This window comes from Musca autumnalis, unplaced genomic scaffold, assembly GCF_047663935.1.
Source record: "Musca autumnalis isolate F117 unplaced genomic scaffold, ASM4766393v1 scaffold_4, whole genome shotgun sequence".
In the NCBI taxonomy this organism is placed as follows: Eukaryota; Metazoa; Arthropoda; class Insecta; order Diptera; family Muscidae; genus Musca; species Musca autumnalis.
This window is the reverse complement of record NW_027411977.1, coordinates 141,815,129-141,921,651: the sequence shown is the minus strand read 5'-3', so window position 1 is coordinate 141,921,651 and position 106,523 is coordinate 141,815,129. Positions and strand designations below refer to the sequence as shown.

The 106,523-nt window shown below is 34.9% G+C and overlaps 3 protein-coding genes across 19 annotated transcripts; 1 reads left to right on the top strand and 2 right to left on the bottom strand.

Moving 5' to 3' along the window:
- The first annotated feature begins 16,784 nt into the window (after nt 1-16,784).
- Nucleotides 16,785-17,813, top strand: LOC141403474 (uncharacterized). Its single transcript, XM_073985939.1, has 3 exons — nt 16,785-16,918; nt 16,990-17,404; nt 17,482-17,813. The coding sequence occupies exons 1-3, from the start codon at nt 16,909-16,911 to the stop codon at nt 17,771-17,773; spliced, it is 717 nt and encodes a 238-aa protein (XP_073842040.1). The 5' UTR covers nt 16,785-16,908; the 3' UTR covers nt 17,774-17,813.
- A 2,211-nt stretch (nt 17,814-20,024) lies between these two features.
- Nucleotides 20,025-24,213, bottom strand: Naa60 (N-alpha-acetyltransferase 60). Its single transcript, XM_073985985.1, has 7 exons — nt 23,971-24,213; nt 23,598-23,909; nt 23,131-23,269; nt 22,894-23,058; nt 22,605-22,825; nt 22,426-22,539; nt 20,025-21,074 (listed from the first exon to the last, which is right to left on the bottom strand). Exons 2-7 carry the CDS (start codon nt 23,612-23,614, stop codon nt 20,942-20,944), a joined length of 789 nt encoding a protein of 262 aa, XP_073842086.1. The 5' UTR covers nt 23,615-23,909; nt 23,971-24,213; the 3' UTR covers nt 20,025-20,941.
- Nucleotides 24,214-38,514: 14,301 nt separating this feature from the next.
- Nucleotides 38,515-97,212, bottom strand: Iml1 (GATOR complex protein Iml1). 17 transcript variants are annotated; one of them, XM_073979979.1, is made up of 24 exons: nt 96,917-97,212; nt 95,402-95,709; nt 94,618-95,337; nt 94,309-94,554; nt 94,128-94,243; nt 93,822-93,993; nt 93,586-93,762; nt 74,701-74,899; nt 74,501-74,635; nt 73,743-73,841; nt 67,813-68,242; nt 67,237-67,411; nt 42,857-43,051; nt 42,439-42,516; nt 42,110-42,174; nt 40,986-41,117; nt 40,616-40,920; nt 40,392-40,559; nt 39,609-39,769; nt 39,372-39,537; nt 39,198-39,310; nt 39,059-39,114; nt 38,885-38,990; nt 38,515-38,826 (listed from the first exon to the last, which is right to left on the bottom strand). In XM_073979979.1, the coding sequence occupies exons 1-24, from the start codon at nt 96,957-96,959 to the stop codon at nt 38,587-38,589; spliced, it is 4,605 nt and encodes a 1,534-aa protein (XP_073836080.1). In that variant the 5' UTR covers nt 96,960-97,212; the 3' UTR covers nt 38,515-38,586. The 17 variants fall into 17 exon arrangements, with proteins under 17 accessions (XP_073836080.1, XP_073836079.1, XP_073836081.1 ...); XM_073979978.1 differs by having other exon boundaries at nt 74,501-74,665; nt 74,716-74,899; nt 96,917-97,203; XM_073979980.1 differs by having other exon boundaries at nt 74,716-74,899; nt 96,917-97,203.
- Between the last annotated feature and the right edge of the window lie 9,311 nt (nt 97,213-106,523).

Below are 106,523 nucleotides of genomic sequence, written 5' to 3'. Positions count from 1 at the left end.
GATGTACTCCAACGGCAAATGTACCGTACACTTGTAGTGATCCAACTGCATCCGCGGATGCAAACTTTTTGCTGGGAAAAGATCCAACTGGCATCAATGACCACCCATCTCCAAAAGAATTTATGTATAGAATACGAAAATATATTATCGGTTTGTATTAATCTTAAATTTTTAAACATTGTACCGTTTTGTGATTCATCCTTTATGGGTACTTTACACGATATGTATTTTACATATGGGTTGTCACTTTTTACATACAAAATGTATACGCAAAGTGACAAGCCATATGTAAAATACATATCGTGTAAAGTACCCATTAGCTAGAAACACTGAAATTCTTGAAGGTACTGGTAATGTGTGCAAATACTCCACTCCTTGGATTGGATCGGATCAAATGTCGAATAATTTTCAAAAGAATGATGAGAAAGAAATGCCAAACTGTCATTTTGAAGAAGTACTGATCAATATGAAAAAGAAGGAGTCTATTTCCTCCCAGCAGCCAGTTTTAAAGACGTAGGCAGGCTTAAAGACGAAGCTCTAGAGCATTTTGCGGATTACATTATTCGTGAACTACATCTTGACCAGTACCTGAGCCATGAAAACACCACAACATGGATCGACCAAATTTCAAAAGGGTTCCTTAAAAAACCGTCGAAGCAGTTTCTTCTGAAAATAAAAGAACCACAATGTGCAATTACACAATCGAATGTGCAAAATGAGTGCAAATATAGATCTATCAGAAAACGTAAAAAAGTTTTTCTTCAAATGTCGCATATATTTTCGCATAAGAAATCTTAATGAAGGCTTAAAACTAGAAAAGTCTAAACAAAGAATGTCTAATCGAAAGAAATTAATGAAAATTCAACTCTTGTTAGCTGGTTATTTAATTATTGTATTAAATTGTTTCTATAATTATCAACTTATGTATCATATTCTATACGTTGTTAGTTTTTAAATTATGCTTTTTAATTCATATTATAAAATAAAAAATAATTCATATTTGGTCTGTTCCTTTACTATTGAAAATGGTAAAACCGGCAAAAATAGCAAAAGTTGTAAACTTCCCCCATATAAGTCGTATGGTGTCTGAAGTAAAGGAACGCATTTCGAGTAAAAAACGGTAAAACTTGAAGATTCTTGCACGTAAAGGAACAGAGCTATTATTTAGTTTATGCCATGGTACAATCATTACAAGGTAGGACACAGCAAACATATGATTACAATTTTTTCCTGAGGTCCTCCTATTGTGTCAAAACAGTTTTGACAAAGCTGACAAATGACAAACAAAATATATACATAAATAAAAGAAAATCAAAATAAATATAAATACATACATAAATAAAAACATCAAGAATTATGGAAAGCAAGAATTGTGGATTATTGTTATGGATGGGTGTTGTCTGTAATTAAGCAATAGGACCAGATGGTTGGACTATGCCGTGTCTGTTGTAATTGTAGCTTACAGATGTCCAACTTCCGTGTTGTGTCTGTTCGCTCTTTTTTGCAACTTTTAATCGAGTACGTACCTTTGCTGTAACTAGGTGGTTATCTTACATCCATCACGCTAGATGAACGCCGTCCATCTATTTGAATTCTTGTTTTTGATCTGGAGTCAGCCAGGCATGGTACAATAATTCATAGGTAGGCCAGGTATGAGAATCGCCAAAAAAATACAACCCTGTCGCTATGGCGTAAAACGTCAAAATTGTTTTGATGAATGATAACGGATGAGTAAACAAAGAAGAAGAAGAACAAAATGCTGAAATGAAAACAAAACAGAGTTGATTTTTTTGATCAATAATAAATATCAACTCTGCATGTCAACACGGTTTTGACAGATTAAGCCATAACAAAAAAAAATTGTAATCAGCTGTTAGCTGTGGCCTACCTAAGAATTATTGTACCATGTCAGCCAGGTTTCGCGGCGAAGACTATCACCTCACCTCAAGATTGAACAGTTTAGCTTTTATTCGAATTGTAGCAAGTCTTTCATACGTGGCACCATGTGTTTTAACCACCGACTAACTGGAAATCAGCAACATATGATTTATATCATGCAGCTAATATACAGGGCGTCACATTTAGATGTGGTTGTGACGCCTTTCGCTGTTCATCATATTTCCAGTATGACTGTAATATCGGTTTTGTACTTTGCAAACAAACCTGCGAGTATGTAAAGTGTACCTTCTCTTAAAGAGTCCGAACACTCCAGGTGCAGGTTCGCAGATTATGGTCCTTAAAACGTTTGCAAGAGTCAAGTAGAAATAGGGTTAAGTTCGGCTGAGCCGAACGTTTTATACCCTCCACCATACCGGGAGGTACTGTTCTATTTTAAATACCAAACATCCTTAAAATAATAGAAGATTATAAAGATTTCTTAAATACATATAGAGTTTTATTTCATATAAGCTGTTTAATAAACGAAAATCAGAAGTGGGTTGCATTTTAATAGCCAATGACTCTCAAATGCCCTTGTCATTCATATCATGCTCTCCCGAGTGGGAGCTTATTTTGCTCTCAAGGCTGTAAATGTGCGAATGGTATTGGAACCGCAGTTTTGTGCGACAGCAGCTGCGAGTCAAAAGTAGTTTCAAAGCCAAATGTTCACCATAACCAGGAACCAAATTCGTTCAAATATCAAGTTACGTGCAACATGCAAAGCATCCTGTAAATTACGTTCAGTTTCATATAGAATAGCACCTCTCAACAGAATGGTACAAGCTTTGGGATCCTTGCATTTGGTAGTCAAGTTATCATTACCAATTTTAGTGATTTCAAAGAGACCATTTCTGGCGGCACTGCAGGCACGGGCAATGCGCAAATTACCACTTTTACCCAAATGTCTAATGGGAGTAATACAAATATTATTTCAGAAAATATGAAAACAATGCAGACTGACAAGACTTCAAATGAACAAAACTTGTTGCATTTGTTATTATAATATTTGAAGTTATAAGCAAACCAGCTTCTGAGTTGTTTTTTTGAAATTTTGTCAACCTGCCCAACCTTCTAATAATTGAACCATGGTTTATGCAAATTTCTAAGTTGTCTTATAGCCCGTTTAGACTAGTCATTTTAAATCGACTCGATTTCTAAATCCAACTTTCAAATCCTAGTTGTTTAGACTAGTCTAAAATGATATAAAATGTCAGTCAGCTGATCATTGTTTACGTATACATACCCGAATTTGCAAAAAGAATTGCTTGAAAATTAAAAATGGAATGGAATACTGCAAAAAATAATCTGACAAATGGCTATTAAATATGTTGTCTACAATTTATATTAAATTAAAGCTGCATCCATTTTATTTTTATTTAATATTTTTTCTATTTTTCCGCTTCTGTTTGTTTGTGTGTTTGTGTTTACAGTTATTTGTGTGTCATAATTTGATGAGCTTTTGCATAAGATTAGATAAAATCTTAATTACAAGGTGATTCGATAGAAAAAAGCTCACGCACAAAAAGCTTTTAAAGTTTTTATAGATGACCTTTTTGGAAAACATTTTGGAGTCACTTTAAGCACATAAATAACTCAAAACAACCGTTAAAGCCACACGACATATCCAGAACTAGCAAATGCCCGCTACTTTGTATGCGGAAAGGGAACAATATATATTTAAACAATATTTAATACGGGAATGGTGAATACTGGAGATTCTGTTGTACTAAGACCTATTTTTATTACCAATATTTTTTTCGATTGTAGTCAGAATTTACAAAAAAATCTGAAGTATCGCATCCCTACACTACTACCATATTTTTTATTTCGAATTTCCAAAACTACGTATCATATTGCAAATTTCAGATTTGACTCCTGGTTTTAACCCTTCACTAACACAGCATTCCCTTCCAGTACGAATTTCCAAACACTAAACTTTATCTCACGCCTTCACAACAACAATCACGCACATTTACAATGCAACGTTCTAGCTTTAGCGGTTTCGCCCAGAACCCTAATAGGTCCGTTAAATTTTCGACATTCAAAATGGCCATAAAAATCCAAAATGACCATAAAAATCCACGTTTTCGTATATCCCCATATAACGGTACCTCTCGACTTAGTGTATATTAAAAGATTACTTCCTTATATTCAACATATATCCTAACCCCAATTCACTTTTCCAGCTTTATCTGTTCTCCTGAAACCCATTATAGTACTATTTAGTACTTTATAGTACTATTTAGTACTTTATGTATAAATAAGTACGAATTTTCAAAACCTCCTCCCTACCTCCACTCTAAACACCAATTGCTAATCTAGTACCGAATTTCAAAATTCCAGTTCTACCCTTTACAAAGTCACAAATTGTACAAAATTCTCTACCATATAGCAAATACCAAAAGGTACCAAATTTTGTACCATTTAGCACTTTTTCGTACACGATTTTCCAAAATGTACTTTCATATCTCAGCGCTATCCGTTCACCTAACCCCAATTTATAGCCAATGTAGTTCCATTTAGCACTTTTCCATAAGTATGAATTTCCAAAACTACCTCAATCCTCACTCCAACAGTAATCTGTTCACGCAAATACAGCGAATTCCGTACCAGTTAGTACTGCTTCGTTCACATTAGTACCATTTTCCAAAGCTTCCTCCATATCTCAATTCTATATTCTAACAGTAATCTTAATTCCAAATTTCAGGATTCCAGCTCTTCAAATCCAAATCCAAATCATACTAAACTCACTCCCATTTAGGACTTTTCGACCTTTGGTACATCTTTCTTACTCTTAATCAGTGACCACCATTCCGAATTTCAGGATTCCGGCCCTATTCGTTAACCCATATCTAAATTGTACTATATTTAGTACTATTTAGTACTTTTCGTATAAGTTTAGTTCGAATTCCAAAAACCTTTCATTTTTACTCTTCAACAGTGATTCTCATTCCAAATTTCAGGATTCCAGATCTATCCGTTCACCCAAATCCAAATTGTACTAAATTTAGTATCATTTAGTACTTTTCGTGCACTTATAGCTCGAATTTCTAAAATCAGTGACCCTCATTACAAATTTCAGGATTCAAGCTCAATCCGTTCACCCAAATCCAAATTGTACTAAATTTAGTACCATTTAGAACTTTTCGTGCACTTATAGTTCGAATTTACAAAAACCTTTCTTTGTTACTCTCCACCACTGACCCTAATTTCAAATTTCAGGATTCCAGCTCTATCCGTTCATCCAAATGCAAATTGTACAAAATTTAGTACCATTTAGTACTTTTCGTACCCTTAAAGTTCGAGTTTACAAAAACCTTCATTGTTACTCTTCATCAGTGACACTCATTCCAAATGTCTGTATTCCAGTTCAATCCGTTCACCCAAATCAAAATTGTACTAAACTTAGTACCATTTAGTACTTTTCGTATCCTTATAGTTCGAATTTCCAAAAACCTTTCATTGTTACTCTTCATCAGTGACCCTCATTCCAAATGTTTGTATTCCCGCTCTATCCGTTCACCCAAACCCAAATTGTAATAAATTTAGTACCATTTAGTACTTTTCGTGCACTTATAGTTCGAATTTCTAAAAACCTTTCTTTGTTACTCTCCATCAGTGACCCTCATTACAAATTTTAGGATTCCAGCTCTATCCGTTCACCCAAATCCAAATTGTACTAAATTTAGTACCATTTAGTACTTTTACCCTTATAGTTCGAATTTACAAAAACCTTTCATCGGTAACCCCCATTCCAAATGTCTGTATTCCAGCTCAATCCGTTCACCCAAATCAAAATTGTACTAAATTTAGTACCATTTAGTACTATTCGTGCACTTATAGTTCGAATTTCCAAAAAGTTTTCTTCGTTACTCTCCACAATTGACCGTAACTTCAAATTTCAGGATTACAGCTCCATCCGTTCACACAAATCCAAATTGTACTAAATTTAGTACCATTTAATAATTTTCGTACACATAAGTACGAATTTCCAAAATCACCCTCATGTCTAAATCATACACTTCAACAGTAATCTTAATTCCAAATTTCAGGATTCCAGTTCTATCCGTTCACCCAAATATAATGTGTACTAAATTTAGTATCATTTAGTACTTTTCGTACACATTAGTACGATTTTCCAAAAACATTTAATTACATCAACACCACTTCCCAACCTTGATTTCCATACCAAATTCCATGATTCTAGCTATATCCGTTCAAAATATACAATTGGTACTAAATTTTGTAAATTTTAGTACTTTTCGTACACTTAGAGGTCGATTTTCCAAAAACTCTTTGGTACATCTTTCTAGATCTCCATCAGTTACCCTCATTCCAAATTTCAGAATTCTAGCTCTTACCGTTTCCCTAATACAAAGGGTACCATATTTAGTACCTTTCGTACACTTCTGGGTCGAATTTCCAAAAACCCAGCCTTATCTCACCCCTACACACCAACAGCAACCTACACCCAAAATTTCAACTTTCTAGCTTCAGCGGTTTCGTCTGGGCGGTGATGAATCAGTCAGTCAGTCAGTCAGTGAATACCTCACCTCACTACTCTTTTATATATATAGATAGATGACATAAGCTTTTGTTTCTCACCAGTTTTATCGTCATATTATTACATATATATCATTTTATATCATATATAGCTTTATTCCATGTATCACATAAATTGCGGGTCCTTTTTCAATATTTGAATGGAATAAAAATTATTTTAGTCATTAATAGGCAAAATGTCACTTATTTATGCAACAGGATACAAATGTTGGAGCAAATTTTTAATAGGCAAAAGTTCATTCACTCTCGCTACAGGAAATCATTTTTGAGAAAAAAAGGTAAAAAAGTCATAACCCTAGTAAATAAACGACACACGAACATTGTTGCCATTAGTTGTGTCTTTTTACTTTTTCAGTAATAATTATTCAGTAACTTCTTTTCAGAGAGTAAGAGAGATTTTACTCTTTGATACGAAAATAGAGAAAAAGTAAAAAGACAGCATTTAGTAAACTTTAGCAAGATAACAGTTGATAACCAAAACAAAAACATTGGCGCCAATGCATGAACGACAAAATAACTCCAAAGCAATGAAAAAGTTCTTCAGTTTTAAGCAAAATAAATAGAAAAAAATAATATATTAATGAAATAATCAATAAATAAACCTGCGTCGTAATTGGCCTGTTCCCGTACTTTATAAAGTGGTAAAAGTCGTAAAAGTTGTAAAAGTCGTAAACGATTTTCATATAAATTTTGTGTACGGGAACGCAAAATGTGTAAAAGTGGTAAGAATTGTAAAAACTTTTTAGTTCTGGAACAGAGATAATATTTATAGTATTTTTCCACAAAAAATAAGATAAACATTGAGCAGCTGACCATTTGCAGATGATTAAAAAACAGCTGATCGAACTTGCTAAAGGTTGCTGGGAAAAATTCTTTCAGCAACTTTTAGCAATTTCTCAGCAAACAACTGTCAAACTTGTTCTCTCACTTCGCTCTCTTTTACTGAACTTTTGTGTAAAAAGACAGCATTTAGTAACATTTCGTAATAATTATTACAAATTATCACGTAAAAAGACACACCTAATATTGGTACAGACTGCAATAGTTGCATTTTTAGGAGCAAAAAGCAGTGTTGTATATCAAAATATTTCGATTTAACATTTGATTTAAAACAAATCCAAGTTTTGAGTTGATTTAATTTTGTATGGTAAATCAGGGTGGATTTGGGTGGATTAGGCACTTAAGCGCTCGGCACATACGGTGCGTTGTGCGTCGCGCTACAACAACCACATGAAAAATGTGTAAGTGATGCCAAGTTTTTTGAAAAACAACAACATGGCTGGCGCATTAAAGTTAAACATAATTTAACTGTTTTGGGACAACGCATGTCCCAACGTGTCACTAAACGGACCGTATGTGCCGAGGGCTTTAAATCGAGATAATGGCCTTAATCATCGTATAAGGGTATAGTCTAAACGGGCTATTAAAAATATGTATAGAAACAAATCATATCAATAAAAATTTGGATATGAAGTACAACCTAAGGAAGTTTCAATTTTCCAAGGAAATTTCTTCAATAGCCTTTCGACGTTCCAGTGATTCTTACATATCATTTAATACTTCAACGTTATTGGCCAAGTTTTACCAAGCCGATTTCAGTGTGCATGTAAAGGAAATGTTCCAATTTAGTTGACTGGTGAAACAAAACAAAAACTTGTTTATATCTTCATTTTCGGGCAGGCTTGGAGACAAATTAAGCTTTATCAAAAATCATTGTTGTAGGCTAATTGCATTTCTTTCACCATAAATATGGAAATGAGGTACATATGTCTTACTCCATGCTGACCTCAATTTTCATTGTAGGAGATGAATCAAAATTTAATTCTTATCCGTCACACGAAATTTACTTAAAACAGTACCTTGTTCAAATCATGGTTTAATTAAAAAGGTTAGCTAAAGCTATCTGTCAGTTTAATTTTTTTATTTCGAGCGTTCCTAAAACTTTAAAATTATATACACAATCTGTATATGTGTGTGTGCTGTTTGAAAAATATGTCAAATAATTTTAAAAGCAATAGAATTCAATGATTTTTAAAATTGTTTTTAGGACATTTGTATGGAAGAAATTCGTCAGCTTTGCATTGAAATAATCATTTCATCATATCCACAATTCGATTATGTGGAGAAACTTTGACACTTCATTCATTTTTCGCGTTTTTTATAAAATGCTCAAAAAATGTATTGTAAACAAACCCACTTGTTGCTTTTATGTTTAGCAATTTTGACGTTTTAGGAATTCAGGAAAAACCAGGGTTCTATAATTTGTTTTCATCTAGATCTACCTCTTTACTTATACCGTGGTTCAAATCATCTTGTGATTTGCGACAAAAACGTATAAAACCGTTTTATAAAAAAGATGAAAGCGTTTTAAAAAATAAAAAGAAAAAATTAATATTTCAAATTGAATGTAAACAAAACAAACTATGACAGTAAATATTTCAAATAAACAAAACTTGTTGCTTTTGTTATTAGTCATTTGAAGTTATAAGCAAACCGGCATCAGAGTTGTCTTTTTATAATTTCATGAACCTGTCCAACCTTCTAATAATTGAACCATGGTGCTAATGTAAAAACCCTAGTAGGCGTCCAGATAACCGCAAAAACAGTGGTAAAATTATGAATGAAAATCGTTGATTTCTGAAAACTTTTATAAAGGAAAAAACAGTGAAATAAAAAAATATATAAAGGAAATATTTCTCATTTCAAATTTTCATAGAATAACCCCCTGTTTTTGTAACTATTTTTTGTTCGTTCGTCTATATTCGTAATAATTTGGGCATCCATAACTCTGCCCCTAAATGACATACAGATCTAATTCTTCGTAAACACGTTCTATATAGTTAAGAATTCCTGATTCAAAAATCAGCGCTAAGGCGAGTAAATCGATCTAAAAAATTTGACAATTCGTGTGAAACACAAAATTTTTTTACAAAAACTGGGGGTTAGAAACCAGCTCCTGTTGTCTTTTTTCTTATTTGGAATAGTTTTGTTTTCATTTATTCAAAAATGTCCATGTTTACTGTCTACGCAAATTACCACACAGTACCGAGGCAACTAAGGCTAGGTTTACATTTACGAAATCCACTCGATTTCAACTGTCAATTCCATTGCTCAAACGTCAAATGAAATCCAATCGATTTCAGATGAGTTTTCATTTGACGTATACACAAAGGAATTCACAGATGAAATCGAGTGGATTTCGTAAATGTAAACATAGTCTAAGTCAAAGGTCACACTAGAGTGTTTCATTGAAACAATTTCATGAAAACAAGGTCGAGATTCACAGTAGAGTGATATCGTAAAGTTGCTGTAGTGGGGGACTCGATCTATAAATACCTAAAAGTTCAATGAAACCACTCTAGTGTGACCTTCGACTAACCAAATGTTTGTACCCAGCAAAAAGTTTGCATCCGTGGATGCAGTTTAATCAGTACAATTGTACAGTACATTTGCCGTTGGAGTACATCTTTTCCTATGAATTCACTTATAAATTTTACAAGGGAGCGCACAGCTAGGATGCACTCCATTTTGCTCCCACAGCACACAGCTAGGAGGCACTCCATTTTCGATCCAAATCACAGCTTTTTTTAAAGGCACTCTTCGGATTGCATTTTTAATCAGTCCAAAGATGCAACTAAAATGCAAGCCAATGCAAATTATCCCAAAATAAATGAAACGCATTTATAATTTGTGTAAAACAAGAACACAAAGAACTTTATTATATAAACACAAATTAAAAAAAGTTTCCATTAAATTCAATCACATTTGAGCTTACTTCCTCCGTTCTCGATTTAATCCAAGTGCATCTGATTTTCTTTCATCATCCTAAAGTTGTTTTATGTTGCCTTCCCATCACTAGTTCAGCTTTCGACATGGACTCCAACTCCATTAAAAATTTTCGTCTCGTGAATTACAGCAAAAATGTTCGCAACTTAAGTTGTTATTACTTTATTTTATAACAAATTCTTCGAAATGTATACTCTCTTGTTTATCTTTTGAAGAAATGTGTTGGGATCAACCAACTGTTTTTTTCTGTAGGGATCTCTACAGCAACTGCTTATAAAAGCTGTGTTCCTTTACTTACCTGAGGTTACCATTTTAACCATTTGTTACCATTTTTAACCTGCAAAGCGTTCCTTAACACCGAAAAGTGGCAAAACTGGAAGCAATTTTTAAGAGAGTGAGAGGGGAGAGAGAGCGAAAATGGCTTTCTCTTCTACCACAGGCTACCAGCAAAATTTCTGCAGGTAGAAAATGGCAGAATTGATTTTTCGACTTTTATTTGACGATTGTTTCACAAAATGGACGAAAAACCGAAGAAAAAGTCGAACACTGACAACACTAAATTTAAAACTGTGAAATAAAAGACGAAAATTGATTTTTTATGTTTTTTTCTGACATTGCTGCCGGATCTACCATTTTTCCGTCCCTTTACTTTTCTGGTAAAAATGTTCATGAGAGAGCAATTTTGAACAATTTTGACACTTTTCTCTTTTACCACTCTTACCATTAAAAAAGTGAAGGAACAAAGCTAAAATGTATTGAACGGAGTGCATTTTTCATAACTCTGTTGGAAAGATGTTGTGAAATCATAACTCCAATTGCACAACTTCCAAAATTTGTTGCTAGGTACCAGCAGTTGAATCACGTTTTTCGCTCTCATAATTACGTACACGAATTAGCCCCCCAGCAAAAAGTTTGCATCCGCGGATGCTGTTGAATCACAACATTTGTACATTACAAATGCCGTTGGAGTACATCTTTTTCTATGAATTCACCTATGAATTTTACAAGAGAGCGCGCAGCTAGGATGCACTCTATTTTGCTTCCGCAGCACAAAGCTAGGATGCACTCCATTTTCGATCCAAATCACAGCTTTTGATGTAGTGTTTTGGATTCAATTTAAAGGTACTCTTCGGATTGTGTTTTTAATCAATCTAAAGATGCAGTAAAAATGCAAGCCATTGCGAAATATCCCAGAATAAATAAAATGCATTTATTATTTTTGTAAAACATGAATACAAAGAACTTTATTATATAAACTCAAATAGAAAAAGCTTGCATTAAATTCAATCACATTTGAGCTTACCCAGCAAAAAATTTTGGAAGTTGTGCAATTGGAGTTATGATTTCACAACATCTTTCGATGTAGTCCAACAGAGTTATGAAAAATGCACTCCGTTCGATACATTTTATAAGCAGTTGCTGTAGAGATCCATACAGAAAAAAACAGTTGGTTGATCCCTACACATTTCTTCAAAAGATAAACAAGAGTATATACATTTCGAAGAATTTGTTATAAAATAAAGAAATAACAACTTATGTCCAATTTACATTAGCAACTTTTTCGTCATTTAGAGCTGTTTCGTCATTTATTTGCTAAAACAGGCAACATTTTGCGTCATTTACCATACAAAATTAAATGAAGATAGCTGCGTCATTTATTCTAAACAACGCACGAAAACACCATACTATTATATGCAACCCTGCTTTTTCGTCATAAACTACCAAAAAATGCAACTGTTTTATGATGTCTTTGTTTGTTTGTGTGTGTTGTAGAAAAACAAAAATACTCAAACGATGACAAAAGTGTAAATAAATGTTTAAAAAACTTGCAAAAATTATTTTTTTTTAATTTTGAATTAAGTCAAGTTATTTGGTAAACATTAGTGTTGTGAAATTCTTATTTTTCGGAATTAAAATTGTTGTGTGCGTGTGTATGTGTTATTGTATCCGTGTGTATGTGCGATTGTGTGCGTAAGCAAATGACGCAAAAAACAGATGTAAATACACTTCATTTGTTTCTAGGATTTCGTAAAACGAAATCATTTAATGTGCATATGTAAATTGGACTTTAAGTTGCGAACATCTTTGCGGTAATTCACGAGACGGACATTTTTAATGGAGTGGAGTTGGAGTTTATGTCGAAAGCTGAACTAGTGATGGGAAGGCAACATAAAAAACTTTAGGATGATGAAAGAAAATCCGATGCACTTGGATTAAATCGAGAACGGAGGAAGTAAAGGTCTGGGTACATAAGCTGTTTTGCCTGGTTGCCTTGCTTTCCTGCTTCATTTCTGACATAATAAAAATAAAAGAATAAGGAAGGCCGAGCAAATTTCGAACTGGGTTGCCCCGTTCTTTTTTATTCTTTTATCAGAAGGCAAGGCAGCTTATGTACAGGCCTAAAAGGTGAGAACACAGTCAGCTCCTAGCTAATTTTTCTGGCTTAGCTTATTTCTTCACTAGGCCGCTTATTTCTTGGTATCACACATCGAAGCGTAAAATTCATGGGCGCTATAAACATAATTATTTTAATATATCAAATAAAATTCAATTTTTAATATGAATTGTTTGGAAATAATTAGTACCGAACATAAAAATTACAGCAAAATTCTATTTTTCAGATTGAGCACGTGTTTATATCAAATTGAATGTCGAGACGAAATGTCAAAAATGAAGCCAGGCGAAGAATTCAAAAGTTCAACAATTTTCGACTTTGTGGCCTGAAGCCTCGCTTCGTTGTGGTCTATCCTATTGAAAACAGTACAATTTCACTTTTGCGCTTTGAAGCGAGGCGGAAAAAATAAGCAACAAAAATCCAATGTGTTCTCGCCTTAAGCTCTAATGTGATTGAATTTAATGGAAACTTTTTTAATTTGTGTTTATACAGTAGTTTGGATTTTGCTGCCAATCGTTTTAGTGCGAATTTGATTTTCCTGCCAAAAAAACTAAAATATTTGCATTTTTGTCAAATTTTTGTTTAAATTTTATTTAACTACCAATAATATTTGGAACAATTAACGCATTTTCATAGAGAAATTTGTATGTACCAGCCAAAACTACAATCACGTCATGCGTCAGTTGCTAACTCATGCACAGGGTCTTTTGTACAGAAGAAAACTGTTTTATGTTGATCATTTGTAGACAACCTATATTATGAAAAAAAGTTAGGCTTTTTTAGTCGTGGGAACTCTTTCTACGAACTTATAATAATTAATAATTATTGCACAAACATCCCAGAAGGGACAAGGGAGACTTCTCTCATATCAAGGCATATTTATTGTGTCACCTGCATGTTGTTGCAATAATACAAACAAGTTAACTTCACTTTCTTTGAAACAGAAATTTAATGACAGATGTGGAAGCAAATATTACGATAATAACTGTTATTTAATTCCATTTTGGTTCTTGAAGCTGATGCAAACTAAGCTTTTTGATTATATGTTTTAATTTTTTTCACTATTTCTCTTCAAATAGTTTTGGGATATCAAGAAATCTGAAGCTGAATATTACATGAAGAGCCAATTCTTTGGCAGGTGAGCGAATCGGATAACTGCCACTTTTTGGCAGCTAAAAATATTAAAGATAAGTGCGAAATTCGCTTTGCTGCCACAAAATGCATGCAAAACTTGTTTTTGCAGCTAAGTCAAAACTACTGTATAATAAAGTTCTTTGTGCTCTTGTTTTACACAAATAATAAATTCATTTTATTTATTTTGGGATATTTCGCAATGGCTTGCATTTTAATTGCATCTTTAGACTGATTAAAAATGCAATCCGAAGAATGCATATAAATTCAATCCAAAGAACTGCATCTTAAGTTGTGATTTGGATCGAAAATGGAGTGCATCCTAGCTGTGTGCTGTGGAAGCGAAATGGAGTGCATCCTAGCTGCGCGAACCCTTGTAAAATTCATAAGTGAATTCATAGGAAAAGATGTACTCCAACGGCAAATGTACTGTACACTTGTAGTGATACAACTGCATCCGTGGATGCAAACTTTTTGCTGAGTACTTCCACCGTCCTCCATTTAATCCAAGCGCATCCGATTTTGCTTCATCATCCTAAAGGTTTTTTATGTTGCCTTCCCATCACTAGTTCAGCTTTCGACATGGACTCCAACTCCACTCCCATGGTAGAACAAACCAGGTAAAGTTAATACTACAACAAATACAACTCAACAACAACCACATAGAAATTTGTTTTTGTTTGTTAACGTTAGTGTCAACGTAAATGTAAACAAAATCAGGAAATGTCTATAAATTATTGGAATTTAAAAAACTAATAATTTTTCACACTTGATTGAATATTTTGAAAAACATGAATGAAAACTCGTTAGATTTTCAATTTGAATGTTTCCATATCATTCCACTAAATGTATTATTTCTCGCAGAAAGTAGAATTCTTGCAAAATTGTTTGGGGTCGCTGGTAATTCATTGAAGAAAGAAGCTGTTGCTTTTCAAAACAAAAAAGCACATGTTTATTAGGGCTTTATTCTTTTCAAGTTTAACAAAATACCACACATATTAACAAATATTGTACCGCCTCTATAAGCGGTATTTTAGTGTGTGGCATGTCGTTCGGACCTGGAGGAGGTTACATGTCAATGATATGAAGGAGTCTTTATGGGAAATAGTTGTTTTTCTGATGAATAAATTTGTTCTTCAAAAAATATATATCCCTAATATACATCGAACATAGAAATAAATATATAAAATGACGTATGGAATTTGACAGTAACACTACAACCCAGTTCAGTCAGCTGGGTATTGCTGCTACCTTTTCTTGTTCTAACATGCTCCACTCCATTAAAAATTTACGTCTAGCGAATTACCGCAAAAATGTTCGCAACTTTAGTTTGCATTTTTTAATTTATAACAAATTCTTCGAAATATATACACTCTTGTTTCTCGTTTTGAAGAAATGATGTCGGCAGCGGCTAGGGATCAACCAACTGTTTTTGTTTTCTAGGGATCTCTAAAGCAACTGCTTATAAAATGTATCCAACGGAGTGCATTTTTCATAACTCCGTGTGGACTGCATCGAACGGTGTAGTGAAATCATAACTCCACATGAACAACTTCCAATTTTTTTTGCTGGGAAATCGTTTCTTCTAAAATAAGGGAAAGTGTATACATTTCTAAGAACTTGTTATAAAATAAAGAAATAAAAACTTAAGTTGCGAACATTTTTGTGGTAATTCACGAGACGGAAATTTTTAATGGAGTGGAGTGCTGGTAAGGCAACAAAATCAGATGGTAAGGCAACAAAATCATGATGAAGCAAAATCGGATGCGCTTGGATTAAATGGAGGACGGAGGAAGTAAGCTCAAATGTGATTGAATTTAATGCAAGCTTTTTTAATTTGAGTTTATATAATAATGTTCTTTGTATTCATGTTTTACAAAAGTAATAAATGCATTTTATTTATTCTTGCATATTCGTGGCTTGCATTTTTACTGCATCTTTAGATTGATTAAAAACACAATCCGAAGAGTACCTTTAAATTCAATCCAAAACACTACATCAAAATCTGTGATTTGGATCGAAAATGGAGTGCATCCTAGCTTTGTGCTGCGGAAGCAAAATAGAGTGCATACTAGCTGCGCGCTCTCTTGTAAAATTCATAGGTGAATTCATAGAAAAAGATGTACTCCAACGGCGTTTGTACTGTACAATTGTAGCGATTCAACTGCATCCGCGGATGCAAACTTTTTGCTGGGAAAACAAGCAAGTCACACCAATTGTTGTTGTTAAAACTGATTGTGTTGTGTCAAATATTAAGCCGAATAAGAATTCCAATAGTAATGCTTGGTTTACATTTACGAAAGTCAATTTCATTGCTTAAACGTCAAATGAAGTTTGACGTGTACGCAAAGGAATTGACAGTTGAAATCGAGTGGATTTCGTATATGTAAACCAAGCACGAAGTTAAACAAAACTTTAACTTCGACGCCTGAAGTTTTGCTTCGTTGAGGGTTGTTCTATTAAAATGAAATTTGACGTATACGCAAAGGAATTGACAGTTGAAATCGAGTGGATTTCGTAAATGTAAACCAAGCACAAAGTTAAAAAAAAAAACTTTAACTTCGACGCCTAAAGTCTTGCTTCGCTGAGAGTTGTTCTATTGAAAAAGTACAATTTAATTTCTCGCTTTCACGACATACGTCAAATAACTCCTCATCACGAATCCAGTGTATATTTTTGACATTACATATGCAATGGATTTTACATTTTTAATTTACTCAATTCCTTAAATGTAAACGTATTTGTTTTTTCTATGGCAAATCATGGTAAATTTAATTGGATTTCCCGAAATAAATCCCTATGAAGGGTTAACCCGCCAAAAAACTCTAATATAAACGTGCTATTACTAGAACGGTAAAAACACTGGAAATGGAAACAGACAGAACTAGTGCTAATCAGCAACGCCGACACGAATTCTTCGGCGGCAATTTTCGTTCGATAAACTCTTTATTCACCAAAGTGAACCAAGGTGAGAAAAAAGGCGGATAGCAAGCCTTTCTTACGCATTGTAACCGTTATTTCATTAACTCAACTGTTTAACAATTGCAAAGTTACAAATATTTTTCTTAAAACAATAATTATATATTGTTGCGAATATGATGCAGGGTAAGCAAATATAGATGCAGATTTGTTAGTAAATATAAGTATGAAATTATTTTAATTTGCAAACGTTCCAGATACAAACAATGGCGTCGTTCGCCGTTCCCAGCGTTTGTTAGGGAAACGCAGACTCATACAATCTGTACCAGATTTACATTTTATTCAAAATGTAGAAATCTCAAACAATCGTAATAATTCAATCAACATTGCTCCAACTAAACGTACAAAATACGAAAAAGTTTCAACAGCACTCCTCCTTCCCACTAATACATATAGACTCAGATCATATTCAGAGATACAATGTGATAAATCAAATGAAAAGGAAAATAGAAGGAAAACACCCCCAACTTCCAATAAATGTATTGGTTGTAACGATAAAAAGCCACATCTTAAGGAAACAAACACTTTGACTCCTCTAATCAATCGTACATTGAAACAAATCGAGGATAAGAATTTAATATCATCTGGAAAACCTTCAACTCCAAAGTCTAGGTAGCCTAATATATTGAATACAAACCGCCTTTTGTCCGTAAATATTAACACACTTTTTTGCATGTGATTTATTCCAGCTCATCTTTTTCATCTGAAAGAAAGAATGACAAAAGTGCAGCTATTAGAGAAAAGCGTAAACGAATCAAGTCCCATAGTACAGGAGACGATGTACCTTTAGATTTATTACATAATAAATCCAAAGTGTCCTTAGTTAAAACATCGACAGTTAAATGTAGACAGGATATGTCTTCCCTGGTAACTGCAAAAACAAAGGGCTCAAAGCCAAATAACGAAACATACCGTAATCCTAAGATTATGGTAACAGTTAATAACAAATATATGAAGAGAGCCGTAAAACAAATCTTCTAATTTTTTATTATGTAACGTAGCTATCATATAAAGCCGTTATATCTACAAACATACATATATCATTATTCTAATTTAATATCATTATTACAAAAAAAAAGAAAAATATATATATATATATATATATATATATATATATATGTACATATGTATAATATCATGAGTTAAATTCAAATACATACTAAGGTATTTTAAATAAGCACACATGTTTTTATTCCAAATTAGAAATTGCTTGCGGCTTTAAACCTTGCAAATCCACCAGAGACAAGATCCAAGACAAATACTAAAGAAGAATTAAGAAAAATAGATCGACCAATTCCACACTCCAATACATTTATAAAAACGAACGACGAAAGGGCAAATAACAGAAGATAAGACCACTACGATGAAAAATGTTTCAGATGAGTTTTTCCTAGAAATTGATACGATGATGATGGTTACATTTTATTATTACGAGATTAGCAGTTAGCATAGAAAACATCATAGAATATTTCAATTGCAGACAACAATTCAAACAGGTCGACGAAATGCACTAGCTGTCAACTTTTATTTGAAGTTTTCATTCATAATTTTGCGATTTAATTTTAGCGATTTTTGTCGGTAAATCAAAAAATGAATTGGAAAATCGCACTACCGATGTAAGGTATCTAGGTCAAACTAACGTGATAGTCTTAGATTGCAGAATTCTATACAAGCTGTTAGTATAGAAATTATAATTGCTATTGAGGAGCAATGCGGCATAAAATTCATGTCTAGGGATAGGATAACAAAAAGACCGATCATGTATGTAAACTTCCCGTTAGTTTTGTCTTTCTGCCGTTGCAACATAAAGGAGAAACATATCGCAGGGAGTTGATATTCATGATTGGACTGAAAATTTAGTATTGAAGGCACTCTGAATATCTGTGAAAAAATCGAGCAACTTTTCTGTTGTTGGAATCTTATGGACAAAAAACGCCGCGAGAAGGGGTTCTCTATTTTGCAGAAAACTAAGGTGGAAGCTTACGCTGATTGTAATCTTATCTTATGCAAGGTGCTCTAGTGCTGCAATCTAACTATGAGTCCAGTTAGACAATGGTCCTGGAGCAACCCGTATAAGACCGAACTCGTAAACTTCCCGATTTCCAACCATCAGTTTTGAATGGAGTTGCATTAGAAATTTCTCGCCTGACATGGAAAAGAAATATTGAAGTGGGGTTAAATAAAGGTCCTATTGCATTCAACTTCATTGGCAACAGTTGGGACTTAGACCACAAGTCGTGCGCTAGCTGTGTGGTCCCGCCAATTTTTTACTATAGTGGACTGATCTTGTGGCAAGCATTTCGAAGTAAGGCACCACTGTCCAAACTATCCTGGTCCAGTACCAAGTAGCGAGAACAGCTTTAGACTCCGAGGGTCAGTATTATGACGAATTTCACCGGTTGGATATGCGAAGGACTTCAATATATTATATGGTCAACTTGAATCGGTCAATAGTAATCGTACAAGCGATTATATGCCCAGCTCATTCTGATTTGACTCCTCACACTAAGTAATTATTCCAACCACTGACATTTGGGCTGAAGGTAAATCGCCTCTGGATGGTCTGCGAAAATCCATTAATTGAACACCCTTTAAAGCTTAAGGGTTGATGTAGCGTTTCGCTGTAGGGTTAGAACTCTAACTTCAAGTTGGTATAACAGTGTCTTCGACGACTGCAGATTAGAGAGAGATCCAGAAGAGATGAAAACGGCTGAGCATCTCCTTTGCAGGTGTTCCTTGTTGCTCTGCAGAAGCCAGTTCCAAGCCCGGTTAAGAATGGAGGAGGGATATTGTCGCAAGCCAAGGAGATGGACTGACTATTCAGGTAGTGATCTCACACCTCAAAAGAGATCCCCTAAAACCGGGTTGTTAAGCGAGCACATACCTATCGATGTTTTAAAAGATTTGCAGTAGGGTACCAACTGTATTTGAACTGAGCCACGTTGATAACTGGGCGCATATTAGGCTTAGTTTCCAAGTCCTATGCTGCGGTCGATCTCAGTTCTCCGCTGACCAATAACTCTTGGATATACGAACCTACTCACGCCAGTAGCTCAACCTCTTGGGCGACAAAAAACGGAGTGTAACTAAGGGTGGCGACGAAGTCACCAAAATGGACGACATAAACGGCAGTTTAAATAGGCAGTTTAAGATCAATTATAAGTAATTAAAATTCGTAATAAGAACCACGCCAAAGAATCATCTGTTTATTGTTTCAAAAATAAACAATAAATTTGTTTTAAAATATATTTTCTTTTTATTGAAAATATAATGTTTTTTACATTTTGCTAAGTTGAAACATAAAACGCAAAATAATTAAACAATTAAAATATAGATAAAATCACATAGAAAATAATTACATAAATAAATAATGCGTAAAACGAACGAGATTGTTTAAAACAAAATCGAAATGTAAAATTGTCTCATCTCTTATTATAATCGACTAAATTTGTGTTATTCTTTTTTCAATTACATTTTTCTGTTTATTATATTTGGTAACTAGATTGGTTTTATATGTATATAAGCCATACATACATTGATTGGTAGGTAATGCCTGTGTATCATTAATACTATGAACATTTTTTCATGTTTATGATTTGTATACAGTAGCAATTGGGGATTAAACAGTGATCATAAATCCCCAACTATATTTACAGTTGAACAAAAAAAAAAATTAAGCAATAAAGCAAATTGATAAAAAAACGAATAATAAAATCAAATTGCAACAAATCAATATCACCCGAAATTGAAGCAGAAAAAAATAAATAATACTCAATGTCTTTCACACTGACATTGTTTGTGCATGTCTAATTAAAAGTGAAAAACGAAGCCGGCTTAAATTAGTAATTTTGGGATAATTAATTTAAATATGATTTTACTTAAATTAATCAATATATTGTGTGTGTATGTATATACTGTTCAACAATAAATATGTTTCTTTTTTATATACTAACTTAAGCAAAAATTTTAATAATATACATGTATGATATATTTGTCGTTTGTCTATATCCTAATACATTTACATATACAATATAATTTCTGCTTTCTTGCGCTATATAGTTTTAATAATTATGCTGCAAACATAAATGTTGTGTCTATGTTTTTCTATCCATCCATCCATTCGTTTATCAATCGTAGTCAGTTTTATTCTCAATGGGCAAAATTAAAGCGTGATACTGTTTTATGGCATATCCATCGTACCACTTGTCTTACACGAGTCGAAACCCATTTGAAAACTTCACCGGTATGCCGTAATTTCGATGCATAATCTTTTATATGATCTGTGCTGTGGAATTAAGGAAAATACCATTGGGAGGAAATATACATTTTTGCTGGAAAATAAAATTAAATACATTAAGTCACACTTCTATAGATTTTGATGAATATCGTTCCCTTTTCTGTATGAGTAATTGAAAATTGTTCACCATTTCCGGCTACCAAAAATTACATGCACGAGTTATTCCAAAGTTCAATGGCCAAGCCTCACTCCGAGGCAACCGCCTTCATGATCATGGTATCCCCTACGCCAGGTAACCGATTTTAAAATAAATTGCATTTGAGCGAATGTTTTGAACTTTTACGATGTGAAAAATTCAAAACATTCGCTCAAATGCAGTTTAAAGGCTGCTTAAGGATTCTTGTATCCTATATACTACTATATGTTTTCGTGGACAAGTCCATGCTTCCTGACATATTGGTCCAATTCAACAGAATTGGCCGGTGGTCGTGAAAAAGAGCGAATTATATGGTCCAAACATCACATTTCTCACACTTAAATCAAGTTCGAGGATATACTGTATCGGGCATCTCCATCATAAAAGTTTAATATTTTCGTTTAAGGGCTGTTCGAGGATTGTTTTGATATTTTAATCGAAGGTAGGTAGTCCTTGTGATTCCGATTACAAGAACATGTTTTTTCGCAGGCGAATTTAAGATTCTAATGCTTTAAAAATCCTGATTGGCACGATAACTATCGAAAGAACGAGACCCAACATTAGACCACTTCCAAAATTGAATCCACATCAATTAATTTCAAATTGTCCGTATTTATTCGGAACGTCCACAATAGTTACGTTTCAATATTTTTGTCGAAAAGTTGACGTGTGAACAAAGAGGCCATACAATTATGAAAACACCCTAAATGTGGTTGTATAGCCTGTATTCGACCTGTCCGTCAAAAGACATAGGTAATTGCCTATTCAATATGGAGGATAAACACTTTTTAACACCACATTCGGAACTTTGAACGATTGCTGTGCGGCAGCATCATGTTCTACATAATATTCAGGACGCCAGTTCAAATCCCAGTCGGATTGCACGGCGTTTTGATTTTGAATTAATTGATTTAAACGTCAGACTTACCGTTTAATGAAATCTTGGATAGACTTTTAGCATCACAACGGAAGGTATGTTTTTAGCTTTGAATGTTAACACACGAAATTGTCTTTATGTAACTATGAACTGCGCTTTAACTTTGACTTACATTGCGTAGGATTTGTTTTCACTACGCGCCAATGTAAGATATTTGACTTGACTTTCAAGCCAACCAAATGAGTTCAATCTATGTTCCTAGAATACATCAAAACCTATAGAAGATTTTCATCGTTATTTTTGATTTTCTTTGAAAAGGATATAATAACGTCCAAGGTTGATGTCCACCATTTATATAGGTTACATAGGTAAAACCATCACGTTGTCCTTTGCCTCTTATATGATAGTAGTAAGGCAGGAAAGAGTGCAGACTAAATCTGTAATACAAGAGGAGAGTGCGTATAAAAATATAGGTACATTAAAAATGTATCCATTTACATACCTTCGTTTTTCATAGAATAATATGGCAGGTTGATTTGTAGTTAACACATGTAAAAATATTGCTTTTACAGACTGTCTCTCGGCCGTCGTCAAATGGTTTATCAGGGCATCCAATAACAATGATGCAATACCATTACGACGGTGTTTTCGATGTACACCCAATGACAAAATATAACCAATGTCTGCTGTTTTACCCATATTATCGGGTAATATACCTTTATCCTAAAAATAACAAATGCGTTGAGAAATATTGAAAATTCTTTTCTCTTGGAAAATGCCCGTGCACTTACCTCTTTGTTTAAATTACGATATGGTTTAATTTCTGCTACAATTAAACCTATTATAGCTAAATTATATACAGCTGCTAAAGAGAAAAATCTAGAACTGGAAGTTATATCCTCATACCAGGATAACGGATAGTCTATGGGGAACCAATCTTGGCATAAGGTACGAACCTGAAATAATAAAAAAATAAACGTAGCATGCTAATGTTGTTCTAATAAGAATTTTGTAATTGGTCAACTTACCTCAGCCAAGTCATCTGGAACCAAAAACCGTAACTGAACATCATTAACAGAGCAAAGTGGAACATGTTCACTATCGACTCGATTAACATCTATAATTGGTTCCGAAGATGCGACATGCTTATTGTGGCTATTCGAGTATCTGTAAAATTAGGGAATGAGAAACAAAACATAATTTAGAACTAATATTTAATGGAGATAAGAACATATTTTTTTAATTAAGGCCTTTATCGAAATAGATGTGTCGTTAGCAAAAACACACCGTCCACTACTGCCCCCCCTCCCAGTCATATCAAACCGTAAATGACCTCTTGCACGTATTTGTTTTGTTTTTAGCCTATTTGCCACCCCTTGATCATGAAAGAAATTTTTATTAAGAGACAAGTGTCACGCAAAATTAAGCAATTTAGTAACTGAAAACTTGTGAATACCAATAAAAAAAAAGAAACAAAATTTGGGCCTTTACTCACAAATGAAATTGCGCCATATTCCTCCACAACAATTGTCAAGTAGCTAGTGCTAGTGTGCGCTTGAATATACATTTGATTTGTGTCTATGGTGGAACACCCGAACGCCCTTTTAGTAGCGCTTCACAGTCTATAAATTTTGTGTTGCCTTTCAGAACAAAGGCGACGCATCTTCCAATTTAGCAAGTATAATGAGCGTTGATATCCATCCATCAAGTGTCAAGATTCCACATAACACCCAAACCAGACGTCAGCTTAATATGGCCAATAACCAATTATCAACATAACAAATAATATAAACTTCCAAAAAGGTGCCTGTAAATAAAAAGTTAATGTTTTCTATGCTTCGAAATAGTAATACAAATATTCTTCTAACCTTTTATCCAACTTCCAATTAGTTTTTCTTTTTCAACGATTTTATATGGTCAGTACTCAATTAATAATTTCCAAAGGCAACAATAAAAATCCTCATCCATTCAAATAAATCAAATTCCTCCTCTCGCTTTTATTGTTGTTATTTCTTTTTTCTCTCCAATTGTGTACGTTTTTTAATTGAATTCAATTAAATAAGCACTCACACACCCTTCGTCTTCCGTCCCAAACACCCAAAACATAACATAATAAATTAGGGATACGCAACTCGAAATTCGATTAACCGATTAGTCGATATTTTAGTTTGAAATGTCGAAAAGTCGAAGTCGACTTTTGGTTATGGAGAAAATCGAAAAGTCCTCTTTTTTGACGTTTTAGGCTACAGGGTTGTATTTTTCAGCGATTTTCATACCTGGCCTACCTCAATTGTACCATGAGCACGGGGTTACCTTTTATCAGCTTTGTTCCTTTACTTTTTTAATGGTAAAAGAAAAAACTGTCAAAATTGCTCAACTATCTATCTTTTACAAGAAGTTTTGTAGGTCTTCTTCAAGAACAATAAGAATACCATTTTGTCCGCTGTAAGAAGATATTTTCGTCTTCTATAAGAAGACCTATTCGTCTTTTACAAAAAGTTTTGTAGGTCTTCTTCGAGAACATATTGTTACGAATGTAACTAATAGGTTTAAGTTAACTTCCGTTAATTTAAAAATTTTAATTGTTTCGTAAAGTTTTATTACGCAGTTACTTTATTTAAGGGGTAGTTTACACTATATGTAAATGTCATATGCCATGAAATTTTCCATCGTTATATATTCGCTAATATGTGTAATATTGGAGATTTTCCTTACGCCATTTACTCTGTGCGTCCACACCAGCAAAAATGTGAAAAACTACGTCTCCACATTGCCTCCGTGGGTAAATATGGAATGTTTTTATTTCGTGTCATATGACATTGATAGATAGTGTAAACTACCTCTTAGAGAGCAACAGCAACTACCATGTAGAATTCTCTTCATCATTCTAGTTCTTACTTTACCTGTCATTAATGTGCTTTTGTCTGTTTTGCCATAATCATTGCTCTGTTCCTTTACGTGCCTGAGGTTACCATTTCTTACCATTTTTAACCTGCAAAGCGTTCCTTTACTTTAAGCATACAATTTATATGAGAGCAGTTTACCACTTTTACCATTTTTTGCCACTGTTACCATTTTTAAAAGTAAAGGAACAGACCACATGTAATTATCGTCTAGTTTGCTACTCCTTGTATTTCTTGCATTTGTTTGTTGTAATAATTACGTCATTAGTGTGCTTTTCCCAGCCTTGTCAGTATTGGGGATTTTTCCCCAAATTGGGGAATTTTTATTTGAAATGGGGAAACATTTGGACTTGGGGAATTGGGAAAACGTTGAGGAAATCTGAAAAATATTTGGGGATTTTTGGCGAATTTCTATTTTGACTAATAACTTCAGATTATCTGATCTTTTTTAATTTCAGTACGTGAATGGTTGTAGCGCACGTGTCACGCACAAATAACATGCATCATATGCTAACTGATCTCAGTAGTGGGATTCTGTAACTTTTTTTCTACCGAGCCGAAATCGATAATTAACGAAAATGTTCGGTTGAAATACCGAAAGTGCTATTCTGTATTTCAATGTTATCGATATAAAAATTTTACCGACGAATATCGGCAGAATGACGGAATTTAAAAGAAGATTTACGTCATTTCAAAATGAAAAGCCTATACGAAGTATATAAATTATTCTAATTTTTAAACGTTTCTTGCTATTTTTAGGAGAAATGGAAAAAATCACACTTTAAACGACATAATGCTTATTCAAATTTAACATAATTCAAATTTCTAATGAAATTATTTAAATCACAATTGTATACAAAATGATTATGTTTCAAATTACATGTAGAAAAATTCAACCTAAAAATTAAAAATAGTAATTAAAACTATTAATGTACGTTTACATATAGCTATATTTTATTTTTTATTTATTATTTTTTATTTTATTTTTATTCTAAAATCCATTGGGTATACGTAAAAATTCTCATAACCCGACAAGTTCTAATGTAAACGTGGTGTAATATGCGACAAATTGGTTGAATTGTTTTTTTTTTTTCAGAATTTGTATGATGTAGAGGGATATTTTTAATTCGATCGAATATAGAGTGAAAAAGAAGATGTAGAATCCTAACATTCAATATGTATATTTTGAGCAGAATTTTTTAAATTTTTTTTTATTGATGTTATTTCAGAATTACGTATTATCAGGGAATATGACGACCATGGTGATATTCTTTCTTTTATTGTTGATGCTAATCGAAGCCACCAATAATTTTTTATATGGGTAGAAACTGTTACGGAATATATCCTTAAACATATTTTGTTCGTACTGAGGTTACCTGGAGGTTACCAAATGACCCCCAATTTCATCCATTATTTTATAAAATGTATCCATTTCCAATTCGTAAAGTGACATATGTCGCAGAATTTTCTTTTTTATGCGTAAAGAAAAATATATCTCAGCTTACATTTGTATTTGGCATAATATATTGTTACGGAATTAGGTTTAACTAATCTCCGTGTAGACGTTGTTTTATTCCCCGATACGATTTGTACCAAATAAAACAGGGTTCGTTTTAGATTACGTTTCTACAATGCTTTATTTACTTTATTACACTTATTCGGAACTGACTGTTATAGCTAAGTACACAGCTTTACTTTACTTCTTTACTAGTCGATGTTTACACTTCGGTATAAAATTCACAACTCAACTCGTCATTGCCAGTTCCCCTGTATTTATACCCCAAAGTCTCCCTGTTCTAGAGTCCTCTAGAACACATATGGCAACACCTCGAATCTGTGCAGCGAACACACAGACGCACATTCGCACTAAGCGAACAACCTTACTCACATACATACATGGGGGGAATACAATTGGACGACAAGCACAGTAATGACGTAACTACAACAACAAACAGATGCAAGAAAAGAAGTGACAAACTAAACAATAATTACATGACTATGGCAAAACAAAATAAAAGCACATTAATGAAAGGTAAAGTAACATCTAGAATAATGAAGAGAGTTCTACATGGTAGTTGTTGTTGCTTAAATAAAGTAACTGCGTAATAAAAACTTTACGTTACAATTCAAATGTTTTAAATTAACGGAAATTAAACTAAACTAACTTAAACCTATCAGTTACATTCGTAACATTGCCTCCCGCATAAGCCTGTTCGTCCCGAATAGGCACAGTTCCCTCTCGGTGGTATGGGCATTGGTAACACTGCCTCCCGCTTAAGCCTGTTCCTCTGGACTAGACACAGTTCTCTTTTCGTAGTGGTAGCAACTGATTTAGATGTACCCTCTACGCCATTAGCTTTGGACTTTCGCTCTTTTCTCTCCAGGTATCGTGACGTTATATCTTCTTTCTCGGTCACCCTCCTAAGTGCCACCTGGTCGTCATCGGACTTGTCCTTCCTTGTTGTACGGCCGTTTTTCGATGGACCTTTCCTCGACGTACATCTTCGCTTTCTCGTCCTCGTTGCTGGATTTTTCCGCTTTCCTACGGGCCAATTGTCGGCGGCTTCCACCTTCAGCGTACGGACATCGACAGCGATCTCGCCGGATTCTGCCTTTGGGCGATGTTTGCTTTTCTCGTTGTAGCCCACACTTATCGGTATTTCCACATTGGACCATGTCATCACACGGTGCTTTATGTCCAGGTTGATATCGAAGGCAATCATGAAGTCTACACCAAGTATAACTTCGTCCACAATATCGGCCACTATAAAATCGAAAATTACCGATTTTCTACCCATGCTCAGCCTTTGGTAGGCCTTTCCATGCACCGTTGTAGTCTCGCCTGTGGCCGTCCGCAATTTGACTCCATTTAACGGCAATACCTTCCCTTTTACCAAATCCGGTCTAATAATGGACTTTGTTGCACCGGTGTCCAATGTCAAGGTACGCAATACACCATTGACGAAGCCTTTAACCGTTAGGTTGTGATTCTCCTGCTGGACTATGGCTATAGAAATTGTGGGACCATCGTTTTCATCCTCTGCCAGCGGCGCCTCGTGATTGACGGAATTCATTTTATTTGATTCACCTGATGTCTCTCTTTCCAGATTCTTGGCCACCGGTTGGTCGTCGCTTTTTGAAGGCGGTGAGGTGGATCTGAGCCTTGGTCGTTGCAATATGCATTCTCGTGCAATGTGTCCAGCTTTACGACAGTTGTAGCAAGTTTTTCTCGTTTTACCAGCCCCTCGTTTCACACGCATTAGTGCATCCTTTAGCGGATCGACAACGGTCTGGGAATTGTTGTCCTTAACTTGCAGCCTCCTCACGTTGTAAGCTTTAGGTTTCACCAGCATCCTCGCGGTTTCTTGGGCCAGGGCAAATGACACGGTTTCTGCAAATGTTCCTATCGGTGCCGCATACGTCGCAAATTTTATCTCTGGATCACGAATACCACTTGCAAATGTCTCAATCTTTATGCGGTCCACCAATGGATGTGTCTCTCCTGGATATGCCAACTGCGCCAACCGCTCTATATCAGCCGCAAAGTCTTGTAAGGTCTCGTTTGGCTTCTAGACTCTTCCCCTCAGTTCCATTCGGTAGATCTCTTGCTTGTGTTCACTACCGTACTTACGTTCAAGAGCAGCCATTATATCTCCATAGTTGTTCCTAGAAGCGGCGGGAATACTCTGTAATACATCAGCAGCATCACCCTTCAATGCCATAAGGAGTGATACCGCCTTGTCGTTGTCGTTTCATGAATCTCTAGCAGCCAATGTATCGAACTGTAATTTGAACACATTTAAAGAGGTAGAGCCGTCGAACACTGGAGGCTTAATTTTTAACGTGTTATGGTTAGTTCTCACTGGGCCATCTTTGATTTCCAGTTCCGACATTTTCTTTTCTATGCCCAGAATCTTCTCATCTTGAGCCAGAAATTTCTCGTCAACAGACAAAATCTTTTTATCCAACTCTTTAATTTGTACCTCCACGTTTTCTACTCTCTTTTCAATCACCATCGTGATGTTCTCGAGTTTCTCGTTAATTGTTCTAGAATTTACCTCTAATTTTTCCTCTAATTTCCTGGAATATTCTTCACTCTTTCTGGAATTTTCTTCCATTTTAGCATCTAATTTCTCCATCATTTTACTGGAATTTTCTTCAACCATTCTACAATTTTCTGCTTTCATTTCCATCATAAGTCTGGAAGTTTCTTCATTCTTTCTAGACATCTCTTCTAACATCTTACAGTTGTCAGATTTCATTTCCGCCATAAGTCTGGAAGTTTCTTCATTTTTCTTATTCATTTCCATGGAGCTACCTTCTATTTTCTTAATTTCCAGCATCATCATAGCCAGCATTGATTTCAAATCGTCACCCCTGGCAGCTACCGACGAAACTTCCTCAACGCTGGATTCTCCCTTTGCCGGTAACTCGACTTCCTCCTTACCGTCGAACTCATATTCATCGATGTTCATTCCACGGCGCTCGAACTCTTCCAACAAGCGTTTTTGTAGTTCGGCCTTGTTGCCAGTAGAACACAACTCCAACTTAGTTAGCTCCTTCTTCAAGTCTTCCACTCGTAGATCCTTAAACTTCATTGTAGGATGATCGTAATCTCACTTCCTGACACCAATTGTTACGGAATTAGGTTTAACTAATCTCCGTGTAGACGTTGTTTTATTCCCCGATACGATTTGTACCAAATAAAACAGGGTTCGTTTTAGATTACGTTTCTACAATGCTTTATTTACTTTATTACACTTATTCGGAACTGACTGTTATAGCTAAGTACACAGCTTTACTAGGCGTTTACACCAGACAGTTTGTCTTCAAATACAACTCTGATTTACTAACACATGCATACATTTGTCGTTTGTCTCTCAGCTGTCCATCAGTTTTTCACAGACAGCCGGGTTGACAAATTTTTGACATTTTTGTGAAAAAGAAGTGAGATGATAATTCAAATGTGCTGAAAACAAAAGAATATGTACAAAACAAAATATGTGAATGGAAAACAAAAAGAAATCGGTGATTTTTATTCATAATTTTACAACTGTTTTCGCAGTTGTCTAGACGCCTACGTCACACAGGCAAGTTGTGGGATTTTGACAATCAATACATGAAGTCAACTGTCCTGTCATGTGTAAACGCAGGGTTACTTTACTTCTTTACTAGTCGATGTTTACACTTCGGTATAAAATTCACAACTCAACTCGTCATTGCCAGTTCCCCTGTATTTATACCCCAAAGTCTCCCTGTTCTAGAGTCCTCTAGAACACATATGGCAACACCTCGAATCTGTGCAGCGAACACACAGACGCACATTCGCACTAAGCGAACAACCTTACTCACATGGTACAATAATTCATAGGTAGGCCAGTAGTGGGATTCTGTAACTCTCTACCGATGGAATTAACGACAAATGTCGATAGTTACCGATATTTGTCGGTAAGTGCTATTCTGTATACAAATTCTACCGATTTTTTTGTCGGTAATTATCGAAAATCCTCGGTCAGTTACCGACGAAAAAAAAGGAGTCGTTAAGTCTACCGACATAAAAGAATTTTCATATTTTAAACAAAAAAATCAAGATTTTAAGAAATGATTTTGGAATATATATTATGCCAAATAAAAAGGTAAGCTGAGATATATTTTTCTTTACGCATAAAAAAGAAAATTCTGCGATGGATTCTTTCAGTCTAATTAATAGGAAGCTTATGATACTTTACGAATTGGAAATGGGTACATTTTATAAAATAATGGATGAAATTGGGGGTCATTTGACAACCTCCAGAATTGCGCGAAAAATTTCTGAGAAAATAAAAACTATTTTCAGTACGAACAAAATATGTTTAAGGATATATTCCGTAACAGTTTCTACCCATATAAAATTTTATTGGTGGCTTCGATTAGCATCAACAATAAAAGAAAGAATATCACCATGATCGTCATATTCCCTGATAATACGTAATTCTGAAATAACAGATCAATAAACAAAATTGAAAAAATCCTGTTCAAAATACACATATTAAATTTAGAATTATACATCTTCTCTATATTCGATCTTATTAAAAATACCCCTCCACATCATAAAAATTCTGAAAACAAAAAACAATCCAACCAATTTGTCGAATATTACACCACGTTTACATTAGAACTTGTCGGGTTATGAGAATTCATATGTACGTATACCCGATGGACAATAAAAATCCACTGGAATAAATAAAAAAATAAAATAAATATAGTTATATGTAAACGTACATTTATAGTGTTAACTATTGGTCTGTTCCTTTACTTTTAAAAATGGTAACAGTGGCAGAATATGGTAAAAGTGGTAAACTGCTATCATATAAATTGTATGCTATTAAAAGTAAGGGAACACTTTACAGGTTAAAAATGGTAAGAAATGGTAACCTCAGGCACGTAAAGGAACAGAGCATATGATTTTAAATTTTTCTACATGTAATTTGGAAAATAATCATTTTATATACAATTGTGATTTAAATAATTTCATTAGAAATTTGAATTATGTTAATTTTGAATAAGCATTATGTCGTTTAAAGTGTGATTTTTTTTCATTCCATTTTGAAATGACCTGCATCTTCTTTAAAGTTCCGTCATTCTACCGATATTCGTCGGTAAAATTTTTGTATCGATAACATTGAAATACAGAATAGCACTTTCGGTAATTCAACCGAAAATTTTCGTTAATTATCAATATCGGTTCGGTAGAAAAAAAAGTTACAGAATCCCACTAAAGGTATGAGAATCGCCAAAAAAATACAACCCTGTCGCTATGGCTTAAAACGTCAAAATTGTTTTGATGAATGATAACGAATGAGTATACAAAGAAGAAGAAGAACGAAATGTTGAAATGAAAACAAAACAGAGTTGAATTTTTTTGATCAATAATAAATATCAACTCTGCATGTCAACACGGTTTTGACAGATTAAGCCATAACAAAAAAAAAAATTAATCAGCTGTTAGCTGTGGCCTACCTAAGAATTATTGTACCATGCTTACTCACATACATACATGGGGGGAATACAATTGGACGACAAGCACAGTAATGACGTAACTACAACAACAAACAGATGCAAGAAAAGAAGTGACAAACTAAACAATAATTACATGACTATGGCAAAACAAAATAAAAGCACATTAATGAAAGGTAAAGTAACATCTAGAATAATGAAGAGAGTTCTACATGGTAGTTGTTGTTGCTTAAATAAAGTAACTGCGTAATAAAAACTTTACGTTACAATTCAAATTTTTTAAATTAACGGAAATTAAACTAAACTAACTTAAACCTATCAGTTACATTCGTAACAATATATTCCAAAATCATTTCTTAAAATTTTGATTTTTATTGATTTTTTTGTTTAAAATATGAAAATTCTTTTATGTCGAGACTTAACGACTCCTTTTTTCGTCGGTAACTGACCGATGATTTTCGATAATTACCGACATAAAAATCGGTAGAATTTGTATACAAAATAGCACTTACCGACAAATATCGCTAACTATCGACATTTGTCGTTAATTCCATCGGTAGAGAGTTACAGAATCCCACTACTGGAAAGAAATGCTTTCACAGATCTTGAACTATAAATGTTTTCTAATAAATTAGTTATGGATTCTGCCTAAACTTTCCTGTTTCCCTGTTTGGTGACTGCTCGGCCTAATTAGTTGTCACTGTAACTTTGGGTGTCAGTCGATTATGCATTTTAACGGAAATATGAAATACCTCTGACCAAGTTGGGTGGGCGAGATAGACTAAATAACATCTCTGCGTTGTTGCGTGGTAGGGAAATTTTTACCCTGTTGTCGGCGGTATCCTACCTAGTACTGTTTATTATATCAGGAAGCATGATCCAAACGAAGGATCAATGCAACACTCACCGACGTAGTTCATTTTATTACTAGGCGTTTACACCAGACAGTTTGTCTTCAAATACAACTCTGATTTACTAACACATACATACATTTGTCGTTTGTCTCCCAGCAGTCCATCATTTTTTCACAGACACTAGGGAAGACAAATTTTTAACATTTTTGTAGAAATAAGTGAGATATTAATTGAAATGTGTTGAAAACAAAAGAACATGAACAAAAAACAAAATATGTAAACTGAAAACGAAGAGAAATCTATGATTTTCATTCAAAATTTTACAACTGTTTTTGTAGTTGTCGGGACGCCTACGTCACATGGGCAAGTTGTGGGATTTTGACAATCAATACATGAAGTCAACTGTCCTGTCATTTGTAAACGCAGGGTAAGGAACGCTTTGCAAGTTAAAAATGGTAACAAATGGGAACCACAGGTAAGTAAAGGAACACAGCTATTGTCTGTTAGTTAGCGACGACCCAGGTTCGAATCCCAGCCAGGCTCAGCTGAATTTTTATTTTTAAGCTTTGCCTTTTTAGGGCGAAGGCCATTATTTGTGAAGCTGAAAACACCTACAACGTTTGGGTAAAGTTTTGTGTCGTTTTGGCCGTTTTTACACTGTTTGGCATGATGCCGAAAAATTCAAATTCATTTGAAATATATGCCGACAAACAGATAAACGCTGGACTTTGGTGTCGTCGTCGCCCTGTTGTTGTTTTTTTCTCGACGTTCAACGCAAAACTTTAATCAAACGTTGTATCTGTTTTCAGCTTGAGATTTTTAATTAATTTAATTAATCGAGGTGTATGACCTAGGGAGATTATATTGAAAAATTGATATCTAGCGAAGTCCTACGCACACATCAACCGTTATGCGACGATCGTTTCGTTTTTCAATATTTTTAACCGTAAATGCGTCGGGACACAAGTCTTTTCGCAATAATATTCATCCATATAAATACTTTTTCACTCTTCGAGTAAACTCTTACTCTATTTCGAGCATTTCCACTCGCGAGTAAAAATGAGCAAATCGGAGCTCTGCCCCTAAGAGACAATTGCATGAAAAGATTCTAGACAGTATGTAGATGATGTACAAATTATTTAAATAAAGTAACTTCTAAATAAAAATTTGCGTTGCATTTCAATTTTTCAATTAGCGGAAACTTATCTGAACTAATAGTACGTTTATATATAACCGGATTTAACAAACCCACTGGGTTTCAAATGTCATTCCTTTGCGTATACGTCAAATAAATCCTCATTAAGAAGGTTAACCCTGCAAAAGGCTATAATATAAACTGGCCTTAACTTAAACCAGTCACATTCGTAACAATATTTTTCGTAATTGACATTTGTTCAATGTTTTGAAAACAAAACTTGTCGGATTGCTTGTATAAACGCAAGAGGCAAGTTTAAATGGCAACAAGAAAAACTGCCGCAAGGAAAATCTCCTAATGTATGTAAATAGGGACTAAATTAAACATTTTTTAATTCAAGTGATTTTATTGAAATAAAATCATATTAGTTTTTCATAGGTTTTTATTAAATTTTTAATCCTAGTAATAACATAAAAGCGTAATTCATTAGATTGTTTGATTTCTTATATGCCATTTAGATACGACCTCATTATGTGGATTTAGAGCATCATCAGGTTTTATTTGCTAAATACAGCCATAAACTACCAGATTTACCACACAAAATTAAATCCTCGTATTGACTGGGTTTGATTTTAATCCCGCACAAATTCTCCTATACAACTCTTTGTAGAAAAAATCTCTGCATATCCAAAATATATCAATTGGTATATTCCTTTACTTCTGAAAATGGTAAACCGGCAAAAGTAGTAAAAGTTGTAAACTGCTCCCATTTGAATTGTATTGTGTGTGAAGTAAAGGAACGCTTTTCGAGTAAAAAGTGGTAAAACTTGAAGATTCTTGAACGTAAAGGAACGGAGCTAATAATAAGTCTGTCTGGTTACTTTCCCAGCAAGAATTGTCCAGCAAGAACTTTCTCAGAGAGTAAGGGGTTTTTATTCTCTTTTGCTAGAAAATTGTAAAAAGTAAACAGACACCTTCCCAGCAAAAACCAGTAAGCAATCAGCTGGCTTGCCAAAACAGAACAAATCGTCCGCCAATAAAGGAAGCAAACACGTTGTATTTTATTGAAAATAAAAAAGAAAATGAAGCAAAAAAGTATTTTTCCACTTTACAAATTTGTTCTCCATAAAACAATACAATTAGACTATGTTATTTCCACAATAAAATTGTTTTTAATGTTCACAAACATAAATCAACAAAAAACTAAAAGCGGCTGATTGATTGTTTTCAGGAAGAAGAAGAGCTTGCAAGTGCTTGCTAGAAGAAATTTGTCCAGCAAGAATTTGCAAGCTCTCAGTGAAAGAACTGTCAAAATGTCTCTCTCGAATCGCTCTCTTTTGCTGGTTTTTTGTGTTAACAGACGACTTCCAGCAACAATTGGTACAAATTGTTACAAATTTTAGGGTAACCAGACACAGCTAATGGCAGCAATTTTTACGAGTCATCCGTTACATTTTGCGAATTGAAATGATAACGGGTGTTTTTTACAGGTTTGTTTTTCGAATAGAGATAAAACTGGCATTTTGTGGTCAAATCTGGAAACTCTAATGTCATTTATGTTCAGTTTGGTTTGCCATTTCATCATGAACAGGTTGACAAAAGAACAACGCTTGCAAATCGTGCAAATTTATTTCGAAAATAATGGTTCAGTTCGCGAAGTTTACCGCAAGCTCCGTCCATTTTATGGTCGACATAATCGTCCATCGGAGCAATTAATTCGGTTAACCATGGATCGTTTTCGCACTACGTTTACTCTATATGATAATACGCATCCGCAGAGACGTCGAACAGTGCGCACCGAAGAAACAATTGCCGCTGTAGGCAAAGTGAGGACCCGAATGAATCGATTCGCCACCGTGCACAGCAATTGGAGCTTTGTCCAGCAACTTTATGGAAGATTTTGCGCAAAGATCTTGGCTGGCGACCTTACAAGATCCAGCTTGTGCAAGAATTAAAGCCGCGATACCATGCAAAGCGTCGTGATTTTGGTGTATGGGCCGAAAAGGAAGGAAACATTCGATGAGCGCATAATTTCGCGGAATGGACCTGTCGATTGGCCACCAAGATCGTGTGATTTGACACCATTGGATTATTTTCTTTGGGGATATATGAAGTCGCTCGTCTACGCCAACAAACCAGAAACGTTAGGGGAATTGGAAGCCAACATTCGTGGCGTTATTGCCGACATATGCTCGAAAAAGTGGTTGAAAATTTGACCTCTAGAATTGGCTTTATTCGAGCCAGCCGCGGCGGCCACATGCCCGAAATCATATTTAAACATTAATGGCATAAAATTATCCTTCCAATAAAGCCAAAATGATGGACATTAAAACGATTTTCTTGTGTTTTATTTCAATTCGAAGTTCTATACCACTAAAAAAACACCCGTTATAACAAAATAAATAATTATTTTCTGAGAAAGAGTGAAGTTATATAAAACAAATAGAATGGGAATATCAAAGAAATGTACATAAAATTGAGTTTTCACACAATACTCGTTGGGCAAATGATTAAATACGAATGGTTATTTAAATGTAAACAAAAGTAACGGACTGTCACTTTAATCCTCCTAATGGCAAATGTAAACGGCATGGGATTTATTAAATCGACATTTTGTATGCATTTCCCTTTATGTTTGTTAAGGAGCTTTTCCCATCAAATGTCAACTCTAATTTCCTTTTTATGACATTTGGACACTTACCCACATCACTTAAAATAAAGAGAGATGGTAGAAAGTTCGCACAAAATTTTCTTCAGAATAAGAAAATATGGGAGAAGGGACAAATTCAGAATAGGAATGATTAAACATTAAAATAATATTAATCGTATTTACTGTTTATTAACATAAGAAATAAACTCAACATTAAAAAAGAAAAACAAATGTACAGTGTTGCGCATATCAAAAGCAACAAATCCAGGATTTTGCATTATTTCAATTTTTGGATCGGTAACAATTTTTTAAAATATAATATTTTGGGCCCAGTTGTTCTTTGTTATGTACAGAAGGCTTTCAACAAGTTGTTTCTGTACTTTGTAGTTGTATGGGATAACAACAACAACAATATTGACTGATCCTCGAGAATGGGAAATGCAAAACAAAAGCAACAATAGAATATTATAAAAATTTTATTGTAGTCGGTGTTAATTAACTGTACTTTTGACTTAAATTTGTCTTTTGGAGCATGGCTGTGTAATTTTAGAAAGAATTTGCATTTGTTATCCTAACAGGGTTGCCACTTTCTACCATTTTTCCCATGGTAGGGGGAAATATCAAAATACCCTCAAATTAAAAATTTTTTCCTCATATAAAAATTAAAATTTTAAAATGTTCATTCAGAAAGTGGATTAAAATCAACCATTCTTATGTTTGCCGTGTAACAAAAACGTTAAACAACCGAATATTGTTAAACACAATACATCCTGTTCTAAACCTCTTGAGGCCATCGGCACATTGTCTCTAAAAACGTCGGGGAAACTTCAAAAATAATGCGAATAGGAACTTCCAAGAATTATTTGGGGCTCTTATTTACGATATATTGGCCAGGGTACTTCGCAGAAGAAGTTTTGAAAACAATTTGAAAAGTTATACACTGGCCAAGAAACCATTGTCATACCCAAAGGGAAGACAATTTGGGAAACACTGGTAGAAAATCCAATATTTTATATGGTTTAAACGACATAATATGATTTTTTTTTATTTAATTTTTAATAAATTATACATTTATATAAGATTTAATAACAAAAAATATTAAAAACTTGAATTATTCAGCCATATTATGACATTTTACCCATTGTTGGTTGAAACAATGAGTTCTTGACCGTTGTGTAGTTTGAGTTGGGGGCTGTGTATTTTTTCAAATCGTTTTCAAAACGTCTTTTGCGAAGTACTCTTGGCCATATATCGGAAGGAAATAAGAGCCCCGACTAATTCTTGGAAATTCCTATTCGCATTATTTTTGAAGTTTGCCCTACGTTTTTAGCCACAATGTGCCGATGGCCTCAAGGGGTTTACAACAGAATGTATTGTGTTTAACAATATTCGGTTGTTTAACGTTTTTATTACACGGCAAACATAAGAATGGTTGATTTTAATCCACTTTCTGAATGAACATTTTAAAATTTTAATTTTTATATGAGGAAAAAATTTTTAATTTGAGGGTATTTTGATATTTCCCCCTACCATGGGAAAAATGGTAGAAAGTGGCAACCCTGTTAGGATAACAAATGCAAATTCTTTCTAAAATTACACAGCCATGCTCCAAAAGACAAAATTAAGTCAAAAGTACAGTTAATTAACACCGACTACAATAAAATTTTTATAATATTCTATTGTTGCTTTTGTTTTGCATTTCCCATTCTCGAGGATCAGGCAATATTGTTGTTGTTGTGATTACATCCAACTACAAAGTACAGAAACAACTTGCTGAAAGCTCTCTGTAAATAACAAAGAATAACTGGGCACAAAATATTACATCTTAAAAAATTGTAACCGATTCAACAATTTAAATAATGCAAAATCCTGGATTTGTTGCTTTTGATATGCGCAACACTGTACATAATATTGGCAATTAATATATATGTAATAGTTATAAAAAGTTAATTTTTCATTTCTACATTATTATTGTTGATATTTTCTATACTACTTAATGACTGTCTTTTCAATTCATGACAAGATCTCCAAAAATTCAACAAACGATCGTCAACATTTGAACAGAATTCACGAAAGTCTTTAAGCATTTTCAGTTGAAATAGTTCACCATCTGTGGAGTTGTTAATAACAAGAGATTTCCATTTCTTGTTCGGTATCATATGATTCCAGGCCCAGAGGAAACCGATCTGTAAAATAAAATTGCAAATATTGATACATTTACTATTCGCTACTTCAGCTACATACTTTTTTGGGAACATTTGTGTTGTTGGTATGACCGTAAACGCATCTTGTGACATTTGCTTCTTGACGACTTGGTGAGTCTATTTGATAGTTGGTATTTTTTGAACAACTGTAAATTTAATTGAAAAAAGTATTAATTTTTTAATTGTGTAATTTTTATTGAATTGTAATTTTTACCGTATGAGAACAAACATATTTCCAGAGCAGTGCACATATTGATATTCTTTGGGAATCTTAAGTTAAAAAATAAAAGTAAATTTTTATTTACTGCCTCTGTTGAACAGATTCATCTGCCGCGGAATTATTTAATACTTACATCTTTGTTGAAAGAAAATTTCTTCTCTACCACACAGGGTAAAAATCCAAAACGAGATAGAATTGTTTCCTGAAACTGTAGCATGCGATCTGCTCGAGTTTCTTCAGGAAATTCTAAATAATAAAAGAAAATTACAAAATTTCATAGAGGTCAACCGCTACCAATATTACAAACCTTCAAATAAACTTTCACCCGAATTTAAAACATTCGTAGCCAAAGGTATAAATATTGGACCTCTAAGTGGATCGGATTTTTCAGTGAAAGGCTCAGCCATTGGATCGGCAGGTACTGCCACTAACTGAAAGTTGCATTGGTTTGCCTTACGTATCCAGCCATTAGTCTGTGATAATTTGTCGGACAGATTATATTTAATTGAAAACTTCAACCGTGCAACAAAATGCATAGACTTACCAAATCCCACACTATAGGACCTGAAGATGTAACCCACTGCACGACAATTTCAAATGCAAAGCCAGTTTGCATTACCGTATGATATTTCACATGACCCCATTCCATGCGTTCACTTTTTTGATTTACATCGATTTCCAAATGTGAATGTCTGTATATTTTTTCTGCAAAATATTTAGAAAAATTAATGAGTGTGTTTTGTTTTTGTATCGAAAATGAAACCCAAAGTATTAATCCTAATGGTTTTGAACAAAATTAAAGAAATCTATTATGTTGAAAGCTACTCGTACTCATAATTGTAGTACAGTGCTTTCATTGCACAGTATTTACAAAATTGAAGCAGGTTTTTTTTTTCATTTGTGTTGCGCTGTGAATGACATTTAGTATTGAGTCTTTAAATATTGACAAAAAACAATAATAGTAAAGACAATTCTAATAAAAATGTGGAGTTAGTGAGAGTGTTCATAAATGAGTCGTTCAGTGCAACCACCGATTAACTCCACTTTTTGAAAAAAAAAAATCTTGAATTTAAGTGTTAAAGCTCTTCATATATTCATCACTTTTTGTATAAAAAATAACTTTCCTGAATAATAAAGATTTGCACCTTTAAATTACAACTAAACAAGACTCTTTCCCAAGTAAATGGTGCTTCTTAAGGTCCTTTCCCAAGTAAATGGTGCTTCTTAAGAACATTTCCCAAGTGAATGGTGCTTCTTAAGGCCCTTTGCCAATAGGCATACACAAACTTTAATCGTAAACAGAAAAACAACTGAAAAATGAACTTACTATTTTTACAAGATTCTGTCCATGACTGTGGAGAAGGTACATCTTTAAAGAAATTGGGTATGCGAGGCAGTATAGGTTCATCAGTCCATAAATAACTACAGCCTGCCAATTCTATTTCCATCCACTCATTCTCAAAAGCACTTAAATCATTTAGGGGCTTACAATAATCTGTATAGAAAAAGAGAAAGCACAGTTATAAGAAAATTTAAAAATAAAAATACTACCTTTGGCATTTTTATCCTGTTGGACTATAAAATACAAATAGAAACCCGGTATTACAGGTTTATTAAAATCACCCGATGCATGGCAAATCATTTTTTCTTTTCTCATATTCTCGAGTATATCCAAGGGATTTCGACTACCGTCCAAATTGGTTTTTAACCACATCAAGGCATCGAATGACACAAATGTGTACGATGGAAGACTTTGGGTTTGGGATATAAAGGCAACGCCATGAATGGGATGTTTCATAACTTCAAAGATTTCATTTAATGTGGCATTGGGACGTAATTTAATTTCTGCTGTGGAACTGTAATAGTAAAATTTCCGAGGAATAAACACATAAAGGAGAACAATTTTTGCATTGTTTCTTACTTTTCATCATAGTCATCATGTTGTTGACTCGAATCGGTGGCATTTAATGCTACAGCTGCTGCTGCATCGGCAGCGGGATGAATAATGCGTCCTCCCACACGTTCTGGTTTGACCACAGTAGAACGTATACAACTACATACATACATCAAATTGAATAAAAATCGTTATTAACATATGAGAAATATGTTCGTTTATGGATTTCCTAAATATTCAGCCAACACAATGAATAAAGAATAAAGCAAAAAAAGCCAAATTACATATAAAATGTGTATTTACAGAGAGACTTTGATGAAATGTTTTTGATGGCGAAAATGAAAAATTAATTTACAATAAACGTTAACTATTGTGTGTGCGATTGACTGTGTGTGACAAACCAACAAACCTTTGCTGTGGTGAATTAAAGATTAGATGATGCTTATCAGAGAATCTAGTTGTAACATGCTGAAAGCCAAAGACCAAAATAAAAAAGTTAAACAATAACAAAAAAAATTAAAGAACGGGTTAAAAAAATCAGTAAAAAATTAAAATAATTATAAATAATAGCTCTGTTCCTTTACGTTCAAGAATCTCCAAGCTTTACCACTTTTTACTATAATAGCGTTCCTTTACTTCAGACACCATACAATTCATATGGTATAAGTTTACAACTTTTACTACTTTTGCCGGCTTTACCATTTTCAAAAGTAAAAGAACAGACCAAATATTGCAAAAAGTTGTGGAATGAGTGTGATTTAAGTTTTCACACAGTTAAACACGGTTGTAATAAATTTGGAGACCAAAATGTAACGTGAAAATAGCCATCACCAAGTGATCATTTCAACCGTCAATTAAACGAATTCATTCATTACAACAGCGTCCAACTGCATGTTATACATTTAAATAATAAATAAAAACTCAAATTAAATTCATATAAATAAATTATAATACTGCTAAACTATATAAATCATACACCATTGCTACAATAAATAAAAATAAGCAAACACCTTAACAATAAACTAAACAATTGAAAATATAAAATTAAAAAAAAAACAGAAAACAAAGCCATTCAAAAGATTATGCCATGATTTTTTGCACAAATACAACAATAGCATAAAAGAAGAACAAAATATATCAAATATAAAAACCTTGGTCGCTTTTCGGGTAAACGATTACTGCCAACTCTTTCGCGAAATGGAGAATTTGTAAGACCCTAAATTTTGGGGGAAAATTTAAAAACAAAAACGATATTTAGTACATTTTTTAATGCAAACATCATAATAGGTATATGAAACAGAAAAATCAATCTACTTTCGAATTGATAGGACAATAGACACAACTGTGAATATTGACAGAAAATCAACAAGTAACAAACGTTTTACAAAGAAAACAAAAGTAAACGAAAAAATGATGTATGTATGTAAGTTCTTCTTTTTTTTGGTTAAAAGATAATTTATAGAATTTTAAGGTAGAGAACCTGATTAGGCGGAGGTCTGGAAATTATGCTGGTACTGTGGCGCCGTCTTGTTAGATGACTTTGTGCTGTAGGACTATCCTGTAAACGAATCAAACTCAAACATTTAAGGCACAGAAGCAACAATACAATTAATTAAAAACGTTGGGAAAATCTTTTTAAAAGCATAATTCACAGTAAAAATAAATAACACAAAATAATTTATAAAATAAAAATAAAATAAGACAGCAAATAGATTAAAAAGGGGATTTCTTACAATAAGCAGCAACAAAATAAAAAATAAACATAGATGTATGTATGTACGTATAAATAAAAGAGAAATAATAAATAGAAAAAATTAGTGACTCGATATTTTTCATAAATATACAAATAAATACACTTAACGGAAAAATTGAAATTTCTCCCATTGCTTTATGCTTACGCGAGCTTTTCGACGTTTAAGTTTGTTAATGTGAACTTCCATGAAACGCATAAAATCTTCAACTTGTTGTTTTGCACTTTCTGGTGTAGGTTCAGTGAACACATCACAGTATTGACAGCCTTGCTCCATGATTTTATTCATAGCCTTATTTTCCTTGGGCAGTAAATACATACGGAACCGCCAATATTTCAAACTCTAAAATAATAAAAAAATATATTCACATATTTTGTGGAAATTATTAAATAGACCCAAGTTTATTGTTGTTTAACAACAATAATAATTAATTGTGTTATATCAAAATAGATAGGCTTAATTCAAACGTAGTTGCATTAATATTTCACGTATTCCGAAGAAGACAATTTAGAGGGTACAAATAACACGGAACTAGGCTGATCGGCTATAACATTTCAAATACTTATCTTGTTTTCTTATTTATCTCAATTGGGAGCATACCGTCATGTTGTGTCACAACGGGTGACACAAAATTGACAAAATTGGTAAGCCATTACGGGCGGCAAACTCTTTTGCTTAAAGCATAGTAAACATTGACTATTGACATAAATGGAATGCCTTAGAATAGTAGAATATCTTCTTCTTTATTGCGTATTCGATTTTCGAATGTTAGCGATCATATTACAATTGTCAAAAAATTACATATTTATGTTTTTATAAATTAACAAAATAGGAAAATATATCTCTATTTCTAGCAATGCTTATTAAATCTTCGGCGTTCTGGAATTCTGTCCATTGTTGGATATTTTGAATCCATGACATCTCTTTTCTTCCTCTGGTACGTCTTCCTTCTATGTTTGCTTGAAGTATTTCCTGGAGAATGATGTATTTACGGTTTCGCATAATGTGACCTAGATATGCCGTTTTCCGTTTCTTTATGTTGTTTAATAATTCTCTTGTTGTATTCATTCTTCGCAATACTTCAATATTTGGTACATGCAGGACCCATGGTATTTTTAGTGCTCGACGGTACACCCACATCTCAAATGCTTCGAGTCGTTTGATATCTGCCGCTTTTAACGTCCACACTTCGACTGAATATAACAAGACTGGCCATATATACGCTTTTATGAAACGAGATTTTGTTGCAACATTTATATCATGGTTTACTAGGACTTTTTTATATTTATGAAATGCTTCTCTTGCCATTTCTATGCGACATTTGATTTCTTTTGAGTAGTCCCATTGATCATTTAGCAAAACTCCCAGGTATTTGAAACTTTGTACCCTCTCAATATGGAAATTTTGTATTTTTAAAATCAACTCGTTATGAGCGTTGTTCTTACTTATTATCATAAATTTTGTTTTGAGGGTGTTTATTTTTAGCCCATACAACTCACTACTTGATGTTAGTCTATCAACAAGATTTTGCAGGCCTGATATGCTGTCGGATATTAATGTAGTGTCATCAGCATATCTGATATTATTTAGGTAATTGTTGTTTATCAATATACCTTCTTGGATGCCATCTACTGCTTCGTGAAAAATTTTTTGGGAGTAAATGTTGAAGAGTAGTGGAGATAAAATGCATCCTTGTCGAACTCCTTTAGATATTGCTACATCTTCAGTTAAATCCCCATTTATGTTGACTTGGGCAGTCTGGTGCCAGTACAAGCTTTTAATACACCTTATCTCTTTCTCATCGATTCCAATTGCTGTGAGAATTTCCATGAGCTTATCATGCTGCACAGTGTCGAATGCTTTTTCGTAATCTATAAAGCATAAAAATACGTCTTTGTGGACATTTCTACATTTTTGAACGAGTATTTGTATGCAGAATAAAGCTTCACGGGTTCCCTTTCCTTCCTTAAAACCAAATTGAGTTTCTCCCATTTCCTTTTCACATTTCTCATATATTCTCTTCTGGATAATTTTAAGAAAAATTTTAAGAGCATGACTCATTAAACTAATGAGACGATAGTCATTGCATTTTTTGGCATGGGGTTTTTTTGGTATTGTTATGAAGGTGGATTTTAGCCAATCCTGTGGGTATATACCAGTATCGTAGATGTAGTTAAACAGTTTTGTCAGTAGCTCAATGTTGCTGTTATTTAGCATTTTTAATAATTCAATTGGAATTTCATCAGGCCCTGTAGCTTTTCCATCACGAAGGGATTTTATTGCTGATTCTACTTCATTATTTGTGATGCTGTTTCCTGTCATATAATCTGATGCATTGTTAACGTAGCTATATGATAAATTAGTATTAGTAGTAGAATATGATAAATTAAAAATTGAAGCGAAGAAAAAACATGTTCAGTGAGTCACAGTAGTATCCACTTCAGTTTCTTTCATTAAAACTGTTTCAGTTTCTTTCATTCCTTTTTATATTTTTACATTAGTGTCTTAACTTAAATATAATAAAATAAATTAACGAAATTCAGGTAAATTTCAATGAACGGAAACAAACAAAACGATTCCCGTACCAATCACACAAAGCCACAAACTTTTCAGCTTCTCTGAATCGTTTCATTCTCACAACCAAAACAAAAACACAAACCGTACGATTGCTGAAATGTAACTTCGCCTATGCTTTGCCGAGTTGTTTCATTCATCACCGAAACGACAAGTATTTTTGGGAAACGTTTGCCGTGCGTATTGTCAATAGTTGTGTCTTTTTACTTTTTCAGTAATAATTATTCAGTAACTTCTTTTCAGAGAGTAAGAGAGATTTTTCTCTTTGATACGAAAATAGAGAAAAAAGTAAAAAGACAGCATTTAGTAAACTTTAGCAAGATAACAGTTGATAACCAAAACAAAAACATTGGCGCCAATGCATGAAAGAAAAGCTAACTCCAAAGCATTGAAAAAGTTCTTCAATTTTAAGCAAAATAAATAAAAAATAATTAATATATTAATAAAACAATTAATAAATATAGCTGAATCGTAATATTTATAATATTTTTCCACAAAAATAAGATAAACATTGAGCAGCTGACCATTAGCAGATGATTAAAAAACAGCTGATCGAACTTGCTAAATGTTGCTGGGAAAAATTCTTTCAGCAACTTTTAGCAATTTCTCAGCAAACAACTGTCAAAATTGTTCTCTCACTTCGCTCTCTTTTAGTAAAAAGACAGCATTTTGTAACATTTCGTAATAATTATTACAAATTATCACGTAAAAAGACACACCTAATGACACACTCAGACACACACACACATGTGATTGCTTAACAACCCTATAAGTTAGCATCAGCATGCCACAGTGAATTTTATCAACCACCAAACGTTTTTGATTTATTCACATGTGTTTAGTACTATTCCGTTTTCTATCTGCTCTTGTGGAGTTGAGTACTTTTCGCTTTTCGTTTTGTTCGCACTCACGAATATAAACAAAACAAAACTAAACAGCGAGCTCGGCCAACGAGGGTTATGTTTCGTTTTGTATTGTTCCTATGGAAAATACGAAACGAAACGATTGGAAATGTTATTTAAAGTATTTTTACGTACTCTGGTAAATTTAGATAAAAAAATAAAAATGGTTAAACAACATCGATTTCTACCTCACAGTGAAAAGTATCCATTCTAAAAGTTCCATGAAACAAAAAGGGGTTTTTAGGGTTTCAGCCCTTGCACAGTGCGAAATTTGGGAAGTTTAGTGGAACTTGAAGGGATTTTCAAAGTACATGAAATTAATTAAACTTTTATTGAATTCGTTAGCTAAGTACTCCACTGCAAATGGTCCATACACAGTTTGCCGATTTACTCCACGAAACGACTTAAAAATGCACTTAAAGTTGCACTTTTGTTTAATATTTTTTTTTTGTAAGAAATGTATTTTTGATTCATTAAAAAAATCGAGTGGCGCGGACAAATGGTAAGTCAGTATGCCATGATTTATTTTTCCTAATATTTTAAAAACAATTATGATATTTTTCACTTTAAAAAATGCAAAAAACCCTTATTGTTTTCGTGCAATTTTAGTCGGAAAGAAGTGATTTTTTGAGGTTTTCAAAATTATAATTTTTTTATTTTCCGTGGACATTTCAAAAGTGAGTTCCGTACATTCACGTGTTAAGATATATATAATCTGAAAGATTGGATTCACCTCTGTTCGCAAAGCTATAAAACTGCTGCGGTATCGCGCGGTCTTTGGAGATATTCAAGATTTTATAAAAAGACTTCCGGAATTTCATTCAGTTGCATTTTTCAAAAGTGGAAGGTAATCGCGACAATGGACGCCATTGTTGACTGTGTTTTGAAGAAATGGACTCACTATTTCTAACAATGATAATTTCTGTAAAATTAAGAAACCTCTCGCAATTTTTCATAGTTTTGACCTCTAAATGTTGGTGATTTACATATAGTGCAACATTTTTAGATGCTACAGTGCAAATACCAAAATACGTTAAAAATTGTAATGCAGTGCAGACCTGAACTTGATCTGAAAGACATTATTAACAAAATTAATGGTACAGACCTGCTGAATGGACCAATAAACATTTTAGATACAAATGGAAACAAAAAATATTGACATTTTACTCCTTATGTTGACAGCTTTTGTGTGAGGAGGTTTTTTATTCGCTAACATCTTAAAATTTACATTTGCATCAAAATCTGCCGCAATTTTTGTCTTTAACCTTTAAAATACCCAATATGAGGAACCCGGCATGTGGGGGCTATTCCAAAACGCGAACCTATATTGAAAATATTTTGTACATGAGTTTTCTATCCGCTGAAAACTCAATATACCAATTTGCATCAAAATCGATTGAAAAATGAATGTAAAACGTAAAAACGTTACATGAGCGCTACAGGAATCCGCGGGTCTATGTGGCCCAATTTGAGCCCCACTAATATATTTCGTAACAGTTACTACCCGTATAAAAATGTATTGGTGATATCGATTAGCATCAACAATAAAAGAGGGAAGAATATCACCATGGTCGTCATATTCCCTGATAATACGTAATTCTGAAATAACTGCTCAACATACACAATTAAAAAATTCCTGTTCAATATATATTGTTACGAATGTAACTGATAGGTTTAAGTTAGTTTAGTTTAATTTCCGTTAATTTAAAAATTTGAATTGTAACGTAAAGTTTTTATTACGCAGTTACTTTATCTAAGCAACAACAACTACCATGTAGAACTCTCTTCATCATTCTAGTCGTTACATTACCTTTTGTTAATGTTCTTTTGTTTGTTTTGTTTTGCAACAATAATGTAATTATCGTTTAGTTCCTACTTCTTGTATTTCGTGTAGTTGTTTGTTGTTGTAGTTACGTCATTACTGTGCTTGTATGTATGTGAGTATGGATGTTCGCTTAGTGCGAATGTGCGTCTGTGTGTTCGCTGCCCAGATTCGAGTTGTTGCCAGATTTCTAGATAATTCTAGACCAAGGAGATTTTGGGTATAAATATGAGATTCCGGCCAAACAGTGAGCAGTTGTGAATTTTATACCGAAGTGTAAACATCGACTAGTAAAGAAGTAAAGTAAAGCTGTGTACTTAGCTATAACAGTCAGCTCCGAATAAGTGTAATAAAGTAAATAAAGCATTGTAGAAACGTAATCTAAAACGAACCCTGTTTTATTTGGTACAAATCGTATCGGGGAATAAAACAACGTCTACACGGACATTAGTTAAATCTAATTCCGTAACAATTGGTGTCAGCAGTGAGATTACGATCATCCTACAATGAAGTTTAAGGATCTGCGAGTGGAAGACTTGAAGAAGGAGCTAAGTAAGTTGGAGTTGTGTTCTACTGGCAACAAGGCCGAACTACAAAAACGCTTGTTGGAAGAGTTCGAGCGCCGTGGAATGAACATCGATGAATATGAGTTCGAGAAGGAGGAAGTCGAGTTATCGGCAAAGGGCGAATCCAGCGTTGAGGAAGTTTCGTCGGTAGCTGCCAGGGGTGACGATTTGAAATCAATGCTGGCTATGATGATGGAGAAATTAGATGCTAAAATGGAAGAAAATTCCAGAAAGAGCGAAGAAACTTCCAGACTTGTGATGGAAATGAAAGCAGAAAATTGTCGAATGAGCGAAGAAAATTCCAGAAAATTAGAGGAAAAGTTGGAGGAGAACTCTAGAAAAATCACCGAAAACTTAATGGCAGAAAATTCTAGGATGTTTGAAGAAAATTCAAGAAACTTAAAAGAGGAGTTGGAAGAGAATTCTAGAAGAATTAACGAGAAACTCGAGAACATCACGATAGTGATTGAAAAGAGAGTAGAAAACATGGAGGTGCAAATTAAAGAGTTGGATAAAAAGATTCTGTCTGTTGACGAGAAATTTCTGGCCCATGACGAGAAATTTGTGAACCTGGAGAAGAAAATGTCGGAACTGGAAATTAAAGGCGGTCCAGTGAGAGCTATTCATAACACGATAAAAATCAAGCCTCCAGTGTTCGACGGCTCTACCTCTTTAAATGTGTTCAAATTACAGTTCGAGACATTGGCTGCTAGAGATTCTTGGAACGACAACGACAAGGCGGTATCACTCCTTATGTCATTGAAGGGTGATGCTGCTGACGTATTACAGAGTATTCCCGCCGCTTCTAGGAACAACTATGGAGATATAATGGCTGCTCTTGAACGTAAGTACGGTAGTGAACACAAGCAAGAGATCTACCGAATGGAACTGAGGGGAAGAGTCCAGAAGCCAAATGAGACCTTACAAGACTTTGCGGCTGATATAGAGCGGTTGGCGCAGTTGGCATATCCAGGAGAGACACATCCATTGGTGGAGAGACACATCCATTGAGACATTTGCAAGTGGTATTCGTGATCCAGAGATAAAATTTGCGACGTATGCGGCACCGATAGGAACATTTGCAGAAACCGTGTCATATGCCCTGGCCCAAGAAACCGCGAAGATGCTGGTGAAACCTAAAGCTTACAACGTGAGGAGGCTGGAAGTTGAGGACAACAATTCCCAGACCGTGGTCGATCATCTGAAAGATGCACTAATGCGTGTGAAACGAGGGGCTGGAAAAACGAGAAAAACTTGTTATAACTGTCGGAAAACTGGACACTTGGCCCGAGAATGCAGATTGAGACAAGCAAGGCCCAGATCCACCTCACCGCCTTCAAAAAGCGACGACCAACCGGTGGCCAAGAATCTGGAAAGGGTGACATCAGGTGAATCAAATAAAGGGAATTCCGTCAATCACGAGACGCTGCTGGCAGAGGATGAAAATGATGGTCCCACAATCTCTATAGCCATAGTCCAGCAGAAGAATCACAACTTAACGGTTAAAGGCTTCGTCAATGGTGTATTGCGTACCTTGACATTGGACACCGGTGCAACCAAGTCCATTATTAGACCGGATTTGGTAAATCTAATTCCGTAACAATATATTTACATATGAAATGTTAGGATTTTATATCTTCCAATTTCTCTATATTCGATCGAACTAAGTTCCGAAGTTCCCAATATGATAGCATATATCCGGTCTCTCAGCTACCAAGAAGTTCTTTGTACGGTTTGTCAGTTGATATTCCGGATGACTGTCGAAATTGTAAACCCTTATCCATAGGAGTTTTTAAAAAACATTTCATTCGTCCATTGAGAATTTTTGAAGAACATCGCAATTGATTTCAATCTGACAATTCAAATTTTGCAGAAAATTACGTTTAAATTTGTTTATATCATTGTTACTGGAGCCAGCAATTAATAAATCATCGACATACATACGTTATTATATGCATATGTAAATGACATGTCCTGTCCCGTTTTCTTTGTATATAAACAATAGTCATGCGTTATAACATACACAGTAGATAAAAGAAATGAAGTATAATCTAGTTTTCTATTCCACTCGAATGGGCGTTAAAAAATGATGTCAAGTTTCAATTTGTCTTTATTCTTGTACCAGAAATGACACAAAACTTTACTCAAAACGTTGGATGTGTTTTCAGCTTTACTCTTGCAGAGTACTCTTTTATGCCTTGTTCAGACTGACGGTGTTTCGCTCTCTATTCGTTGTTCGACCACAAGTTACGATGTAATTACTTCATTTCCCATATAAAATATTGAGAACGATCAACGATTTGTGTACATTGTTCAATTTAAATTACTCCCATCTCTAACAAATGAGAGAATTTATCGAAATAAATTAATTATGACAGGAAAAATACAAAATTTAAAAATTTATTAAAAACCCCAACGGTTTAACGACTAGTATACATTCAAATCATAGCAAATTTTGTCTTCTCTTTCATTGCATTTACATTTCTTGTCCATCGTTTCAAATTCGCGTACAAATTTAGAAACAACAAGTAAGAAAAGCGTTAAGTTCGGTCGGGCCGAACTTTTTATACCCTCCACCACAAATTTCAGCCATTTCGGTGGATTAATGTGGCCACAACCTTCAAAATACCGAAATTCGGAAGGTACCGTTCTATGGGGCTATATGATGGCGTGGACTTATACCTACAAATTTCTGGGGGAAAGTTTTATATGCCTAAAGAAGACTAAATACCAAATTTCAGCCATCTCGGTGCGATAATGAGGCTAAAACGTTCAAGATATCGAAAATCAGGAGATATTGTATTATGGGGGCTATATCAACACGTGGACCTATATAAACATTTTATGGTAGAAATGTTTCTTAGCCTCTGGAAACACAAAATACAAAGTTACAACCGATTCTTTGGTCAAATGGGTCTAATACATTCAAAATATATTAAAATGACGCGTACTTTATAAGGGGCCTTATGTGGGGCCTATACCAAAACGTGGACCTATATAACCCAACTTTGGTAGGAATGTTTTCTGGCCTCTGAAGACACAAAATACCAAATTACAACCAATTCTGTGGTCAAATGGGTCTAATACATTCAAAATATATTAAAATGACGCGTACTTTATATGGGGCCTTATATGGGGGCTATACCAAAACGTGGACCTATATAACCCAACTTTGGTAGGAATATTTTTTGGCCTCTGGAGACACAAAGTACAAAATTACAACCAATTCGGTGGTAAAATGGGCCAAATATCTTAAAAATTCCTTAAAACGACGACGCGTCACGCGTCATTTTGTATGGGGGCTATACGAAAGCGTGGACCTACATAGCCCGCTTTCAATACCAAAAGTCCTACGTAAATATAACATATTTTCCCAAAATTTCATCAACCTACGTCAATCCGTTCGGACGCTAGACGGACGGACATGGCTATATCGATGTAGAATTGCACGCTGATCAAGAATATATATACTTTGTGGGGTCTACAATGATTATTTCGAGTAGTTACAAACGTAGTGACAAACTTAATATACCCCCATCCTATGGTGGAGGGTATACAAATCAAATGCCTGACGTAAAGTCTGCAGGTCTCTCTCTCGTTAATTTTTAAAATAGAAAAATTTGAAAATATACTGAAAACACCAAAATTGTGAGAAAAAATAGAAAACATGAATGAAACTAATATAATTTAATATTAAATAGATATCTGAAAGAAGGACAAATATTTTTTCAGTTCATATAAATTAGCTTTACTCGTCTTTTGGCTGAAACTTTCTTTAAAATCAGTAAACAAAAACTATGAAAATATGAATCATGTTGCTATGAATGATGTACCATGTCGTATGAACGGGTTAATTCGTGTACGTAATTATGAGAACGAACGACGTTATTCAAATGCTGGTTTGAACATGGCATTAGTTTTAGTCATACCGTCGTTTCATTTGTAAGAGCCGATTTACATGTTGGTGAAAAACTTTTGATAATATTTCTTTCGGTTTTAATCGTATAATCGTGTGCTAAAACAAAAATCATATAAAAGGAAAAGAGTTTTTAAGCTTTGAGGTACAAAACCTCAAAAACATAATCTTTGAACTAAAAGGTCTACAACATATACTAGCATCAATTCGATGTTAATTGACGTGCGAAATTATATGAATCAACAATTTCGTTCATTTCAAAATTTCATTTAACAAAAGAAAAAACGTGTTAACCATAAAATATTAAATTAAAAAATATTAAAATATTAAAAATTGGAAAAAATCTTTGGAAGAACAGCGGTACTAACGGTTTTATAGTACCGTTATTTTTCATAATTTGTTCTATACAATAAAGAACGCGGGAGAGTTGCCAGAGAAGGAAAGCAGACTTGTCAGAGAAAGAAGCAGAAGTAATGTGAGAAAAGGAAATACAAAAAAGAAAAAGGCAGATTACAACACCGAAACAGAACAAACCCAAACTGAAGTAGAAATGGAAAAACTGAAAATCAACATTGTGTTATGAATTTGGAAACAACGGGAATAGAACAATCTGCTACTCTAAGGGACGACAACTACCAAAACATTAGCCTACAGGATCAAAATAAAGGTAAAGGAAAGATCTTCTCGAACGGTAAGGAAACCGATTTTATTAACGGGAATGCATATGATGAAGACCATAAGAGTCCTTACGTCGTCTACGTTTACTAGGTCTACGAGGATGGGAGTGACGTACAGGAATAAATGTAGTAAACCCAGCACGAATTATGCACACTTTAGGTATTCTGGGTGTTAGAAAGATAGGTTTTGGCACAGCCTAAGTGGCTTTAAGGAACAATGACACAGAGCTAAAAAATAGGGGTATCAGCTGAAGATACTACCACATTTCGTAACCAAGATAGGGGTCCCCACGAGCACACCTGAGGAAGAATTGACGAAACAATTACAAACACATGTATCGAAGCAGACACATTCCTGGAACTGGGGATAGACCCAGAACCAGATTGAAAAGAAGAACGAACATACAAGGTGATCACTAGCCGTGGGACAAAATATTCCAAACAGAGAGGTAGACTATCAGGTTAAAAGAATGATGACTATCGAAAATCTGTCAAAAAAGTTAGGGATAGATACGGCAACTACTTTTCTAATCGGTATGCACCCCTGGAAGAGGAAATGGACAAAGATTTCCTTGCTCTACCTAGCAGGGACACAAAAAATCAGAAGCTAATTAAGTTTTGGATGGCAAAATACAATAAATAGTACAGATGAGGCAATGAGGTGGATGTATTTAAAAAACGTTTCTCCAAGGTGGTGGAAAATAATGCAAACAAGATGAGGGAAGGAAAGAAACAAATGCCGAAGTATCGGGAAGTTTAAAATGAGGGCGAAACCTATGAACTACCAAACGGTAGTGGGCTAATTCACGCGAAGGAAAAAGTAACAAAGGTTTGACGACTATCGGGCATGTCCTGGAATTCACCGTGCATCCATTTCACATCACACATGCTCTTCACCTGTGAAAGCAATTGCTGTTCTGTATTTCACGTGAAAAGAGCTTTCATATTTCACGAAAGAACTTTGGAAAGCTTTATTAGAGCTTTCAAACTTTATCATTAACAATGAAAAAAATATCAGTCTGTGTTGGCGCATCAACGAATACACATGCGTGTGTGGGTATGTACGCTTTGTTCTTTTGATTGTTTACGAAACAGACGTAAACAAAGAAACGAACTCTTACAAGAGCGCGTACATATTGAATTTAGTACTTCAAGAAATACCTTTTTTAAATCATATTTTGTTTGTTAAGAAAATTAAATATTTCTTTTAATGGTCATGGAAAACCAAATTAAATTTTAGTTTTTTGTAGAAATTTTCAATTATTTTCTTAAAAAAATAAGGATTCACTCAGCTCTCGCCATCAAAATTTCAGTGTGAGGAATACACCCCAACTAGGTGTAAAGTGTGTTGCAGAACAGCTTTAGGTGTGTTCGATACACGTTAGGTGCAGAGGTGAATGCCAGAACATGCCCGTATGCTATGTGCTGTGAAGACTTCACAAGCATATCACAGACCATGTGTTATGCTACTTTCATGTTCGCAGCACAGCAACAGTTCTCGTTTCGTTTTTGATAACAGCTATGCTGTTTGCTGTGAAGCATACACCATGTGCTATGCTACTTTCATGTTTGTAGCATAACGCAGCAACAGTTTTCGTTTTTGAAAACAGCATAGCAATTGAAATTGTTTTGATGCTATGCTGCGACACTTTCACAGCACAGACCCTTCGCCATGCTGTGAAAAACTAGTAGCAAATTCAAACCCTGATTACATGTGCGGCTGTCAGATGGGAAGCCCTCAAAAGAAATGTGTAAAAGAATGGATAATGTCAAGAAGTGCCTAAAGTCGATTTTTAAAGCATATAACCAGCTCTTATTTGGTGTGTAGCGACCATTCAACTACAGTAATAGAGAACATCACTGAGGAAAAACCATAACTGGATTATTCGGAAATGGAAAGATTCTTAAATTCTAGAAGCGCGGATTCAGCACCAGGACCGGACCTAATATCTTACAGAATCTCAGCCAGGAAAGAAGCAAAAATATTTTAAAATATTAAACAATGTTAGCGAAGAAGGAAAGTTTCCGAATGATTGGAGATTGATAAAAATCACGCCTATGATCCAGCCGATGTTGACTTACAAACCAGTGACGCTAATGTGTACTTCCCAGAAAGTTTTAGAAGCAGCACTGAAGACAATAATAAAAGAGTTCATCGATGAAAAAATGGTCTTTCCAGGAAGGTCATATGCATTTTGTCAAAGTAAATCAAAGACAAACTGTATTAATATCTAGTCAATATGCTTGAATGGCAAAAGAAAGCTGGAAAATGTGCGTGTATTGACATAGAGAAGGCATTCAATAACACGGACGTAGGGATTTTGGCATCAATTCATTTGGACGCGGGACTGAAGAAACGCAATAAACGATAATAAGAGCATAGCAATAAAAAACCATATTTCACAAGGTAGTGGTTTTAGCCCTAACTTATTCAACGTCTATACGACCAGTTTGAATAGAATAAACACTGAAAACTGCACAGTAGGGATATAACTTTTTGCACTTTTTTGGAAATATCAAAAATACCACCACATAGCCGTGTAGAGCATGGAAAACTATTATGAAAAACGGTGTCATTTTTTCTCTATCGCGAAAAAAGTTTCCGCACCAAATGCACTGAAGTTCAGTAATGCATTTTTTAAATTTATCTGTAATAACAACATATTTGCTTTTCTTTAAAATTTTTATTTTTTTGTAATCTAATTTCAAATCATTATCAAACCGTTCTGGACCAATTTGTTCTCAAATCGCGCCATTTCGGAGCATATTAGTAACTTTTGATACTATTGCAATTTTTGGTTTTTCTTTATAAACTCGTGAATTTAATGTTTATATTTTTTGTACCTATCGGACAAGAGAATATGGGGTCATTTGCAACGAATTCGCGAAAGTTACAGGCTGTTTTTGTTGACTTTGCCTGTGAGATTCGTATTTATTTTCTAAAAATATTTTTCAAACAAAGCAAATTTAAAATTTTAAGTAGAAAAAATATCAAAAGGGTTTTAGTAATCACAGTCGGTGCGGAAACTTTTTTCACCGAATCGATCTTATAAACGCGTTTTCATTATTAGCACAAAATTCCCCTCATGGTACTGGTGTTGTATTTTTGTAGAAAACAAATACGATTCTCACAGGCAAAGTCAACAAAAACAGCCTGTAACTTTCGCGAATTCGTTGCAAATGACCCCATATTCTCTTGTCCGATAGGTACAAAAAATATAAACATTAAATTCACGAGTTTATAAAGAAAAACCAAAAATTGCAATAGTGTCAAAAGTTACTAATATGCTCCGAAATGGCGCGATTTGAGAACAAATTGGTCCAGAACGGTTTGATAATGATTTGAAATTAGATTACAAAAAAATAAAAATTTTAAAAAAAAGCAAATATGTTGTTATTACAGATAAATTTAAAAAATGCATTACTGAACTTCAGTGCATTTGGTGCGGAAACTTTTTTCGCGATAGAGAAAAAATGACACCGTTTTTCATAATAGTTTTCCATGCTCTACACGGCTATGTGGTGGTATTTTTTTGGTTATAGCCCTACTGCACAGTCTTCCAATTCGCAGACGACTTTTTCATATTGTGCCAGGAATCTACTTTTGAAGAAACAAAAGCAATTTTGTATGAAAAGATAATCCAGCTCAAAACTAGATGCGAACAGCTCAAGTTGAGCTTCAATATGAATAAAGACTTCACTATGCATTGCAGTAGAAGACACAGGACCATATATTTTACTCAGACCAACAAAATCAAGTACCTAGGATGTTGCCGAAACGAGAGTAATGGGACTACCCGTAGGAAAAATAAAAGTATTTGAGCTTTTTTCAACAGTATTGTAACGAAAAAAGAGGAAGTACGTAGCGAAATGATTAACCAATTAGTCAATTAAAAATCAAAGTGCTCCTTGAGAGGGGTTTTGAAATATTTTTACTAATGTTTCAATAATGGGTGAGATTTCAGGCGCTGCGTTTTTCGTTTTGGAAAGAATCCAGGAGAATTAGGAAAGAATTAGGCTTGCAAGCGATATGCAACAGGCAAAACAGACATTTTTCGATTGATAACGTCATTGGAAAAATAAATGAATTTCTAGAAGACAAAATGAGTTAGTAGATACAGCAGCCAGGAACGCGTCAACAGATGGCAAACAGCTAATGGAACCCTGGCCAATTGTGGATACTGTAAACGCGGTTGCAAAATTGCTGTGGGTGAAAAGTAAAGGGAGGAAGCAAATAGGACTAGTTCATACTTTTACGAAATCTTTTCAAACATCTTGGTTTAAAAATTCAAACTTGAGTTCAGAAAAACAGAAGTTGATAAATATATTACTTATATTACTGTACCGTCACTGCTTTTGCAATAGCACTTTGGCCAAAATGTAGTGGCATATAACAGCCTATGCGAGTTATGTGAAATAGAGGAAACGGCTTCTCATATTATATTTAGTTGTTCCAAATATAATAACACGAGGAGATCTTTCCCAGTCCCATACGATTTCTCCACTGTGGAGAATATCGTCAAATCTGAACATTGTAGCAGATGTTCTTGAAATGCCCTACCAATCCTGATTGAACGTCCGCAAGACAATAGACAAAGTTTATGGTTATGAAATTTAAATTATAAAACCATATGCCTTTAGCGACTGCTGAGGCGAGTAAAACTGGTAGAAAACATATTGTTTAGGTTAGGTTTAAGGATGCGCAGCTACAATTCATCATAGCTGCTTCACTCGGAGACCTTTCGGTCCATTGTGCTCATCCTGAAAATATATAAGAGATTGGAAACCGAAAGATTCCCAGCAGGAGAAAATAGTTTATAGAGTAGGGAGATTGATACATATAAGAAAGGGGAAGAAAAGAAAAAGATTTTGTTAATATATGGGCAAAACTGCCAATTATTTCATATTCCATTTCCAAAAAATTGAATTTTTTCTTTTCGCGCTACATCAACGATTTTTGGTACATAGGTTAAGAAAAAATTCCCCTGTACAAATCCTCTCGCGAGCAAATTTTTGGTTGTTGCGGACAAATATTATCGCGGTTTTATTTCTGCTTTAAAAAAAAAATTATAAAAACGCTAATTATTTTATTGAGCACAATTGTCACTCAAAAGTTATCACGAAGTGACGTCATTAAGTAGATTGCATAATATTTGTAAAATGTTACTCAGCATTCGCGGAATTTACAAAAAATTGACAAAATTTTAAATGTAATCCGATTTTTTTTAAATATAGGTCCATTTACCCGTCAAAAATTACAAAAAAGTAACAGTTTTAAATAAAGACTTCACGGGGAATCAAATGAGACCAAACTTATAATCATCGGGATAGTAGTTAGGATATTATAGCCAAAATAAACACATATTTGTGTTACAAAAAACAAATTTTGGTTTAGAATAATAGTTTTCACATGCATTCTAGAGTTGAAAATATTGGAAAATTCTATAGGAGTACTTCTTTTATTTTTCTGTAAACTCCCAAGAAAATGGGCGGATTTTGCTTTATCTACATTCACATAGAAGGTTTCCCATTGAGGAAAATTATCGGGTTGTTGAGATAAATCATTAGGCTTCTTGAAGGGAAATAGAGCTCAAATAAACCGCTTTAACTTATATGCATTATTAAAATATGTGTAAATCGCGTAATTATCAAAATCGTTTTGTCCGCATGTGATTTTCATGTACAGCAAGACCATATCTTTTAATTTGTATACATTTTTCGAAATATTATTTTGGACGCAAAGATGTAGCATCGGCTGCATCTTAGCATTAAAAACCCTATAAAACATCGCTAATTTGCGCAAAGTTCATACAATTTCGTTCCGCATCCGGTTTTTGTGTCACCATGAAAATCTGCATCGATATATACCTATGTCAAGGCAATCAGTCAAGAACCGTGGATGTAGCATCACACACTATTTTTGGGATAAAATGAATGTAGTTCCCTTATCAGTGAAGTTTTTAAATCTCTGTTTCCGCAAAAAGGAAGATGCTGCACTAGTTTTTTCATAGCAGTGCAAGCGGCCGACAGAATACGCGATAAAATGCGCGATATTTTCAAAAACAATATTAGGTGATTTTCCTACCTTGGAATTTCTCGTATCTCGCGTTTTAGTAGATGGAATTTCACGAGTATAGATTTATTAGATCCGCAACGTAAAAATCAAAAATTTGCAATCAAGTACGAGTAAATCGAATGCCAATTGTAAAAATTAGGCCCGAAAAATATGATTTTTTGAAATTTGTTCGCACAAAATTTTCGTATTTGGATACAGATTTCTCTGAAGCTGTGTAGGCTACATTCACGACACATATATCAAATAAATCAGAATCGTGAGTTCTTCATTCCTATATATGATTTTTTGAAAAACCTGTTTGCGGAACGAAATTATAAGAAAATTTCAAAAAACACTTAAAATCTGGCTTCAAAATGTCAGCATCATTTAATGGTAGACGCAGATCAAATTTTGAGAAGTTATACACTAGTGAGATGATCCTTATTTAGTTGCCTTCTACTTTTACTTTAACGGGAAAATCGTGAAAAGTGTGGTTTAATCACAAATCGAGAGATAACAAAAAAAGACACGTTGGCTTCAACCCATTTTTACCCATTTTTTAACATAAATATAGCCACAGCTCCACGCAAATCAACTTTGAAACCCAATATTTTTTGCAAAGTCTAAAAACATTTCATTTTATCCAAAAGCATTTAAATTGTACAATATACAACCACTATTCGCGAGTTATAAACGGGTAAACCTTGGCTTCAACGATGTTAAATTTTCAATAATATTGCCCATATATATATATATATATATTGTTCGACCTCATAATAAATGAGAGAGTCAGATTTGCGGTTGTGTCGCATAGTTTTCCCATAGCCATTTACAGGCTCTGGTAAAGTTGACAATAATCACAGGATCTACTGAGGAGAGACCGGTAAGAGTAGGGATTTCGTAATCACCCAGTAGTCTCCGCCTCATGCTTCTAAGCATAGGGCAACGACATAGCAGATGTTCGATCGTCTCCAACTCCTCCTCATCCTCACAGAGTCTGCAAAAATCGACATTGGTTCCATCCCACTTACAACTTCTGGATCTGACGCGACAGTGGCCGGTGATCACCCCTGTAGCAATTTTGATCTCAGGTTTACTGAGTGAGAGTAAGGATGAAGTTCTACGTCTCGAAATGGTTGGCCATATTAGTTTCGCTATCCTACATTTGGGTTCATTAGACCAAATTTTACCAGCTTTATCGGAGAAGAATCGATCAGATCCAGAGCCTTCACTATGGCGAACATCTCCGCCTGGAAGACACTACAGTTGTTGTCCAATTTATATGCATGCCGGATGCTGAGCTCTTCACAATAAATTCCGAAACCGGTTCCCTCCTCCATTTTCGAGCCATCTGTGTAAATGGCTAGCCTATCTGAGAAGGGTTGACCATTTCTCCAAACATTTCTCTCTGGTATACAAATATCCGCCCTGTTGAAATTAAGGGTGGGTGCAATATAGTCACTAACTTTAAATCCGACTTGACAATTTGTTACTTGAAGGATGCTGGCATGCCCCAGTTGTGAAGGACGCCAAGCCTGAATCTCGTTCAGCCTCGTTGCACTCCTAGAGGCTAGGAATTGTACTGCTATGTCCAGCGGTTGAAGGTTGAGTATCGCATTTAAGGCAGCCTGCGGTGTACTTCTCACAGCTCCAGTGATGAGCAGAGAAGCTGCTCGCTGCACACCTGCTAACTTAGCCAAGTATGTTCCGTTTTCGAGTCCTTTCCACCAGACAAGACATCCATATGTTAAGATTGGACAGACTACAGTTATATACAACCAGTATATTATGTGTGGCTTGAGTCCCCAACTTTTACCTATCGAATTCTTGCAGGAGTATAGTGCGATTAAACCCTTCTTAGCCCGTTCCTCAGTGTTCCTCTTCCATCTTAGCTGCCGGTCAAGGATTACACCCAAGTACTTGGCTTCCAGAGAAAGACTTAACGCAACTCCGTCTAGTACGGGAAGGGTAAATTCGGCAACCTTCCTCTTCCTGGTGAAAAGGACAAGCTCTGTTTTTGTCGGGTTTACGCCTAGACCGTTCCGATGAGCCCAAGTCTTCCAGTTTTACCGAAAATCATAGCTATTCAGGAAACGTGGTTGCAAAGTAATATAACACAGATTTATGTAATTCCTGGGTATAATGCTATACACTGTTGTCGTCATGACGGCTATGGAGGTACATCTTTGTACATACGAGAAAACTTGACATATAAAGTGGAGCTTTGTGAAAGTAAAAATCTAATTTAAGCAATACGAATATCAGTTGATGGCGCGTTAATAAACGGTATCCCGCTGAAATTTACTTCATTTTATCGGTCTCCGAAATGTCATATGGAATCTTTTCTTTTGTATCTAGAAAACACTTTATGTTGGCCTTGTCGTACTGGATCTATAATTGTTGGAGACTCGAATATAGATCAACTCGATTCCAATATATCTTCAGATATGTTCTCTGTGCTATCTTGTGTTGACTATAAATCTTGTCATGACTTAATATCTCGCCCAATAAGCAAAAAATCTTTAGATCATGTGTATAGCAACATAGGGAACAGATTATGTGTAGACTCGATTGAATGCGCCCTATCACATCACAATATAATTTGGTGTAGATTGGAAGATGTGATACGACAAAAAATTGAGACAAAACAAATAATTAAGAGTTATAATTTAGATAATATATACTCAAGAATTCAGAACCAAATTTCTAATTACAATCTAACTGGCGATCCATCATCTGATCTAGAAAATATAACTTCGACAATTAAGGAAATAATTAGAGAAAATACTACTGTTAAAGAAGCTCAAAAGTTATCAAGGTCGATGCTAACACCATGGGAAAACAGCCAATTAGTTTCTCTTAGAAAATACAAGGAAAAATTGCTGGCTCGAAGAAGAAAACGTGGAAAGGAACCACATACTGAATTTACGCTGAGGAACATAAGTAGAATCATCAAAATTGCAAGCAAAATTTCTATGAACTCTTATGTAAGCTGGAATCTTGAAAAACTAGATCAAAACCCACGTAAATGTTGGGATTTCCTTAATAGCTGTTTAGGAAGAAAGGACAAGCATATAATTCAACTGACCAATGAAGACAATGAACTAATAAGTGATGATAAGATCAAAACCAATATGTTCAATGAATACTTTCTGAATGTCCCCAAGATTTTGAAAAACAAAATAGTCCATATGGATAATGACAATTTCAACATCCTATGTACCCTAACTCGATGCGCTTCAACATTTTCATTCAATACGGTTAACCGAACTAATATTATGAACATTATTGAGAATATTAACTGTGGCAAAAGTCCTGGCCCTGATGACATTACAGGCAAGATTTTGATTGCATCTAAAAATTGCATTGCTGATCATCTTGTTTTTATTTTCAACAGGATGATTAACATTTCTGTATATCCTGAAGTCCTTAAATTAGCTTAAATTGTTCCAGTACCCAAATTGCCAAATGCAAGTAAAACGTCTGAATTCAGGCCAATAGCTTTACTATCAATAATCGATAAGGTATTTGAAAAATTGTTGCACAATCAACTCTCAACTTATCTTGAACAAACTGGACTGTTATATCCCATGCAATTCGGATTCAAAAAAGGAAGCGGAACACAAGATGCTGTAGTTAATGTTGTGAACATGATATGCGATGGATTGGATGCAAACTTTGGAGGTGTTGGTGCAGTCTTTTTTGATCTTTCAAAAGCTTTTGACTTGGTGGATCACGAGATACTGTTGTCTAAGCTTCCATACTACGGAATTAACGGAAATGAATTAAAACTATTGGAAAGTTACATTGTGAATCGAAAGCAATTCGTTGAAATCAATGGTGTAAAAGGTGATATTGGCATTGTGGAACATGGGGTACCACAAGGAAGTGTACTGGGTCCATTGTTGTTTACTTTATACATTAATGATATATCGAACTTAAATCTGTATGGGCAGTTGGTTTTATATGCGGATGATATTGTCCTTCTATATCCATATCACCATGATGTTATTTTGAAGGGGCAAATGGAACAGGATGCTGCTACTATTATAGAATATTGCAGAATAAACAAACTTGTTATTAACTCGAACAAGACAAAAGTTATTAGATTTCGACCTCGGTGTCCGCAAATTGATCAAATATTCAGCATAAAAGTTGGAGAGTCGCAGATCTTTGAGTGCCAAATGTTAAAATATCTTGGTATACACATGCAAAACAACTTAGCGTGGAATGTACATATGGACGAGCTGAGGAAAAAAGTTGCACCTGCCATTGGTATCCTACACAAATTCAGGAACACATTCAATGTAAAAACAAAACTATTATTATATAATTCTCTTATACAAAGTCATATTAACTACTTGGCGATCATATATGCCCACAAAAATAACACAAATTTAAAGTCCCTACAAAGAACCCAAAATAAGGCACTTAAAATAGTATTCAATTTGCCGAGATTATAACAATTGACCTATATAAGAAGTTTGCTATTAATATTCTTCCCATACATGGAAGCTATAAACTTCAACTCCTGACGTATGTCTATAAAGCCATTAATGAGATTGGACCTCAGTCAGTACAATTTCTTGTTAATCAAACTACGGTCAGTACGAGGAACAATTCAAATTTAAGAGTTGCAAAATGTCGCATGGAGTTAACGAAACAAAGAATTGAACACAATGAAAGTGTATGTTTTAACCACGTTCCCAATTTTATAAAAAATAAAACGACAGTTGCATTATTTAAAAGAGAATTAAAGTCTCAATTACTCACTAATATTGAAATGCTTCTTATGTAAGTTAACGTAAATAAAAAAAATAAACACGTTCATTTGAATATTGTAAACTAAATCGCCTCAATAAAGCCTTCAAGGCGCTGGGGCAACATAAATTTATTGTAATGAATTACTTTGAAATAAATAAAAACACAAAAAAAAAAAAAGTCGAAAGTTTAACCAGGGCCCTCTGCATTAATTCTGACAGAGTGGATGGGAATTTTCCACTGATGAGAATGACGACATCATCAGCGTAGGCAACAATCTTCGTACCGACTCTATCAAAATCTTGTAATATTCCATTTATCACCAGGAGCCATAGCAGAGGTGACAGTACACCCCCCTGGGGTGTACCCCTGTTGACAGACTTCCTGATGGAGCTCGTCCCTAAATGCGAGTTGATAATTCTGCTCTCCAGCATCCTATCAATCCATTCGATGAGGAGAGAGGAGATACCCATGTAGGATAGGGAATCATGTATTGACTCGAGTTTGACATTGTTGAACGCCCCCTCGATGTCTAGGAATGATGCTAGTGTAAAATTTGAGGCATAGATGTTCTTTTCGATGTGGCCCACTACGTCATGTAGTGCCGTTTCGATAGATTTGCTCTTAATATACGCATGCTGCCCGTTGCTTAATAAGTTGGGATTTAGGTTTGATCTGATTTCAAGGTCTATTAGCCTTTCCAGAACTTTTAACAGAAATGAAGAGAGGCTAATTGGTCGGTAGTCCTTGGGTTGGGAGTGACTGGGTTTACCAGCCTTGGGTATATAGGTCACCCTTACCTCCTTCCATGATTTAGGTATGTGCGACAACAACAAACAGGCTCTATAAATGTCCCTTAGGATCGGGATTAGGATTTGAGACGCATACTTCAGCATCGCCGGGCTTATCCCATCTAGACCAGGGGATTTATAGGGCTGGAATGTGTTGATCGCCCATATAATCTTAGGTTCACTGATCAACTTGTTGACAAGATCCACTTCCTCGTCTGTGCGGGCGGGGCATCTACACCACGATTTAGTGGTATTATCCGCATCCTCACACCCGGGGAAGTGGGATCTTGCCAGCAAGTCCAGGGTCTCAAGACCGGAGTTTGTCCATGATCCATCACTTCGCATAATGCTCCCTATTGTTTTTGGATCCTTAGAGAGTATCATGCGGAATCTGGATGCGGCGTTAACTCCCTCTACCGACTCACTGAAGTTAACCCAAGAATTCCTTTTAGCTTTCTTAACCTCGCTTTTATACTTATTAAAACTTGCCTTATAAAAGTCCCAATCAGCGCCTAATTTGGTACTGTTTGCCTTGTTATAGGCCCGCCTGCTAATCTTCCTGAGATTAACAAGTTCCTTATTCCACCATATTGGTTGATTTTCAACATATTGTTGAAAACAAGCATAAAGCTTTGCACGTCTTCTTCGCCGTTGAAGAACATGTAAAAATGTACGGCTATAATGTTTGAACATGTGTGGAATTGAAACAATCTCACTGGAGTACAGAAATCGGTAGACGAAGTCCACATAATTGGTGATGGATATTCACCGTTTATTTCTTCCACCATTTTCTTTGGCTTTATGTGGGGCGGTTGTGATCTAAGGGTTGACGGAGGAGACTAGAAGCCAAAAAAAGTAAAACTTTACTCAAACGTTGAATGAGATTTTGAAAGGACAGATGCTCGCTGCATTCGTTGGTGGCCCGTCGTAATGAGTTTTAATGACAAGTGTTTAATGACTTTATGCTTGGCAATTCAGAAATTGGTATTTTCTACCTCACTTCTTCGGTCCATTTTCACACCGAGGAGGATTTTAATTCTATCTACAGATTTTGTCTGTAGCCTTTCTATTCTCCTACGGAATTTGTCGAATTTTTTGGCCCATTGATGTTGTTTAGGATTTATTATCGTCCATGTCCCCTGCCTTTTTACTAAAGCGATCTAATTATAAAGGTTAAAAAATTGTTAAGTCGAATTCTCCCGCTTATTGAGATTTATATGTTTTAGTTTTTCATGGCTGAATTATCGTTGAACCTCGTCATTCAAGGAAATTTGAAAATACACTGCACCCCGGTTATTTACCTCTCTGCTTAACTGCCTTTCCCGTTTATTTGCCTCACAATCTGAGTCCCCAAAGTTTTTTCATATAAATGAGTTCAAACTGTCCCTCTTAACTACTTTTCTATAAGTACCCAATTCGGATATTTGCCCGTCAAATATTTCCCCAAAAAACCATTTAATAATGTTTTTCTCGGTTTATTACCCGCACTGGTGCATTTATGAGAAAATCAATTTCGCCGACTACGTGAATTGTGATGAAGATGTCCAGTGTTATGTTATGGTGTTATGCTCAATGATGACTACATTTCTTATTGATTAAATAATATAACATATATATTTGTAGACTTTTTTTACTATAGACCGTTTTGTTTTTTGGCGATTATGTTCTAATTGTTGTCATTTTTTGTAAGGCTGAGATGAGATTTTTGTAACTACCCACATAAGGTAGTTATGCGGGATTTTTGTAACTGGCTTTCCCTCATAACTGCCTCAATTTTTTGGAATTTTGTGAAAGGTAGTTAACCGGGGTGCAGTGTATATCGTTTTTCTTGATCGGAGGCGCAACCACCGTTGTCTCGAAAATGAATTTGCAAGCCGATGCACTCATAAGTTTAGCAAATAAAGCGATTATAAAACAATAAGCGCCGGAAATTCGTCTATAAATAAAGGGCATATTTTGTAATGGTGTTAACAGATATAAGTGGGAGAAAACACGCCGACTGAGACGTTAGGTGTATTAGAAAACTTCGTCTTATTTGAAGTCCTCTTATTGGACATATTAGGTTTCGGTTCAGATGCGGCAGGTAAAGAATACGAGCAACCCAAATTTGGATATTTCTCGAAAATTGAATTAAAGCGAGACATTCGTAGATGCGCGTTCCAGATTTCCTTATTTATTTCAGAAATTTTAGTTGACAAATCATTTGCGAAATTATAGAATTCAATATCAATATTACGACATTTTACACAACACATCACTAATAGTACGTTTATATAACCGGATTTAACAAATCCACTGGGTTTTAAATGTCAATTCCATTGGTTATATGTCAAATAAATCCTCACAAAGCAGGTTAACCCGGCAAAAAGGCCCTAATGTGTACGGCGTTCAAGTCCGTTAAAATCATGACTGAGTTAGTTAGCAATTTTTCGGCATACCGTTATTGTAGAATATAATACATACCTCCATTAATGGATAATCCGTGTCTCCCCGAGTACATATATAATGGTCCATATAATTCCAGTTGAAATTTTCCAACTTCTCCGTTGTAAAATTAACCCCAGATATTTCATAGGTTTCGTGTTGCGGGGCGTGAAAGCGATAACGATAGTCGACATTTATTGGAGGATATGGGTGTCTGAAAAATGTTCAACATCTATTTTCAATATACATAATGCGGAAAAAATACAATTCAGTAGTAGAATTCTGTAACTAATTTTTTGAATTACCGACAAAAATCGGTAAAATAAAAACGCTAAATTATGAATGAAAAGTATGAACAAATGTTACCGAAAGTTTTCGTTAATTACCGAAATTATAAGCATTTTAATTTTACCGCTTTTTATATCTCGAAAAATAAGTTACAGTGTTGCTCCACTACAGATATAGTGGCGAAAATAATGTTTTGAAATAAATAACTACATATTTAACCACAAAAACCAAACATGAAATGGTGTTATATTTCCTATTTCATTGTTTCAAAAATTTGGCCTTCGCTAAAAATATACAACTTTTGGACATATTCCCACTCAAACTTACCTTGGCCTATATCCCGTAACCGTTATAACCGATCCATTTAATGTTATTTTGTGAAATATACGCCCAATTGACAACAGAAATTCTTTGGTCTCTTCATTCTCGGGTTTCATATGGAGCACTGATGTTGGTTTCTGTTGTTTTAAACCACCACAACAGGGAGCCTGGGCCGGAGCATTATTTGGCTTCTCTTCGATGACAATCAATTGAAACCCTTGCGCCAAACGTTGTGATACAATTTCCGTACAAACCTCTTCCGTTGTTAGTGGTTTTCGATATATGGCACGACTTTTGGCATAATCTAAATTTACATCGTCCGGCAACAGGGTATAGTCAGTAATTACATAATCATTATGTAAAGAACGTTTATCGGGAAAATAATCCGTAGTTATGGGCAAACATGCCGGTATTGTAAGAGATTTCCAGTCAACTCCTACAATGTATGGTGGGCAATATTAGGTTGTGTCATGTTAATGAGTGTTATAATAAAAAAAGGAAATGGCAAGGTGGTGAAAACCAAATAACGAAAAAAATTGAGCTATACGAGTAGAAAACATACAAAAGAAAAACTGTTTGACATTTAAAGAGAAAACATTGAACAAAGGACGTGAAGTGAAAAGAAATACACGAAAAATATTGCACGTATATAACCGCATACCATAGTACAGAAGGATAAGCTTTACAAAGCACAAAATTATGAATTATATATTTCAAAGCGGAAATAATATGAAAACGAATAAGTGAAAACAATGCACAGTGGTTACAACATAGACTAATCAATGTATAGACAAAGAAATCCTCTCAGTCAAATTCTCTCATTGAGTGAGAATTGAGTCAGTTGACGAGGTACTCAATTTTTAAAATGGCTATGCATTTCTAAACTATGTATGATGGTAAAAGACAATATCAACAAAATCTTGCAGTTTACCCCAAAACAAAATGCAATTGAGTGAACACAGAGCATATTGAGTTTAAGGGGCGACTCCTACAAAAAAACAAACACATTACAAATTCTCTGTCTATTCATTCATTAGTCTATGGTTACAAAGTATTAAAATAGATAAAATAAATAGACAGAATACCCTTAAATTACACTGAAAATAAAAAGAACAACCGGACATACGTCTGCTCCAGCAGAACAAGGAAAAACCTACTAATTTTTCTTTAAAAAAATAATAAAACCTTTTGGAATACTAGAACAATAAGTAACAAAAAATTCTACTGAGCCAATTCTCGGGACTTACCGACTCCTTGTTTTACTTTTTAAATTAAACTTTTCAGGCTACAGATTATTAAGAGTTTAGTTATATGTAATTCGGTGTTCAGATCAGGGTTTCGGAGTCGGAGTCGGAGTCGGAGTCTACGAGTCGGAGTCGAGCAATTTTGCTGGAGTCGGAGTCTGAGTCGAAAAAAATAACTCGACTCCGACTCCGGGCAAATTTTTTTCCACGTTATAGAAATATAGCATTAAATTTGGAACAAGAACATTTTTTAAAACTCATTATTTATTTTAAAAGTAAGGTATAAGAAAATATATATGCAAATTATATATTATACTAAAGTAAAGGACAATTCACATGATATTTACTATCCTCTGAAGTGTAGTCTATTCATCCCATTTTGTTGATCCAATTGATTCGTTACATTTTTGCAAACAAAAGTAAAGTTCTACGACAATTGATGAAGTCTTACTGGTCTGGTATTCTCATCTTGTTTTTTATGTGAAGTCATCCTTGTCTTCTATTAAAGACATTGTGGTCTATGGGAAATTTTACTGAATACCCTGTGACACAAAATGGAAGTTAAGATCTGGGGGAGGAAAATTCCTTTTGGGAATGAAAGCCCCAATTGAGAACCCCAAAGGATCACATAGCTGAAATTTCTGAGACATGACATAATGATTTTTTTGATCGACCCCCATCATATCTAGCTTTATATCTCTATTTGGAGATATTGTTTAATCATTTCAGTTAAATAGAATGAGGACCTTTCTATCGAATATGCTATCGTTCTTGCTCAGTTCCTTCCATGTCTTTTTTGATCTTGAACTCAAAAAGTAAAATAAAATGAAATTTTCTACAAAAATGTTCCACCGAACATTATATGAAGGTTTCCCATATCCAAGAAATCGATATTGTTACGTTTTCATTGTTCTTTATCAGTTTTACCCGTTACTTTCTCAAAAAAAAAAAAAAAACATATGTTCATGCATTTCGGTAAATTTCGCATATTCTATTAACTCTTTATGAAATTCGGATGGTTACGCTTCTGAATTAGGGCATCATAAATTCGTTGTTGGTCAACGACAAATTCATCCCGCCATAACTCAGTGTGACAAATGGTGAATCTTTCTTCTAGGATTCATTATATACTCAATGAGGGCTTTGGATGTAGACATTCAAATAACCAGATCTGTTCGCCTGGTACAGATATAGTTCTGTGTATCCGAGTTTTCTACACAATCAATAGCATACGAAATTCAACGAAATACATAATCATAGAGTTTTCATGACAAAAGATCGGGTAAAAGTGATAAAGGACAATGAAAACATGACAATGTCGATTTCTTGTCCTAGTGGACCGACCCTACATAAAAATTTCCTTGCAACGTTTGTGTAGAATATTTTCATGCACGAAATCTCATCGTTTGCTAACTTTTCAAATCCAAAAAACATTCATCTGCCTACGTGCTGAGTGGTGTACACAATATATCTCAAATAGTTCAATAAAATGTGTGGAGTGGATACCACACCAAAGTCCAAACTGTGAGCGCTGAATTGTAGTTTAAGGGGTGATCCCTATTTATAAATTTCAGAAAAAAAGTAGAAAGTAGAAAAAAGCATAGAATATATTTATTTTATTTTGTATGCAGCATATAAACTGTGTATATCTCGAAATCGGCCTTACGATTTGTATTGCCCCATCATTTTCACATATTTTGAAAGCTTAAAGATTTTCTCACGCGGAAGAATTCCTTCGTGCAAACCGACAAAAGCTTTCTAACTTTGCTATTTTTCAATGTAAGATTCGGCAGAAACAGTTTTGATATGTCCGAATGTATTCGAACGAATGCCCTTTCTAATGAATATGTAAGGAAAAACTAACACATTAGCCTATATAGGCCAAAATATAGGAAAAAGTTAAAAATTTCTGCACATTTTATTCATTTTTAGTGGTATAGGAATTCACTCTCGGAGTCGACCCGGAGTCTGAGTCGGAGTCGGAGTCGTGAAAAAAACTCGCCTGGAGTCGGAGTCGGAGTCGAGCCAAAAATACCTCGACTCCGAAACCCTGGTTCAGATCCTTCTCCCAACATAATGAAGGAAGTGTCACCAGCTTACAAAATAAACATTGCAAAACGTAATGGTGTTAAAGTAATGGTGTTTAAGAAATACATTTCCAAAATATCACGACTCATATCTCATTGTGATTAGTGCCCCTAGGACAACCTATGGTAAAAATTTCAGACCGATCCGGGAGGCGTCCCTAAACAAGACTTAAACCTAAGCACGTTATTTGTGCATGTGAAACATGTTATTTGTGCGTTACGCGTGCGCTACTATTAACCCACTTAAAGCCACCAAAAATGGTTGCAAAAATTTACGTAAAACTTGGATATTGTCGCACATTTTTGTTGGCTTTTGCATTTTCTTATAGTATTGCCTGTTATCTGTCATTCCATGCTCATAAAGATTTATTTGAGGTTTGCGAAACCTATAACTTTGCGTCTTGCGTGAGCGTTTAAAAAAAAAACAATTTTGATTACATGTATTTTGTTTTTGTATTTTTGAACGCACACGCAAAGTTTCGCCCTTAGAGAAAAAAGTTATTTTTTAAAAAATGCTTAAAAAGTCTCAAAAATATAATTTTCATATCAAATTTTAAGTTTTCTCGCAGAAAGAAATTCTCGGCGCTAAGTGGGTTCTTCAAAAAAGAATTTTTCAAAAAATTCCCAAATATTTTTCTATTTCCCCAAAAATTCCGCAATTCCCCGAGTCGAATTATTTTTTCCCACTTCAGAAAAAAATTCCCCAATTTGGGGAAAAAATCCCCAATACTGACAACGCTGCTGGAAGTCGTCCGTTAACACAAAAGTCCAGCAAAAGAGAGCGAATCGAGAGAGACATTTAGACTGTCCTTTTACTAAGAGTTTGCAAATTCTTGCTTATTATTGGCTTACTTTAAAGTATAAGTAGCATAGAATAATGTAGTCGATCGGAACAATATTGCCTTAAATATGACTGTTGTAGTGGAAAAAATTATTGCGTTTAGTAGGTAGTATTGAAACTAAAAACGCTTTTTTCTAGAAATGACATTTTGAAATCCGTGCCAACTCTAGCTCGAAAATTAATTAATTTCCTAAATAAACCCACAAAAATATATGACGATCGGTACATTAGTTTTCGATCTAGAGTTGGCACCACAAAACGCTTTAATAAAAACAGGGTAAACGGCCATTTGCCAAAAACCTACGTAATATTTGTTAACAAAAAAATTCAAAAAGTAGATAAAGATGTGCTCTTTCCTAAAAAAAACGTACAAAAAAGTTTAAAACATTGGTTTAGAAAATTGGAACAGCTATCCCAATAAAAAATGACACCAATGTTCTATTTAAGAAACACTGGCACGGTTTGTATGCGGAAAAAGGTTTGCTTTGTTTTGCAAACACTTTCGTTGGGGTTGTGTGAGGCTGCCAAAGAAAAACTTCTCATTTAAGTTTTTTCATGGTTCACCTTTATACTTCGAGCTGACAATTGATGTTTGGGTATAAAAGTTTTTTGTTGAAGAAGTTATTGAAAAATAACTTTGGTGGAGAATATCCACAAACAAAAAACAACGGAACTAATGAGATCCTGTGGCGAGGATCAAAACTAGTCTTCCCTGTCTTACCCCTTGGCGAACAATGCCAAACCTTCTTCACTAATAAATTAGTTGTTTTAAATATTAAAACAACAACAATGGGATTAAGCCCGACTATTTTGAAAAATCAAAATTACAAAAAAGTTTCAAAGTCTTATTGGAAAAAATCATAAAAAATTGATTTTATTGGGCTTTATAATTGGGGGTCATCCCTTAAATGAAAACGATGTTAATCGGAAAGTATTTTATATGTTTGTGAAAAAATTAGCACATTATAATGAAAGGCGGCAAATCAAGAAGATATTGGCGTTTATTTTGGTGATGTCAATAAATCAAAATTTCCAAGAATGATGAAAAACAGTGTGTGTGTGTAAACTCAATTCGTATAAAGTACGACGATAGAAAATGGTTAACTCAAAAATGTAATTTTTTGGTGAGAACACTCATTGGGTAAATGAGCGGTATGTAAGCATTCAAATAGGAAAATCATGCATTTTCTGGCAGCATGCAAGTAAGATAACTACTAAAATATTTTTAAAAATCATGATTTTCTAAAATTAGTTTTTAATATAATTTTTAAAAGCTTACAGATGATTAGTATCAAATTGTACAATGTGTGTTTCTGTGGCAGTGTGTGTTAGTATGTGTCCTATTGCGAGAGATTGGAGTAAATGGATGTGATTGGATGTTGGGATATGTTTGGGAAAGTGTGTATACAAATTATTCCAAAAAAAAAACTATCTACGGTGTACAAGTACATGTCGCTTGTTGGCATGTGTAGGTGTGTGTGTGTAGGTGAGTGGATCTCGCATATTGTGACTGAGTTAAAAATACAAAACATTTATTAAAATGTTATCATTCAAATGTCGAGAAATAAATTCTGTGAGACAAATATTAAGTGCCTATTATTATTAATTGCTTCAAGTTGTTATTTTATCTAAATTAAATATCAAAGTGCAAAAAATGTATGTTGTTGGTGTTCTCTGAATTTCAAATTTCTACAACATTGCAAGAAATATACAAAAAATCGTAATAATAATACGTATGTATGTAAATTATAGATTGTTTCTAACCTATGATAATTTTTCCTTTGCCATCGGTCTCACACTCGTATACATTTCCAACTGAAGTTTCTGTTTCAACAATGGGTTTCAAATTTTTACGAGCATTCTCTGGATATTAAAAATGGTTTGGTTTTTTTTTGTTGGGGGTTTTCCAAAACATATTTATGTGAAGGATGATGTATTGAATTTCGAGCAGGAACAAATAAATCGTTAAGAAAAGAAGAAATGTTGTCAGTCGGTTAAAATGATTGTTTTAATATTAATTAGATGAATTCTAAATAAAAAAGAATACAATGTATATATGTAATAGATAATGTTAATTTTCAAATGACGATTATGAGAAAATGTTAATAATGAAACAAGGACTAATTTTTTAACAAGAATATTTTTAGAGTTTTAGTGGTGTGATTGTTGAGGAAATGAATCTAAACTTTTACGAATTTATTAATTTTGTATTTTTTCTTTGCTTTCTTTAATGTTTCACCAATAATTAACTTTTAAATCCAACATCGATGTTTTGTTAAAACACACACACAACGTAGTTAAAAGAAGTAAATCATCATTTGTTAATTGAAAACAAATCACAGAACTGTAAAAATAACAATTAAACATTAAAAATATATTAAAAATAAATAAATCCAATTGGACATTATCACATTTAGGCTAACACGAGGAGGAACACATGATTGGATTGGATTATCTTATTAAAATTAAATTGTGCTTCAATGTTATGTAAATGTAGCAACGAAAAAAAAAATAAAAAATACCTGTTGTTATGGCTGGCGTCCATTCTTGTTCTCCAGTGGCACCCCAGAGAAAACTCTTTGCTGGCATGGCTGTACCATTTGTAGTGGGCGTAAACCCAGATGAATTTAGTAACGAATTGTTACGTTTTCTGGATGCTAAATTATGTATATTTGGATTATATATTACTTTTGAGAAAATACTAAATACATGAAAATATTACTTTCAAATTTCTCACCATCTCCACTAAAACTGTTTGAAAATGATCTGCTTAATGTGGAACAATTGGAGGTATGATCATATTCCATGGAATTGTAACACGATGAGAAATCATTATCGTTATTGTTAATGGTGTTGTTGCAATTCTGTTTTGCTGGCACCGCTTGATAATGATGCTGCTGTATAAGGACACCGGTAGGTCCCTTTAAAGAAAAACGTAACAAAAAATGTGATATGAGAACATATTAACAAACGGTTATGATGAGGGTATTAAATAAGGTGGAAGTGACAATTTGGCTGACGAAGGGGATGAAGATACCAAGCACTGACCTTGATGGGCTTAAGGGGTTATGGCCACTAGTAAATTTTAAAAAATCGAAAGATTTGTATTTGCCCATTTTAAAGTACAGGGAGATTATGTTGCAAAAATTCAATCTGACAAAAATTTGTAGAAAAAATATTATAATTTATGTGTAACATCGAAGTTTTAACAGCGTTTTTCTCGATATGATATTTATGAAAGCGGTACCCACTGTAGCTCGAAAACGGATGATCCTATCTTCAAATTTTTTGTGGGATTAGTATACACATAAAAACATGAACTTAAGCGAGAGACTTTTCTTTAAAAAAATTTGACTGGTTTAGGACTAAAAAAACTATCATTTTTTTCGCTAAAATCGAAATTTTGACTTTGGCAGTTGGTTTGGTTATTTTTAATTCCGTTTCGGTAAAGTACAAGATTATTAGTTTCTTAACCCACTTAAAACCACTGGTCGTTTAAACGCCACCAAAATGGTTGCAAAAATTGACTTTTAAAAGAAGAGCCGATTGCAAGAAATCTAATCGTTTTTGAGAAAAAACTTATTTTTTAAGAAATGCTTATAAAGTCTCAAAAATATAATTTTCACAACAAATTTGAGGTTTTCTTGCAAAAAAATTCTCGGCCCTAAGCAACAAATCAAGGATTGCGCATTAATTCAATTTTTGGATCCGTTACAATTGTTTTAAAATATAATATTTTGTGTCCAGTTGTTCATTGTTATGTACAGAGAGCTTTCAACAAGTTGTTTCTACACTTTTCAGATGGATGGGATAACAGCAACAATATTGGCTGATCCTTGAGAATGGGAAACGCAAAACAAAAGCAACGACTGAATATTATTAAAAATGTTAGTTTTATCGGTTTTAATTAGCTGTACTTTTGACTTAAATTTGTTTTTTATTTATTTATTTATTCAATTTAACATGTATAACAAAGCCAACAGGCCAATTAATGAAATACAAAATGCTTAAACCAGTGACTCACTACTCCAACAAAAGGACAAACGTCCAAAATAAATACAATAGTAACATAATGAAGAGAAAAAAACTTAAAATAAAGTACTATTAATTACTAAAAAATTAAAATTAAACGCGTATATCATAAATGAAAAACACAATGCAACACACAGTGAGGTACTACTCTAACAAAAGGACACATTCAGCATGTCCGAGGTAAGTAAGTAAATAAGGGAAATACTACAATCATTCTGAGATCAAAAAACTCGCTATAAAAAAACATTCCTACGTTCATCAAAAAATGCAAACTGAAGCATACTATAGAACACAAATACACAAAATATGCATTTAAGCAGGGCTTGTGAAATGGTGAATAAGTCGTTTATAGAATGTGCTAGGGGAAATGCTAAAAATCTTGAGTTCAGTGGGAAGCATGTTGTACAACCGTGCCACACGAACCAGGAACGAAACATCCATCAGATGGTGTACAACTGGGATTTGAATTTGGTTGCGCCTAGATAACGAGCCAAACACAAATCCGTTTACTAAAAATAAGGGACATTGAAACTTCAGAACTTAAAAAAAACTCAGAAGCAAACGCGAATCAATGTAGGACTGAAAAGAACAGCCAAAAAACCTAACCACATAAGGTCCCATGTGAGCACGGGGATTCAGCCTGAATACAAACCGCAAAACTCTGTTGATTGCTATAAAAATCAGATGCAGGTTACCCGAAGAAGTATCAGTATACACCTCAATACAGTATAGGAACACTGGCAAAACCAAGGCATGAGCCAAACGCTTCCTAACAAAAAACGGCAGGGCCAAATCCGTGGCATAAAGCGAACGCAGAGAAATATTAACCCGGGATATAACCATATTAACATGACTGGAGAAGCAAAGTTTGTCATCAAGCAGAACACCCAGGCACAACAACTCCGAAACAAAATCAATTCTCGCATTATTGTAAACGACAGTCACACAGCAATCAGGAAACGACGCGAAAAACAACACCTTTGTCTTGGACGTATTAACGGAGAGAGAACTATGGATCATCCAACCATACAACGCCCGCATCGCACAATCAATCCTAGACTGAAGCACAGACGCGTAGCGACAATCACCTTTAAAAAGCAGTTGGACATCATCAGCAAATGCATAAGGTTCGCACCAAAACTGCAATACTGGAAAAAGGTCATTCAAAAAAAGGATGAAGAGAAGCGGCCCCAAAACCGAACCCTGCGGCACGCTACTTCTGACCGATAAGACCGAACTATATCTGTTGTCAGCACAGACCATTTGGCTCCTACCTAAAAGGTAGGACAGCATCAGGGCGCACGCACTACGCGAAAACCCATACAAGGAATGTAATTTATACACCACCTTAATATGGTCAACCCTATCGAACGCCTTCTCCAAGTCAAGCGATAACAGTACACAGCACTTGGTACCACCGAAACTGGAACGAATTGAGTCGGTGAGCCCCAACAACAAAGACGCGGTACTCCTATTCCTCCTGAACCCACATTCAGCAATCTATTCTCCTGCAAATGCGACGTTATCTGCGCCTTCAAAATATGCTCAACAACCTTGGAGCAGATTGGCAAAATAGAAATAGGGCGAAATTCCTGCAACGAACCAGGAACATTCTTCTTTTTCACAGGAACAATCTTAGCCAATTTCCAGCCAACAGGAAAGACAGATGTGGTTAATATAGTGTTCACCAAATGAAGGAAATGTGAACAAAGTAAAGGCATCACAATCTTTAAAAACTTAAGACAATACCCATCCAACCCAGCCGCATTGGATTTAATCGCAGCAAACGCGCTCTCCAGCTCCGAATAATCCACGCGCCGAAAAGAGAAACCACTTTCGCTGAAAACAACACCACTCAAGTCACTTAAGACGCTCGGACCAACAAGCTGGTTCAAAGCAAAATTAGCATTCAAGTCATCAACACTTCCGGCAAACTCGTAAGATTTATCCGAGGAGAATCCATTGGATTTAAGAACACTCCACAACTCCTTACTACTCCGTTGACCCTCAAACAGCAACGAATGAGCTAAAAATCTTGCCTTCCTGACCACAGATTTTGCCTTATTCCTTGCTTTGCAAAAACTTTTCCAGTCCGCTACACTTCTTGTATGCAAATATTGTCTAAATGCCAAATCCCTAATTGAGTTGTAATACGATATCTCAGGAGCTCCATACCAATCATTATCAGAGCTCCGGAATAATTTCCTCCTTTTGACTGGGAACTCTGAAAGCAACAAACTGAGACACTCGTTAAAACAATTCCATTGGTCATCAACATTGTTCGATAAGTACATCGGTGAAAAATCAAAGGAAGAAGAAACAGAATTTAAAACGTCCCTGCTGTTGATTATAAACAAACTCGATAAACTGATCCATACCTGAAACAGAGATGTCAAGAGACAAAAAAATAAAAGCATGGTCCGAAATTCCCGGACAGAAAAACTGACTAGAAAAAACAACAGACCCCTCATTACTAAGAGCAAAAAAGTCTAGAAGTGACGTTGAATTACGAGCCACACAAAAATGAGTGGGAATCAAGTTATGCCTAATGGAAACGCCAAGCCTACTACAATAATCCCCTACTCTAACTGATGAATCGAGGCAAAACAGGCCATTATTAAAGTCGCCCATTAGTACAACCTCTGAATACCGCACAAGCAAGTAACCAACATCATCCTCAAAAACCCTGAAATCCCCATTCGGGAGATATACAACACCTACAAGAATCCTTCGCCTACCAAGCACCAACTCAACAAACAAGCTCTCAGCAATACCAAACTTACTACTTTTAAAAACAACATTAAATTTAATCGACTGGGAAATGTATAAGGCCACTCCACCACCCCTCTGCACAGGTCGATCATTACGGCAACATTTATAACCCGGGATCGTAATCCTATTAGAGGGAATTGACGGCTTCAGCCACGTTTCACTCACCCCAACCACATGCAAAAAACTACCATCCACCACATTTCTTATTTCAGAAAGCTTAGAAGAATTGCCAGAAAGGCAGAAACTACGGCAGTTAAAATGCCCAACATTCAAATTATCCTTCAGTGCACTTAAAGATGAACGCAAAAACACATTATCACTAGCAGTGACGCCTAAATCACTAGTAATCATTCAAAAATATATATATATATATATATATATATATATATATATATATATATATATATATATATATATTTATGACATTAAAAACCGCAAAAAGGTTAAAAAATAAAGAAATACAATATATACATATTCCATAAAGCATCTCACAATCCAAATGGGAACTACTCAAATGGAGACCAAGTAAAAACCAACATGACCGCAATCATAAAATAGTATCCAGACGCACTGAAACACCACCAATAAAGTTTTCTCGCCTATCCTCCGCCACAGCACCACCTACATATGCATCAGTTTACTCTCAACACTTGTTGTGAACGGTCTACTATTCTTAACAAGCGCGCACAGTAAACTTTTTCAACAACAACAACGTTATTATTTTTTTCGCAATTTTTTCGTGCTGAACACGTCTTGTCTTTTCGATGATCGCACAATGAATGGCGTCTCTTTATTTTCTCTACATCAACTTAGCCTAGCGTACATTATTTTATCCCATCTTATCTATTGTATTTATCTGAGTCTTATGCAACTATGTGTTAAAATACAACTATGAGTGTAAATACGACTGTGTGTTTCATTAAATATATTGGGTGTGTTCCTTATTCTACTACATCTCGGCCAGCCTGACGGCTGTGACCGCCCCGGTCACACAGGGATTAACTTAATTAATCAATGGTAATGTATCAAATATCAAACAACAAAATATGTACAACACTTAACCTAAACTATATACAACTAGATACAACTATATACACTACGGGCCAGAGCCGCCCTGGGCCTCGTCATCTGGGTCATTTGCCTTCCATAGCCTCATGTTACAGGCTTCTATCACCCCATCATAAGGAATCTGGGTGATTTGACAGTTTTCTATGTCTCGGACCACATAGCGGTCATTCGGTAAAACTTTCCACACGGTATATGGCCCTTTGAACTTGGGGATAAGCTTCTTATTTACTCCTATCGCGGTGTCCACATTTTTAATAACTACGAAATCCCCTACGTTAAAAGTGTTCACCTTATGTCCCTTTTCTTCTGATCTCTGCTCATTATATCTTTGCACTCTCGCTATGGCGGCCTCTGCCTTGTCTCTAATCTCCTTAATACCCCCCCCGGGGTCCAAAAAGTTCTCTTCTAGGTATTCAGACAGTTTATCTACTATTTGCCCTCTTTGGTTTACCCCAAACAAAACTCTACTAGGAGTGTCTCCTATTGACCGGTTAACCGTATTGTTGAATGCAAATTCTATCTTACTGAGCTGTTTTACCCAATCTGCGTGTGCTACAGGTTCGCTGAGTTTTGCTAGCATTCCTACCAAAGTCCTATTGACCCGCTCAACCTGTCCATTCGCTTGAGGCGAGTGCACTGCAACCTTTATATGATCTATATTCTTTTCCTGTAAAAAGTCAGCAAATTCTTTCGATGTAAAACAGCTCCCTCTATCTGTTATACACCTAACCGGCCTACTATAATAGTCGAAATACTTCAATAGTGCCGCCGTTACTTCCTTGGTGCTTGTCGTAAGAACTGGGTAAAGCCGAACAAATTTTGTGAAAGCGTCGATTACGACCAGAATATGCTTTCTCTTCGACTGAAGCGCTGGTAATGGGCCCAAATGATCCAGGTGGATAGTGTAAAACGGTCGAGGTTCTTTCGGGATACTGTGCAATGCCCTTGCGTTTGGTTTATGGGGGGCCGAATACATAACGCACTTTAAACAAGTCTTCTTATGTTTGTCTATTTTATCTTTCATTTCCGGGAACCAATAGTGATTTTTCATTTTCAAATAGCATTTTTCTACCCCTAAATGTCCTAAATTCTCATGTATAGTTCTGATCACTTCAGTTTCCATGTCCTTCGGGACGAAAAATCGCAATGTATCGTTGATCTTCTTGTATACCACCCCATTTACCATATCGTACCCATTTACGGTTCCCTGTTCTAACTTCGATTTCAATTCACATATTTCCTTATCTCTAGCCTGCGCCGCACATAACTGGAAATCTATATCTTCCGCTTCGATTGTTGCTACTACCTTATTATTATTGTCTTCTTGCTCAACTCGAGACAAGGCATCTACGTGGGCCATTTTTTCTCCCGGTCTGTGCACTATGGTGTAGTTATAGTTTTCCAATTCTAGTGCCCATCGCGCAATCCGGCTATTAATGTTTCGTTTCGCCAAAGTCAAAGCTAGTGAATTACAGTCCGTCATTATTTTAAACTTAATCCCTTCCAGATACGCTCTAAACCTCCTTAGGGAGTAGATAATTGCCAAAGTTTCCAATTCGAAACTATGGTATCTCGTCTCTGCGTCTGTTGTCCTTTTGGAAAAATAGGCTACTGGATGGAAAACGCCATCATCCTGCTTCTGTAACAGTATCGACCCGAATCCTATTGCACTCGCGTCGCAATGCAGTTCTGTTTCCCTACTCGGATTATAAATCGCCAGGATCGGGCTTGATGTCAAACTTTGCTTCAATGTCTCAAAAGCTTCTTTACGTTCATTCGTTATTTCATATTTAGCCCCATCCTTTGTCAACTCATACAGTGGTTTGGCTATTAGGGAAAATCCCTTCACAAATTTCCTAAAATATGAACATAAACCGAGAAAAGCCTGCATTTCTTTTATGTTCTTCGGCATCGGGTAACGCCCGATCGCTTCTACGTGGCTATCCGATGGCTCGATACCTTTTCGCGACACCTTATATCCCAAGTATTCGATTTCCCCATAGGCGAATTTACACTTTTCGATTTTAATTTTTAATCCATACATGGCTAACCGGTACATTACCTTTCCCACTAAACACATGTGTTCCTCTAACGTCTTTGAAGCTATCACGATATCGTCCATATAGATAACTATTTCGTTTCTCTTCAGAAAATCTTGAAAAATTCCGGCTATAAATCTTTGAAAAACTGCCGGTCCATTTTTTAATCCGAATGGCAATCGCAAGAACTCATACTGTCCGTTCGGTACCACGAAGGATGTGTATTTCACCGAATCCTCCTCTAACCTCACATGGTAAAACCCTGACTTTAGGTCCATTATGGTGAACCACGACTTTCCCTCGAGATACTCTAAACAGTCCTCGATAAGTGGGAGGGGGTAGTTATCTCTGACTATAATCTTGTTGAGGGCCCTATAGTCCACACACATCCGAACCTCACCACTTTTCTTTTTGGTCAGCACAATGGGTGAGGCGTACGGAGAATTACTGGGCCGTATGATTCCCTTTTCCAATAAATCGGTTATTATTTTTCCCACCTCCTGTTTTTCCGCGAACGATAACCTCCTAGGTGAACAGTAGGTCGCATTTCCTGATGTCACTAGGATGGATGCCTTAAAATCAAACGTCTTCGGCTCGCTTTCGAGTTTCCCAAAGTAATTTTCCCGAATCAGTTTTTTCAACCTAAATCTGTCATCCACGCTCAATCTCGGGTTGACATCCCATTTTCCCTCAACGTCCTCAGTCTCCACCTTGCCTATTGTTTGCAGATGACTGGGATTTTCTTCACTTTCTACCTCCTCGATTATGCATGAGCTTCTCTCATCTATAAACTCATCGTCATTTTCTTTCACTTCATAAATTATTTTCTCAAAATTAATGTTTTCATTTCTTTCCCACGTCTGTTCATCGCTTTCAACTACTTGTAAACATTTACTCTCCATTCTCTCTCTTGTACATGCTTCTTCTTCTTTACTATCCATTTCTACTTTACCAACGGTTATTTTTTCAAATTTAGTCTTTTTGATTTCTCCCGTTTCCTTACCATGACTTGGGGTCTTTGCAGGGTTACCCCCTTTTTCCTGCATCCCATTTTGTAATAGCATATGCTCCATCTCCGGAGAATTTAGGTAATGCCCCTGTTACGTCTTCAAAGGTGGCAACACTCTTCTTTACTTCTGTCTTCTCTTCTAATTCTTCAATTTCCTCTTGCAACTTTAGAAGCAGTAACCGTTTTCTTAGTTGTTGCTCTATTTCATCATCTTTTTGGTTTGCATGAACCGGCTTGCCCGTTGTCTGTTGGTGTGGTAGTGGTGGTGGCAAAGCATCAGCTTGTTGTTGTTGCACTGGTAGTGGCGTACGTGACGACGCCATACTAGCCACCATTACTGCACCCAACAATTCACACAATTGTTCGAGAGTTGCTTCTTCTGGAATATTTACACCAGCCAGCCTCAGCTGGGCTATAATATGTTCACGCACCATTTTCCTTTTGTATGTTTTTTGCACACACACACACAAATAGTTCTTTTAGTTTTTTCTTTTTGTTTGCCTCACAGCGTAATTAAATTTTTGGTTTCCTCAGTTCTTCAGTTTGGTTTTTTCTTCAGTTTTTTCTATTTGTTTTCTTTAACTTATTTTAATTTAAGTAAAACAATTTTGATTCTTTGTTGGCACGAATTTCACAAGTCTTTTCTTTGAATTTTTAATTTCACAATGTCGTGGTATTGCGTCCACACCTGAGCTGAACACGTCTTGTCTTTTCGATGATCGCACAATGAATGGCGTCTCTTTATTTTCTCTACATCAACTTAGCCTAGCGTACATTATTTTATCCCATCTTATCTATTGTATTTATCTGAGTCTTATGCAACTATGTGTTAAAATACAACTATGAGTGTAAATACGACTGTGTGTTTCATTAAATATATTGGGTGTGTTCCTTATTCTACTACAGTGCATACAAAAGAACTCATAAGTGATATCTGCTAGTGTTTTAACATGGCATCCTCCTCTGGAGGAAACTATTACGGGATCCTAGATCCTGGAGGGGGAACCTCCCCAAGAAGGAAAAAACAAAAAACAGGAACTGTAACCTTGGGAAATTCTTTGGATTTTCCGGGTTTGGTTCAACAAAAATCCAAATATCAATCCTGTCCCAAATATGTGCTGATGAAAAGTAAACATCCAGAAAAAAACCCTGAAATCTTTCAACATCTTCCTAATCTCCAAAGCTATTCAAGGAATTTCGGCTGAACCAACATTAAAAACGATTTTCACAAGAGACGGAAATCTCCTCTTTTTGACGAAAAATGAGGCTCAAGCTAATCGTTTTATAAAAACAACAAATCTTGCTGGTTTATGTCCTGTTGAATGCATCTATCATCCAACCCTAAATATTGTTAAAGGATTTTTACGCTGCGATTTGCTAACTGACCTTTCCCCAGAAGAAATTGTTAATGGTCTGAAGTCACAAGGTGTTGTCGATTGCCAAAAAATTACGAGGTTTAATGATGGTGTGGTATCAAATACCCCTTCACACATACTGAGTTTCAACTTATACGAAGTGCCTAAAACTGTGGAAATTGGAATAATTACTTGTATGGTGAAAGAATATATCCCAAATCCGATACAATGCAAAAATTGCTTCAAATTAGGTCACACCAAGAAATTCTGCAAGAACTCTATTACATGTGAAGTATGTGCATCAGCTGTTCACGATCCAACACCCTGTACTAAAGTTCAATGTATCAATTGCAATCATCAGCATAGAGCCACCAACAAAAACTGCCCAGAATTCCTACAAAGAAAAACGGTACTCAAGCACAAAATACAAAACAAATGCTCTTTTAAAGAAGCCCTCAATAATACCCCAAAAATAACACCAACCGATATACCAACAGAAAGTCTCTCAGAGGCAATGGAAGTGCGAAAAAAGAAAATAACATTTAACAACAAATCTAACAATGCCAATACTCTCTCTAACATGGAGTCACAGATTTCCAACAACAACGAAAATCACACAACAACATCAAACTCATCACCACCCCAACCAAGTACAAGCCAAGCAGCACAACAAGTCAACTCCAAACAAACATCACAACAATCTAACTCAAACCAAGCACAACCAAATGAAAAGAACCCAAAAACAAACAAACAAACCACCACAACAGAAGCAATAAATGCAGAACACCAAGAACTAATAAATAAATTTCTCTCAAAAATTGAAACGCTAAAAAACAACAACACCAAATGTAGTATCTCAAAACCTATGAGCAATACAACATCAAACTTATCAGATATAGATACAAATAAATACATATCGGCAAAAATAACTGCAAGACGATCAGCTGTTGACGACGCTGATGATGTCTCAATGACATAATAGTGTTTTACACTATTTTACTATTTTTTTTTTCCTCTCTAATGATTAGGGGTCGATCTTCGATAACAATTACCGTTGAGTGGCGTTTCCAGTTGTCAAAATTGATCCACGTATGGCAACTCTCAACTGAAGTTGCGAATCTCAGTTGACGAAGCGGCTGTTTTTCAGCAACCACAAATTTTCAGTTGCAGTGAACATTTTCGAAGAAACAAGAAGTAAAATAGAAGGAAAAATAAACATTTTATTAACAATTATTGATTCTTTGCATCATTAATTAATTTTGTGTATCAATATGGTGAAAATAACGACAAAGCAGCAGTTTTATTATTAATATTAATAAAAAAATATTAATTGATAAACTGAGTGAAAATCCAAACTTAGCCCGAGGAGTTCGGGAGTTTTGGTGAAACCAAAGCCACAGCGGATGAAGCGTGGAGGTCCATTTCCGATAGTTTAAACAGCCATGAACCTCCAACACGAACGTATGAAGAGTGGCAGAGTCTGGATTCACTTTAAAGCAAAGTTGAAAAAGAAAATGCCTCAAAATAAAATAAACTTCATCGAACTGGTGGTGGTCCATCACAATAAGTGAATTTATCGCCTTTGGAGCGGATAGCAGCAAATCTTTTGCAAATGAATCTGGTGACAAATACAGTAGGTTCAGTTTAAGTACACATGACGAACATCCTCCATCTATATAGCCAACTACACCAGGGATTTTCGTTTTTGAATAAAAATGGTTTTTATTTTGCCTCTTTTCCTCCTCTGTCAACTTCGAAACGATCCAATTTTGGCACAATTTGTCCTCTATCAAGTGGACAACTTCCTTCCATACTTTCGACAATGTAGATTGAGCCATGCAATTGTTGATATCATTGCCATGGGACTTTTGGAAACTTCCCTCCTCCAAGAATCGCAACGCTGCGCACACTTTTAAAAGTGGGGGTATTGCTGTTGATCTGTAACTTACTTTGAAGTCATCCTTTAACGTTTCCACAACGTAAACTGCGGCATCCTTTGGCAATCGAAAATATTTAAGGCGTATTTTAAAATAATTTACTGATTATACAGATCTTTCCACATGATCATCAGCTTACAGTGCAGATGGCAATTCCAATGGATTCGACTTGTCCCTCAAATTTCTTCTAATAGATGCAATGTCCTGTACATTTCCTTCATCATCAAAAAATAATTCCACCGAACTTATCATTTTTTGGGACAGCAAATAAAACTTGACGATCCGAAGATTCAATGGGCAGGTTATATTCCAATCTTGGGTTGTTTTCCAAATTTGCTCGAAAACTCAGCCAAAATATTAAAATATTGTCCAGAATATACAAAAGAGTTATCCAAAGCGCAATTATTTTTAAAATGTTTTTTTTTTTTATTTTGAGAATAGAGGTCACAAGTTTGAAAAAACACTGATCGATAACATGTTTATCGACCACCCAGTTGAGTTGACATTAATGGTACAACATTTCGTCTCAGTCGCGCAGACAACTGACAACGCAACTCAAGTTTAGTGGCAATACAAGATAGACCCATTAATTTTAACATCTTACAGTGGAACATAAAAGGATTAATCAACAATTATACAGATCTCCAATTATTGATACAGGATCGACGGCCTCACTTTATCTCCCTACAGGAAACTCACATTCCTTATCAATGCCATCCAATAGGCCCAAATTCATTCACCACCTACTCAGCTAACCACCCATCGAACATCAATGCAAAAAGTGGATTAGCTGTTTTTATTAAAAATAATATCCCACACAAGAGGATTTACAATTCTTCAAAACTCTTAAATATTGTTATGGAAGTGATGTTAAATATAAAGATAACCATAATTTCGGTTTATATACATCCGAATGAATCGTTCGATATTAGTGACATTACCTCACTTTTCGATAATGTTACAACACCTGTTCTGCTCATGGGTGATGTTAATTGCTGGAATATATTATGGGGTTCAGCAAAAAATAATACCAGGGGTGTCATTCTCGAACATGCCCTGAACATGCATAATATGTGTATATTAAACGATGGCAATCCTACACATTTATCTACCTTTAATTCTTTCACAAATATAGACATAACATGCTGTTCTGCAAATCTTCTACCCATTGCATCCAGTGAAACAATTGATAATCTGTATAGCAGTGATCACTTTCCTATAGTGACCACAGTCCTAACAAACTCCAATTGGTCGTCTGTAAAACTTACCCCAAAATATAACTTTAAAAAGGCAAATTGGCGGACATATTCAACTACTGTCGACAATGAATTGGAAAACAAATGTTTTGAGAAAAACCCAAATAAAATCAATGGCACAATAACCAAGGCTATAAGAAAAGCAGCAGCATTAAACATACCAATGAAAAAAACCAACAACAAACACTATGTCCCTTGGTGGAACCTAAACCTACATACTTACCGTCAAGACAAGGTCAGAAAATTTCGTATATTCCGGAAAAGTCCAACACGCGACAATTTAATTCTCTATAAGAAATCTAAAGCAAAGTTTAGATACGAAGCCAAGAAAGCGAAGGCTATCTGTTTTATGCGCTTTACCAGCACCATCAGCAGAGATTCCCCTCTATCTAACATATGGAACAAAGTAAACAGAATATCCAACCGAAACACATCACAGACCTTTACAGCAATGGAAACCAATAATGGCATTCTAAACGACCCCATTGACATCGCCAATTTATTTGGTGAACAATGGTCTAACGAATCTGCTGATTCTAATTTCTGTACGGATTTCCGGCTGTCAAAAAATGATATTCCTAACAATTTCTCTAATATGCAAGGAACAGACAAGCAGTGATTATAGAGAACTCCATAACCAGCTCTGAGTTAGCCACAGCTTTAAATAAAGCTAAAGGAAATACACCCGGGCATGATCGGATAACATATTCTATGCTACAAAATTTTTCCAGTTACAGTAAGGAAAAACTTCTTTCGTTGTACAATCTCGTGTTTAACACAGGAGTTATACCTTTTTCATGGAAATCAGCAATAGTTGTCGCGATCCCAAAACCCAACAAAAACAAAAACCTCTTTTCCAGCTATAGGCCAATATCATTGTTGCCATGTATTTCAAAACTACTCGAACGCGTAATTTCAAATCGCCTGGCATGGTTCTTAAAAACCAGGAAACTCAACAGTAAACCAAGTGGCTTTTAAGGCAAAACAAGGATGTGATGACGCTTTACTCCATATTGATTTCTTTGCAACAAAAGCTCTATCAACCAAAAACCATACATCTATACTTGCAATAGATTTTGAAAAGGCTTTCGATCGTGTGGGCATTCATGTTATTCTTGATACATTGACATCATGGGGCTGTGGATCTAAGATGTTAAACTTTATTAAATCATTTTTAACAGGTCGAACATTTAGAGTTAAAATAAATAATTATCTCTCGCAGAGATTCACCTTAAAAAATGGAATACCACAAGGATCACCTCTTTCAGTAATCCTTTTTCAAATAGCTTTTAATCAAATAAGCCTCATAATTAACAAATACAATAAAATTTACCATTGTCTTTACGCGGATGATGTGTACATATTAAGCCAAGAAAGAGACAACAATAGTACAAATGATACCTTTTCAAAAATAATCGCTGAAATAATGAATTGGTGTAAATTTTCTGGAGCAAAAATATCATCTTCAAAATCATCTATTCTACACATCTGCAGAAAACATAATTGCCATCCCCAAAACTTTACAGTCAACAATATAACTTTTCCATACGTAAATGAACTAAAAATTCTTGGATTAACATTTGAAAAAAATTATCGCTGGAAAAAACATATCTTAAAACTAAAAAAAGATCTTATTCCTAGAGCTAACATAATCAAATATTTATCCAGCAAATGTTATACCCATATCAATACACTCACCTACCTGGTAAAAACGCTTATTTTAAGCAAAATCGACTATGGTTTCTACATATTTGGAAACAGTCCACATTCCACATTGAAATATATAAAATCAATTTACCATGGATGCATAAGATCTAGTCTATTTGCTTATCGGACAACGCCGATTAAAATTCTTTTTATAGAATCTGGACTGCCGCCTTTGGAGGAAAGGTATATTGAGATCCTGAATCGACTATTACCTAAAATTCTTTCCATAAATTCATCGATTATAGATGAAGATGTTAAAAAAATTTTATCCTCAAAGAGGAAGCCCAAGGTGCCATCTGTATTTTATGAATGTATAAACAATAATATTGTGAATTTTAAGGGCAGAATAACAAATTATATTACAAGGTACCCTGTATGGATGTTCTCGGAGAATTCTTGCAATATGTCACTATCCCTGCACAAAAAGGATAATACACCTCATGAAATCTATTTAACACATTTCAATGAGCTTATGTCGCAACATGGTGATTGGTATCAACTTTTCACAGATGCTTCTAAAAATAATTCCGCTACAGCATATGCTGTAGTTGATTGCGATGGAAAGCTATTAGCATCTAAAGTTTTATCAAAATTTAGTTCAATCTTCACTGGTGAAGTTGCATGTATCTTAGAAGCCATCAATATTGCTTTGGAAACCAAAAAGAAAACACTGATTTTATCTGATAGTCTATCGGCAATAAGGAGCATTACTAATATATCCAACACTAAATGGTCGGGTATTAATAAAATAAGGGACCTACTCATATCTAATATGGGTAAGATAAAGCTAGCTTGGATTCCTGGTCACGTCGGAATACCAGGTAATGTTTTCGCTGACAATGCTGCAAAGAATGCCTGCATCGCACCACTTATCGAGGATATTATCATTGAAAGACTCGATCTAAAAGCACACATATCAGCAAACTTATTTAAGCTACACATAGTCAATATGGCTCATTTCCAACATTATCACTACACAGATGTCAATCCACATTATCAAATTGCAATTTACCCCACAAATATTGATAAAAAGAAAATTAGAATTTTTTCTCGTTTACGGATGGGGCACACTGTTACAACCCATCAATATCTAATCAACAAAAACGCAGATAACAAATGTCCGAAGTGCGGTGATGTGGTTACCGTTAAACATATACTCCAAACATGCAGATTATTATCTCAACAACAACGACGCCTCTTACAAAACCAAGGATTCAATATGCTTCAAAACATAAACAACCTAAATATTGATAATATATTTCAGTACATAAAGCAGAATAACATAACTATTTAAAAAAATTTTTCAACTCTTTCGAATTTATATTGTATATATGTATGTATATAGCTGATGGCCATAGTAGCTAATGCTTTTTACTGTATATAATACTCTTATATTTACTATAAGTTTATAATAATAATAAATAAATAAATACATATGCATCATCGCCAGTACTTCGTCTCTCCTCAGATCCAAAAAAACAATCGAATTGATTGGCATCAAATGTTTTCACCACCCCACTTAACAAAGTCACCTTTACTCTTGGCTCATCATTATTCACCAAAACATACTTCAATATTTTGTTCATCTCTCGGAGCCTACGGCAACGGAAAACTAGCTTGGCAGCGGGAGGAGTAAGGTGGTCATTTAGATATACACGAGAGGTAACATGACTATCAATGACATTCAAAGTAATACTTCCCCGACGATGATAATTAGCCATAACAGCATTTCTCATGTGTACCGAGGCAAACTTCACAAGCACTGTTTTTCCACCATAAATATAGCAAGCGTGCTGAATATCACTATTATTAAGAACTATATTACATAGACTAGCGATTTTTATAATTGGCTCTCGGAGATTGCGGATCGACCTCGGCAACCCGTTGATTAAAATATCTGCACGGTTAAGGCGCCGTTGACTAACAATGTTATTACGCTCAATGTCCAAGCACTGCCTTTTCAACTCGTTTAGGTCATTCTGCATCTTTTCCACATTCGCCTGGCAGATAAGCGATCTCAGAGCGAACCTCTGCAAACACTCTACTAACCAATGCGTCATGTTCAACCATAAATTGACTAAGCCTCTTATTAAGCTGCTGCCTCACCAACTCAGTCAGTTCATCCATACATTGCTTCATCTGAGTATCAATAACTTCCTTCATTGACACAGCAAGTCGGTCAAACAAATCCTGCACGCCAGAAACACCACTAGACGATTTAGTACCATGCTGCGGTGTAACCACATTCATACGCTTACTTGCAACACCAACAGCCGACGTAGAAGCAGAACTAGAAGATCGTCGCTTGCACTGCATGCATGTAAATTTGAAGTTTTTATCCGCTTTTACCTTCTCACCTTGACACCGGTGCCATGACAAGACAGCAACAATGATGGCGGCAAACAAAAACAATGCAGCACTACGCGAAGTTGAACAGCAACAGCAGCAAGACAGCAAAAAAATTCACCAAAAATACCAGCTCAGCCAACGACATCCAACAATTGAAAACAGCAGCAACCAAAAAATATAAACTTATCCCAAAAAATTATAATTTGAGATAAAAAAACTCCAACATTTCTTTAAATTAAAACTTTTTTGCGGAGCTAAACAAAATAATCAGCTGCTCATTGCAGTGTGATGGCATGGTAGTGTGATTTTAGAAGGAATTTGCATTTCTTATCCTAAGAGGGTTGCCATCTCCTACCACTTTTCCCATGGTCTGGGGAAATCTCATAATACCCTCAAATCAAAAAAAATATTCCCATATATAAATATTTAAATTGTAAAATATTCACTCGGAAAGTGGTTTAGTATAACCGTTCTTATGTTTGCCGTATAATAAAAAAATTTAACAACCGAATAATGGTAAACACAATGCATCCTGATGCAAACTCCTTGAGGCCATCGGTACATTGTGACTAAAACGCTGGGAAAACTTTAAAAATAATGGGAATAGGAACATCCAAGAAGTAGTTGGGGCTCTTATTTCCGATAAACACCCTAGCTTAGTTCGTAGAAGAAGTTTTGAAAACAATTTGAAAAGTTATACACTTGTCAAAAAACCATTGTCATACACAAACGAAGACAATTTATGAAAGACTGGTACAAAATTCAAAGTTTTATATCTTATTTTTTTTAATTTTTTTTTATCTTATTTTTAATAAATTATATTAGAAATATGATTTAGGGTTCGATTGTAGATAGCAACTCAACTGTAGTTGCGTTGTGAGAAAGAAAATCATACAATTAAAATAAGTGAAATGACAGAAATGTTTGAAAAATGGATTCAATATCAGTGTCTTAAACCTTCAGCTACTAATTTAATTGTAAAAAGTATGAATTTCAATGTAGAAATTGGATTTTTTATCATTAAATTTGCTATCGGCAACGCAACTAAAGTTGGGTTGCTATCCATAATCGAAACCTTAATAAAAATAAATAGAACCATAGATATTTAGCCATATGACTTTATTTTACCCACTGTTTGGTAGAATACTTGCAAAAAATTGGTGCTCAATAAGTGGCTGAAATCCCTTAACATGACAAAGCCCAGGACTTATCTAGGCCCCTCTTTCATCACAAGCGGAGATTGTCCTCCTGAGGAGCTTAAATGTAGTGAGCTAAAACGTGCCGCACGTTCAACCATAAGAGCGACAAAAGCTAGGGTTGGGTGTTGGTCTAGTAACTCATCGACGAGACGTTACAACAACGCCTAAGGGTGATGCACCGTATTATAGCTGACATGACATAATCATTTCTACTCTAACGACATTATAGTTAAACGTATCGAGATACAACGATTGCGTTGACTGGGCAATGTCGTAAGAATGATTATGACAGTGCCTGTAGTACGTGCATTACTATTAACATGGGTTTTTAATTCATTACCTTTCCTTCTTTTTTGGCTGGGGAGCCGTTTTTCTAGTTTCTTTTTCTTTTAATTTTTGTCATTATATTTTTTTATTTTTGTATAATGTTATCATAGTCATGGATTAATTAGCAAGAAATTTTATTTGTAATGCGCACTTTGGTCTTAAAGACCTTTTGCATTACTATGTATGAATAATAAATAAAATAAATAATGATGAACCCTTTAAACCCGTTACGGGTCGCATAACGGTGCATACTGAACTGAAAGGCCAAGGCTTCGATGGAGTAGATCGAAAAATACGATATTCCGATTGCAAAAGTAAAGCAACAGGGAGGAATGCAAATGTTTGCAAAAATCAACTTTTGTTTGGCCTCATTTACAGACGTAAAATATTGAATGGTACTTCGCTACAATTCATTATTCAATGCACTTCCATAGATTTTACAGACTTAAATCGTAAGATATATTATAAAAAACATGTTTTTTTTGCTTCATTAACAGGTGCCTAACCCAACATCTCTTCACCTGAAGCTAATTTAAAACGAATGTAACATTTCCTACCTTTGGGAAAATATGAGTCCAACGACGTCGATTCGATGTTAACTTAATAGTAACATGAGATGGGTCAAATGGATTAATTAAAGAACGACCAGGCCGTACTATAGGTGCTATGGATACTATTGAGCGCCTTGAATTTTTCTCCGATGCAAGGGATTCTGAGAGGTTTGTAACATCCGTCTGAAACAAGGTCATATATTAAGGCATCTCAACTGAAAAAAACGTTGTCATAAAACTACCATAGCGGCAAGTATTCCAGAAGTCCCATGATGTATATCAGGATCAGACATTTTCCTGCGAAGACTGGGTATTTTCGTTGGTGTCAAATTTTCCCAGTCGTTATTTTGATAGGCGTATGTTTCAAAACTGGGAACAGATGTTTTCTTAGCTCTAACAACCCTTTGCAAGGAACTGAAACAGAATTGTTATTTGAAATTTTACAAAAAAAAAAAAGTAAAAAACAAATTCAATCATATGATCAACACCACCTTAACAGGCAAACATAAAACAAATAAATTTTCAATAATAATTCGATTATCACTTACCAAGTTCCCTGGGCAGGTGGTGGCTGGAAAATTTGGTCATCATAGGCTTCATAATCAAACAGTGAGTTGTGAATATATTCCGATTGGTTACAACTAAGAAAGTTATTCTCATTATCCTAGAAAAAGGTGCGTAATAAAATGTAATTTTGTACATCTTTAAGCCATAATCATGTGTACATACACTATTACTATCCATTATGGTTGGAGCATTACAAATCATGGGCGGTAGTTTTATTCGAGGTATAAAATTTGAGTATGCAATTTTTTTATTTGTTGAATAGAAACTCAAATTTATCCAATGAGGCAGTGAATAGTCATCGGCAGATGTAACCGATGTATCTTTATTATGGAATTTTAATAGAGGTACAGCATGTAGAGGCTGTTCACCAACACAGACTAAATCACTACCAACACCATTATCTATAATCTAGAAGATAACACAAAATATTAATGAAATGAAATCAAGCATCCAGCATTTTCTATTGTTTACCCTTTGTTTTGTAATATTAGTGAGCTCTCTATCGACTTCAAATACTCCCACACCAGGTGTTATTACCACGGACAACTGACCGGTACGATCGAACGTACGATCTAAATAATGTTTTTCAAACGTATTCAAAGATATATTCAAAACCTCCAGAAAGTTCCCCTGGGCTGCTGTGGAATTATAGGCAGGCGGTATTCGTACACCCTCTCGGGCATGATAATTCAATACAGTAGCTTGATAAGAAGTAAAAAGCTTCCTCAACTGACCCAAGACCGTACACCAATCATCATTACGTTCATTTTGTATGGCCACTCTATAGAAATCTTCATAAAAACGCCCTTTATAATCCATTTGAAGACATTCCTGCATATGTTCTGGAAATTCTTCCAGAGACTTAGCAGCGTAGAATGTACGCGAAAACAGTACAATAGTAACTTCATGATTGCATCCCAGCTTTTTCCATTTGTGAAATAATTCTGTGAGAAAGCCGTTCACAGCCTTTTCGAAATACAAATCCCCATGGATATCGAAATCCCACATTTCCGAAGACATTTGAAGGAAGAGATAGACCATAGATGTGCTACTGCGAAATACGATTTTTGTATCCTCTGTAATAACACCACAAGAGACGCGTTCACCCTGTGACCACATCTCATATACTTGACAACGTATCTGCATGTCATTATAATCAATCTTTTTATTTACATAGACGCATGTGTTGGTCTGGAATAAAATAATTATAAAAAAATACCAAAAGCATATCTTCCAAGGCGGATTATTAACTTACCAAGTATTGTTTTAAACGCCACATTTCCGACCGTCCCATATACTGATCTTTAAATGTAATTTCAATAGAATCCAATGCAACATCGGCTACATCAACGACTCTCATAACCACATCGGTAAATGTACGTAGCTTAAATTGGGCCGCAACACCGCTTTCTATACTGATGGCATCGCGATGCTTGAGATCAGTAAATGTTGTTATTTGCAACACCAATCTGGTGTTTTCTTCATCCTCACGATGATAGACTTCGACTATGTCACCGGCTTTAACATCGGGATGTTCTTTATTGTTGACCAAAAGATCGGCATCTGTAAGAAATATGTAAAAAAGAGTGAGATCTGTTTAGGTAAATACTACAGAACAAGCAGTGGTACTGAATGACTTAAACATGGTAAAGTTAAGCTCTTATTTTGGTCCTTTAGGAGTTCCCTTTTTACTTCCCTTTAGAGGATATGATCACCTTTAAAATCCGCAATCTTTATAAAGAAGATCTAGTTACTTGGAATATTTATGGCCAATATAATAGTCTTACATAAGAGCCGATGTAATAGAAAGGGTTCGTAGCAAATGTCAATCACTAAATAATTATGAAAGTACATATTTGGCTAAAAGATCTTTTATCCAGATCTACATTTAAAAACTTGCGACGATCCGTATTGCTGAATGCATTAACATCATTCATATCTGGATCGATGTCCCAACAGATTAACAAATTGGAACATTCCATTTCAATGGTCCACAAGTGATTATCTTCTTTATATCGATATATATTGATATATCGAGTATATATGTCGTGGATACCGAACCATAAAGTAACAAAAAAATCCAAGTACACTCGAAACTGGCAGTGAAAATCGGAAACTACACCTTTATGGAAGTGTGAAAGATGTTGGTATCCGCATGGGTCGTTGATCAAGGCATAATTAATAGCCAATCTACCCGTAGAATTGCTGCGTCCGAAATAAATAAAATAAGTAAATTCTGGAAAAACATACACACATATAGCAAGCAGTTTTCTTCCACCCATATTTTATCTCTACAAACATTTGATAAGAAGGAACAAGGCATAATGAGACATACTATTTATGGTCGAGTCCGTTGTTGTTGAGATAGGATGCTGAAAGATTGAAGTATATGTTTGACGTCTACAACAGATCCACATTTGGGACATTTATTATCTATATTCTTATTAATTAGGTGTTGATGTGTAAGGATGGTAATGCGTAAACGGGAATATATCTTCATTTTCTTTTTCTCAGTGTTCGTAGGACACACTGCTTTGTTTTGCGTGCCTGGACAGAAATAGAAACCGGGCAGGTGGGTGTGCATACCATTGCTCCACGTGCACCCAATACATTTAATGTTTTCTTCAAGTGTTCTGCGACAAAGAGTGCGCTTCTAATAGGAAGATACAGTCAGTTGCTCTCTTTATGTAGGGAACCAATATCCAATATATAATATGGGAATGGTTATAAGTGATTCTTTACATGTAATTGATATAACTATTAAACTTACCCTTATAGGACTTTGTATGTGTATACAATTTATATAATTTCATATTTATTCACTTCTTCTTATCTCTAAAATGTAATTTCATTTCATTTCTATTACAATTTACACCAAATTAAAAGAACAAAAGAACTTGGAAGTTGGGTGTCTTCTGACAAAATTCGAATAAGGACCACGAAAGGGAATCAATGATGAAAAATGAGAATGAAACAAAATAGCCAAACTGTTTTGTTGTTTACGAATGTGTGAAAGCAAAATAATAAAATTGCCCTGTTGTTTACGAATGAAAACACACAAAGAGCGAAGTAAACTAGGGATGCGTAAACTGACTTTTGTCGATGACTTCAAATGGATCTATAGATCTATATAAAATGTGGTCTAGCATGGTAGAATAATGTACAGGTAGGCAACAGCTAAAGTGGTGTTTACACTAGGCATCAATGTCGTATCAGCTGTCACTTCTTTTATCAATTCGATATTAGGTCTGTTCATTTACTCAATAATTTGTACAAATTTGTACAAGTCTAGTAACTTCTTGTAATCGACTAATGTATTTTGCATTGCGCTGTTGAGTAAACGAACAACATCCAGTAACAATTTCTACAAATTGCAAGTAAACGAAGACACATATTCTCTATGTGCGTTCGTTCATACCTACAAATGTTATTTTCATATGACATAACCTACAAATAAAAATAGAAGCTGTTTTTTGTCATTGTTTACATTACGGCTGTTCCTTTACGTGCAAGAATCTTCAAGTTTTATCACTTTTTACTCGAAAAGCGTTCCTTTACTTCAAACACCATACAATTCATATGGGAACAGTTTACAACTTTTGCCGGTTTTACCATTTTCAAAAGTAAAGGAACAGACCAATTTATTGTTGAGTTGCAAATTTGCACAAATTTTAATTTTGGGTGAAAAAAAATGAGTTTAACAATCGCTGATAAAGAAATAGCTGTGCCCAATACTATATTAACGATATCTGCAATGAAAAAGATGAAACAAGAAAATAAATAATAAAACAAATTGAATCCATCTAAAAATCTATATAAATAAAAATCAAATGTCGTTCGTTTGTAATCGGCTGGACCGATTTCTATAATTCTTCCTTTGGAATGTGCGCCATAACCCGACTTGGTTTTTATGCAATGAAAATTTGACAACGCCCACTTTTTTAATTTTAAATTTTTATCATTTCGTCTTCCGTCTTTTACGCCAACTTTTTTCAATTTTCAATTTTTATCATTTCTACAAAAACTACTTAACCGATTTTATTGAAATTGGCAGGGAATGTACCCCGGTTAAAATAGGCTACAAATTTAGTTGAATTTCGGAAGTGGTACTTCCCCTATAACATATTTCTTTAAAATGCTATATCTATATAAATAAAAATCAAATGTCGTTCGTTGGTTATTACATTAGTTGAGAACGGCTGGACCGATTTCGATAATTCTGTCTGTGAAATGTTCGCCATATCCTCACTTCGGTTATTATTTAAAATTTAAAAACGTTTACGCCCACTTTTTTCAATTTTAATCTTTTCTACAAAAACTACTGAACCGATTTTTCTGAAATTGGATGTTCCCCGGTTAAAATAGGCTACAAATTTAGTTGAATTCCGGAAGGGGCGGAGTACTTCCCCTATACCCTATTCTTTTTAAAAATGCTATATCTATAAAAATAAAAATCACGACATTTGCAAAATTTCATATTAACAAAAAGTACGAATGTTGAGGTTGGGTACCTTTCCCACGCCTTTCTTTAAAACGCTATATGTATAGCCAAACTTATGATTTGGATCCAAAATAAATATGTTATATCTAGAAAACTGATTACCACTCCCACTCTTTTCAATACATATTTTTCCAAAACTACTGAACCTAATTTCATGAAATTTTTAAAAAATGTTCAGGAATGTCCCGTGGTCTAAATGCTATATATTTGCAGACGAATTTTGGGGGGCTATTGTTTTCGATTCGCTATATTTGCTAAACTTATGAGGACATCGGCTTGCAAATTGCAATGGTTGCGCCCCCGATCAAAAATAACGATATATTAACAAATTACCTTAAATGGTGAGGTTCCATCAGTAGTGCGATTCTGTAACTCCTTAATGACAGAATTAACGACGAATGTCGGTAGTTAACGATAATTTTCGGTAAGTGCTATTCTGTATACCAATTTTAACGATTTTGTCGGTAAATTTTGTCGTTAATTACCGAAAATTATTGTTAAGTTAACAACCAAAAAAGTAATTGTTAAGTCTTAACGACAGTACATTATTGCAATATTTTGCTGAATTCTTTTAACAACGGCGTTTTATATGAACATATGTTATGTCAATAAAGACGGTACACAAGGTAAATTCCGCCTTATTGAGAAAAATCTTCTTAAGGCATTTACATAAGGGTTAACTATGTAGAATAACAGCGGGAAGCTTCGCCACTGTTGTGCTTTCGCCGGCGCCGATTTTATTGAATCTGCATAAAGATCACAAAAGAGAAAGCTGTAGATCTTCGATTAACTCATAACTTTCCCTTGGAAGATCTACATGTAGCATCAACTAAATCGGCGCTGACGAAAGCGCAACAGTGGCGAAGCTGCCCCATGCTACCCTTTCCTTATTATTAAAGAGGAAACCCGTTAGCTAAATCTTCAAAAGAACTCAAGTCCTATACCAATGCACTTAACACTATTTTTCTACGAGGCCAAAACGTATATGGTGTTCTTACAATCTACTTTGTTCTGTGGTAATATTATAGATTTAAACTCAGCATCACTAATAATCAGAATGCTAAAAATGTCGTATATGTTCGGATTTCCGAACTTTTTATACACTACGCTATGAGAAATTCCATTTGATGTGGTCGTGAATTGAATATGTGAATATATAAACTCAAATGACGGTAACGTGGATCCACGTACATTATTGTAGGGATTTAAGTCATGTCAAATTTCAAAGCTAAATATTCATTTGGCAAAAATAACTCTTCGTTTTATTGCGGTTTTAACAATTTATTTATCTGTACATTCATAAAAATACAATTAATTAAAAATTAACTTCAAAGTGACCTTTTGACCAATGATTCTGATTACACTGTCCTACCCACTTTAAACTTATAATGCCTTGCCGAGCTAATACGTGGATGCGAATGACACGTTTATTCATATCCTGGAATAAAACCACGAAAATCTATGAGATTTATTTACAAACATACATGGTCTGTTCCTTAACTTTTAAAAATGGTAAAACCGGCAAAAGTAGTAAAAGTTGTAAAGTGCTCACATATGAATTGTATGGTGTCAGAAGTAAAGGAACGCTTTTCGAGTAAAAAGTGGCAAAACTTGAAGATTCTTGCACGTAAAGGAACGGAGCTACATACACACTTGACGCTTTAGAAGTTGAAAGTAGACTTGTGTTACGCATTGTTGGAATACTTGCAGATACTTATGTTAGGGGCATTTCTTCAAAAAGCGGACCTTTCTTCCTCCCTTACGCGTTTTTTGCCTGTATTTGCGGAGAATCAAAATATAATATTTGACAATTTGTCTTTCTATCGATATTCGTCGGTATGTGTTCACGTGAACATATTAATTTTCTAATAAAGATAATGAATGTCTTGGTGAAGGTTGCATGTGTAGATTAGAGATCATTTTGTTAAATAGGGATCTAGTTTAAATACAGTCCACTTGTAAACATGTGGCAAGCAGACCTCCTTATCGTGGGAGGTTGTTAGAAGAAAGGAGATAAGAATTTCCATTGCCACATGTGGTATGTCTGAAATAGATTGGTACAGGCAATCTATGAGCAGTCTAATAACCATGTGGTTGCTTGCTACATGTATGCGCATGTAAGATAAGAATATTTTACGACCTCTCCATAAGATTGTATGGCAGATGCGTTCGTACACATATGTGCACTCTCACTTTCTCTTTTCTACACACTAGTTTAAGTAGGTTAAGTAATATTTTTGTATTTAGTTCTTAAGAATAATTTGACTTTAAATAAACAGTGCATGTATTGCATTCATATAGTCCCGGTCCACACTAAAGTAAATTTCATTAAAAAATTTTATGAATTTAGGTGTTCTTAGGCCGAATTCCCCATTACAGCAATTTCCTGATTTTACTCTACTATGGAACTCGATCTAGAGACGCATAATTTCATGTTACAATTTCAGTGAAATAACTCTAGTGTGGCCCGGGACATAGGAAAGACCAGTGTTTCTTTCCTTAAGTCTATAGATCCCCACTTTCCACTGGTCCTTCGAGCCGGATCAGTGGCCGAATCCAAAAAGAGCTGGGAAGCTGATAATTTGCCTCACAGGGAGGAAATTGGGTCAGCTGGCTGGTGAAGTCTTGATATCCAATTGGGGATATTGTCCGTAGGGAAAGAGAAATTCACCATGCGGAGCCAAATGGAAACGGCGGCAAAAATTGCTGATGAGGTGGAGAAGCTTCTTGTTCTCATCAACTGGGCGATTGAAGAAGTCAATGAAACCCAGACTAAGCGTTACAATGAGGGCGTTTATACATACGTGGATAAGCAGAGGTTTGCAGCATCGAAGCTGGCAGCAAAAGATAAAATGGTAAACGAGAAAATCCTCCAATTGTTTACCAAAAAAGAGGAAGTGGTACCAGTAATGTTGATGCCTGTTAGGCCCTTGTCATTGGAGGAAAAAATAAAATTCCTGCGATGGGATATCGACGCAATGGACTATGAAGAAGGGAAATGGAAAGCCAAGAACAAGATTCTGGAAATTGACCTGGAAAAAGCTGAAGAGTCTAAAGCAAGCCTTGAAACCAGAGTGAGCTCTCAGTGTGAGGTGATAAGAGACCTACACATGAGGGATGAAGAGGCCAAAATGGAAGTCCGTGGCCTGCAGGAAAAATTGGACAAAGAGCGAATGGAACGCAAGGCCGCTGTGGCGACCATGAAGAAATTGGAAGCAAAGATTATGGCCATGGAGGAGCCATGAAATCGTACAAAGACGAGACGGAAGATGCAGTCAAGCTTGCCACTACACTAAAGGACAAATCAAGCGAGAGGCTGAGGAATCGAGGATAGCTAAGGAAGAATTAATAGAGTCTATCCAAGAGGGAAATTATGAGGTGACGGCTATGAAGGCAGAAGTGAGAAAATTAAATAAAGAATTGATGAGTTGGCGGCACTACTGTTGGCTAAAGATGAAGCTGATTGTCAGCTGGTGGTGGAAGGTATTAAGGAGGCTGATAATCTTTTCCAAACTATAAAAGAAATGGAAGCATCGATTACAAAGGGTAATCAATTGCAGATCTCTGGAGTGCTGAGTCAGAGGGAGACTGCGGCATTGAAAATGGTGGTGACGGCGAGCAACAAAGGCGAGGGGGCTTCCAATCTGAGCAAAGATGCTGCAGACCGAAGGGATGAGGCTATGGGGCCATATTCCCAGGAAGACGAATCAGTCAACAGCTCGGCACTGACCAAAAACCAGGCAGAGACAGGAACTCTGCTAATAAAAATGGAGCCTATGAAGAGGGAAAAGATGGACAGCCCAAAGGAACAATCAGAACATACGGTTGCCATGGAAAACATTAAGTATGCTGGAGTCAACAAAGCCAAATGCACAAAGAGGGATGAGAAGAAAATGTTCTTCAGCGTTGATAAGAAGATAAGCCAGGAATATCCATCTAGACAACCTGTGAAGGATGACATTGTTCAACGCCAGAAGAAAAAGATGCCCGAGGCCGGAAATGTTAAGCCTTTAAAGAAGGATGACTTTCTTCGACGTTGGAAGGAGAAAATGCCTATGGCCAAAAAGGTGAAGTCGCTAGAAAAGGATGACTGTCTTCAAGGCCGGAGGAAGACTATGCCGAAGGCTAGAGAAGTGAAGCTGCCAAAGAACAAGTTACGGGCTCCTAGAATTAAGGTGCAGCTAAATGAAAATGGTTCAGCCTGGAAGATAAAGCCAGCAGACAAAGGTGGGACGTATAAGAGTGACTGGATGGAAAGATGGAGAAGCTTCCTGGGTGCTGTTACTTAGATTTGTGCTACAATAACATTGATTTTTTTATATTTCTCTATTTAGAATTTTAGCTGATATTTCTAATTTTGGTATTATAAAATAATTTTGATTATATTTCATAAGCATTTTTTGGGCCCCCAAGATGTTCACGTGAACATATTAATTTTCTAATAAAGATAATGAATGTCTTGGTGAGGGTTGCATGTGTAGATTAGAGATCATTTTGTTAAATAGGGATCTGTTACTTAGATTTGTGCTACAATAACATTGATTTTTTTATATTTCTCTATTTAGAATTTTAGCTGATATTTCTAATTTTGGTATTATAAAATAATTTTGATTATATTTCATAAGCATTTTTTGGGCCCCCAAGATGTTCACGTGAACATATTAATTTTCTAATAAAGATAATGAATGTCTTGGTGAGGGTTGCATGTGTAGATTAGAGATCATTTTGTTAAATAGGGATCTAGTTTAAATACAGTCCACTTGTAAACATGTGGCAAGCAGACCTCCTTATCGTGGGAGGTCGTTAGAAGAAAGGAGATAAGAATTTCCATTGCCACATGTGGTATGTCTGAAATAGATTGGTACAGGCAATCTATGAGCAGTCTAATAACCATGTGGTTGCTTGCTACATGTATGCGCATGTAAGATAAGAATATTTTACGACCTCTCCATAAGATTGTATGGCAGATGCGTTCGTACTCTACACACTAGTTTAAGTAGGTTAAGTAATATTTTTGTATTTAGTTCTTAAGAATAATTTGACTTTAAATAAACAGTGCATGTATAGCATTCATATAGGAAAGACCTGTGTTTCTTTCCTTAAGTCTATAGATCCCCATTTACAGTATGTGCTAACGATTTCTACAATCGTTAACATAAAGTTACAGAATAGCACATTCGTTAACTCAACCGAATATTTTTGTTAACTACCGATGTCGGTTCGTTATTAAAAAAAGTTACAGAATCGCACTACAGGCATGGAAAACTAAAACATATTTGCTCTGTTCCAGAACCTGCAAGAAGCTACTATTTTTTACTACGATAACAATTTTTCCTTTATGTTATTGAAAAAAATATTTAGGACTATGTTTACATTTACGAAATCCACTTGATTTCAACTGTCAACTCCTTTGCGTATACGTCAAATGAAAACTCATCTGAAATCGAGTGGATTTCATTTGACGTTTAAGCAATGGAATTGACAGTTGGAATCGAGTAGATTTCGCAAATGTAAACATAGTGTAGTAGAAATTAGAAGATTCTTGCAGTTTTGGAACATACCAATAATGCCAGTTCACACGAGCGTTTTAATTACGTTGTTCGCCTGTCGAACGACGTACACGAATTAACCCGTTTCCAGGACACCATTCGTTATTAACAGAAACATAAACAAAATTTCTTTCATTTTTGTTTCCTTGTTTTCACGAAAATTTGAACCGAAAACACATAAAATATGCATTAAATGAATAGGAAAAACAATAGACTTTCCTTCAAATGTATCTTCTATATTTAACTACACACATTTCATTCATTTTTTCCATAAATTCTGAATAATTTTGTATTTTTTCAATATATTTTTATATGTTTCTATTTTTAAAATTAACGAGAGAGAGACATGTCAAAACAATGTTTGCATGTATAGACTTTCCGTTATTTGTTTCCTTTTTGTTTCTGATTTTTTACGCGATTTTGAACTAATGGACAAGAAATGTGTGTCGAATTAAGAAGGAAACACAACCATCTTCCTTCTGCATCTATATAAAATGTTTAGTTCATTAATTTTCATTCATCTTTTTCCTTATTCTAAAAATGTTTGTGTTTTCAACAAATTTTTCAATTTTGAATTTAGACATGTCATAAGTCTCAGTAAGCGGGAGAATTAAAGGCGAGAACACAATTTTTATTGCTTATTTTTTCCGCCTCGCTTCAAAGCGCAAAAATGAAATTGTACTTTTTTCAATAGGACATACCACAATGAAGCGAGGCTTCAGGCCACAAAGTTGAAAATTGTTGAACTTTCGAATTCTTCGCCTAGCTTCATTTTTGACATTTCGTTTCGACATTCAATTTGATATAAACACGTGTTCAATTTGAAAAATAAAATTTGACTGTAATCATGGTTTAATAAGAAAGGTTATGTCTGGTTTACATTCGGCATCGTTTCGTGATTTCGAAGGCGTTTCGTGATTTCGCGCGGAATCATGCAAAATTTATCATGATTTCCCATACAAAAATGAAATCATCTCATTTCGTGATTTCAGCGAAATCAACATCGAAATCACAGTACACATGATAAAGAACCCTATGTTTGCCTAAAAAAGTACCAAAAGTTGCAACACTTTTCACGTATCACAATAAACAAGGTAGATGGTCAATTGCTGCAACAAAAAATTTTAGTATCAAAATTTGTAAACAATGTGAATAAAATATTAAATTACTTTTCTTAAATGCTCTTTTTCATTGTGTTCCCGTACTTTTTTAATGGTAATGTTAGAAAAAAGAGCGAATTGTCAAAAATTTATTAAAAATTCCGGGAACGGAAAAATGACGGAAATTGCAAAAACTCCAACATAAATGTCAAAATCAACGTATCACCAATCATATCATGATCATGCTTGCTGCTAGTTTCTACTAGACCAAAATTGTATGGCAGAAATCAGGAGAAGAACACAACTGTTATCGATCAAAATTTATTATGATGCTTCAACGATAAAATCAGTTTTTATTTTTCCATTTGTTGGAACCATACACAATTAATACGATATATAGATATTTTTACGATAATTTTCGAAATAAAGTTGTAAAGTTCTATATTGTCGTATATTTTTGATGACTAATACAATTTACAATAACTTGTTTTGAAAATTCATGTTCGATCAGCTGCGCATATGCATCTACCTTGATCATTGTGATATGTTTGAAATCAACAAAAAATAAGTGTAAACACCGGGGTGTATTTCAGGATTTCGTGAAATCCAGTGGATTTTGGAGCACAAGTGTAAACTTGGCATTAGACAAAGCTTTATGTCAATTTAAGCTGTGTTCCAGAACTAAAAAGTTTTTACAATTTTTACGACTTTTACACATTTTACTCGAAAAAGCGTTCCCGTACACAAAAAAGTTGTAAAATGTTCACTTCTCTTTAAACAAAAATGGCGCTGAATGACGCTCTCTTTAAAAACTTTTTACACGACAAATTTGGGCGAGTAAAAAAATAGTAACATGGTTGCCGGCGTCTGATTGGCTGATACGCCGACTTTGACATTTGTTCCAGTTTTTTTTGACGTATTTTCCATTTTTCCGTTCCCGAACTTTTTGAAAAAAACTTTTTTGTGACAACAATTTTTCTCTATTTCTCTCTTTTACGAGTTTTACTATTAAAAAGTACGGGAACGAAGCTTTAATTTTTTTCATTCGAGTATTCCAAAAACTTCAAAACAATATACACAAACTGTGTATGTGTGTGTGGTGTTTGAATAATATTTCAAAAAATTTTAAAAACAATCTAATACAATGATTTTTAAAATTATTTTTGGAACATTGGTATGGAAATAATTCGTCAGTTTATCATTGAAACAAACATGTTATCATATACA

What these genes read in the sequence shown, in the direction of transcription:
- LOC141403474 (XM_073985939.1), top strand. An exon ending in CCTTCAACTCCAAAGTCTAG is followed by an intron (nt 17,405 to 17,481) that starts GTAGCCTAATAT and finishes GATTTATTCCAG; the next exon opens with CTCATCTTTTTCATCTGAAA.
- Naa60 (XM_073985985.1), bottom strand. An exon ending in TTCCAGATGACTTGGCTGAG is followed by an intron (nt 23,059 to 23,130) that starts GTAAGTTGACCA and finishes TTATTATTTCAG; the next exon opens with GTTCGTACCTTATGCCAAGA. An exon ending in TTATTCTATGAAAAACGAAG is followed by an intron (nt 22,540 to 22,604) that starts GTATGTAAATGG and finishes CTTGTATTACAG; the next exon opens with ATTTAGTCTGCACTCTTTCC.
- Iml1 (XM_073979978.1), bottom strand. Translation starts at nt 96,959, where the DNA reads ATGAAATTATATAAATTGTATACACATACAAAGTCCTATAAGG. An exon ending in CCAGACCTCCGCCTAATCAG is followed by an intron (nt 42,175 to 42,438) that starts GTTCTCTACCTT and finishes CCCAAAATTTAG; the next exon opens with GGTCTTACAAATTCTCCATT. An exon ending in CATGATGACTATGATGAAAA is followed by an intron (nt 40,921 to 40,985) that starts GTAAGAAACAAT and finishes TTACTATTACAG; the next exon opens with TTCCACAGCAGAAATTAAAT.